This window comes from Canis lupus, chromosome 24, assembly GCF_011100685.1.
Source record: "Canis lupus familiaris isolate Mischka breed German Shepherd chromosome 24, alternate assembly UU_Cfam_GSD_1.0, whole genome shotgun sequence".
Taxonomy (NCBI): Eukaryota; Metazoa; Chordata; class Mammalia; order Carnivora; family Canidae; genus Canis; species Canis lupus.
The window spans coordinates 37,730,224-37,835,332 of NC_049245.1; the positions used below are offsets into that span (position 1 = coordinate 37,730,224).

Sequence of the window (105,109 nt, forward strand, 5' to 3'; positions counted from 1 at the left end):
CGGGAGCGAGCTCGCGGCGCCCGTCGCCTGTGCTCCGCCCCCTCCGCCGTCGCGGCCGCCGCCGAGGCCCGGAGGGAGGGAGTCGCGTCCCCGCCCGCCGCGCAGCCAGTCGGACCCTCGGTGCCGCCGCGAGCAGCCGGCCGAGCGGAGCTCCGCGCCCAGAAGCCGAGTCGCGGCCGCCGCTCTGCAGGTGCCGGTGCGGAGGCGCCCGGGCCGCAGCCGCGTCCCCGGCCCCGGCCCCGTCCCGCCGGCCGCGACTCCCCGCGCTCCCGAGGGGCGGCCCGGCCGCAGGAGGCCGCCGCGGGGCCCGGCCTCAGCATGAACCGCAGCCACCGGCACGGGGCGGGCAGCGGCTGCCTGGGCACCATGGAGGTGAAGAGCAAGGTGCGCGGGCCCGGGGCCGGCGGGGGCGGGGGCGGGGGGCCGGGGCTGCCCGCTGGCTGCGGCCGCGGGGCGTGCGGGGCTGCCCGGTGCACTCGCCGAGAAGCGGGCGAGGGTGGGGCCTTGCGTTTGCTCCCGGCCCAGGTGGGAAGGCCCGCGGAGCCCTTGCCCTCCTGGGGTCTCAGCCCGGGGCGGGGATGGCAGGCGTCTGAGCGCAGTGTGGGCGAAGGCTTGGGGACGTTGTAGCTCCCGGCCTGTGAGTAGCAGGTATTGGAAACACGCGCGGTCACAAAATGTTACCCCTTCCCGTGGTCCAGGGGTGCATCGAGCGGTGAGACGGCGAGCCCAGGGCCCTGAAGAGCCCTTTGAAAGTTGGCTTTGCTTCCTGCTAGGGATTTTTCCAGCACTCCCTTTGGTATGCGTCCTATTTATAAGAATTAACACTATCACCTTTCGTTTGAGTAGCCCTTTACAGTTTGAGGCTGGATGCTCTCTTCATTCCATCGTGCTGCCTTTTCACATCAAGTGTTTTCCTTCCTGACCGACGGTATGCCAGCCTGCTGAAAATTCCGTCCATATCCACTGAATTCCTAAATTGCAAGGCTCCCCGAGCAGGGGAGTCTGTAGGGATTAGTTAGAGAATGCTTTCCAAAGGGGGTTTCGAGCTGGAATTTGAAGGTGATCGGCAACCACAGCAGCATTTTCAGCAAGCATTTTGTGAGTTGAAGAGCCAAAGGAGCTCAGATAATCTAGTTTGATTCTCTTGAGAAAACGGAGGGGTCAGAAAGGTTATGACTTCGCCAGGCTCTGCTTTTATGACAAAACCTGGAAGGCTTTTTACAGATAACTTCTAGACTCTGTAGAACAAACGTGTTTTTGAGAACATTAAAAACAGTTAACAAAACCAAGACACAAGAATGGGAGAACAGTACGAGCAGATCAGCTTCAAAAATAACGAAACACCATTGAGTGTAAGACTACAGAGGGCAAATCCAAAATCAGGGAGTGGTTTTGAGTGAAGTGGAGTAAGAAAAGCTCCCCGGAGCCTGGGGGTGGAATGGTTTTATCTAGAGCTGATAAGCAAAGTTCTGTGAGTTGCTGGGAACTGAGATCTTCACATCAAGAGTATCTACATTCATTTTAAACATCGTTTGAAAATGTTATTTGTGACCTCTGGAGCAGGATAGGCAAGTGGGTTCACAGAAACCGTTCTGCTTAATAAGAATAGAAATGTAATTATAGCAATTTAAGGACTGTGTTTTTTCTTTCCTGTGCCCTGCACAGAATCACTAGAGCAAATTGAAGGGACATGGCTTGAGCTAAGGGTTAAGATGACTCCAAATATACAGGATTTTTCCTCGAGCGGTATAGCAGCGGTAGTGGTTCTGTGCCCACTGGTTGAACTTTCTCAGGCATTTCTGCCATAAATCTAGTTTGCGTCTGTGGGGGTTGAGGTTAAGAAAAGAAAAACACTTATGATATTGCATAATCTTAAAATTCAGTTTGTGGTCCTAATCTTGGTAACAAGTCTTGAACTTTTTATCGTAGGAAAAAAATGAGTAGAGAGTCTAGGTGCACCGATAAATACAATCAAATGGTAATTTATCTCCTGGACTAGAAACCTGGAGCACTTTTGGGACTGGAATTTCAGGCTTTCTGCCCTTTCTCTTCTCTCAACTGACCTGTGAATCTTTCCCACACTTACATCTGTACTACACGTTGTATATTTGAGCTGCCATGCTGCACTCGTAGTGAACCATGTCTCTTAAATAGAATCGAGGCATTCTGAGGACCTGCACCAAATGAGGTGTGGTTCCTCTTGTTGTTCTAGATCTTGCTGAATAGACACAATATTAGGTACTGTTTTTAGCATCTGTGACACTGTTTTAAATAGATATTGTTGAGACATTTATTTTTAGTGGATTAAATGAAACACTTGTCATCTTTATCATTTAAAAAGTATTTAGACAGATGTTTGAAACAATATTTCTCTTTGTCCCTGCCTTGGTGATATCACAGCTTTTTTCAAAACTGATTGTCGGGAAGTTGTAACCACAGCCAGGTAACGTGCAGATCCACATTTCAAGATCTCTTTTTCTTCTGCATAGAAAACAGTGTCAACTGTATCATCTGAGCAGAGCTGGGGAAGTTCTTAATAATGAAGGTGATATCCCTCAGTAACCTTGGAACAGTCTTTGGGCCGTACATTTTCTACTTATTATTCATGGGCAAACAGCATTAAAATTAACTTTGCATTTCTCGAATGTACCAACAGATGCTGGGAGAAGGCCACATCCTGGGTGGCCAGGACAAACTAGATTGGCCTAAAGAGTTATAAATGGTTCATGTAGTGAAAAGTTGTTGACTCGGTCTTAATTTTATGTCTGTCTTAGTATTTTTCTTCATGTAGTAAAACGTTCTCTTAATCCTATTGTTTCTCTGCAAGAAGCATAACAGTTTCTCTTGTTTGGTTTTGTTTTCTGCTAACATTTGCAAAAGGGCACATCTGCTATGAAGCCATACAGTTTTTCATTGTTTTTATCATAACCTATAAGGAAGAGAAATACATGTTGAGCAAAGGATTTTCACCCAAAAGCTTTAACAAAGACGCTGGAGCCCTGCGATGTTCAATTGTTAGATGTTAACTTTCATTCACGTACCTGGAGAAGTGATAAACCCTGGCATGAATCAGAAAGCACTAGGAGCTTTGCATTGTGATACCAGAATAAAGAACATGGAGGAGAAACTGACTTTTGATAACATCATAAGACTAGCTCTGATATGAAGGGTGTTGCCGAGTTTTTATTTACTTTGAAACATGAAGGTGTGACTAAACTTTTTGAGAGTTTTAGGTATGAGTCACCTTGTGTTCTTGACAAATGTTGATGTTTATTTTCAGGAATGTGTTTTGGAAACTTTTATTTATTAGAAGTAAGAGGTTTTAGCGAGGTTTTAATTTAATACTAATGAGTAGTATTAGTACTGATGAACTTCTTCAGTGTAACAGATACAGTGACTCCAGCTATGTCATAGGTCCTAGTGAAGATGAATTAACACATTTGTAACCTGCTCAAATTATCCTGACGGGGACTTTCTCTGCATGATGCTTAAGGCTGTGTTAGTACTACATTACATTAGGATACATTAGTATTTCTTGTTAATAGTAGGTTTTTTTTTTTTAATTTTTATTTATTTATGATAGTCACATAGAGAGAGAGAGAGGCAGAGACATAAGCAGAGGGAGAAGCAGGCTCCATGCACCAGGAGCCTGACGTGGGATTCGATCCCGGGTCTCCAGGATCGCGCCCTGGGCCAAAGGCAGGCGCCAAACCGCTGCGCCACCCAGGGATCCCAATAGTAGGTATTTAGAGGAAAAATGATTTCAGTGGTTGAACACATTTGGCAAACATTTGTTTAAAATTAAAAAAAAAAAAAAGAAAAACTGGGATCCCTGGGTGGCGCAGCGGTTTGGCGCCTGCCTTTGGCCCAGGGCGCGATCCTGGAGACCCCGGATCGAATCCCACATCGGGCTCCCGGTGCATGGAGCCTGCTTCTCCCTCTGCCTGTGTCTCTGCCTCTCTCTCTCTCTCTCTCTGTCTCTGTGACTATCATAAATAAATAAAAATTTAAAAATAAAAAAATAAAATAAAATAATAAAAATAAAAACTAACCGTAGAACCAAACTGAATCTTTAATATTTAGTTTCCACAGTGATTCCTAAGAGTGTGATTATAGGTTTGTAGCATTTTCTAAACTTTTGTGACTGGGACACTTTTAGAGGAAGGCTGATTAACCTTACCTAGGTTTCCACATGGAGGAAATGCCACGCTGGGCCCATAGTAAGTCATAGATCCTGTTTATCAGGGACCAGATGAAGCCAGTCCTGAGTGCTGAATAACAGCCACTTTATAAGCTGGCGTTTGGAGAGCAGAGGTGTGATTCTAGAGTAAGAATCAGAATTGGGCATGATAGAGGTGTTTCTCTGGTCCCTTAATACCTCTCTGATGTCTTTGTCCTCTTTATGCACTCATGAGTAAGCTCCTGCTGCTGGCCTGAGCCTTTCCATCTGTAGGGCTCAGACACTATGCCAAGCACATAAACACTTCTTGCGTTAATTGGATGGTTGTAGGGTATATATTTTATGTATTAATGAAGCTTCTTTTTTCCGGCGTTCTCATATGGAAGATGCTCCTTATCTCTAGACCTATTTCTTATATGATATACCTCCCGTGTGTATCGTACCTTATTAATGCCAAGAAGTTCAAAGTCCCTTTTTTATATGTTGCTATTAATTTTTGCCACTTCCTATGAAATCATAATCCCTTTTATAGAGGAAGAAATTTAGGTGCTTTTTGCTAATAGCCAAAATAAAGATTTGGTCACAGCGTTTTTACCCCATGGCCTGAGTGGGAAGACGACTGCTGTCAGGATCTGGGCTCCAGACAGGGTTTGAGCTGAGTCACTATTGCAGGACAGTCCCCAGTGAGGCCCGAGTACCCCAGGGATTGAGTAGAGCCTGCATCTCTTGAAGGGAATGCCCTTCAGAGACGTAGCAGTTAGAAGGCACATTCCTGTACCTCTCTTATGCTGTTTTATCTCCAGATAATGAGATTTCTGATAATAGACTGTGTCACTGCAACTATCTTTTTTATTAAGGTAAATGGTATGGCTGTTAATTTGCCTATGGAATGCATTTTCAGATTGGGTCCTGTTACTCTTGCTTTGCTTTCTTGTTAATTACTATGTTTATTGTATTTGTAGTTTGGAGCTGAATTTCGTCGGTTTTCACTGGAAAGATCAAAACCTGGAAAATTTGAGGAGTTTTATGGATTACTGCAACATGTTCATAAGATACCCAATGTTGACGTTTTAGTAGGCTATGCAGACATCCATGGAGACTTACTACCTATAAATAATGATGATAATTATCACAAAGCTGTTTCAACGGCCAATCCACTGCTTAGGATTTTTATACAAAAAAAGGGTAAGTACCACTGGGTAAAAAAATTGTTTTAGAAATAAAAGTACTTTATTTTCCTCATTGATAGGATATGCATTGAATCCTCTACTTTGTTGAATAGAATTTTGTCCATTCCAGAAAGATAGACTATGACTTTGAAATCAGAGAAAGATTCCAGTTTTTTGGTGGCAGCCAACTTTCAAGTGCTGTATTTGCCACTTGATAGATAACCTGTCACAAATAAAGTTGGTTAATTATCTGGAAAATTAGATAGCAAGTCATTATTTTATTTTATTTTTTTATTTTTTATTTTTTTTATTATTTATTTATGATAGTCACACAGAGAGAGAGAGAGAGAGAGAGAGGCAGAGACATAGGCAGAGGGAGAAGCAGGCTCCATGTACCGGGAGCCCGATGTGGGATTCGATCCGGGGTCTCCAGGATCGCGCCCTGGGCCAAAGGCAGGCGCTAAACCGCTGCGCCACCCAGGGATCCCCGCAAGTCATTATTTTAGAGGGATTTAAATGCTGATACTAATCTTGCAAAAGAACATTTGAAATAACCATTCTGTATGACAAGCATTTTCAAAAGTATTTTGAGTTTTATAACTTTTTTTTTTTTTTTTTAACTTTGTGGCCTTCTCTGTGTCTGTATCTGCCTGCCCCTACCTAGGCCTGATGTGTGCCATTTATTTCTTTTTTCTTTGGTAAACAAAGAGGTTTAGAAAGCCCGCGTGACAGCAGCAAGCTCAGTATTGGTGGGATAATGAAAGCCTTACCATGTTTATAAACCAACCCAGAGAGCAGTTTGAGAGAATGGGTAGGAATTAACCTTGAAGGTGAAACTTTATTTCCAATCAGTTGATAAGTCTTGGACCACTCCCAGGGCTTTGAAATTCCACTGATTATGTAGCTTGTGTTTCTGGGTTTGGAGGAACTAAAGTCCACCAACAAAATAAACCTCTAACAGTAACATGTCCATATCACTTGACTCTTTACAAAGTACTTAGAAACACAAATTAATTTTCCCAGAGACCCCTGAGGTGGATTTCATAGATACTTATCAGTGGCGTGGTACAATTAGAGTGTTAATCTAGGGAGATTGATTTGTTTTTTGGGGGTTGAGTTGGAGTGAGCAGTGGTCTTAAGAGGAGAGAGCAAGGAGCTGGTGGTGAAGGGATAGCTCAGAAGCTGCCCCAGTGGAGGAGGCAAGTGACGAAGTAGGAGTGTCAGATAAAGAGGGCTTATCTGATCATTTGAGAGTCACTGTGCTTTCCACTGTGCTCCCCACTGGAGGGCAGGGAGTTGTAGAGGAGTCCCACAGCTTTCTGGGTCTGGGTCTTATGGCTGGGATGGTGCCATAAACAAACAATTTGGAAGAGGGAGATTAACTTGGAAAGAAAATGGGTTTGGTTTTAGGATATTTAGGCTGGTGAGTTTTAACCACTCCACATCTGGAAATGGTAGACAGGAAACTTGGATCAAAATCTAGAGCCCCTTGAGGTGCCTTGGTGGCCCAGTGGGTTAAGCAGCTGCCTTAGGCTCAGGTCATGATTCCCTAGGGTCCCAGGATCCAGCCCCACATTGGGCTCCCTGCTCAGCAGGAAGCCCACTTCAGCCTCTGCCTGCCAGACCCCTGCTTGTGTTCTCTCTCTCTCTCTCTCTTTCTCTGTCAAATAAGTAAATAAAATCTGTATTTAAAAAAAAATCTAGAGGCCCAGTCAGGGAAGACTGAAAATCTGTGGAAAAGTGATAGTTGAAATTCTCAGGAGATAAGGCCTCGCAGAGATGAAGACCAGCGATAGACTCTGTATAGACTGTTGGAGACACCATCAGTAGAGAAGAGAAGATAAAGCATTCAAGTGAAACTTGTCATTTCAAGGAGAATAATGTCAATAACTATTGATAAGTAGGCCATTCTTGTTAGCAATAACTTTCATTAAAAACTTCACTGCTGTTTGGAAGGTGTATTCAAATGTGGAGTGACTATTTTTAAACTACTGCCATCTGACAAAATTTTGTTGGATTATCCTTTCTGTTAGATGACAGGAGTTGTATTATCCCCCTATATGTTTCTATTACTGGCGTTGTAACACTTAATGATTGTGGGATTAATCCTCACATCTGTTAAGGATGATTATGTTCTTCTGTTTGCATTTTAGATACATTTACATGTGAACAGAAGAAGTTTTCTATGTCCTAGAAATAAATGTACAATAGTAAACAGCCCTTAGAATTTGATTTAGAAGGGGGCGCCTGAGTGGCTCATTGGGTTAAGTGTCTGATTCTTGGTTTTGGCTCAGGTCATGATTCAGGGTTGTGACGTTGAGCCTGGTTCAGCTTTGCACTGGGTGTGGAGAGCCTGCTTAGGATTCTCTCTCCCTCTCCCCCTCCCTTCCCTCTTAAAAAAAAAAAAAATGTTTTATTTAGAAATAGGCAGTGCATTCAACAGCATTTTTATTTTTAAGAATATAAATGTAATACAAGTATGACTTAAGGAAAGCATAAAAGTAAGCTGGTCAAGTTATTCCTGTTTAATGCCCATCCCCCTACCCCCAGCTGCTTCCCACAGCATCCAGAATAAACCCTTCCTGCTTTGGACTTCACAACGTCATCCTTCTCCATTCCCCCACTCCCTCATTGTAGCTGACCGGGCTGGCTGGCTTGCTTTCTCAAACTGGGAAAGGTTGTTGCTGTCCCTCTGCGTTTGTGCTTGCTTTTCTCCTTGCTTCTCTGTGGCTTCCTCCTCGTTCTTCAGATCTTACCACAAATAACTTTCTCGGAGGGGTCTCTTTGGACCACCCTAGCCAAAGCCCCCTGACCCTGCAATCTTTATCAGACCTGGAATTACCTCATATATATGAGTTATCTCGTTTATTGTCTGTCTTACAGACTTACATGGCACCCTGTGATTCACAGTGATACTTTTTTTCTTTTTAAAGCTCACCAGATGCTGGGACACCTGGGTGGCTCAGCGGTTGAGCGTCTGTCTGCCTTTGGCTCAGGGCATGGTCCTGGGTCCAGGGATCGAGTCCCACATCCGGCTCCCTGCATTGCTTCTCTCTGCCTGTGTCTCTACCTCTCTCTCTCTCTGTCATGAATAAATAAATAAATCTTAAAAAACAAAACAACAGATGCTTGAGCAGAAAGCTGATTTTAGGTAAACTTTAATGGACATTAAATTCAGGAAATTAATATAAAGCATAACATTAAGTATAGTGATATTTTACTACTTCATTACAATACGTTTTCTGTTTTCTTGGCTTGTTGGCTCCAGTTTAGGAATCAACAGGGCAGCAGTTGTATGACACCAAGTGATTTTTTAAGAAGCAAGCTTTAAAACCATTTTTTAAAGCTTAGATTTTAAATTTTTTTAATCTTAAAATTTAAATTTTAAAGATTGTGATCTTTTAAAATCTGATGCATCTACTAGAAGTTTCTTTGAAATGAAAGCTCAGAGTTGAATGCATAAACTATATAGTGTGAATTCAAAGATTGTATCATTGCATATCTTGAAAGGTTTTATGTTCCATAAAAAATTATTTATTTATTTAAATATTTATATATTTATTTATTATTTATTTATTTTTGAAGATTTCATCTATTTATTCATGAGACACACAGAGGGAGACAGATACAGGCAGAGGGAGAAGCAGGCTCCCTGTGGGGAGCCGGATGCAGGACTCGATCCCAGGACCCTGGGATCATGACCTGAACCAAAGGCAGATGCTCAACCTCTGAGCCACCCAGATTCCCCTAAAAGTTTATTTTAAAAGAAAAACTCCCTACTCTAGGGCTATTAACGTGGAAGCAGAAACAAAAGAAAACAAAACCCCTGCTATCTGAAGAGTTATGTTCACAAAGAGGATTCCCAGATCTTTTGCCACCCCCCATCCCCTGTTGGAGTTTAAGTCATGATGGGCAACCAGGTCTGGGGTCTGGATGAGCACAGACTCCTCACCTGATCTGATCAGGATTTCCACACCACAACTTCTTGCTGTGCTAGCACCTGTGTTTGTATGACCTCAGACAAACGCATTTACACCTTGGATTTATTCAAGAGTTGGGGACACTAGAAAGGCCTTACTTGCTTTATGTATTGTCACGCTTAAGACATGGCTTGGTGGCCCAGACACCCGGGCAGGCACTTAGCCCTCTCTGAGAACTGTGCAGTGGACATTAGTTTGTAGGTGTACTTTCAGATTACTTTTTAATGAATTCAGTTTGATTTAGAAATGCTCTAAGAGATATGCATCTTAATTGTAAGCTGTATTAAGAAGAGTATATGATACTAGTTGCTCACGACAGAAACCTGGGTGTCACCTATGACACATACCTGTTGTTCAGTCTGTCACCAAGCCTATTACAATGGTTCTAATTATTTTGGGGATTTGTTTCCCCATCAGCACTGCCTCTGCTCCAGGCCAGGCACCATCCAAAATGACAGCAGTAATCCCCTATCTTCCCATTGCCCTTAGGCTGAAATCCATAATCCCTGGGGGGGTGGGGGCTTGTCTGCTTGGCCTCTGGCTGGGCTCTTGGCTCCTCCTCCTCCCTCCCCTCCTTCTCCCTATTGGATTTCTTCGCCTACTTCATCCTGCCCTTCTCTATATTTGTTAGATCCTCTGCCTAGAACATTCTTCCTTCTCTCTACCTGATTAGCTACTGGCTTCTTTTCCGATCTCAGCACAAACGTCAATTCCCTGGAGAAGCCTTGCTTCAGGGATTCCTGGGTGGCTCAGGGCGTGATCATGGAGTCCCGGGATCGAGTCCCACGTCGGCTCCCTGCATGGAGCCTGCTTCTCCCTCTGCCTGTGTCTGCCTCTCTCTCTCTCTGTCTCATGAATAAATAAATAAAATTGTTAAAAAAAAAAAAAAAGAAGAAGAAGAAGAAGCCTTGCCTCACCTGGCAAGCCAGGTTAGGCTCCTACCCCACTGCTCTTGGCTCCTTTTGTAATAACTTGTTTGCAGTTGCTAATTGCCATCTCCTCTTGTCACTGTAAGTAAGCACCATGAAAGCAAGCACCCACCTTAACTCTTTTGTTTGCTGAATCTGCAGCGTAGAACACAAAGCTTGGCCTCATTGCAATGATTCTGAAATGTTTAGTGATTGGTTATTCTTATATTAGGAAGGGGAGGGATTTGCTTAGTTTGAATATTGCTTTAGGTGATGTTTAATCCATTAAAAGTTGCCAGATCTAGTTCATTTAACCATTTTGGATTAGAACAAGGGTTGGCAAACAAGGCTTGCTGGTTGTTTTTGTAAATAAAGTTTTCTTGGAACATAGCCATGCTCATTCCTTTATGTATTGGCTATGGCTGGTCTTGGAGCAGCAACTGTATGACCTGTAGTACCTAAAGTACTTACATACAGCTCTTCAGGGGAGAAGGTTGTCAACCTTGGAATAGAAGAATTACAAAAATTACTTCATTCTTCCCTGTCTTCTCACTGAACTTCAAATGGGTCATAATCTTGAACTTTCTTGATGACCCTACCATGAACTGTTACTGTTTTGTTACTGTACACGGATGATGATGGGGATTATTTGAGGGTTTGGGTTTTGGTTTTTTCTCTCCGCTCCCCCCCCCCCCCATGTTTGCTTTAACACTGTAGGCTTTTATTTTGTGTATCTGTGCCTACCACTACTAGACCCTGACCCCCCTGCTCTGAATCTGTGACTTGGAACTCTGGGAGTTAAGGAATGAGATAACCAGGCTTTTCGGAATTAACTGTTTAAAGAGTAAGAGGTCTAGAGGGAGTACCCACAAGGTCCCTCTATAAGTAAAGCACAGGACTGTGCTTTCTGCATGTAAGGAAGTGAAACATGCAGTTTGGCTACTCAGAGGCATTCCAAGTGGATCCTTGTTGATTGTAGTCAGCCGAGATTGTGGCTGAGGGACAGGCTTGGGATGAGGGAGGGATTGCTGTATAAGCCTGTATCATGTTCTGTTGCATAAGCCTGGGTTTTTACAGCAGGGAGGTTGCTGTGAACCCGGTTTGCAAACTTTCCATCTTATTCTCAGCTTAGTGCTTTGATACACAGACTCAGGTAGAAAGTGAACTCCTGGTTCCCTGTGGACAGTCACCTTTACACTTTAACACTCTGCACCCTGGCTTTCTGCCAAAATATTTCTTTTCCCAGTGGCTGGAAACTGATTAGCTAGATGGGAGAACAAAGGTGCCTTTGTACTGGGGCATATTGCTTTTGAGAATTTAGCAGAGAGCATTCAAACAGTCTGGATGCGATGCCAAATTATGCAGATTTGGGGTGGTTTTCTCTTTTTTTTTCATCGGGTTTCCCATGCAGGCAACTTAATTTTGTTCTCAGTGTGTATGGTCTCGAATTTTCCTTATAAATATTATGTGAGTTTTCTTAATTGTTTTAAAATGAAAACATATACTTTTGAGAAAATACATTAAGTAGAAGACTACCATTGATAGGCTCTTGGTTAAATGTTGCCAAAAAGATTCTCCTGTCAGTGGGTTAATTTCCAAAGCCGAATTATAAATAAATTTGTCTCTGAGAACACAGTGTACATACTTTATAAATGAAGACAGTTATCCCCAGAAGGGAAAAATGCCAAAAATTAAGGTACCCTTAGTCTTGTATGTTTCTCTGCAACATTTTGAAGAATGTTAAAGAAGCACAGAAAAAATACCAAGGTTCTCCATACTCAGTCACACACCTGACACTTAATACTCGTTTGTACATGGGTAAGGTATTGGCCCACCAAGAAAATTAAGATCCAGTCTTTTCTCTGTATTTTGTACTCTTAATCATTATTTTGTACCCTTAATTTCCTGGTTTAGAGAGGAAAGATGATTATAATTGTCAATAGAGTGTGAGAGTCAAGGGAAAGCATGTAAACTGAACCCTGTCCAACCACAGTTCAGTTTGAGAGTACTGTTGTCTGGAGCAGTAGCTGAGACTAGGGTTTTGAATTAGCTCCTTGTGGGAGGGGGCTTTTGTCTCCTTTGTTCTTATGAAATATATTTTTACCCTTGAAGATTCTGACTTTTAAGTTTCTTCTTTGTTATATTTGAAACATAATTTCAAGTTTTATGCCTGATGATTTCATTTCCTTTTCTACCTCTCATTCTCTGATGAGGTGTTTTGTTTGTAGGTCTTTTCCTGCAGCAGTGTGATTTAAGAATGTGTATCTGGGTTTAGATGCCCAGTTTTCCCTTAGTTTACATCAGAGATTATAGACTGCTGGCTGGAAGAATGAATTCAACTCACAGATGTTATTTGACTCAAACTGGGTTTTGTTGTTATTTAATTGGGTGTCAGCATTTAAAAATGAGAAAATTTTCACTTAAAAAACAAGGCTCCGTGGCAAATTGGATTTGGCCACACAGATTGCTATAGACGAAGAAAGACTGCCAGGAGCAAGGGGCCACTGTGCCGTTCCAGGAGGCCAGGGCGCTCCAGTTTGCCAGTCCTCCCACTCTGTGTTGTCTGCGCTGCCGCCACTACTGCCGAGACAGATTCCTTTGCATTTCATTGTTTTTCACACAGTAAAGAAAAAAGTTTTCCAAAGTAAGGAAATGAAAATGAAGAACTCCCCCCAGAAAATTGAGAGGAGAACATTTATTTGCAGAAAACCAAAATTTCCTAAGTTCTAGATATACATTCATCTAATTACATTGCATACTGTTTCATTTAATTACATTATCTGCCCAGCTAGCCTGTGGTGTAGGTTCGTTCTCTTGATTTACCTTGGGAATCATAAGTGTCCCATTTTAGATCATTGAGTAAGAGATAGACAGCCAGCCTGGAGTTTCTTAAAAAACAAATGAAGGGAAAATACATTTTAAGTAACTCATTTGAAATGATGTTTCAGAATGCGTTCGTAAGGCTTATCAGAATTTCATTTTCCCCTCAATTTTATTTAATCATCCTTGAGGTTTATCAAATTCAGCATTTGGGATTTTATGACGTGTGCTTGAGAGGGCCCCCTAGTGGTTGTGTGTTAGTTCAGCAAATCTAACTACTGCACTATATTTTGATGATTAAAAACAAGCTAATATTTAAATTGTTTATGTACCAACACATGTGAGTTATCCCTTCTATATAGATTCAACTGTGGTTAAATGGGTGTTTTTACAGCATTTCTGTAATTTTATTTTATTTTATTTTTAAACAGAAGAAGCAGACTACAGTGCCTTTGGTACAGACACACTAATAAAGAAGAAAAATGTTTTGACCAATGTATTACGTCCTGACAACCACAGAAAAAAGCCACATATAGTCATTAGTATGCCCCAAGACTTCAGACCTGTGTCTTCTATCATAGACGTGGATATTCTCCCAGAAACACATCGTAGGGTTCGTCTTTACAAATACGGCACTGAGAAACCTTTAGGATTCTACATCCGGGATGGCTCCAGTGTCAGGGTCACACCGCATGGCTTAGAGAAGGTCCCAGGGATCTTTATATCCAGACTTGTCCCAGGAGGCCTGGCCCAAAGCACAGGACTATTAGCTGTTAATGATGAAGTTTTAGAAGTTAACGGCATAGAAGTTTCAGGGAAGAGTCTTGATCAAGTAACAGACATGATGATCGCAAACAGCCGCAACCTCATCATAACAGTGAGACCAGCAAACCAGAGGAATAATGTTGTTCGGAACAGTCGGACTTCCGGCAGCTCTGGCCAGTCCACGGATAACAGTCTCCTGGGCTATCCCCAGCAGGTAGAACCAAGCTTTGAGCCAGAGGATGAAGACAGTGATGAAGATGACATTATTATTGAAGATAACGGAGTGCCCCAGCAGATTCCTAAAGCTGTTCCTAATACCGAGAGCTTCGAATCATTAACACAAATAGAACTCAGTTTTGAGTCTGGACAGAATGGTTTTATTCCTTCCAATGAAGTGAGCTTAGCCCCCATAGCAAGTGGCACAAACACAGAAACACGTGCTCCGGATCAAAAACTCTTAGAAGAAGATGGAACAATTATAACACTATGAAACCTTTGTCTGAATGTCTTCGGAGTGAGGACACCATAGGGACTTGTAAATTTGGCTAGTTTAAAGCATATATACCTCTGAACCAGTGACCTGGAGTAGGCATGAGAAAAATAATATTGCAAGCTTAAAATGTTATTAAAATAGTAGTTTGATAATTGTTAATATAAACTTCAGTTTGTCAGAGGTGAGTTTAAGTCAGAAAGGGGCCTTTGCTAATGAAATTATATGCTTTTTGCTATTTTGTCTATAGAGAACTGGATGTTAGAGCACATTTTCAGAACTAGGAGAGGACCAGATCATTTCCATTTGAAGTGGTTGCATATTTAACCTGCTGTGCAGAGCCCGGTTAGCTTTTTCTTTAAGTATATTTTTTTAAATTCTAATGTGAAGAAATCTGATTCTGTCCTTTGGTATCTTGGGGACCTCAGCTTCTATGTTCCCTGTATTTTATGTTGATTTTCTAATGTCTGTTCCTTTGTTGCTAATTGTTACAAGTAATTTTTTCAAATGTTTTTTTCTTCTAGTATCTAAGAAATCAAACCAATTGCCTATTTTTGGGAGTTACCTCCTATGTTATAAAACATTGAAGCCATGTTCCTGAATTAAGAAACTGTAACAGTTGTTCAAGTTCAAATCATATTCATCCTGCAAGTTTCATATTTACATGCTCATTCCATATGCATGTAACTTAACATGGTAAAAGGCAGTTCCATTCAACGGTGGTAGCACATGAGACTCCTTAATCTCATCCTCATTCCTATCATTAGAAATCATTCCTTTTGTTGTTTATGCGTGTTTTGTTGGTGTGCTTTCATACACTTTTAATATATTCAAGTAGTATGAATCATTTTGGATTTAAAAAAATGCACCCAACTTAAGAGATTTTTACACACAGGACAAACTTGTGCACTTTTTTTATATGAGATATTTGGTTTTTCCTTCATGGGATTTCTAGGAACACTGTCTACACTTTATGGAAAAAAATATAGAGTATTCACCTCAGGCAGGTAGAGTTTATTGCTATTAATTTTATGAGGCTATTTATTACTTTCCAACGCATCCACTTAGAACAAGTGAAGGGTAAGGCTGCTAACTTCCATTCCTCACCTGATTCCATTGTACAACGTGCACAAGCACTGCAGTATGCCTGTATATAGAAACCAAGAATAGTGTGAGGTCCATAAGTTCCCTGGGGCTTATGGCTATTTCTCTCAGAGTTATTTATTAATTAATTTTATGGTAGGGCTAGAATGGGTACCTTTGTAACAGTTGCGTGCTATGGAAACAATGAAGAATTAAGCGACTCCGTTTTGAAGGATATTTTCTCTCTATGGTAAAGATACATGAAGAAGTCTTGGACTGAAGGAAGGTCACTTGACTCCGAATACTCCATGTATTTTGCTCATGTTACCACTAAACAGATTATCACTAAACTATTAACTGCACAACACTATGTAACGCAATGTACTTTTTTTTGTTGAATTCACCAAACTCTTCCACTTGTATACCACTATTTTTTGACGGCATTCCAGCCATAACCTGTGAGTTCTAGAAATTTGACTCTTGAATGGCAAAATGTTAACATGTAGGTTAAATTTCATTTATATTATGAGCGGTGCAGGGGTTCAACCTTTTAAGTAAAAATCCTTTCACACACTACCTCTCTCTCTTTCTCTCTCTTTTTTTAAACAGAGTTTTAACATCAGAACTTTTCTCTTGGAAAAATACTTCAGGGCTTGACTTTTTGTACAAATTTTAACTATAAAGTACAGATTTGTCTTATATGTCTTCATGAAAATGTAAATCAAAGCTGCTAGTGCTTTTTATTTTAATTATCCTGCTAAGGGTATATGTCAATGGTGTTTAAAACTAGATTTCTCATTTAAATTATTGGTGAAATAATTGATTGCTAGACATATTGTAAAACCAATAGATCTTGGTTATGCAGTAAAATGTCAGTTCGTTGGTAGCCTGAATCAGTTATTTCAAGTGTACCTTATTAACAGAGGATTAAGCATAAAATTTTATAGTACTAAATGTCAAGCCTAACTGTGAATTTTGTTCTGTATCTTGAGTAAATTTAAGATAATGTTCTCATGAGCTATCAACAAAATATATGTACTTTTGTGAACTATGAATTTTCTAATTAAATTTTACATGCGACAACATGATTTTTACATGAATGATACTTTGTTTAAACTATCAAATGTCAGTATTTTACTACAATTTTATTATAAAATGTACATTATCACTAAATGAACTTTGATTTTAAAAATCAAATTAGCTTTAGTTGTATATTATTTTTTACAAATAAAGATAGACTTGTATAAAGGCTACTTTCTTGTTTGCAAATATATGAAAAGTCACCCAACAGATATTTACCGAGCACTCATTATATAAAATGAATAGGTAAATAAATAAATAAATAAATAAATAAATAAAATGAGTAGGAAGAAAATTGCCAAGTTATAACGACATCCTGGCCTCCTTTTGATTTTTAAAAGATAAATACCAAGTTGTATATACATTGCCTGCAACTGTGAGCATATGATTATCATATAGGAAGATAGCATTTAAAATGTAGTTATTCTGATTGTGTGAGAGATTATGTGTGATATCCATGCAGAGTTATCATTTGCAGTAAGGTGATTTGGAACAAGACTAAAGTCGTTTGTAATGGGAAAGTTTATCTTCTGAGATTCAAATTCACTTAGTTACGTTATTTATTACTACCCTATGTGGCATTGCCTGTACAGATTGGGTTCGGTTTATACTGGACAATGGGAAAGCCGTGAGATAGATCAGACCCTCCTACTGAGCCATTTCTAATCCCAAATTCATCACTGTCATTGGCTTAGCTGATCCCTGCACTAACTGCCAGCCAGGGTGGAGGAGGGATAATCTTTCTAATTCCCTCCCCCAATTTAAAAACAGATTGACAATCCTCTGAGTAAAAATTCAACATTGTAAAAAAAAAATTCAACATCGTGTACAAAGAACTCTTTACATCATTGATTGGTACAGACTGTGTTGCATTCAATACCTGGTATTTATCTCTGGGTTTTCAGGGTCCATGAAACAATGGTGTGGAACAAAAGCATCCCTTTCACCCCCTAAAATATGACCTCGGTATTGTTTGTATCTTAAATCCCTGCTGCTTCCAAGTTTCTAGTTCTGGGTAAAGAGTTGATTTTGGGTAAAAAAACAGATGTTTGCAGGGAAAAATTAACCCTCCCCTCTGTATGCCTTAAAGTGCTCGAACTAATGGTTAGCAACAATTGATTGATTTTCCCATCCTCTGGATAGATGAGAGTTTAACTGGGGGTGATTAAGAGTGTGTCTGCCAGTGATTTGTCAGCTAAGCTTCTAAACAGAGGTTTTGGAGTGCCTTATAGACGTTAAAAGTCTTGACTTTGAAAAAAAAAGGGGGGGGGGATCCCTGGGTGGCTCAGCGGTTTGGCACCTGCCTTGGACCCAGGGCGTGATCCTGGAGTCCCGGGATCGAGTCCCACGTCGGGCTCCCTGCATGGAGCCTGATTCTCCCTCTGCCTATGTCTCTGCCTCTTTCTATGTGTCTCTCATATGTAAATAAATTTTAAAATCTTTTAAAAAATTAAATTAAAAAAATTTTTGTTTTAATTTATTTGAGAGAGCTGGGGGAAGGAAAAGAGGGAGGGGGACAAGCAGACTTGATGCTGAGCACAGAGCCTGATGCGGGGCTCGATCCCACAACACTGAGATCATGACCCAAATCAAAACCAAGAGTCAGACCCTTAACTGACTGAGCCATCCAGGGGCCCAAAACCACATTTTTTTAAGATTTTATTTTTTTAATTAATTAATTTTATTATTATTTATTTATTTATTTATTTATTTATTTATTTATTTATTCATGAGAGACAGAGAGAGTCAGTCACAGACACAGGTAGAGGGAGAAAGCAGGCTCCATGCAGGAAGCCTGACGTGGTACTCGATCCTGGGTCTCCAGGATCAAGCCCTGGGCTGAAGGCGGCGCTAAACCACTGAGCTATGGGGGCTGCCCCCCAAAACACATTTTTTAATGTTGGTTTTTTTTGTAACCTCTATACCCAACATGGGACTCGAACTCACAACCCCGAGACTGAGTCACATGCTCTTCAGACTGAGCCAGTCAGGTTCCCCAAAACACTTGCTAATGGGGGAAGCTGCTTGTGTTCTTAATTTATCCACAATTCTAATTATTCTTAGACTGATAAACACAGACGGGTGTTTAGGAAAGACATCTGTGTCCAACATCCATCTGTTCTACATCTTCCCTCTCCTCTAATTGAAGAAGTGATAGGAACAGTGACGCGGCCTGAGTGTTCCTGAGTGGCATTTGCCTAACTACGCTTCTGGACCCGGAGGATTTTTTTCTGGCACACTGCCTCCAAGGAAGGAAAACACCCCAGTGAATCCTAGAGCATGTGCACGGCCACGTCCGGAGAGTGCTAACTGAAGCTTCTCCTTTGGATTCCGTGGATTATGAATAAACCCAACTCCAACCGCTGAAATACAAAGCTTTATTGGCTCGTAGCTGAAAACCCAAGGCTAGAACTTCGGCACAGCTAGTATCCAGCAGTGCCGTCCGGTAAAACTCTCTGCAATGAGGGGAATGCCCTATATTTGCTCATTCCAAACAGTCATCCCTAGCCCACGTGTGGCTACTGCATATTTGAGATGTGCTGAATGCAGCAGAGAGGCTGAATTTTTAAGTTCACGTCATTTACGCGGAGCCACATGGAGCTAGCTGGTGGGTACCGTATTTTACAGCACAGGCTAGGAGCTCTCTCCATTTCTTGCTTGGCTTTGCTCCTTTCCCAGGCAAATGACCCACTTCTGGTGGCAAAAGTGGCCTCCAGCGACTTCAGTGTACATGCTGTCATCTGAGCAGCTCACCCGGAAGGGAGCCTCTCCTCCCCGCTGATCACTACTGGAGCCGACTTTCCCCAGCCCTGGCTGGGTCATGGGTGCAAATCCAGCCTCAGTTGACGGTGGTGGTTCCTCTAAATGCAGCTTCATTTATAAAGCCTGGGGTATTCGGGTTTTATAAGGGAGAGAGTCAAAAGCAGAAAGTACTTTGCAAAGGTAAATGGGGACAGCAGTCCTCCAGCGAAGGGAACGGTAAAGGTGAAATTCGAATTTGGGGTCTAACAGCAGCAGTGCTGTGAATTTGAAGGACAAATTTAAATCTAATAATGACAGCATCTGGACTTGTGTTTTCAGACACTATGGTTTGAGTTTATTTGATTTAAATCTGATATAAATCTAATATAGAGAGAATACATAAATCCTGTAGAAACTTCCATCAGAAGTGACAGAAACTTCAAATTTTATTATGCTTGAAATATAGAAATGAGAGAATTATGGTCTTAGAGCAATGGGTAAATTCACATGCCCAAGGGGCCAGGGTGGGGCAGGGCAGGTGGGCTGGTACCTCAGAGTCCCTTTTTACACGTGTGTGTGTGTGCACACACGCATACACAACAGAGAAAACACTCCGTAGTTGCCGAGTGGGTATTTGTGGCCCTGCTGTTGCCAGCTCTTTGAACTCTTCAGAAGATGCCAGAAAGCCAGAAGTTCACATGAGACAGTCAGGTGTTTTTTTTTTTTTTTAAATAATATTTATTTATGATAAACACAGAGAGAGAGAGGGAGAAGCAGGCTCCATGCAGGGAGCCCAATGTGGGACTCGATCCTGGGTCTCCAGGATCACGCCCTGGGCCGAAGGCAGGTGCTGAACCACTGAGCCACCCAGGGATCAGGTTTTTAAAACTGTCATGGGACGGGCTGCGGGTTTGCCAGCCCTGTCGCAGAAGGCTCGGCGACCAGACTACCCCCGGCTCTGTTCCCTCTGCTGTCTCCCCATTCCCTCGAAGGTCACTGTGAGGAGTGAAGCAGGTAAGGTGCACAAAAGATCTAGAACAACTCCTGAGGGCTAAGACACACTCAGGCAATGTGAGCTGTTATGTCCATTTCTCAGGGAGATGGCTGAGGCCCAGAGAACCGGCCGAGTGGGTGGCCCTAGGCAGCCTCCTAGTTCGGTATGAATCCAGAGTGTGGCCCCAGGACACCAGCATCGGCATCACCTAGGCACGTGTTAGAAACACAGGTGCTCGGACCCCCTTAGTTCTACTGGCTAGAACCCCCACTGGGGGGGAGGGTCATGCATTTCAACACCATCTCCCCAGATGCTTCCTGAGCATGTTCAAGTCTGGAGAGCTCTGGAATCCAGCTGATTCCCTCTCTCCCTCTCCTTCATGCTTAGCAGCACTGCTTTCATGGGCGTGGCTCACACTTCATCTAAAATTCATAAAAATGAGGAAAAGCCTTCATCCCCTCCTGTGCACATTGCACGGTTCGCTCACTTGGCAAAAGAAGCTTCAGGCCGCAGCACCCTCTGCAGAGGATCCCACCTCCTAGGTGAGGACACCCCGCCCTATCAGAACTGCAGTTTTGATGGAAGGCCCTTAACTCCCCCCACAGACCATTACAAGGTGTGCAGAGATGAAGCCTCTGAGAACCCCAGGCTGGACTTCTGTGCTGGGCAACCTGCTGAAAGAAAGGACGAGAAAGGCTGGAATTTGACTCACGATGTGACCCACTGATTGTGTCTGTGCAGCATTCCTTGCCCGTTTGGTGTCCAGCAAAGCACGAATGACAAGGAAATGGCATTCACCCGTTGTTTCTGACTCAGACCTGGAACAGGTTACCCTCCAACGAGACACGGGGTGCTGTTCTTAGACGACATCGGGATTCTGTTCCCCGGCCTTCTGCCCCTGCCAGGCGTGCTAGCCCTCAATCTATGAGAGTGAATGGGTTGCAAATCAGGTTTTCTCCAACATTCCCAGAGGCCTTCAGCTGCTGTCTCAGGTATGTACCCGTGGTGACTCAGACAAAAATCTGTATGCTTAGTGACTCAGAAACTAAATCATTAACTTGGTAAATGCCTGCAGAGCGTGGGTAAAGGGAGCCCAGAGAGGGCTCTAGAATGTGGGTCTTCCAGTAATGCCAACAGGATGGCCGCAGGAGGCACAGCAGCGCTGCTGAACCGCTCGGGTGGGCCAGAGACCGACCTTACCATCCCCCGGAGTCAGAAAGAGCCTCCAGTCGGTCACTCGGAGAAGCAACAACCCACGAGGATTATAGAGAATGCACGCGCAGAGGCGAAGATCTCATTTGTTTGAATTCCTGGCTTTAGTAAAGCAGAAAAATGCGCAAACGCCTTCTTGACTTAAAAACACAGACAACTTTGGACTAGTTGATTGTAAATCGCGTATATGCATGTACACACACACACACACACACACACACACACACACCTGGTCTGGCACCCACGTACACAGAGGGCCAGACAAGACTCGATTCCAAACAAACTTGACCCAAAAATGGCCATCGTCCTCCTCTTCCAGGCCCCCATGGAAGGCAACAGTAAAACCTTGGCAATTCAGTTGTGACACAAGAGGATTTTTCTAGTGAGCTGGCCTGGCCGTCCTTCCTGCACCCTCAGGGTGTCTTGGCCCGCGTTCACAGGGCCGATGCCCAGTGGGGCTGGCATGTGCCTCCAGGCAGCCAAGGGCCAGGACGGGAGGCAGAGCCGCTGGGGAGCTGGCCAGACAGCAAAGAGCTGAATGGGCTGCATCAGCTCCTGACAACTCCTCGAATGAATATCTTTCTCGTCCTTTATCCGGCTGCGTGGATACCAGGGAAACACAAAACCCCACAAAACCCTCAGCCTGGGCACCGCCAAGAATTCACATACATTCGCCTTCTAAACAGCATGCTAAGTAGAGCAAAACGTTCACGATTTGGGGGCATGACAACACACAAGGGGAGGTCACCTTGAACCCCCCTTCATCAAGCCGTGAAGTCGAGTTGGACCTGCCGAGTCATCTCTTATTTTAATCATGGTTAGAGCGTTTCCTCTCCAGAAGGGCTTGTGTTTGAATGTTGGTGGCCGTCCTAGGAGGGAGGATGGATGACCGGGCTCATACTGCTTCTGCCGTCTTTCCTCTTTTAGCCATGCGAAGACAAATAATGGTTAAGGACGGATGAAATATTTAACAGTGGTCATGCATAATTTATTCCTGAGTGGATGCTCATTTCCAGCCCAGTGGTTGGCTCTCAATTAGGGCTTCTCAGAACATCAAACCACTGTCTCCTTGGCAAATCGACATTCTGCTTATTTTTTACTCCTTTCTTCCTAAGGCTAATTGTTTTCACATTTTTCTTGTGGACGTACTCATTCCTAGATGTCGTTCCCATCAACTGGAAACAAAAGTAAAAATTGAAGGCAAGGGTTTTTTGTAATGTTCATTTCTGGGCCGCGGGGTGTACTCAGAGCATCTTCTACCTGGGAAGGAGAAAAATGTATTTGTGGATATAGCTATTGCTTATGAGACTTAGTCTAAGGAAACGAAGTGTCCGCTGAAGTGATATAGGATTTCAGGAGGAATTGTATTGTATTGTATTTATTTTATTTTATTTTGTAGATTTCATTTACTTGCTTGACAGAGAGGGAGCACCAGCAGGGGAGCAGCAGGCAGAGGGAGAGGGAGAAGCAGGCTCCCCCGGGGACCAAGGAGCCCCACGACCCATGGCTCCATCCCAGGACCCCAGGGATCACGGCTTGAGCCCAAGCAGATGCTTAACCAACTGAGCTACCCCAGGGCCCCAAATTTCAGGAGAAATTTTAGGAAAAAAGTACATGTATAAAAGAATCACCTCTCCCCAAAATCACTTTTCAGAGATAACCACTCTTAAGTTCTTCAGTACATATGAACATCAATATAAATCACCTAATGCCCCCCCCAAAATATATAATATATATAAATCACCTAATGTGTATTTTGACAAAAACAGGATCATAGCAACATATAAATTATTCTGTAGTTTGCTTTCTTCGGAGGACAATATATTGTGAATGCTTCTGCTCTGTCAAAATAGTTCTGCATCATTTATAATGGTTTTATCGTATTTCATTGTATAGATGAGCCATCGTTTTTGTAAAACCAGTTCTCTATTGTTAACCGCTTTCTTTTTTTCTCGATTATAAAGATTTTATTTATGTATTTATTTGAGAGAAAGACAGACAGACGGGGGGGGGGTGTTGGGGGAACACAGGGGGCAGAGGGACAAGCAGACTCCCCACTGAGCCCCGAGCAGGACATGGGGCTCGATCCGAGGACCCTGAGCCAGTACCAAGAGTCCCAACCGACTGAGCCACCCAGGTGCCCCCATTTTTTCTCAACAGCCTTGTAAATACACTTTTTTGTTCTGTTTGATTATTTCCTTTGGATAAATCTCCAGAAGAGCAATCATCAAGTCAAAGCACACATGTTTTTTGGAAAAGGAGAGGACCTGGCTCAAGAAATCTCCACTTTTCTTCCAGAAAGGTTGCTTTCCTTTACATCCTTGCCGGGGGTATGTGTGTGTGTCTTTTTTCCTCCAAAACACCGGATTTGTTGTTCTTATGCTCTGCCTTTTAAGTAGGGGAAAAAACCATTCTGTTATTTTACATTGCAGATCTTTGATTAGTAGGACAAGGGCTTTTTTTTTTTAAAGTGTTTATGTTTTTTTTAAGTAGTTATTTGTATTTATTATCTTCTTTATTTGGGAGTTTGCATGGCATTTAACAAGTTGAAGTATTGGCCTTTTTTTTTAAGTGTTTATGGTTTGTTTTAAGTAGTTATTTGTATTTATTATCTTCTTTATTTGAGTGTTTGCATGGCATTTAACAAATTGAAGTATTGGCCTTTTTTTTTAAGTAGGCTCCGCACCCCATATGGACCCTGAGATCAAGAGTCACGTGCTCTACCCACTGAGCCAGCCAAGTGCCCCTGACCTTTACTTGATATATAGAAGTGTTTTATATATTCAGGAAGTCAACATTTTGCCTCTCATTTTTTCCTAATTAGTCATTTGCTTCTTACTATGTCTATCCTTGGTTTTTGTATTTATTGCGTAGGAACCTTTTTTTAATTTCCTTTATTGTTTCCTCTTATAATTTCATTTCAATTATATAAATATTTACCCAGATTGTATCCCAAGTGTTATAGCATTTTTTTTTTTTTGTTTAAAGATTTTATTTATTTAATGATGAGAGACACAGAGAGAGGCAGAGACACAGGTAGAGGGAGAAGCAGGCTCCATGCAGGGAGCCCGATATGGGACTTGATCCAGGATCCTGGGATCAAGCCCTGAGCCGAAGGCAGATGTTCAACCGCTGAGCCACCCAGGCGTCCCGTGTTATAGCATTTTTATGATTTTGTTTTTACATTTAAATATTTAATTGAAGGCACTTGGGTGACTCGTTGGTTAAGCGTCTGCCATTGGCTCAGGTCATGATCTCCGGTCCTGGGATCAAGTCCTGTGTCAGGTTCTTCCTCTGCCTCTGTCCTTCTCTCTGTCTCTGTCTCTCTCATGAATAAATAAAATGTTTTCAAAACAAATTAAAAAAATAAATATTTAATCCAATTGAAAATTATTTGTCAGGTGAAAGAAAAAGGTCTGGTTTTTCCGTGCTCTGTTAGTCATTCTAAGATAATATATTGAATAAGACCTCATTTTCTCAAAGAATTGAAATTTCATCTTGATCATGGATTCACTTCTTAGATGTTCTTGGGCTTGTTTTGGCCAGATCATTCTGCTTTATTGATCTCTCTGTCCACTTTGGAAGCATTCCATACTATTTTGATGATTGAAGTCTTACAATACATTTTAGCCTCTACAGAGCAAATCCCCTTTTTTCTCCCAATCGTTCTTCACTTCTTACAGAATTCATTGTTAGAATGGTAAATAAATTGGTGTGGCTCAAACAACAAAAAAAATTTTTTTAGGTATATAGTGAAAACACTTTCTCTTTTCTTTGTCCCCAGTTCACCCACCTGTCATCCCCATCTCTGGCATGTCTTCTTACCAGGACACTAAAGACACTACTCTTATGGGATCAGGGTTCCACCCCCTGGGGGTTAGGTCTTCAACATATGATTGGGGTGGGGCTGCGGAGAAACACATATATATCCATCCATACAGCATTACTATTGACTAAACTTTAGACTTTATTTGGATTTTACCAGTTTTCCACAAATGTCTGTTCCAGGATCCAATCTGGGAAACCAGATTGCATTTAATCCCCATTCACTCCATAATATGTAACCACTTTCATACATTAAACAATCCCCTAGTAGCGGGCCTTTAGTCTTTATCAAATGCTTTTGCCACGACAGCTATGTAGCAATCAATAATTGCACTCATAGGTCATTTTGCATATATGGAAATATATTGATAAAGTAAATTCCTAGAAGAGGAATTATGGAGGGAAAAAGCACATGCACCTGTGATTTTGAGAGGTATGGTTGGTTTGTCCTTCTTGGGGGTCCCTCAATTTATACTCCAATCAACAAAGGGTATCAGCACCTATTTCCCCAGAACCTTGCTAATCCTGTGAATTTTCACCAATCTAATGGTTAAAGAAAGTACCTTATTTACATTCATGGAGATTGAACCTCTTTTCATATGACCATGAACTTTTGAATTAACTTTTTTTCCAACTCTCTTTTCTCTTACTCTCAACTCTTACTTTGCCCATTTGGTGTTTTTCTTTTTTTTTTTTTTTAATTTTTTTTTTAATTTTTATTTATTTATGATAGTCACAGAGAGAGAGAGAGGCGCAGAGACACAGGCAGAGGGAGAAGCAGGCTCCATGCACCGGGAGCCCGACGTGGGATTCGATCCCGGGTCTCCAGGATCACGCCCCGGGCCAAAGACAGGCGCCAAACCGCTGCGCCACCCAGGGATCCCTATTTGGTGTTTTTCTTATCAATTTCCAGAAGCTCTTTGTATATGATGGAAAGTACCCTTTGACTATGATATGCAGGGACAAATAATTTTTCCCAGCTTGTCATATTATTTTTCCTAACCACCAACTTCATTGAGGTATAATGAATTCCAATAAAATGTACTTTGAACGTTCAGTTCAATGACTTGCAACAGATATAATACATTCATATAACCCCCACCACAGTCGAGATACAGAATATTTATTTCTAAGGCCCTTACATTATTTTAGAATATGCTTATAGTAGTTTTGCCATACAGAAGCTTCTCATTTTTCTATAGTTGAAACTTTTTTTATGGCTTCTGAATTTTGTGCCATAATAAGAGATGAATGCTTTCACACTCTGAGGTTGTAAAATAATTATTCATTCTTTACTTCTAGTATATTTGTGCCTTCGTTTTTTTTTATATATTTTGATCTTTGGTCTATTTGCAGAATAGCCTGAGACAGGTGTGAGGTGTAGGTCTAATGTCTATCCAGTTATCCCTGCCCTCTGTAAACAACTGGTTGTTTCCCCACACCTCCCCACCACCCACTGCTTGACATGTGTCACTTTTATCATATCCTGAAAGTTTCCATCTTCAAATCCATTTCTGGACTTTGTAGTCTGCTCTTTGGTTCTGTTTCTTCAATCATTTCTATATTGTTTTTTTTTAAAGTTTATTTATTTATTTTTAAAGATTTTATTAATTTGAAAGAGAGAATGAGCAGGGTGTGGGGGTGGGCAGAGGAGGGGAGGGAGAAGCAGACTCCCCATTGAGCAGGGAGCCCGATGTGGGGCTCCATCCCATGACCCCGAGATCATGACCTGAACCAAAGGCAGACGCTTAACCAACTGAGCCTCCCAGGTGCCCCAAGATTATTTCTTTTTTTAGTCATCTCTACACCCAACATGGCACTTGAACTCACTACCCTGGAATAAGGAGTCACACGCACAACCCTCCCATGAACCAGTCAGGTGCCCCTCATTTCCATACTATTTTAATTATTGAGGATTTATGACAAGTTTTAATATTTGGTAGCCCTATTCCTCTGCATTAGTTCCCTATTGTTTCTGTAACAAATTGCCACCTACTTGGTGGCTTAAAACAACACAGATTTATTATTTTATAGTTCCAGAGGTCAGAAGTCTGAAATGGGTCTCAGGGGGCGACCATCAAGGCGTTGGTGGGGCTATGTTCCTTTCTGGAGACATTTCTGGAGGGTTCCAGCTTCTGGAGGCCCCTGCATTCCTCCCCTCATGATTCGTCCCCCTCGTCCTCCAGTTCCAGAGCCAGCAATGGTGAGTTGAGTTTCTTACTGACAATGACCCCTCTTGCCCCCCACCCCGCCTCCCCTCTTTCATTTTTAAGGACCGTTGTGGTTATGGTGCGCCCTACCAGATAATCTAGGATAATCTCCCCACATCAACATCAACTGATTAGCAACCTTCCATCTGCAACCTTAATTTCTTCTTCTCAGACAATAACCTATTCACAGGCTCTGGGGATTAGGGGACATCGTTGGGGGGATCAGCCTACCACATCCCCCTCATCGCTCCCCCCACCCCCCAGGGTTTTCCTATTTTTGCTCATTAGGTTTTCATTTGAATGGGAGAATTACTCTGGCTAGTTAAAAGCAGAAACAAAAAGCTGTTGAGGTTGTCCTTGGGGTTGCATGAAATCTCTGCGTTAATTTAGGGAGACTGGCATCCTCTCAATCCTGAGTTATCCATGCCAAGACCGGACACGCATTTTCTGCTGTAGATTCCTGTCCTCCAGAGTGTGCAGTTTTCCTCAGGTACATCTCCATCCTCTCTTATTGGGCATGTTCCTGGGTGTTTTTATCTCACACTGTGTCTTCTCACTGGTTGTTGTTTGCATGTAAGTAAACCATTTTATTTCTGGATACAAGAGAGAGAGCGTGTGTGGGTATAGATGAAACAACTGGCAATTTTCAGCACTTTTTACTTTCGTTTAAAATACTTTTATTTAGCGGCACCTGGGTGGCTCAATGGTTGAGCGTCTGCCTTCGGTTCAGGTCGCGATCCTGGGGTCCTGGGATCGAGTCTTGCATCAGGCTCCCTGCATGGAGCCTGCTTCTCCCTCTGCCTGTGTCTCTGCCTCTCTATCTCTCATGAATAAAGAAATAAAACCTTTTAAAAAATAAAATAGAATACTTTTATTTATGTTTGAAATTCTCCATAATAAAAAGTTTTTAAAACTTCATCAATACCTACTATAGGGTGTGTGTATTTGGGCACTGCGGGCACGTTTTAATCAAACAAGTGCCAAATCTTATCAATGTCTTTTCAGCATTAAAAAAAAAAAATCATGATTTTTTTCTCTTTGGATCCATTAAAATTATTAATTATATTAAGTGATTTTCTTTTTGGAAAAAAAAGATTTTATTTGTTTGACAGAGAGAAAGCACAAGCAGGGGGAGCAGCAGAGGGAGAGGGAGAAGCAGACTTCCCACCTAGCAGGGAGCCCAAGGTGGGGCTTCATCCCAGGACCCTGGAATCATGACCTGAGCTGAAGACAAATGCTTAACTGACTGAGCCGCCCAGGCACTCCCTTGTCTAAGAAATTTTCTAATATTGAACTAGCCTTCCTGGAATAAGCCTCATTTGGTTATGCTATATTATTATTTGTTAATGTGTTACTGGATTCTATTTCCTAACGTAATGTTTTTGCATAAATATTCATAAGAGAAAATTTTCGTTTCCTTTTTGTGTAGCTTTTATCCAGCTTTGGCATCAGTGTTACACTTACTTTTGAAGATCATTTGAAGGATGCCTGTGTAGCTCAGTGGTTGAGTGTCTGCCTTTGGCTCAGGGCGTGGCCCTGGGGTTCTGGGATCGAGTCCCGTATCAGGTTCCTCACAGGGAGCCTGCTTCTCCCTCTGCTATGTCTCTACCTCTTTCTGTGTCTCTCATGAATAAATAAATAAAATCTTTTAAAAAAAAAAAAAGATCATTTGAAGGAAGAGAAATTTTTATGTGCTCTCAAGAATTCAAATAATGTTGGAATTTTTTTATTCCTTAAAGATTTTGTAGGATTCCCTTGGGAAACCATTTGTACTTGGTGCTCATGGGGGCATAAATCTTTGATAACTATCTCTGTGTCTCCTGGGGAAATTGGTCGTTTAGATTTTTTTTTTTTTTTGGCATTTTTCCAAGTTATATTTTCCTAGGAAATTGTCCATCATATCCAGGTTTTCACATTTTAAATGTCAAATGTGAGCACAAATATTTTTGGGACTTTGATCTTTTACATTCTTCCGCCTTCTTGCTTATTTCTGTCTACTTGACCTGCTGTGGAATGAGAAGGGTAATTAATATAATTTGGAAATTTTAATTACTCTTTTCAAAACTTTGCTGGTTAATCTTGACATCTTAGTTCACTTGATCTCAGATGCATCTTGGTCTCAAAAATGTTAAAATGTGAATAAAAAGTGTGCTTGAGGATCAAAAAAAATTGTATGTTTACTCTCACAGCTGAATGTTGGGATCTTTCTGCTCTGTTTCAAAGAAATTCCACTGCAGGCCTAGATTGGGATTTTGTTAAATGTACAGATTATTTTAGGAGAGAATTGTTTTATGATGTGGATTCTCCTCCTCATCATTTATTTGCTTCCTCTTCCATATTCTTTCCTAGAGTTTTACAGTGTCCTTCTTCAGGCTCCTGCACATTTTCTGTTAAGTACCTTCCCAGGTATTCTTTTTTTTTTTTTTTTTTTAAGATTCTATTTATTTATTCATGAGAGACACATAGAGAAAGGCAGAGGCATAGGCAGAGGGAGAAGCAGGCTCCCCATGGGGAGCCTGATTCAGGACTCGATCCCAGGACCCTGGGATCACAACCGGAGCTAAAGGCAGACACTCAACCACTGAGCCACCCACATGTCCCCCTAGGTATTGTTCTTTGTTCTCTTAGGAAGGAGTTACTGCAACCATTATATTTCTAACTAGTTATTGTTGGTTATCTTTTGTTGTTTGTTTGTTTTGGTATAAAGTTATTTAACAAATAGCTTGCTCACCACTTCTAATTGGATAATCCTTCCAGAAGGGTAATACAGTGATGATGCTTCCTTTTAGAAAAATGTCACCAGTATTTCATGGTTAAGAATAACTTTTTTCTTTTTTCTTTCTTTTTTTTTTTTTGTTTCATTTAAATTCTAATTATTTAAGTCACCTCTATACCCAGTGAGGGGTTAAACTCACAACCCCGAGATCAAGAGTCACATGCTCCTCCAGCTGAGCCAGTCAGGTGTCCCAAGAATAACTTCTTTAAATAAAACATTTATTTTTCTCATTGCAAATTTAATCTGTGTTCATGGCAGGCAAAACAGAGAAGAAAATTAAAATCACTGCATTACCACCATTTGGAAATAGCCACTGTTAGCATTGTGTGGTGTGTATCCAGAGTTTTCTCTTTAACAAAAGTGAGATCCAACTGGGTAGCCCTACAACTTGCTTTTTTTACTCAACATATTGCAAACAGTTCTTCACCTCATTAAATATTCTACAACTCCTCTTTTATGGCCGCACAAGGTCCTTATATGGACATTGCCTGATTTATCTTATCAGTGCCCCTGTTGTTAGCCATTTACACTATTTCTAATTTTCTCCTATTGTAACTCTTCAAGGATTTGCACACAACCATGATTATTTTCTTACAAAAGTTCTTAGAATTGGAATCTCTGGATCTAGGGTTGGGCACAAATTATAAAATTTTGAAATGGCACCTGGGTGGCTCAGCGGTTTGGTGCCTGCCTTTGGCCCAGAGCATGATCCTGGAGTCTCAGGATCAAGTCCCACATCGGGCTCCCTGCATGGAGCCTGCTTCTCCCTCTGCCTGTGTCTCTGCCTCTCTCTCTGCGTGTGTCTCTCATGAATAAAATAAATAAAATCTTTTTAAAATTTTAAAAATATCTTTTAATATGGTGAGATTTTGATGAGTAGCAACAGATGAGAAAAGGTGAGAATGGAGACAAACGTGAATATAGTATAGAGACAGCCTACTCATTGGTAATCATTGGCAGTCATTAAAAAGCGATCCAAATAAATAAATAAATAAATAAAAATAAAAAGCGATCCCTCACTAGCCCAGATGGCCATCACAGAGGGATACATAAGCAACTGGTGAGACATCCATGCAGTGGAGTAGAACTGGGCCACATAAAGGAATAAAAAATAGATAGATGCCAGGACAGGGAGGATTTGTGAAGACGTTGTGCCATGTGGAAACTCTCATACACAAAAGGTCACATAGTGTATTGATGAATTTCCATGGAAGGTCCAGAACAGACAAATCCGGGGGGACAGGAAGTAGACTAGTGGTTGCTGGGGAGGGGAGGGGGGTTGCAGAGAGGTGGGAGGACTGACAAGTGGCAGCTCAGGAGTGTGGGGCTTCTTCTTTGGGTGATGAAAATGTCCTAAAATCAATTCTGGTGATGGTCACACAACTCTGTAAATCTACTTTAGTATATACCATATACCAATGAATTTAGTATATACCATTTGTACTCTTTAAATACATGAATGGAACGGTATGTGAATTATAGCTCAATAAAGCTATTAAAAAGTGATTCACAAACCTCATTCATTCAAAATGTATCAACTGGGGATCCCTGGGTGGCGCAGCGGTTTAGCGCCTGCCTTTGGCCCAGGGCGCGATCCTGGAGTCCCGGGATCGAGTCCCACGTCGGGCTCCCGGCATGGAGTCTGCGTCTCCCTCCTCCTGTGTCTCTGCCTCTCTCTCTCTCTCTATGTCTATCATAAATAAATAAATAAATCTTAAAAAAAAAAACAAATGTATCAACTGTCTACAATACAGGACTTCATGGCAGGTGGCAAGGTCATAGCAGTGAACAAGAAAACACGGTTCCTGTCCACATGGAGCTAAATATTCTAGTGGACTTGATATCACACTACATCCTTGGGGGAAAAGTTAAAAGAAAATGCTTGAAAGAAGAAACATTTTGAGACTATCAGAAATCCTGTGAGCTTCTAGTTCATGTGGTTTGACGAGTAGCTGTCTCTGGGTCACAGAACAGAACTGCTGCTCCTAATCTCTCTAACAAAATCCCGAGGCGGTTGTCATTCATCTGCTACATTCCAGTTTGATAAGCATGGATCTACAGGTCGACCTTTTGTCCTAAGCAGAAGGCCCGTCCACATTACCCCCATGTCAATCCTCTATCCAAAGCAGAAACCCCACCTATACTATCCCTAAGTGCCAGGGACAGGCACAGGGAGGTGGCAGTCCCACAGTTTGAATGGCCCCATTGGTGGGGACTCACTACTTGGAGAACCGGCCAAATCATTTAGGTAAGCCCCACTTTTAGAAACTTCTCCCCCCATTTTCAAGTGGAGCCGGTCCCCCCGCCCCCCGCCTGGCCCTTGTTTCCTACTGCTCCATGACAAATCCCCATAATCGTAGAGGCTTGAAACAACACACATGGGTTATCTCACTTTCCGTGGGGCAGGAGTCAGAATAGAGGGGTTACCTGGGTCCTTGACTCGGGCTCTCTGGAGCCTGGGTCGGCATCCGAGTGCATTCAGGCTGTAGTGCCCGCAGTCACAGGTCTAGAGTGCTGGCCTTCTAGGGGCCCCTGCAGTCCCCTGCCCCCTGGCCTCGACAGGCCCTGTGCAGCATGGCTGCTTGCCTTCTTCCAGGTCAGCAGGAGCCTCTCTCTCCTGCCTCTCTTATCTCTGACCTCTAAACTCTCCTACATGGGACACCTGACTGGCTCAGCGGTTGAGGGTCTGCCTTTGGTGCAGGGTGTGATCCCCGGCCCGGGGATCGAGTCCCACATTGGGCTTCCTGCAAGGAGCCTACTTCTCCCTCTGCCTCTCTCTCTGTGTGTATGTGTCTCTCTCAAGAATAAATAAATAAAAATCTTTTAAAAATAAATAAATAAATAGGGCAGGCTGGGTGACTCAGCGGTTTAGCGCTGCCTTCGGCCCAGGGCATAATCCTGGAGACCTGGGATCGAGTCCCACATTGGGCTCCCTGCATGGAGCCTGCTTCTCCCTCTGCCTGTGTCTCTACCTCTCTCTCTCTCTCTCTCTCTGTATCTCATGAATAAATACATAAAATCTTTAAAAAAATAATTAAAAGAAAATAATAAAAATAAATAAATAAATTATCCTATAGGATCCTCCTGATTAGGGCAGGCCCACCCAGGATAATCTCCCTTTGATGAACTCAAGGCCAACCAATCAGTGGCCTAGCCACAGGAGTGCTAGCCCATGGTTTGCACCGATCCCACCCACACGTGGGGATCACCCAGGGTGCAGACACCTGCGGCGGGAGCCTTGGGAGCCTTGGGAGCCTTGGGAGCCTTGGGAGCCTTGGGGCCCACCCGGGGCTCAGCCTCCCGCGGCTGCTGCGCAGTGCCAGCACCAGAGGGCGCCGTTGACACGGTGGCGGCCCCGTGCTTTGCAGCCCCGCGGGTGGGGTTCCTCTGGCTTTGTGTCTCTCTGGCCTCCACCGACTCCTTCCACGTGATCTTCCTCTTGCTAATCCAGGCTTTCTCCGGGCAAAACAGCTCCAGCTCCTTCTACTGGCATCACATGACAGGACTTTCTATTCGGGTTGTCTCAAGCAAGATTTATCAGGGGCCTACGGTGACAAACACCTTGCTTGGTGGTTATCTGCCCATATCCCTTGCCCTCCCTTGGAAACACCCTGGTTTAAAGACCTTAGTTCTGCTTACAGTGTAGCATTTATTGAGCGTTTACTGCATGCCAGACCCTGACGCAGTTTTCATAGATGAGCTCATTGAATCTTTGCAGCAGTGGGAAGTTGTAGCGTGCCCCTCTGCAGAGGAGGAAACTCCAGCACAGAGGAGTTAAGAAACTCCACGAGGTCACACAGCTTTTATGTGGGGACCCAGCATTTGAGGCCGGACAGTTTGCCCCTGAGGGCTGTGCAGTGAGCCACCACACATCGCTGCCCCCTACCCAGCAGGGCCCTCTGGGAGCCAGAGGATATTCCACTTTTAGCTATTCGCTTTGCATTTTTCAGAAAAGCATCCTCTTTCTCATTTGCTTTTTAGCAGGTGTGTTATTTCACTGCCTTAAGTTAAACTCCAAGTTAATTAAAAAAAAAAAAAAATCCCTGTTTGTCATGTGAGCTCCTGAAGACAGGGTTTCCCATGTGGTCACTAAAAGAAATGTGCCTTTTCCCCCTGAAATTTTATTGTCTTTACCTTTGGCCCTTGTTAAAACCAGAGCCTCCACCCCCCCACGCCTTTCAGCTTTTTTGTTTGTTGCTGAAATGACTTCAGTTTCATATAGAAACTCCCTTTGGAGTACCTACTGTATGCACAGCATCTCCTTTATGGAGTACCTACAGTATGCACAGTGCTGTGCCACATACTCCAAGGACAGAAAGGGACCTTTGGATCCTACTGAACAGAGATACACGTTCCTTAAACAGAAAAGCAAATATATTCAGATGTCCCAAATAGTCTAGGGGATACTGTTTTTGCCAGGGCACTTAATTTTCTAACATCTGCTGTGCTCTAATCCATCTCCACATGCCATCCAAGAAAGCCTGCGTGTCCAAACCGCAGCTCCACTTCACCATGACACGCATGGGCCTGGGCCATTGAGCCTCAGTTTCCCCAAACGTGAAATAGGAAAATGAGTCCACGGTCCCTGTTTTGTAATTTTGAAATCCAAGAAACTCTAAAAACCATGAGCTCTGCCCCCCATCCCCGCCCCCAAATCAGTCCCCCAAATCAGCCAAAACCTGAGCTGAAGTGACATGAGGTTTATCTAAGGCCTTTATTCAGCTCACTTGAGGTGAAAATTCACACATTTTGCTGAGAAATGCCAAGCGTGATAACTGGGGTGCTGCCCCAGGTCGCCTTGGAGTCGCTACCTGAGATGTTGGATGTGCTCTGCGTTAGCATCCTGAAACCCACCGAGAGCTCATCCTGATGCCCTGGGGCTTTAGCACCCGGGCGGTGAGGCTGTAATAGCTGGAGTGCTCCCGAGGCTGTGAGCACTGGATGAGAAGTCACAGGTCACACCTCAGGGACCCAAGTCCTGCACTTTGGACCTCCTCGCACCGGGCCGCATCCTGCATCCTCTCCTGTTGAGATGGAGGCGGAGAAAACGACCCGGGACCCCCATCTCAGTAGTTGGAAGCGGGGGAACTCTCACTCCTCCAAACCCGTGATTCTCTGGCTTCTCAAATCCAGGGTGGCTCCAGCTGTAAAGCTCCATGTTGACATGCACAGAGCAGTTTGAACTCTGACCCTTGCCTCCAAAGCTGTGAGACCCTTTGTGTAGCTGTGTTCTGGAAGGGAAAGAGGTAGTAGTGGGGGGGGGAAACCCTATCAAATTACTGCTGAGAATTAGAAGCTTTCCTCTGCAGGGAAAGAATGGAAATGTGCTGCTGCTGTTTCCTGCCACTCTAGAGAGAGAATTTAAAAAACTGGTTTTTCACTGTGCTTCTTTGAAGAGGGCTTGTGCTCTAAGTTATTTTGCTAGTGGGAAACACAGATGCTAAGCAGGAGAGTGACTTCAAATTTTAGATATATGTGTTTACTGAGGACTTCCTATGTGCAAAGCCAGCCTGCTGGACCCCTACAGAAAAAAAAAAGGAAGAAAAGAAAGAAAGGAAGAAAGGAAGAAAGGAAGAAAGGAAGAAAGGAAGAAAGAAAGAAAGAAAGAAAGAAAGAAAGAAAGAAAGAAAGAAAGAAAAGAAGAAAGAGAAAGAAAAGGAAAAGAAATGCATGAGACATATTCTCTGCCTTCCAGGGATTTGCTGTCTGGGGTAGATTTACAGCAGCTTAGAAGGTAGAAGGCCTCAGAAGGCAAGCGGAAAGGGCACGTCGGCTTGAAGGGCCCTTGGCGGCTGGCGGAGGGCAGGGGAACAGCTCAGGGCAGCTAGGGCATTGCAGACTGGAAATGCTGGATGTAGATATGGGGCCTAGCAGCCATGGTGGCATGTCCAGGGGGCCCCGGGGTCTGAAACCCAGACATCTTCAGGGACCAACAGGTCAGTAAGAGCCTGGGGTTGGGCTCAGAAGACTGGCAGCCTGGGCAACTCCTTTGCTCACCAAGTATTGCCAAGCCTCAGTGCAGGTTCATGGTTTCCTGATCCTTCCTTTCTCTTCCAGAGAAGCCAGGATGCATGTCCATGTGAACTATAAAAGACCACGCATTGGGGCGCCTGGGTGGCACAGTCGGTGAGGCGTCCGACTCCTGGTTTTGGCTCTGATGGTGAGCTTTGGGCCTGGGATCGAGCCTCACGTTGCACTCTGTGCTCAGCACAGAGTCTGCTTGGGCCTCTCTCTTTCTCTCTCCCTTCTCTCTCTGCCCCTCCTCTCTGCGCTCACACTCTCTCAAATAAATAAATACATCTTAAAAAAATAAAAGTCTACCATATTAAAAGATAACACATATTTAAATGTGATGTTATCCAAACCAAACACATTGCACACATCTTCGTGCATTCAGGCTGCTGTAACAAATCCCACAGCTGTGACTTATAAACATTTATTTCTCATGGTTCTGGAGGCTGGAAAGTCCAAGATCAAGGCACCAGCAGACTTGGCGTCTGGTGATAGCCTGGTTCCAGGTTGTGGACTGTCAACTTCTCACTGTGTCCTCATGTGGTGGAAGGGGCAGGGGAGCTCTCTGGGGCCTCTTTTATAAGGGCACTAATCCCATTCACAAGGACTCTATTCTCATGACCTGATCACCTCCCTGAGGCTCCACCTCCCAACCTTGGGGGTTAGGTTCAACGAAAGAATTTGGGGAGGGACACATTCAGTCTATAGCAGCAGCAAGCTACATGGCAGGGCCGTGACTCAGGTGAGGCAAGCAAGACGCCCAGGGCACACACTGTGCGGAGACCCTGAGAGTGAGGTCCCCTTATAGTTTGTACTCCACCTGCCTCTCTTGCCTCATCCGAGTCCTGGCCCCGCTCGAAGGGCTCCTCATTTGTAATTTAGGGTTCAAAGAGAAAAGAACTGAAAACAGACTGGCAAAGTAAGGCCAGGCGGTGTGGTTCAAAAACTTCACTCGGTGGGCACTGGGGAGCCACTGAAGGTTTATGAGCAAGAATGGAGATGACTAGAATGCGCTCTAGTGGGAGGGCCGTGAAGAGGGTGGGTTAGCACAGGGGCAGGGTAGCAAGGCTTTCCTGGTAGGCCATGCTACAGGTACTGAGGCCTCCACAGAAAGCAAAAAGGATTATCTCGTAGGAGGCAGTAGGGTGTGAGAAGCAGGTTGGGAGTTAGGTTCTGGAATCAGGCTGCCCCAGTTTATATCCCGGCTCTTGCATGTGGTTATGATGCTGGGCAAACAATAGCAATTTAACCCCTCTGTCTCTATCAGTCTCTTCATCCGTAAAATGGGCTCCCAGGAAGGCCTGCTTGCCTCCCAGGGTGTGGTGGAGGTTCAGCAAGGCCACCTCTGTGAACAGGGCCTGGCACATGGTAAGCGCTCAAGACACAGTAGGCACATGAGGACTGTCATCAATACGGAGGGACCCTAGGGTCACCAGCGCCCACAGAGTGAAGCAAGCCCTGGAACAATACAGATTAGAATCACTCGGGGTGGGGGGGGGGGGCTCCTTTAAACATCTCCAAACCAAGCCTCACCCCAGACCAATCAAATCACAATCTCTGGGGGTGGGGACTGGGCATCAGTATTTTCTGGAAGCTTCCCAGGAGTTTCCAATGTGCAGCCAAGCTTGGGAACCATTGCTAATCTAGAACTTTGTATGCCTGAGGCCTGAACTGGGAGAACTGACCTTGGAAAGACACACACAGGCAACCATTTTGTAGCTGGAGGTGAAGCCTGATGGGGGTGGGGGGTGGAAGACTATGTGACCTCGGGGCCCAGCTAGGGGCTGCTACTCTGGCTCCAGGGGGCCTTGCCCCCCGCCTGGCAGCCATTGGCACCCCCACCCCCAGGCTGCAGAGAGCCCGCAGCCTGCACCCGCGGAGGCCTCCGGAGCAGGAGACCTGAGCCGCAGCTCTGAGCCCAGCTTGGGCACCAGAGGGAGCTCGTGGGGACACGCCACAGCTCCATCCCTGCAGCTGGTTCAAACTGGTTTGGGCAGGGTGCGGCCCTGGCAGGCTGCATGCCAGGCCTTAGGCTTGCTGCCTGCCCCTGGGTCTCCCCAAGAGCTGGAGACTGGGGGTAGGGCGCTGGGGCACAGCCAAGCGCCACAGAGAGGCCAGGAGATTTTTACACATTCAATCCTCTTTGTTCAAAACCATGGATGTGGCCTCCTACGGGGGTCCCTGGGTAATGCCCACAGCAAGTGGGAGCCCCTAAGTGGGGGTCGTTCTCAGACTTTGGTATGCATCGGAATCAACTGCTGAGCTGTTAAGAGGCAGATGCCTAGCTCCCCAGAGATTCTGATTCAGAAAGTTGGGGGAGGGCTCCGGGCATCTGTATTTTTAGCAAAATGTTTCTAAGGCATAATCACACATTTAAGGGAAAAAAAAAAAAAACAACAACCTGACAGCAAAATGACTGTTGGCTAGCCTGCTGAGCCCAGGGAAGAGAGGCTTGTGAAGAGCACAGATCCTTCCCCAGGCACCCCATCTCCAGGGCAAGGGGGTCTGAGCAATCTGCACATTGAGATAATATCCCAGGCCTTTCCTTTGTTTTGCTTTTCATGAGTCATTTTGGGCATTCAATAGGCTTAACTATGATAACAAACCTCAGCAGACGAAATAAAACGTTACAAATATCATTGAAAACCCGTTCATCACCCCCTCCCGCCCCCCTCCCCCCAACTTTCCTGAACGCAGCCTGCGATGTTCCCAGGCGCAGCATTATACTTTTACTCCATATGGCTGTATCCATACACAATATAGAGTGTGGTTTTGCATGTTTTTAAAACTTTATGTTAATGGCAGCATGCCCTACGGAGCCTTCTGCAACTTGTCTTTTTTTTTTTTTTTTCTTCTTAGCATTATGTTTATGAGGCTCATCCACCAGGGGAAGTTTGCTGTGCTCGGGCCTGTTGGGCTCAACTGAAGCCAGATCTGGACTTTTCTGAGGGAGGGTCCCAGCCCACCTGCAGGGCTGAGGGTCTGGCCTTGGTTCCTGGGTGTCTGTGTGATGAGAGAAAGGGAAATCACGACAGTCATGAGTGGCCAAGTTCAGGTTCCCTGGGTTCCTATCAAATCCTTTAACCAGCCACCTGTGGCCCAAATCTTTGCCAAGATTTTTTTTCCAGAAAGCGACGGTGACCTAGAGGCCTGTTTGGGCAGAGATGTGGAGAAATTAGCAGGACGCGGATGTGGAAGTGGGCATCGTGCAGCGACGGATCACCCACAGGACAGGTCGAGCATGACCCCCCTGCCTCGGGTTATCCGCTAAACTCTACATTTAGATTTAAGCGGGGGGGGGGGGGGGCGGGGTGTTATCGCGTGTATTTATTTACAACCCTCAGCCCAGCCTGATGTTGTTACACGAATGCAACATTAAAAAAAAAAAAAAAAGATGTCATGGGAAAAATAAGAACTCTAGACTTCCCTATACCTTTACACTGTTTTTAGGATTTTCCTTGTTAGCATTGTTTTGGGGGATGCACCCCGCCGTCTTCAGCCTCCAGAGGGTCTACACAAGCCTCCCAGGGGTGTGTTTGCAGGGGGGGGGGGGGTCGGTGGTGACACACTTGGAGCGCTTGAGACTTCCCTGGGGAGTTTATTTTAAAAGCTGCCCATGGGACGATAAGGACCGCTGCACCCGGTTTCCCTAATTTGCAGGACTGTCCGCCTGGCGCACGCGAGATGCTGGAGTTAGGGCGGCCCTGGGGGCGGGGGCTTTGGGCTCCAAGCGAGAGGATCCCCGGGACGGCCGCGCTCCGTCCGAGGCCCGGGCCCCACCCCCGGGGATTCGGGGATTCGGGGATTCGGGGATTCGGGCTGGAGCGGCCGGGGCGGTCCGGGGCGGCGGGGCCGGGCCCGTGGCTCCGCCCTCATCCCGACGGAGAGGGGCGGGGGGCTCTGCCGGCGGGTCCCGCGCTCCGGGGTACGCGCGAATCGCCCCGCGAGCTCCAAAAGGTGCGGCGGCCCAGGCCCGTGCGCGCGGGGCTCTGGAAGTTGCAAGAGCCCCAGGTGCTGCCGGGCGGGCGTGCGAGCAGCTCCGCCTCTGCCAGGTGGAGCGAGGCCGGGCGCGCACACCGCGCGCCGCCACTGGGTGGCGCTGCCCGCTCGGCCCGGCGCTCGCCGAGGGCGCGCACCTGCCCCGCCTCCTCCAGGCGGGCCGCGGGGCATGCAGCGGGGCGGGGGCGGGGCTCCGAGGCCGGCTCCCCCGCAGCCGCCGCCCGCTCGACCCCGCCGCGCTCCTGATGCTGCTGGTGGACGCCGACCGGCCGGAGCCCGTGCGCAGCGGGGCGCGCGAGCTCGCGCTCTTCCTGACCCCGGAGCCCGGGGCGGAGGTAGGGCGGGCGCGGGACGCAGGTGGGGGAGGCGGGGGGGGCTGCACCCCGGGGCAGGAGAGGGTGGGGGGGCCCCGGGCGCGCGGGGACCCGAACCCTTGGCGCCCCGCCGCTCCTCCCGCGCCCCGCGCAGGGGCCTGGGGCGCCCCCTCCTCCGCGGATCGGCGGTGCAGGCGCGGCTCGGAGGGAGATGCGCGGCGGGGCCGCCGCTGGGTCCTGCAGCCGGAGGCCCGCGGGCGCCCAGCCCAGCCCCGCGCCGCATCCCGCCCGGGCCTGGGAGCCGCTGCCCCCGCTCCGGCTCCCCGCGCCCCGCCCCGGCTCCCCGCGCCCCGCGCCCCGCGCCCCGCTCCCCTGCGCTCGGAGGCCGGGGCCGGGGCGCGCGGGCTGCGTCGGTGCGGGGAAGCCCCGGCCTCGGCCCTGCTGTTGCTAAGAGGGAAAATACCTCGTCTCTAGCTGCACTTTCTATTTTAAAAGCACAGAATAAAAAGTAGATCTGAAACTAGGCCCTCCATCTCTCAGCCGAAGCCAGTCTGGTAGCAGCGCCGCGGAAAAGTTCTGCGTCCAAGTCCGCCAGGAGTTATTTAGGGCTGGAATTCAACTCTCTTTTTAAGTCTCAAAAGCAGGACAGAAGCACATCAAATAAAGGGTGAGCACCCTCCCCCCCCACACACACACACCGTGTCCCCAACTCCACTTCGCAATGTGGTGTGTGTTACTTCATTCCAGACACTTAAAAAAAAATGTATTCATACATGCGGGTCTGTATCTATATTTTTAATACTATGTGTTGGTTTGTATAAAGCCCCACTTGATGCTGTAATACTCTTCTGCGAATTGCTTTTTTTTGTTTTCTACTCAAAATACCATGGACAAATGGGGAGTGACTGCTAATGATAAGGTACAGGGCTTTTCAGGGTGATGAAGATGTTCCCGAGTTAGCGGTGATGGCTGCAACGACTTTGGGAATATTCTGAAAACTGCAGCATCGCACACTTTTTAAAGGGTGAACTTTAATGGTACGTGAATTGCATCTCAGTTTTACAAAATAGCCCGGCCGTATTTTCCTGTCAGAACGTATCCATAAGAGCTGTCCAATAGAAGTGCATTCTGAGCCGCGAATGTGAGCCATTCATGTAATTTGAAATGTGCTGGGAAGCACATAAAAAAGGAAAAAAACGAACAGGTGAAATTAGTCTCCATGTATTTAAAATAACAGTGCCTCCAAAATGTCAATCATTTTAACATGCTATCAATGTAAAAAAAAAAAAATCAATGAGATTTTTACCATCTTTTTTTTGTGCTAGGTTTTCTTTTTTTTTTTTTAAGATTTTATTTATTTATTCATAGAGAGAGAGAGAGAGAGAGAGGCAGAGACACAGGCAGAGGGAGAAGCAGGCTCCATGCAGGGAGCCCGACACGGGACTCGATCCTGGGTCTCCAGGATCACACCCCAGGCTGTAGGCAGTGCCAAACCGCTGCACCACCGGGGCTGCCCTGTGCTAGGTTTTCAAAATCAGGGTTTAACTTTTGAGAGAGAAAGAGAGAGGTAGGAGCGGAGGGCAGAGAGCGAGGGAGAGAGAATCTTAAAAAGATTCCTCCTCTCCTAGTGGGGAGCCCGTCTTGGGTCTTGATCTCAGGGTTCTGAGATCGTGACCTGAGCCGAAATCAAGAGTTGGATGCTTGATGGACTAAGCCACCCAGGCGCCCCCAAATCAGGCTTTTATGTTGAATTTAGGACACATCTCAGTTTGGACCGGCCACATTCTCCGTGTTCAGTTGTCACATGAGGCTGGTGGCTTCCAGCTGGTCTCCACCATTCTTTGGCTTCCTAGTATCCCACAATGAAATAACAATTACTCCTATTTCCTGGGCACATCCTATGTGCTAGCGGTGTGCCGAACCCTGTTCCCGGTGACCCAGTGGCCCGGAGGTTTGTGGGTCAATTTTATAGCTGAGAAACCTGAGGCCCTCGTGGGATCGGTGAGGCCCGCTGGAGGTGCTATAATTTGTGAATCCTGCCCCCGGAGACGGGTGTTTGGGTAGTCTCTAGTTTTTCACCGGTTTAAGTAAACGTGGGCACCTTTCTTGTTCCTTCTCTCCCTTGCTCTCAGCAGAGATGTCATTGTGCCCAGCGGCTAAACATCAGCTTCATTTTGTCTCTATTAGGGACAGCCTTCAAGAGAAACTGTGTGTATTAACTTCATTTTCTCGCTCAGGGCTCTCTTTAACTCAGACACGGGCTGGCTCACGCTCATTTGTAAGGGATGTAATGAAGAGCCCAACTCCCTGTAGCTCTGCGTGGCGATAAACCCACTTAGAGGGCTCGCTGAAGTTTATTTACCAGAAGACGCAGAAACTGCTAGAGCAGAGTCACTTGCAACCTCTACTTAAAGCTTAATTCATTAGCAGGTCCCCTCACTGGGGCTGTTTACAGATGGGCCAGTGAGCTTGCAAAGGGAGATCTGGTCTAGGAACCGGCCTGGACAGCTGGGCCCTTCTCTTGGGGCGGCTTGGGGCTTTTAAATGGAACGGTAGGGGTCCCCAGACCAGCCAACTCCAGTCCTAGGGGTGTCCTGGGGTCCCTAGTGAGATGGGGCTGCATTCGACACCTTGAACCCCCTACGATGTGCCAGGGGCCGGGGACAGCAGTGAAACACGCAGGAACCCTGCTTTCAGGACACTGCCAGACAATAGATGCGGAACACACAAAATCTCTAGATGGTGATGGTGGCACTGGGAACAAAGAGGTGGTGGTGCCGTAGCGGGTGTCTGTGTGAGTCAGCAAGACAGAGGGCGGAGAAGGTCTCTCCAGGAAAGCTGAGACCTGAGTGGTACCCACCGAGGAATGTGCAAGAAAGAGGAAGCACAGGGACCTGACTTTGTTGGGGTACAGTCAGGGAGGGCTTCCTGAGGCAGCAGTATTTTAGGCTGAGGCCTGTAGTGTGAATGAGAGCTGGCCAGGCTAAGAGGAGAAAAATAACCCAGGAACAAAACCCGCAAAAGCCCTGGGGTGGAATGAAGCCCGGTGCCCTTCAGGATGGAAGAGCAGCAGGTGGAAGGGGGAGCAGTGGGAGGTGTGGCTCGTGAGGAGGACAGAAGCCGCACCCCGGACCGTGCTCTGTGTCCTGGGATCAAGGAGCTGCTGCGGGCTGGCATTTTGGCGTTGGTTGGCAGGTGCGAGTGTTTTACTGTTTTTCAGTGTCTTTGGGGTATTCTGTTCAACAAGTTTTTTGTGTTTTTTTTTTTACTTTCTCTCTTTTTCTGATTTGAACTTCCTCTTTTGGGGGAAGTTTCAGGGCGGTCTCCAGAAGCTGCTTCAAGATGGCAGAGAGAGAGAAAGAGAGGTGTTGGCCTCTTGGGTGCCCTCTGATTCAGGAGGGAAGGGCGCTCAAGGGCCCTCCCGAATGGCTGAGCACTGATACCCATGCACAGGTGAATTCCTGGCCAGGTTCTTTCAGGATCCTGTTTGGTTCCTCTGCTGGCACACAGGACAGGCTTGGCCCGCAGATGAGGCTCATGGCCTAGATGGGAAGAAGTCAAGCCAGCACTTTCTCAGGCCTGAGGTCTCTGTTTGAGTGAGCAAAGGACGATGGCAGAGAAGACACCTGGGTCTTTTAACCGCAAGTGGATTAGATCAGGGGTTGCAAACTGGTGGCCCAGAGTGCTGAATCCAGCCCTCTGATGTGACTGGATCTATCAATATAGTTTTTTAAATGGAGGATTCTCATGAAAAACTCTGAGTTTCTTGCTTATTTAAAATATTAGACTGTCTGTTTTAAGTAGGCTCTATGCCCAACGTGGGGCTTGAACTCACGACCCCGAGATTAAGAGTCACGCGTACCACTGACTGAGCCACCCAGGCACCCCTCCATCAGTAGAGCAGGTGACTCTTGATCTCAGGGTCATGAGTTCAAGGCCCACATTGGGCAAAGAGGCTACTTTTAAAAAAATAAAATAAAATATTAGCAGGTATGGTCGGTCTGGGTTCACGTTTCCTAGATGTGGCCCTCCTGTTTACCGCAGTCCCCACCACCACCGCCCACCCCCTCCGTTGTATTCCCCGCACTGAAGCTAGTATCAGGTACCCTTTACCCTTGGGCTTGAACCTTTGATTTTTCTGTCGTCGTGTAGGGATAAAAACAAAACGAATTCTCCAAACTTTGTGTTTGGACTAATGTAGGGAAACACAAACCAGCCAGAGATGCCCTTGGGTTTCATGAAAAAAACATAGAGGAGGCTGTTCCTTTGTAAAAGCAAAGGATATTCTCTTATGTCCAACCTGCAAACACCATGTGCTTATGGGGGAGCCCCCCCACCCCCAGCATGTGCCCTGCCCCTTGTGACCTGCTGGTCTGCTTTCAGCATTCAAGTGGGGGAGGTTCAGATGCCCTGTCTCAAGATGTAGCTCTGTATTCATTTATTCCCCAGGTCGTTACGGTGAACCTGCTGTGTGCCGGGCACTGTGCTGGGTCCAGGGAGAGGCCTGCGAGGCAGAGCGGGGCCTGTCCTCCAGGACTGGCGTTGCAGGCAGGGAGATGAGTGGACCAGTAATGCTCAAGCAGTGCCGTGAGGGACACAGCGGAGGGACTATGATGGAGACACACAGGTTGGGTTGGGAGGGACCACTAGGCCGAGATCCAGCAGCGTGCGCGTGGCCCGAGGGGCAGACGGAGGAACGGGGAGTGGGTGGGCCTCAGCGGCCAAGGGCCAGGGTGAGCAGAGCTGGGCCAGGGGGAGGACTCTGGATTCGATCCTGGGCTCCTGGCCGGGAGCAGGGGTGAGCGGGCCACAGCAGGGGTGATCAGATTTCTGGCCTCATGGCTGCAGGGCCCGAATGCTTGGAGGGGCTGGAGCTGGAAGGGCTGGAGCGGCAGCGGGGCCCACAGATGTGGCCGTCCACGTGGATGGACTGAGTGGGCCACGTTCCTGAATCAGGACCTTCCTGGGGTGTGAGGAGCCCAGGCCAAGGCGGCTACTCAGAAGACCTTTGTCCCCGCAGACCGCCCGGGCCGTGGGAGGAACCATCCCTGGGTCTGAACAGCCTCTTCTCCTAGGACGTGCTTTGGGGGAGGGTCAGCCGGGAGCCTCGGCACCAACCTAGAAGCTTTAAAACAGAGGGGGTCACAGAGATGGGCAATGAGCTCAGTGCCTGTGACACAGGCAGGTTGACAGCGATACTTCTGGATGCTTCTGCGCCGTGGACAGGCGGCGGCTGCGGAGTGAGTGGGCTCCGAGGGGCCACGCCTCTTTCACGCATCTCTAAATAGAAGATGAAGCCAAAGCCGCCTCCTGGGCTGGGGTGGGGCATAGCCAAGGTTGAGAGCGGTGGTAGAGGGCATGGTACCCAAACTTTGCCCAAGACTGGAGTCATCTGGGGATCTTCAAAAAATAATTCTGGTGCCTGCCGCCTGTACCACCACCGCCCCGGGTATTCTCATGTCACTGGCGTGGGCGCCCCCCAGACACTGGGATCCTGAAAGCTCTCCAGCGGGCTTTTAAGGCCGGGGTGACCTAGACTGATCGGTGTGTTGGAAAATCAGTGTGGTTGCTGATTGTGGGGGTCACCTGTGAGTGAGGCCCAGGGCTGGGGGCCTGGACTGATAAACGCTCCCCCGGGGATTCTGACGGTCAGCCCGGTTGGGACCACACACCTCCTACCAGCGGCAGTGGGACCTGCTCCCCTTTTGTGAAGGCCCTGCTTCCAGCGGCCGCCCGACAAGGGACCCTGTTTGTCCTGCCCGCTGCTTTGTCCACAGCACTGAGTGACTTCATGTGTATCAGTTAAAGAAACATCCTTTATGGCTGTGTGGACTCCCCCGATCCTGCTCCTGCTCAGGCCTAGAGGTGGGGGGACGCAGGCTCTGAAGCCGCTCGGCCTGGGGTCGGACCTTGGCCCTGTGCTCGGAGCCCCCTGTGCCTTGTCCGCTCATCTCAGAGGGTGGTTGTGGGTTTGGATGAGCTAATCCACAGGCAGCGTGGGGCGCAGGGTCTGGCCCGTGGTTGGCAGGCTGGGAGCATCAGCTACGCTTGTTCAATCATTCTCCAGACGTTTATTGAGCAGGTACTGGGTGCAGACAGGGTGCCAGGTGCTGGGAGGGAGGATACATGGGAGACGCTTTTGTCCTTAGGGACAGAGCAGGTGTGGGGGTTGACGCACACTAATTGTTCTGTACTGTGTTCGGCGGTGGGGATTTCAGCCCTATCCAGCCCTTCCCTTGTGCTGAAGATCATGAGTTTTCACTCGGCCAGCAGGGCCTCGCGTAGGCCTAGAAATCCGAGGTTCACTCTGTGACCCGCGTTCGTGAGCCCAGCCTAGGTTCCAGTTTTTGGTTTGCAGAACACAGTGGCTGAGCACACGATCCGCATGAGCCACCCTGGGTTCTGAATTTATTCCTTGGTGCCAGTGTGATGGAAATTTGGCCTGTGGGTTCTTTCAAAGTAAATTGGAGTTGGTTTTGCTTTTAAAATAAGTTTTGTTGGGCAGCCCGGGTGGCTCAGCGGTTTAGTGCGGCCTTCAGCCCACGGCCTGATCCTGGAGACCCGGGATCGAGTCCCACATCGGGCTCCCTGCAGGGAGCCTGCTCCTCCCACTGCCTGTGTCTCTGCCTCTCTCTCTTTCTGTGTCTCTCACAAATAAATAAAATATTTAAAATAAAATAAAATAAGTTTTGTTTAAAAAAAAAAGTATGTGCGCATGTCACAAAATCCCAAGGTCCCAGTGGCCAGGGAGTGGTGAGGGAGCTCCCTCGCAACGAGTTCCCGGGCCCTTTGCGGCTCTGTTCCGTCTGTGGCCCCTTCCCCATCCCCACCTGTAACATGCCATTTGCGTATCGTGCTTTTTTTCACTCAGTACGTCTTGGAGATCTTTCCATATGAATACATAGAGAGCTGCTTGCTTATTTTTAGCTGCTAAGCAGAATTGCATTGTCTGGATTACAATTCAGGCAGCCATTCCTCTATTGATGGGCCTATAGGTTACATGGATTTTTTTCCTCTCAGAGTCTGTTGCAAGAGTATCTCTGTACACACATCATTTTGCACTTGTGCAAATACGTCTGCAGGGTAAATAGCTAATGGGGGAATTCCTGGGCCTAGGGGTACCTGTGTTTTAAATTTTGGTCGCTGTTGCCAAATAAACCCTTTTGGAGACTGGGGTCAGGGCAATTATAGGGTAGAGTGGCAGCCCTTTCTGGACACTCAAACCTCCAGGTCAAGGGGGCTGCGAGGGCTGGATGGGAGCTCTTGTTGGCTGGCTGGGGCCTGAGAGGAAGGAGTTCCCATGTCCCCTCTTGGGGAAGGGGGTTGTCACCTAATGTGCCGGGTCCTTCATGGTTTGCAGTTCCACCAAGCACTGTCTAGAGAATCGCCCCTCTGCTCTCCATGGCCCTTGCTCCTGCTGGCCCCCAGCTCCCGGGGGCTTCCTACTGTCACTCCAGCCCTTCCATCTAGGGCACGGAGATGGGGCTGCTTTTTCTGCCTCCTGTCAGGCTAGTGGGAGACCTTTACTTTGCTGTCATCTGAAGGGGCCACCGGGACTGCTTTGGGAGAAGAGGTGACATTCTTGTTTGCGTGCCCAGGGTGAGGGCAGGCCCTACAGTCCTTGGGCCAATTAATTTTTGCCCCTGTTGCATACTGGGGGACCCCAGCCCCGCCTGGCCAGAGAGGATGCCGGGGACACGGGCAGACGCAGGCTTGGTGTCAATGAAAGCCGGAAAACCCTCCCTGGAACTCAATGTGGCTGCAAGTGGGTGTCCTCTGGCTGGCACTGTGATTTGATTTGAAAAATGCTAAGTAGTTGCCAAATTCTAAAAAGTGGGAGCTTTCTCATAAAAAATCCAATGTCTGGCTTCTCTCAAAATGTTGCAACAGGAGGTCTAGGTCTTCAGTGGCCCTGTTCCTGGCCTAGCTGAATGGACCTTGTGGTTTCCTAGGAGGACTCCCGTGCGTGTGTGTGTGTGCGTGTGCGTGTGTATGTGTAAACAGCATTATTATGATATAATACATATACCATACAATTAAGGTGTACAATTTTATGGGGTTTTTTGTTGTTGTTTATCCACAGAGTTTTGCAACCATCAACCCAAATCAGTTTTAGGACATTTTCATTACCCCCAGCAGCAACCCCATACGCTTTAGCTCCTGCTCCCCAATGCCCCTCATTGGTCTACTTTCTGTCGCTGAATTTACCTGTTCTGGACAATTCATATGTGCTTGGTTTTGTTTTTTTTTAATTTGTTTTAAAGATTTTATTTATTTATTCATGATAGTTACACAGAGAGAGACAGAGAGGCAGAGACACAGGCAGAGGGAGAAGCAGGCTCCATGCAGGGAGCCCGACGTGGGATTCGATCCGGGGTCTCCAGGATCGTGCCCCGGGCCAAAGGCAGGCGCCAAACCGCTGCGCCACCCAGAGATCCCTGTTTTTTTAATTTTTTAAAAAAGATCTATTTATTTTAGAAAGAGAGCATGAGTGGGGGAAGGGGCAGAGGGAGAGGGAGAAGCAGACTCCCCACTGAGCACCGAGCTCCATGTTGGGCTCCATCCTCCGACCTTGAGATCATGACCTGAGCTGAAACTAAGAGTCTGATGATCACCCAACTGAGCCACCCAGGTGCCCCATATAGCCTTGTGTTCTGAAGACACAGATAGAGCAGAAGTTTCAAGGCCACATTCAGCCTGCAGACAGGTTTATCTGTCTGTCCTACTGTGTTTTATTTTGTGGGGGGTGGGGTTTGAATTCTCAAACTGGGAAGTTTGCATAAATACCTGCATCACTCTCTGTCTCAAAAAAACAGGTTTGGCACATTCCCCCTGGTTCACTCTGCTGGGGTCAAGTAGCAGCTGCCTCCTTTAGATGGAGGAGGGGTCTCCTCTTAGCCACAATCCCCACCTCTCCCTGTTGTCTCTCTGCCTGGAATCTGAGCATTAGCTGCTGTTCATTATCCTGCTTGTGCTACTGTGTTTCTTAGAGAAAAGTAGAAGGTCTCTTCCAAAAGTGAGAAACTGAAAATGAGCAGCGTGCACAAAACACATTCCCTTGTATTCACTTTTCCTGCCTGGCTTCTGTGTCCATTGCATTTGAATGTGGAGACCTTGGTAGGGTCCCAGTTACTGCCATCTTTTGTACAGCTGTGGCATCTCACCGAGAGTAACCCAGAGAAATTACTTCATTGACACTTCTCAGCTTCCATCTCAAGACAGACTCAGAGGATTGTTTTTCCCCAATTTTCAAATGGGAAACCAAGGTGCAGAGAGATGTCAGCGTGTAGTTAGGAACACACAGCATAACATGCAAGGGTGAGACTGGAGAACCATCTAGGCCCCACTGGGAGGGCGCATTTCTTCCTCCTTCCCTTGCTCACTTTTTTTTCCTTCCCTGCTCCTCCTTCCTTCCTTTCCTGCAACAAATATTTCCTGGGGGCACTGAATCGGGTACCAGTTGCTGGGTAACCTACCACCCCACATCTCTGTGGCTGAAACCAACCACCATATTGTGGCGCAGGATTTTGCAGGTCTGCGGAGCTCATCTGAGTGGTTCTGTTCCCGAAATGCTGGCTGGGCTTGGTCAGGGGGCTGCATGCAGCTGGAAGGTTGGCAGCGCTGCAGCGTGGCCTCATTCGGGTCGGGCACTTGGTGCCGGCTGGGGCGTCTCAGTTCTCCACGCGGCCACCCCTGTCCTCTGGCTTCTCCAGCAGCATTGCCTGGACTAATTCGCATGGCCATGGTCTTCCAAGAGGGTGAATCAGAGGCTGCAAGGTCTCTTCATGTCACAAGGCATTGTTCCCACCCATTCTGTTGGTCAGAGCAAGACATGGGTTGGGCCAGATCCAGGGGTAAGGAAGGGTGAGTGAAAGGCTCTAAGATCCCTGCCCTCTAGGGGCTTTCATTCTGGTGGGGGAAGATGACAGGAAACAGGTAAAGTATATAAGACGTAAAAAAAAAAAAAAAAAAGTATATACGATGTTAGTGATGGAGGCTGAAGAGAGAAATAAATTGGTGTAAGACAGGGAGCGGAGGGGACTGCAAGGCCAAGGAAGGCCTCACTGAGAAGAGACAGTTGAGCAAAGCCTGAAGAAAGTGTGTAGAGAGCTTTGTCAGTGATGGGTAAAGCAGATGCAAAGGCCCTGGGGTGAGGACAATGCTTGGTATGTTTTGTGGGGAGTGAGCTGTGGACAGTGAGGTTGGAAAGCAGATGGAGGGCCCAGATGGTGTAGGCGAGGCCTCTATTAAGTGTTTGCTGAGGACAAGGGAGGACTTTTCTTTTTCTAATTAAGATATAATTCATGTAACATAAAAAACTTACCATTTTAAAGTGTACAGTTCAGTGGTTTTTAGTACATTTACTATGTTGTATGAATATCACCATGACTTAGTTCCAGAGCATTTCTGTCCCCTAAGAAAGAAACCCCATGACCATTAGCACTGCTCCTTTCATTCTCCCTCTCCCCATCAGCCCCAACCCGTGATCTACTTTCTGTCCATGGACTTGCCTCTACTGAATATTTCCCCTGAAAGGAGTCATGTAGTGCTTGGCCTCTTGTGTCTGGCTTCTTTCACTCAGCTTCATGTTTTCGAGGATTATCCACACTATAACATGTATCAGACCGACATTCCTTTTTATGGCCACATAATATTCCCACGGTGTGGACATGGCACATTTTGTTTGTTCGTTCATCACCCGATGGACCTTGAGTTATTTCTACTTTTTGGCTATCATGAATAATGCACAAGTTTTTGTAAGAACCTCATGCTTTCAGTTCTCTGGGCTATATTGCTGGGTCACAGGGTGACTCTGCATTTAACCTTTTGAAAAAATGCCCAGGGACGCCTGGGCGGCTCAACAGTTGAGCGTCTGCCATTGGCTTGGGACATGATCCCGGGGTCCTGGGATCAAGTCCCACATTGGGCTCCACGCAGGAAGCCTGCTTCTCCCTCTCTTTGTGTCTCTGCCTCTCTCTCTCTGGGTCTCATGAATAAATAAATCAAATCTTAAAAAAAAAAAAAGAAAAGAAAAAGTGCCCAGACTGGTTTCCGAAGCAGCTGCGCATTGTCACGCTCCCAGCAGCGGTGTGCAAGGGTTCCACATGCTCAACGACACTTGTCATCTTCCATTTTTGTGGCTGTGGCCATACTGGTGGTGGTGAGGCAGTACGGTGGAAGTTTGCCAGGTGAGGAGGGCTTAGGTTTTGACAGGGCCTTCCAGGGGAGTGGACTGCAGTGGGGGCCAAAGAGGAAGCAAGGAGCAGCGAGCGAGGACGGTGCCTGGTGCCGGGGTGGTGGTCAGGCAGGTGGACAGAAGAGGTTGTCTTTGGGCTAATTCTGAAGGCAGAACAGAGAGGATTTGCAGACACACTGGCTGGGGTGGGCCGAGAAGGGATGGTGCGTCGAGGATGCTCCCAGGTATCTGGCCTGAGCAACAGACGATGGAGTTTCCACCTGTTAAGCTGGAGAAGACCGTGGCGGAGGGTCTGTTTGTGGGATTTTTTTGGTGCCTGTCACTTAGGGGCAGGGGCTGTCCCATTTTGGCTTTCTGGCACACCCAGCTGGGAAGCTTGGATTGGCACTTTGGGAGATTTATGTAAGAAGAAAGTAGATGCCATGTGTTGAAAATGCCCTCCTGCCGTCCCCACCGGCAGTGCCCTGAATGTCCCTCTAGGTGAGCCATTTGCTTTCTTCCCCTTGGAGCAGGACAATTTATGCCCAGGGAGTTGCACAGGATGGCGAGGGCATTCATTTTGCTTATGGGCTGGTTAAAAAGGCGTGTGGGCTGCAGCCTGCAGGACTCTCATTTCTGAGGCCACTTAGGGGATTATCTTGAGAGAAAATTGTCCTGTGAATGATTTGTGGGCATGGCGGGTTGGCTAATCCCGAGCTCCTTCCTGTTGGTTGGGAATGTCTCGGGGTTGTTCCTCCTTAGCTGGCCAGCCAGCAGATGCTTTCTCTGCTCTCTCCAGCTGCCCTGGAAGGTGGGGTGGGGGGGACAGGTGAGGATGGAGACTGTAGCTGACAGTAGCTCCTTCTCCAAAGAGCCTCCTGGTAGTTGCAGACTTCAGACTCCCAGTGCTCAGGGTCAGATGTGGCTTCAGTGTTTATTAGCTGTGTGACCTTGAGCGAGTGACGTAAGCTCTCTGGTCCTGTTTCTCAGTCTGTACATAGGGGGAAATCACAGCACCTGCTGGATAGAGTTCTTGGGAGAATCGAAAGAAATAATCCAAACATAGCGATGGCCCATTGTTTTTATTACCTAGAGAGAGAGATGCGTAAAGCAACTGCTTATTATGCGCCTACTGTGTGTCAGCCCTCCATTAAGTGATTTAACCACATTCATTATGTGAAGTTAACCTCTTTTTTTTTTTAACTTATTTATTCAGAGAGAGAGAGAGAGAGAGAGAGGCAGAGACACAGGCTGAGGGAGAAGCAGGCGCACTCTGCAGGGGGCCTGATGCGGGACTCGATCCCAGGACCCTGGGGTCATGCCCTGAGCCGAAGGCAGGCGCTCAACCACTGAGCCACTGGGCGTCCCGTGAGGGTAACCTCCTAACAGCCCTCCCACATGCGTGTGGCAGTTGCTGTCACGGGGGAGCCATCCAAAAGACAGAAGTCAAGCCCTTGAATGAAGGTCCCACGGTTGGCAAAAGATAAGATGGGATTTGAACCCAGGACTGACAGGCCTCCTTTCTGAACCTGCCCGGTAGCTGGAGATGTGCTTCCTCTGGGCAAAGAGCCTCAGGCCCCGCTGGGGAGGGGGTGGCCCATCCAGGGTGGGTGTGGGCTTCTGTGTCTCCCCGCAGCTTTGGCCTTCCTGAGCGTGTTGGGACCAGGTCCAGGGCGGGGCGTCTAGGTCTGCACTCTGGAGGGAGTCTCCCCTGCCCCTCTACTATTCTCCTGTCTCATCCCTTCTGCCATCAGAAGGAAGCCACCAGCCTTCCTGTCCCCCATCTCTGTGGCTTCTGGGCTCTGTCTTCCCTCCTTAGTGCTTGAAGGGCTTTTTTTTTTTTTTTTTTTTTTTTTTACTGTGATCTTACTTTTTGGAGGTGGAGAGAACTTCCTGTGTGTCTCTCAGGCCTGCCTCCGCTGTGGTCCCCTTCACCGTCAAGCCTCCCCCGTGCAGGCCCAGAAATAGTCCCAGCTGTGAGATGAAGGTTCCAGAGTTTAAAATTGCAACTCGGTACTATTTTTACTCCAGCCGGAAAGATGTTTTTTTGCACAGCCGTTTATTTTGTTGTGGTAGCGACGGCTCCTGCCACAAGCAGCAGGCCCTGGGTAAACATCTCTCCCGGGACAAGTGGGTGAAGAGGGGAGCCTTCAGGTGTCGGGCCGCGGGTACCGGGCCTGCCCAGAAACGTCTGGTGTCGCCTCCCTGGAGCAGAACCGTCTGGCCTGGGGTAAGCCAGAGCAAGTGGCTCACGTGCTAGGCGAACTCTCTTCCTAGATGCCTGGTCATTACAGCAACAAAAGAAAACACAGGTATTTTAGAAGTCATGAAAAATGGTACATACTTGAGGGGAAATGAGGTCCAAAGTAATTTTTGCACAAGCGACTTAAATGGGGTTGTAAATTGGCAGACCCTTTCCCGGTCATGTTTGGCTTGGCCCGTGCTTGGTAGCTCATGAATCTGTGCTACCACTTAAAAATTGGGATATTTTCCATAAAATTAAAATTTCTGGCTCCTCTTGAAACATGGAAGGCCCTGGCAGCCCCGAGTCTGTGTTTACTGATGGCTGCTGGAGGCTGGCTGTTCTAGATTTGGGCAGATGACCATGAGCCCCGGCGGCCTGCTTTGCTCATTTATGACCCTCATTACGTTACCGCCCAGCCCTGGTACCTAGAGTTTTGGACTGAGTAAAGCATTCACGTCTCCCTGGTCAGACCCTGTCCCCCAATTCCTGCTCCCCAGGGCCAAGCAGCACTACTGATAGATTTGCCAGGTGAACCACAGGACACCCAGTTAAATCTAAATGTTAGACTGAATAATTGTTTAGTGTAAGTACGTCCCCTAGCTGTTAGCAGTTTGGTCTGTGTGGTTCCAGGCCTTTCTGTTAAACCGCGTCCATTCTTAGGTCTTCTGCCTCATGTGTTAACATCCACAGTGTGTGTCAGGGGACACTTCTCGAAGTTGGTAAGAGCAGGCTTTGGGGTTGTGGGCGTGGCGACCCTGGCCCTACCCCTTGCTAGCTGTGTGATCTCCAGCAGGCTTGCCTCACCCCTGGAGCCTCGGTTCCCTCATCTGGACGGTTCCCTCATCTGGACGAGGACGATGACGGGATGATTAGGGTAGCTTTGTCCTGTTTCCTGCTAGTGTTCGCTTATCTCCTCTCTGGTGAAAAGCTGCATGGAGTGGATGGTCCACGGTGGCTTTAACCAGTCCTCCGTCCACAGGCGTCAAGATCGTGGCCAGCTTATCACTATTTTAAGTGACGCTAGGACAGGTTTTGAAAAGGGAAAGGAGGTCTGAAGGGAACTGGGCAGATAATCCTAAGATTTAGTTTGCTTTTAAAAAAAAAAAAGTGAAGGGCGTTTGTCTCCCTGGAAACCACTTGCTAATCTCCAGAATATTGTCTCTTTCCAGGCGAAGGAGGTGGAGGAGACCATCGAGGGGATGCTCCTCAGGCTGGAAGAGTTTTGCAGCCTGACTGACATGGTGAGTGCCTGCCCGGGAGGCGTGGGTGTAGGCCCAGGCCAGACTCCAGGCCCATCCTGGAGTTTTCTGGGGAAGCCATTTTATTTTGGTGGTGATTTAGCAACCAGAAGGAATGGGGCAGCAGCCAGCGGTGAGAGGCAAGCCGCGTGCACACTCTCTCTCACACTCTCGCTCTCTCAACACCAAGGCTTCCTGAGGCGGCCATCTTGGTGGCGCCCATCCCCCCCAGATGGCTCTTATTCTACCGAGGAGCCCGGAGTGGGCCACCAGGTGGCACTCTCGGGCACCGATGTGGGGAGCCGTTCAGCGGGGATGCTAAGACTATATTTAACTTTCCTCAGCTCTGCAAGGTCCGCCAGGCAAACATGGAGACAGCCAGGAAATGGCTTCGGGCCTGCAGGGCCTAGGTGGAGCCTCTTCCCAGGCTGTAGCCTGAGGCAGGGTTGGGCATCAGGCTCCTTCTCCAATCCTTTTGCTCTCTCGTTTCTGCCTCCCACTCCATTTTGTTGGATCAAATCCCCTTGGCTGGGCCCAGAAGAAGATGGAAGATGGTTCCTTAGGCGCCCAGAAGACAAGGTCTCCACTCCAAATTATGTAAAAACCTTCTCTAGATCTTTGTGTGCCCAGGATGGTAGCCAGCCAGGCGTGGGGCCCTGAGGAGCAGTGATAGAATTTTCTGGAAGCTCTCAGCCACCTGGGTTTAAGGCTTCTGCTCAAAGGCCCAAAGGGTAGAGCTCCATGTTGTGATCAGGCCCTGCCTCGGAGCCGAGGAAGCCCAGCTGGGAGCCAGAGGGGTAGATTTGTGTCCCTGTGAAGCACATGTCTGGAGAAGTGTTTGTGAGAGCCCAAGGGAGTAACAGTAACGGCAGCCCTGGACGTTTATTGAACAGCTACTTGGCACCAGGCACAGCGTGAGGCGTGTTTTCCATATCACCTCATTTCTCCTTGAAGCAGCGCAACACGATGGGCGCCGTGTCCTCCCCATTCATTTAACAGATGGACCTATCTCGTGTCATCCATCCTCTGGGGACCCAACAGTGAACAGGACAGAAATGTCCCCAGCAGGACCTGTGTGTGTTTTTCTCTTGAGAACCCATTTTCTAGTGTGGGTGTGAGTCCAGGTGGGAGCCGAGTAACGAGACAGACTTTGAACAGCTCATCCTTTCTTCATCACCAGCCATTGGGCACCTTCCCTGACTGGGTGCCACGGTGAGCCTGAGGATGCAGAGTCTGCTCCGTCTCTGTCTCTCTCTCTCTCACACACACAGACACACACACACACACACACACACACACACGCTGCTGCCTACGGTCAGGGCTGTCATCTGGCGTTGAAGCACCAGCCTGAAGGTGTATTCAAGGTGCAAAGGGAGACTGCAGAGGTTTTGAAGAGAGAGAGGGGGTCTAGAAAGAACTGGGCACATGATCCTAAGACTTAATTTGTTTAAAAAAAAAAAATGAAGAGCAGAGGCGTTACATTCTGCCTGGGAAATCGGGAAGGCTTTGCAGAACAGGTGGTGATTAATTTGGGGCTTGAAGGAGGAAGAGAAGGAATTCAGCCGCTGGGGAGGGCGGGCGTTCAGGCAGAGGCTCTGACCTGCGGGTATGGTGTGCTGGGCACAGTGTAGACTGTGGGGGCCCAGAGGTAGGGCGCGGGTTTGGAAGAGGGGTGGACTGGTCACCCAGGGACATTTTGTTCTCATGTTTCAGCCATCCTCCTCCTCAAAAGGAGACCCACTATCTGCCTGAGGGGGGAGCTTAGGATGGGAGCCAGCCTGGATGGGGAGAGGGCCCCAGCCACCCTACCTTAGGAACCGTCAAGGCTTCCTGTGGTTGGGGGGGGGAGACCGGTGTGTGTGTCACCTGGAGGCCAAGGTGTTAGGCAGCCTCCTCTAACTAGAAGCCTGGAGATGCATTTATGCAAAGATTTTAATAGTGAGATCACGCACGTGACCCATGGACTCAGGCCTGCCTGTGGATATGTTGGATGTTTCTGGAAGGAAAAGAAAATGGAATTTGCTGCTGACATTTATAGAACATCATGCAAAAACTTAGGCTTTCTGGCTTCTTTTGGAAGGAAAGCTCCCCTTGGGTGCTTGCTCCTGCCTGGCCAGCATCGGCCAGCGTTGCATAGTGGCCACCCCACTGCAGACAGCATGTGAGCTCGCCAGCCTGTCACCATCCACTGCTCCCGTGGGGGCTCCCTGACTCCTTGGCCACCAGCCAGGTACGTCCATCACGTGCTTGTGTGTTTTATGGCAGAGTATGTTTCTCTGTACTTTGAGCCTTGCTGAAAGCAGGCAAATATAACCAGACCCAGAGGGTCCTGTGTTTCAAGAAAGGGAAGAGAGTGGGTTTCCCATGGGAGTGAGGACCATTTCATGAGTTTATATAGAAACGAGTGTTGCCTGACTTAATATAACGTGTTTAGAACGATGCTTTCATGGCCTCTGCCACAATGGTCAGTGCTGATGCCATTTAGGTTGTGGAAATCCTCCTGCCCCAACAGCTGATGCTTAGTTTACCTGGCGTGTCTGCACACATGGCACAGAGAGCGGTGTCCAGCTCTCAGCCTCGGCTCAGGACCTTCGTTTATCTTTTGATCCGAGATAGGGATGAGTGGGGGCCTCTGAGGAGCAGGTGACATCACACCATGGACATTGTCCCCCATGTCCCTGCTTTGGCCTTTGGAAACACTGACCAAGTTAGAGATCTGATCTGAGAGAGGCCAGGCTCCCTGGTGCACAGTCCAGAGAGAAGCTGCTCCATTTCCGGTAACATCAGGCCATTAGGAACGAGAGTCCAGCTTCCTGTCTGATGCATTAACTCCACTGCCAGCCTGTCCTTGATCACTCTGTGTGACTGGGATTCACTACCCTGCGTGCGCCTGCCACCTGTTTAGACCTTAGATGTCATGCCAGTTGCTGCCACTTTGAGTTCTGACTCTTCCTGCTGTAGGACCTTGGGCACAGCACCTCACCTCTCTGTTCCTTTCTTTTCTCTTCTGCAAAATGGAGATAATGGTCCTGATTGTCCGTGGCTGCATCAGACTACCCCAAAACTTAGTGGTGTCGAACAACAACCAATGTATAATGTGGGCCAGGGCAGGGCACAGAGGGGATGGTTCATCAGAGCCACGTGCCGGTTGCTGGGGCAGAGATGCCCAGTGTGGCTCCACCTCTCACTTGTTGACGTCTGGGCTGGGTTGGCCGGGGACTGGATGGTGTAATCTCCCTGTGCAGCCTCTCCTCAGGGCTAGCTTGGGCTTCCGTAGCGTGGCATCTGGCCTCCCGGAGCAACCGTTCCAACAGACGGGAAGTGGAAACCACCAGATCTCTGTAGGCTTGGGTATGAATATTGACACAGTGTCACCTCTGTCATATTGTATTGGTCCAAATAGTCACATAGTGCACCCAGATCCAAGGGGAGAGGACATTAGCCCCATGTGTTCATGGAAGGAATGGAAAGCCCTCTTTCATCTACCACAGATGATGGTAACCTCCTCCAAAGAGTTATGGTGCGGACTCCATGAGCGAGGATGTGCCCTCTAGATCGTCTGTACTGACCACCATGAGAAAGACCGACAGTACCAAGTGTGGGCGGGGACGTGGAGCAGCAGAAACGCTTGTTCACTTGCTGGTGGAAATGCAGAAAGGCACAGCCACTTTGGAAACAGTTGGGCAGATGCTTATAAAGGCAAACATGCACTGGCCCTACATCCCAGCAATTCCACTACCAGATAATTACCCAAGAGAGGAAGACGAGAGTCCGCAAAGATTTTTACGCAGATGCTGGGAGCAGCTTTGTTCGTGATGCCCCAAACCAGAAGCAACCCAAATGCATAGGAACAGAGTGCACACAGCCTCTTGGATGCCTCTCACATGAAGCCCCGTGGAAGGAGCCAGACACAGAACACAGGGTGGGGGAAGTCAAATGGTGGTTTGCTCGGGGAGGGTGGTTATGACCGGAGAGAGGCACAAGGGGACCTTCTGGGGTGATGGGGTGTTCTACGCATAGGCCTGGGCGATGCGAACACACGTACAGATTCACCCAGCTGTCCGCTCAGGGCCTGAGCACTTCGCTGTCATTTACATTCAATTAAAAATAATTGCATAGCAGGGTGCCAGCTCTGTATGAAGTGACCCGTGATGGCGGCTCCTGGGGTCACCATCATCATGACCAAAGCACCAGGAGGTCATGACGCCAATGAGCGTGTTCTCTGGAGTTTGGGCAGCCTGTCCGGGCCTGCAGAACCCCACCCCTGGCAGGGAGCAGCAGACTCCTACTTCGCCCACATGGATGGAGAAAGTTCCTTGCTGGCCTTGGGCCAGCACTTGCATTTGGCACTGATGTGTGTGCTTGGGTCAAGTGCATTTGGCTCCCCTTCCTGGGGGCCCTGAATCATCCTGGACAGTCGTCTTTGCTCGGAGATAACCCCACATCTGCTGCCGGGCCGGCTCTGGGTAGGTGGGAAGCCAGGCCCGGGAAGGCTCTGTGGGGACCCCAGGCCATAAACCCAGCCAAGGCTTTGTCCCTGCAGAGGCCCAGACAGCATTGATTCTTCCCTGACCTCTCCTTGTTCTTCTCAGCCGCGTATGAGGACGTGCTACCTCAGCCTGTGACGTGACCCCATGAAGTGGCTGTGAGCAAAGAAATGTGTTGGGGAGGCTCTAGGGTGCGGTAGGCACTCTGGTTAACCAAAGGGGCAGCTGTGGCCCAGCTCCAGCCGAATGCTGTCACATGGGACGTGGACTCCCAGGTGGCCAGGACACCTGCTGTTTCACCAGAAGCTAGAAATCCGGGCTTCTAAGGGAAATATCCTTAGTTTTAGATTGTGGCGCCTCGCTTGGGCGTGCTTTGGTTTTTCAGATGTGATGCAGGCACGCGTGAAGACCTCTGGTGCCACCGGGAGCCTCAGACCAACCTGGATTGGAACCTTCTAGCTCCCACCAGGTAGCTGTGTGACCTTGGGCCGCCTCATTTCCTTTTTCTGTCTTTGCTCAGTGTCCTCAGCCACGAAAGGTTGAAGACGAGGTAGTTTCTGATTCACAGGGCCTGTTTTCTGCAGGCGAGGGTGCCCTGAGTGCTGGCATCATGCCCCTCCCACCCTTACTTCACCTCCAGTTCCCAGCTCCTGGTGGAACCACAAGAAAGGGTTGGGGGCCTTTCAGACCCCCAAGGATTACTCTCTATTCCGCCCTCCCCAGGCACATGCAGCCTGCCACCCGGGCAGGTGTAATAGCTCCCTGGAGCCCCCAGTAGAGGCGTCTTCAGAGAGAGGTCTTCTTACCCGGCCCCAGACCCCCTCTTCCTTGGGGTCCTTCAGAGCTAGAGGAAGGGAAGGGCGCACTCCGTGAACCTTCTCTCTCAGCCTTCCCTTCACTCCAGTGGGTCGCTGGGACCAGACCCTCCTGATTTTCCTTGTTCTGGTCCTATTTGTTTCTTTAGAAATTAGCAGAAAGGGGGTGCCTAGGTGGCCCACACAGGTTAAGCATCTGCCTTCAGCTCAGGTGATGATCTCAGGGTCCTGGAATCAGGCCCCACATTGGACTCCCTGCTCAATGGGGAGCCTGCTTCTCCCTCTCCCTCTGCCCCTCCCCCTGCTGGTACACACTCTCTGTCTCTCTCTCTCTCTGTCAAATAAATGAATAAAATCTTAAAAAAAAAAAAAAAAAAACCTAGCAGAAAGAAAAGATTCGTGTTTGATCCACTGTGTTCTGACCTTGCCGTGAGTTATCTGTTCTTTGTTGTATCACTGCACCTTGGTGATTTCTCCAGAGCTTACTCTTGTGAGGGATGGTTATGTCTCTCGAAATTGGGCCTTGGCAGAAAAAGGGAAGATATCGAGGGCTTTATCCTGTCAAGGGTAAAAAATGCAGGTACCTGCAGGAGCCAGGCAGGATCTGGACCTGAGTGGAGGGGGCAGGGGTGGGGCATTAGGGAGGAGTGGCGACTGCATCGCCAGAGAGCTCATGCCCCACCTGGGGGAGCAGCCACTGCTCAGCTCAGCCTTCCGTGCCTGGGAGACGTAGGCCGGAGGTGCTGACTTGTAAGACACGTTGCAAATTTTCAATCACTTGAATATTTTATTTATTTTATTTTTTTTGAATATTTTATTTAAAAAAAATTTTATTTATTTGGGAGAGAGGCCTGGAGAGGCCAGGTGAGAAAGATGGAGGGAGCGAGGTGTGTGTGAGCAAGAGAGAGAGAATGCCAGTAAGCTGGGGGGACAGTCCTCTGTAACCCTGTCTCCAGAGTGACATCTCTCCTTTTGGGCTGAGTCCTCTCTGTTAGAAGTGGGTCGCCAGGGCCAGTTCACAGGCCAGGGGAGGGGATCATGCAGCGGGTGTGAGGGGCTAGGCTTGGTCCTTGGGCCCTTAAAGAAAATAGAGACATAGGTGTCCGATTTCAGTGATCAGGGGAAGGATGTGGCTTCATAAAGGTCATAGCCACTTTTGGAGCCCTTCCAAGCAGAAGAAATTGAAACTTAAATGAGATGCGGTGTGTGGGAAATGAGTGCGGTGTCGGCATGCAGGGCGCACTTGGATACGTGACAGCTGTGGTTTTCATTCACATTATTATGAACGCTAGTGATTATTATAAACTTATTAGTATGATTAATTTCAGTGCAGTGAAAACTTATCTCAACCTGGGTTTAGAGGAGAGATTTCGATTCTTTCCATTTGCTCCAGTGAGGTGGTTTGGAAAATGGGGCCCGTTCGTTTGGGACTGGTATTGTCAGGTGTTTGTGGGGGAAACCATTAGTGGTTTGGTAAGTAACACCGGAGCCGGTCTGGGTCCCCCCCCCACCCCCCAGGGGCTCTGGGCTGTTCCCAGCCCATCCCCATGCAGGGTGCCGCTCGGCATCTTGGCCATCCGCGAGGGCTCTGCGGACCCTGGGCGACCCGAGAGGCAGGCAGGAGGCTGGGGTACCAGGGCAGAGGGCCTGATGAGCTGCTTTGTTTCTTGCAGATCAGAAGCGACACTTCACAGATCTTGGAGGAAAACATCCCACTCCTCCAGGCCAAAGTGACGGAGATGCGTGGCATCTATGCCAGAGTGGACCAGCTAGAGGTGTGTCCAGGACCATGAGCGTTCTTTGCCAGATCTGTGGGCTTGTTCTGGCTCTTTCATCCTCTCTTCCAAAATGCTGATCTGGCGTTGAGAGTGTCGGGCGTTACACCCAGTGCAGGGGGTCGGTGGCAGGAGGGGGTCTATGCGTACGTGGTATTTTTAAAAATATGACAAATAGGAATTTATATAAAGTACCCCACATAATACTTAGGGTGCTTTTTATAAAAATCTGACTTTTAAGCCGCTTTTGGAAATTCAGAAGCTTCGATAGCACTTAGCCCACATTTCTTTAAATACCTTAAATACATTAATCTCAAGATTTATTTCTCAAGGTATAAATACATAAAGTATACACATCGTAAGTGTACGGCTCAGGGAACTTTTATACGAACTCCCATATGAGCATGACCCAAATTGAGAAGTTAGAACATTTGCAAGGCCTGGGCTGTATTTTATGGGGCCAATGGCAGCCGCCCCTCGGATGGGGTCATTCGTGTTCTGCTGCTTGCCACAATCCCCACCATGCCCTGTCGCCTCTCTGCTGACCTACCTCACCTGCATCTTATTTGTGTGAGCACCAGGCTAAGCTGTGGGGTGTCTCATTTTTCTCCTTGCACTACAAAGTCAGTACCTTCGCTGCCCCAGCTCCCAGAGGAGGAGCATAGACTCCCAGGAGGTAAGCCACTTTCCCGGGGTCATACAGCCAATGCCTTGAAACTGGGACTTGAGCTGACATCCACGGGGGCCCCAGCTCTTAATCGTATGGGGGGGCCCTCAGCTTGGGATCCAGGCTCCTTACACAGGGAAGAGACCAGGAGGCTTGGAGGAACTTGCCATTTATAATCGTGGCCACCTGGACAGAGAGGACGTGAGCCCCCCCCCCCGAGCCACGGAGGAAAGGAGCATGACAGCCAACGCTGGAGTTAGCAGAGAGTTAACATTCTTGTCAGCAGAGAATGAGGCAGGAATATAATTAAAACTTTGCCCTTGGAATAGCTGATTCATTTGAATTTTATTCCACACGTTTGACAGAGGAAAGAAAATGTAAGATTTCTGGCCTTGTTGGGCTGGCCCAGCTCTCAGGCCCAGCTCTTCCCGTAGCCATCAGTCCACTCATTCTTACTGAGGGCCTACTGTGTGCCACGGTGGGGCCCCCGCAGTGAGAAAGACAGGTGCCATCCGTGGCCGTGCTTCAGCGGGAGAGACCCGAGCACAGAGCGCTCCTCTAACCGTCATCAATAACCAGACTTAGTGGCTTAAAACAACATGGATTTCTATCTTACAGGTCCTGAGGTTGGAGGTCCAAAATGTGTCTTACAGGCTAAAATTGAGGTGTCAGCAGGGCTGGTTCCTTCTGGAGGCTCTAGGGGAGCCTCCGTGTCTTAGCTTCCCCTGCATTTCTCAGCTCATGGCCCTTCCACCCTTCTCGCAGCTTCTCCCAGATTCTCTTTTACTCTGACCCTCCTGCTTCTCTCCGACGAGGACCCTGTGATTACCTGGGGCCCACCTGGATAATCCAACATCATCTCCCCGTTGCAGGATCTTGAATCCCATCTGCACAATCCCTCTTGCCCTCTTGCCCTGTAAGGTAATATATTCATAGGTTCTGGGAATGAGGTCATGGACCTCTTTGGAGACCATTCTGTTGACCACAGTGGCCAAGGCTGATTTGCAGAGAGGCGGGTGCTCTGGAAGGAAGTGGCTTCTCAGGTCCCTGGAGGAAGAGGGGGAGAGGAGGGGCGTTGGCTGGGAGGGATGGGCAGGGGGCACTGCTCCGGCAGAGGCTCAGAGGCAGGAAGGGAGCTTAGCTTTGGGGCAGGAGGAGAGGGGGACATTGGAAGGATCCTGGGATGGCCAGAGTATGGGAACGTGACCAGAGTGGGCTTGCAGAAAGTTGGCAGCAGGAGCCCTGTTGTTCAAGTCATGAGATCCAAGGTCAGGATTTTGGCCTTCATCCCGAGGGATGGGAAGCCACAGAGGAGACGGGAGAGCCCCTAGAGCAGGGTATCCCTGCCGTGGCACTGCTGACATTGGGGGCCTGACATTCTCTGCTGTGCGGTTCTCCTGTGCATCATACAATGTGTAGTGGCTTCCCTGGTCTCCACCCATGGGATACCAGTAGCTCCCCCCGCCCCTGGCTCTAGAGCCTCACTGCCTGGGTTCAAATCCTGATGAATGCGAACCCCAGCAAATCCCAAGCCTCTGCTCCCCTGTAAAATGGAGTGACAGCAGTGAGGCCCGTGAACCTAACTCTTACTAGTATTGACTCGGCCAGCATGTGTTGAACGCTCCTTCTGAGCTACCCTGAGTTGGGTGCAAGTTTCCTTGTCCCCTGCTAGTGGCCGGTGGGAGACAGAGGCCCCGAGGCTGCCAGGAACAGGGCCTGTCAGCCGGTTGTGGGGGTGTAAAGCTCAAGGTCAGAGGTGAGCATGCAGTGACGGGCACAGACTGACCATGTCGGGCCAGGTCATGGAGTTGGGCCCTGTGCTGAGAATGACAGGACCCTTCAAAGGGATCACAATTACTATTTCTCCCCCTACAAAAGTCCAAAATGATTTTCTTTTCCTTTTTTCTTTTTTTTTTTTTTTTAAGATTTTATTTATTCATGAAAGACACAGGAAGAGAGAGACAGAGACACAGGCAGAGGGAGAAGCAGGCTTCCTGCGGGGAGCCCGATGTGGGACTTGATCCCAGGACCCCAGGATCATGACCTGAGCCAAAGGCAGACACTCAACAGCTGAGCCACCCAGATGCCCCCCAAAATGATTTTCTTGAAGCATTCCATTCAGAATGCATGGAACAGTGAAAATATGCTAAGAACGCAGTGTATCTATGAGCTTGTACAATCACCATTACTACCTAGTTCCTAATTTTCATCATTCTCCTGAAGAAACTCCACACCCATCAGCAGTTGCTCCTCACCCCAAGCCCCTGGCAGCCACTTATGCATTTTCTGGCTCTACCGATTTGCCTCTTCTGGATGTTTGGTGTTAATGGAATCATATAACTTGTGGCCTACAATGTCTGGCTTACTTCGCTCAGGATAATGTTTTGGGGATTCATTCATATTGTAGTACGTGTCTGAACTTAATTCACTTGTTTGTTTGTTTTTTTTTTAAGATTTTATTTATGAGAGAGTGAGCAAGAGAGAGAGCACGAATGAGAGGAGGGGCAGAGGGAGAGGGAGAAGCAGGCTCCCCATTCAGCAGGGAGCTCGATATGGGGCTCGATCCCAAGACCGTAAGATCATGACCTGAGCTGAAGTCAGGAGTCAGATGCCCAATAGACTTAGCCATCCAGGTGCCCCTGAACTTCATTCATTATCATGGCTGAAAATAGTATTCTAGTGTGTGGATGGATACACCACATCGTGTTATCCTTCATCAGTGGAAGGGTACCTGGGTCCTTTCCCCTTTTTGGCTTTTAAGAATTATGCTGCTGTGAGCATTCTTGTCTCAGTTTTGTGTGAATATATGTCTTCATTTCTCTCAGGTGAAAACCTAGGAGTGGAATGTCTAGGCCATACTGGAACTCTCTTTGGGAACTGCCACTCGTGCTCCAAAGTGACTCCAGCGTTTTTTACACTTAGGCCAACAACTACTACAAGTTTTAGATGGAAATCACAAAGTCAGGTGCCAGCAGGGTCCAGGACCGTGCTGTGTGGCCGGGTGCTAGATGACCAACCCCAAGGCCCCTGCCCCTATTACTTCCCACAGCTGGAGCTGAGCAGCAGCTGCCCCCTTCAATGGGATATGAATCTCCAGGCTGCCACAGTCCCCACTCTGCCCTGGAGTGTCCCCAACATGGAGGCCAAGAGGTGTTTGCCTCATGTCGACCTCCTCTGGGCTGTTGCTTTCCTTAGAATAGAGATACTTCTCTGTAACTGGGCCTCTATTAAAAGGAGGACAAACTGGGCAGCCGGGGTGGCTCAGCGGTTTAGCACTGCCTCTGGCCCAGGGTGTGATCCTAGAGACCTGGGATCGAGTCCCACGTCGGGCTCCCTGCATGGGGCCTGCTTCTCCCTCTGCCTGTGTCTCTGCCTCTCTCTGTCTCTCATGAATAAATAAATAAAATCTTTAAAAAAATAAAAGTTAAAAATTAAAAATAAAAGGAGGACAAACTAAGCTGGTCTAAGAGGGTCATGGATTTGAAGCCAATGGGAAAAATACCTATTTCCCACTATGAGACCTTAGGAGACTCTAACGTTGTATCCGGGCAGGTGGATTCTAGAGCCCTATGGCCCTGGCCTTAGATCTGTCCCTCGTGTAGCTCTGTCCTTCTCCGGGCATCCATGACTTCCTCTGTAATGGGAATCTGCCTTCCATCTTGACGGAGATGTCATGAGGGTGTTAGGCCAGCAGCTGGCACATTCAGGTGCTCGGTGGGGACACTGCTGTGCTGGTGGCTGTTGCCACAGGCTGAGAGGTGAGTCTGTCTGGGACGGCCGCTCGCCGCTCCGCCCAGCTGGCCATGGGCCCCGGCTGTCTGGAGGGTCAGGGGGCTTCCGGGGAGCCCAGCACCACCCTGCCCTCAGATCCGTGCCACCTGCCAGGAGGGGCTTGGGGACCTCTCAGGCAGGCACTTGGGCTTCTCTCAGTTTTTGTATTAAAAATGAATACAGGGTGCCTGGGTGGTTCAGTCGGTGAAGCGTCTGCCTTCAGCTCAGGCCCTGATCCCGGGGTCCTAGGATCAAGGTGGGGTGCCCCGGTGCTGCCATCCAGGCTGTCCCGTACCTCTTTGCTCAGGATGCATGCGTTCCCGCGTGCTCACGCCCATGTGCCCACCTCCGGCTGAGCCCCTGCGAGGCCCCAGGCTCTGGTGTTGGCCTTGTGAACATCCCCGACACCACACCCGGATCGTTCAGGACCTCCACTCTGGAGGCCAGACTCTGAATAAGCAGACAGGAGGTTCGGAGGGTGAAGAGGGGTGAGAAGACAGGGAACCGGGGTTCTCCACGATGATGGGGGCCGTGGTAGATTAGGCAGAGAGGGAAGGCCTCTCTGGAGGGGACAATCGGTTAGGGCCTGAAAGATGGGCAGCACTCCCCCCCTTCCCATCAAGGACAGAGCAGGGCGGCAGGGAGAGAGCAGGTGGCAGGGTCCTGTGGTGAGTGGGGCCTGGCCTTTTCAGGGAACCCGAGGGAGGCCTGTGTTGCCTGGTGTGTGGGAGGAGGAAAGGGCAGGGCTGGATGGCGGGCTCCCTGTAGGCCTTGGTGGGGGGGCATGAGGTTCCTTCTAGCAAAGGGAGGCTCCCTGAGAGGGCCAAGCCCCGAGATGTCCTCCTTCCTCTTCCTGGTGAGAGAAACTCCCTTCCAGTCACCGTGGGAGCAAGGGTGGCCCACAGAGGTGAGGCTTTTCTGAGGCGGCACTGGCGTCACCTTAGCCATCTATGCACATCAGACGCACACATGTTAAATACCTGTGCATCTGAACACCCAGGCACACACGTGAACATGCTTAGATACACATGTGCATAAGCATCACACAGACACACGTGTGCTGAGTGTAGAGAAAGGCATGAGAAGATACCACAAAAAAGGATGCAGATGAGTGGGTTGAATTTTTCTCGGCCTGCACAATATTTTTCTTTTAATTGTGGATTTATTGCTAATATTGATAGAAACTGGGGACTTTTCATAAAATCTACAGTTTCTTTTTTTTCCAAAATGATACCTGGCATTTATTGAACTCAGTATGTACTAAGCACTTGAGTGCTTAGCAGAGTTGGTACTGTTCGTGTTCAATAAAATGCTGTCATCATTATTATCAACTAATAGAAAGGAAAATTGAGGCTTGCAGAAATTAAGTTGCCAGACAACGCACAACTAGTAAGTGGCGCATCCTGGATTCTAATCCACGGAGTCTGACCCCAGAATGTTCTCATCCTCTCTCTCTCTCTCTCTCTGCAACTGGGACGTTCTCATCAGAGGCCTGGAGCAGAGTGGCCCCCCTGGGCCTGGGCCCAGCTTCCTGGGCCATCCTCTTCTCCACTCAGCCCCCCTTCCCGTGCTTGTCACCTGCCTGCCCCTTAGCAGCCTCTGAGTTTGAGACTCTCTCATATCCTTCTATTAAAGTGAACATTTTGGCAATTTCTAAAATGCTTGTTTTTAACAAAGAAGGCTTTGCAGGCTGATGGATGAGCACCTGAGTCCCTGCTCTGCCCTTGGCCAGCTGCATGACTTCCGTCATGCCACCCAGCCTGAGCCTTGGTTTCCCTCCTCTGTAAAATAGAGGCTAAAGCTGGGGTCTCCATGGGGAGAAGGTGAGAGGACACAGTAGGGAGGCCATTACCCTTATGGTCAGGGTAAGTCAGGGTACGTGAGGGTGTCCCCACCGAGCAGGCCCTGGGTGACGTCCGCAGGCTGGGGCGGTGTGGCCGGACCGGGCTGCAGTCCGTGGCAGGTGTGGCATCCCCGGCCTTCCCGGCTCTCCCTTCTCCCCGCCAGGCCTTCGTCAAGATGGTTGGGCACCACGTCTCCCTCCTAGAGGCCCACGTGCTTCAGGCCGAGCGGGACCACGGGGCCTTCTCGCGGGCTCTACGGAGATGGCTGGGCTCCACGGGCCTTCCCTCCTTTGGGAACGTGAGTATCTCCCCACCTCCCGCCTCCTCCCAGACCCCAGCGTGGGGAGAGGGACTCAGGATGTGAGAGTTCAAAGGGCACGTCTCACTTCCACAGACAGGAAATGGTGTCTGGCTGGCGGGCCGAGGGAGTGCTGGCCCGGTGGCTGGAGGGGCTCGGTCCCTCCCTCAGGCGCCTCTTCTTGCCCTGAGCTTTGAGCTTCAGTGCTGTGACCACTTGCTTATCCATCCACCATTTATTGAGCGCCCGCTGTATGCTGGGCCCTGTGGTCCCTCTGGGGTTACAGTAGTGAGCAGGGACAGCCCCTGCCCTCCTGTCCTGTCCTTGCACACCTAAGGACAGGCTCAGGGTGACATTCAGAACTCAGTGTGGGTCATCCTTCTGGAGGCACGAGTCGACCTCCAGAGGGGTGGGGACGGTGGAGGGCCAGGGACAGTGGAGGGCCGGGGACGGTGAAGGGCCAAGGACAGTGGAAGGCCAGGGACAGTGGAGGGCCAGGGACGGAGGGCCAGCCTGCACGTAGCCCTTCGTATCTTTGCTCCGCATCTCTGCTTCCCTGGGATCCTCCCTGCCACCCCAGAGAAAGGATCCTTGTATCCCTTTTATTGATGGAAAGACTGAGGCTGGACTAGTTCTGCAGTGGAGACCTTCGGGGTGGAAGACGCCTCTGTGTTTGCAGCGTCTCTTCTGTGCTCCCCTGGCCCAGGGGACGCTGGGCAGTGTCTGGAGACACCCTGGATGTGAGCTGGACATGAGGGCGGCTGCTGGCATCTAGTGGGTAGAAACCGGGGGTGCTGTGAATGCACAGGGCAGCCCCCCACGACAGACAGATCTAGCTCCGCGTGTCAGTAGTGCTGCGTCTGAGAAACCCCGCCCCAGGCGGCCCTCCGTCATCGTAGCAATGGTTTCTGTCCTGTCTTTTCGAAGCGAGAGGTCCGCTGGCCTCCTCTGGCACCTTATTCTCACACTAGTCTTTGGAGGAAGGAGCTTTACCATCGCCCCCATTTTACAGATGGGGAGACTGAGGCTCTGGGAAGTTGAAGGGATTTGTCGGGGGTCACACAGCCTGATGTGACAAGGCTGGATTGGACCCGGGTTGACCTGTCCAGGGCCTTCCCCTTCACGCCTCAGCCAGCTGCCCTGTCCTGCCCCTCAGCGGGTCTCTCACTGTTCCTGGGGTCCCCCCTCCCCTCCTCCGTCCCTCTGCCTGTCCACACAGCTCCACTTCGTTGACCGTGTTCCAGGCACCACACCAGGCATTCCATGCATGCTGGTTCATTTACCTTTCCCGTCTGTCATGTGCACTGGGCATCAACAGGATTCCGATTTGATAGACAAAGTGGAAGTTTGGAAGGCTTCGGGGTTGCGGTCTTGCAGCCCATGACAGCACGGAGCTGGTGCACTCGTTCTGTGTGGCCAGGCAGTGTTATTTAAACAGCGTGACTTGGGATGCCTGACCGGGCTTCGCTGACCAGTCCCTGCCAGGACCCTATTGCCCCGTCTTGTCCTAAAGCTGCCTGAGGCATGTGCTGTTCACTTGCCCGCCTCCAGGTGAGTAGGTTGCCCAAGACCAGTAACAGCTAGACAGTGGCCTCACAGGTCTCATGGTCTACAAACTCCTGTTGATCCTTCAGAGCCCAAGCTAATGCCACCTCCTTGCAGAAGCTCTCTGGGATTGCCCCATCTCCAGACAAATGCAGTCTTTCGGCCTTCCAATGATGATGGAGGCAGAGCTGCTTCTCTGTCCTCCTCTTCCTTGAGTCCCTTGGTGACTGTTCTTTGGTAAGTGGGAACCCGCCCAGTCGTGCAGTGCTCTGCCCACTGATGGCTTAGAAACACATGAGGGGCCGGGAATCAAGAGGACCTTGGCTGCCCATGGCCTCCAGCAAGTATCCTCACAGTGAGGCCTGCTGGGCCCTTGGCCGTAGCACCTTCCAGACTTTTTCTGTGATCTGCAGTCGTCCCCATGAGGTTGGCACTAGCGTCCTCATGTAGAGGCGGAGGCCAAGGCTTAGAGACGGAGAGTCCCGTATCTGAGCTCAGTGCTGGGGTTAGAACTCAGGTCTGCAGGCCTCTGAAACTGGGGTTCCCCTGCCCACTCCTGCAGCAGGATCCCGCATGGGTGTGGCTGGGCATGCTGGGACCTGAGCCTCTCATCTCTACCAGACCGGAGGAGGGGGGCTCACAAGGCCTACCTGTGCTGACTTGTTCCAGGAAGTACATTCCAGCCAGGGGTGGTGAGTCATTCAGCAACGCTGCATGTTAATCTTGGCCCCGGGAGGGCTTTGTCTGGGGCAGGTGATGCAGTGTGTGCATGCGCGCATGGGTGTGTGTGTGTACGTGCGTGTGCACGGACCCAAGGACTCTCAGGGCTGCACCTGCACCCAGAATGAGAGCAGGGGAAGCCCTTCTAAAATAATGGTTACCACAGCTGTGTTGGGGCCCTGACTCTGCAGGCAGCAGACATCCCACCCTGTGAGGTAGTTCCAGTCATTGTCCCTATTTTACAGAGGAGGAAACTGAGGCATCAGAATTGCTTATCCACCCAAAAAGTAGTGAAGCCTGAAGCCGGGTTTCAGATCTGCAAGTGAGGCCTGGGTCCAGGGCAGGTAATCTGTACAGCTTGGCCTTGCGCCCTCCCTGTGCCCCCTTCTCTACTGGGACCACCGTCTGGGCGATGAGGTTTCTCATAGAGCGCCAGAATGGATTCTTCCAAAGCCAGGATTCCACACTGGCTCAAGCCGGTTCCCCTCAGTAAGTCCACACCAGGCCTTCCTCCCCGCACAGTGTGAAAGCACCCTTCACGGCCCCAAATTCCATCTCCTGCCCTTCCTCACCCTCTTCAGACTCCCTCCAAGGGTCCCTGAGAGCCCCGTGGAGTGAAGGGTGTGGCAGGGGCTTTCTCATCCCACTTGGCCCCATGGGAATGCTGGCAGGGGTCCCGTCCCTGTAGGGTGAGCCGTAGCACTCCCCTGCAAGCCCACCATCCATCACTGCCCCCCATGACCCCTCTGGGGTCAGAGGAGGGCTGGGGACCTCCTCATGGGGCCAAAGAGGGTGGGCACTCTGCTTTCACCCCTGCAGCTGGGCAGGGGCTTTTTGGGGTATGTTTTTCACCCCTCCTGCTATTCTATGAGCTGGAACAGGAGTTCTTGGGGAGGGCAGAGGGGCACAGAGAGAAAATTGGTTCTTGTTTTTATTAGCTTGGCCAGCACTCCGTTCCCTCCTTCCTACACTCCACCTCCTCCCTCCTTCCTCTTTTGTAGATGTAGTGGGAGGCCCAAGGAGGGTTAGGGCAGCGGGGCCGGGGTCTCCCAGCACACCAGGAACAGGGCCAGGAATCGTCCCTCCACGCCCAGCACCAGGGACCTAGACCCACCCCTGCTCATGTGACTTGGTGCTGGCTGTGGCCTGGGCTGGCCTGAGGGGGCCTGGGTGTGCCAGCCTGAGGATACCACCTCATCACAGCTCCCCGGAAACCCAGGCCTTTCACCTCTGACCGAGCTGCCGGGGAAGCAGGCCATGGGTCCACAGACGATGCGGGCTGGCCTGGCACCCCGGCCCTTCTGTGCCCAGGTTTAGAAACGTACATGGTCCGTGCTAGGATTTCGATGCTGACGCACATGTTTTTAAGGTCACAACAGTCTACATCTTCATGCTGTTCATGAAAGTTTCTCATTGTGCTTTTGTGGTGATGCTTACAACATTCCAAGATTTTTAACATGTAGCCCTTATAAGCATGGTACTTCTCTCTCACTGTCACTAGGCCCCATCTCTGGCCTGTTTGGCTGTGTGTCTGCGGACAAGTCACTTAGCCTCTGTGAGCGTCAGACCGCTCCACTGCTGCCTCACTGATGGAGGCTCGACCAGGAAAGCTCTGCTTGCTGGGAAGCTAGTTTGGTGTTTGATGCAAAGTGACGAAGGCCTCACCAAAGCAGTGGGAATAGAAAGGAAGAGAAAAACTCTAGAACTCTCAGAAGGATGGTTCGGATTCTGAGCATCGGCCAATCCGAAAAGCCAGCTTTGTCTGGAAATAACGGAGCCACCCAGGACAGACTGTGACTGCTCAGTGGTACGCAGGTATCGTGGCCACGCTAACCCAGAGCCAGCCCTGCGGTGGCACGCACCATTCTCAGCTGGTCGACACCCCAGAAAGTGTGTGGGGGTGCTACTTTTATCCCCATTGCACAAGTGAGCAAACTAAGCCCCAGAGAGGTTACTTGCCCAAGGTTACATAGCTGGGCATCAGGATATGAACCCATTTTCTTAACTCGTCCTCCCTTGCCTTGGGAGAGACCTGTGATCTCTTCCCCCAGAAAGCTTGTGTCTAGTGTGAGAATACAGGCAGTGACCAAATCCTAAGAAAATTCAGCAGCGAGTCGTTTCAAAAGGGGACCATGGAGAAGGGTGCTCCTTGCAGAGGGGACTCTGAACACAAAGAAAGGCTCAGGTGGGACAGCTCGTGGTGCAGAGCGGTGGCACGAAGGACAGTGTGGTTGGCCGGGTGAACAAAGGGGAGAGTTGGGGGACATGAGGTCAGGGCCAGATTAGGCAGGGTCTTGGGTCACCCAAGGAGCTTAATACTATTCTGAGGGCAATGAGGAGCCACAGAAGGGTTCATAGCAGTGGGGGCGACATGGTAAGTCTGGTTCACTTGGGGAACCGCCAGGCCTCCTTCTCTACCCTGAGCCGGGGCTGGCGTCCGTGGTCTGCAGCGTCATGTTGAGACCTGAGCAATGTCGTGTGAGAACTGAGTGGGGTGAGTTCTCTGAGCTCCCGAGTGCAGGCTGAGGAGTGGGTGTCCTCGGCCTAGAAACGTCACATGCTGTGCCCTGAGCTCGCCGGGGTCCTTACCTCCCTGGGCCTCGGGGCCTCTGTGCAGTTGGAAGAAAGAGCAGAGGCTCCAGGTGGGGGATCCAGGTCTCCCGGACGAGTGTCTGGGTTCCAGAGACCCCGCCTAAACAGGCGGCGCTCAGCCCAGGTCAGCACAGAGGGCCCCCGCACCTGGAGATCTTTCTAGGCATGTGTGGAACTGGAAGGGGGCGTGGAACTGAAGACTCGGGGACGCAGGCCCCGGAAGGGCAGGGAAGCCCATGTCAAGTGTTGTTGCGTGTCCCCTTGGCCCAGGCCCAGTCACGGCCGGTGGCCACCCCTGCTGTCCTGCAGACCACACGGGGCCCTCTGTGCGCTTGTGCCCCAAGGCGCCGAGCAGCCTCCCTAATTTGTTTGTTTTGTTTTCTGTCGAGCCAAAACATCTTGTTCAGGAGGTGTCATTTTGATTAATTTTCTGGTGGATAAGAGTGTGATGCTTTCCAAGGAAATCTCTTTGGCTAATAGCGAAACCACTTGGGACCAAGTCCCGACACCCACACGGAGCCAGAGGCTGCCTGGGCGGCCTGCAGCCTGGCCCCCCTCCTCACCCTAGAAAAGCCCACGGGGCCGCCCGGCAGCCTACGTGAGGGGGTCGCGGGCGGTGACACAGTAAGGAGTAGCGGGAACCGGGGCAGATCGCAGCGCCCACGCCTCCTCTAAAGCGGAGAGGTTGTCCAGCGGCTCACCGGCATCCTCGCTGGAACGAAGGATCCAAGGATGGCCGGATTTTCCCGTGTTGGAGAGAAAGCTGGACGACGAGGGTCTTACGCGAACCTTCTGATGTCTAAAAGTCAGCAGCTGATTTTCTACACGGTAAGTGCCCTGGGAGAAAGCTGTGGCACCTGCGGGTTGTGTCCAGCATGCTCCCCGGCTCTGGATTTCAGGCCGAGGGCCCGTACCTCCTAGAGGCTTTGGAACCAGGGAAGAGTGAAGAGGCGTCGTCTTTACTTCTCTGCACCAGCCGCAGCCGGGGCCTCCGATCCTGAGTAGCAGCGTGACTCACAGCCACGGTTCCAGGGAGCATCTACTTGCTCCACTACTAGAGTAGTACTGAGCGCACCCGTGAAGGGCTCTCCGCCGGCTCAGCTTCCCCCGACAACCCCAGAGGGAGCTGTTGTTACTCCTGTTCATGGAGCAGGAACCCGAGGTTCAGGGGCGTCTGTACACTTGCCCAGGTCGCGGAGCGTAAGTGGCGAAGCCAGGATTTGATCCAGCTTTGACCTTGTTCGGTGGATCTGTCCCCTCTCTGTGGGTTCTTTCTAAGGACCAGGACCCCAGCCTCAGTGGTTGTGGCTGTACACTGAAGAGCCTTAGGGCAAACCTGCCCTACCAACGCGCGTTCTTTGCCCAGCTTGGGGTGTGTGTGTGTGTGTGTGTGTGTGTGTGTGTGTTCCGTTTGAATGAGTTGCCAGCATTCAAAAACCACATTTCACATAAGAATCTGTACTTGTTTTCTCTTGAAAAAGCCGAGGTCTGGGCTCCCAAGCAGCATCCCAGCCGCACCACCCTCTGGCCCAAGTCCCCCCTGCTGGGTCCCTGCCTGTCGGTGGGCCTTTGAGTTTCCCATGCACGTGGAGCACATAGTAGGTGTTCAGTAAATATTAATCAGTGGATGCTCTCCAGGCTCCCATGGCCCTTGAGGGCCTCCCCCGATTTCTCTGGAGGCCGTCTCCAGGCCGAGCAGAGCTGGGAAGAGTGTCCCCGCCTGCCCCTCTCCCCTGCAGCCCGGCAGCCTCTTGGGCTTTCCTAGAGGTAATGGAGGCTGTGGGCGGAGCAGCCCTGCCCGGGCTGGCCTGTAGGAGTCAGCAGTGCCAGGCTCGGTGTCTCCTCCCTCCCCGCTCCCTGCTCTGTGCACCCCCAGCTCCCTCCCCACCCAGCCCAGCAGAGGGAGGGAGGGAGGAGGGGGAGGCTCTGGCTGGCTGGGGCGCCTCCCCCTCCCCCTCCCTCGGCCCAGTCCCCCTGGAGGGGTGACTCCCGGAAGGAGGCATGGCTTGGCTGGGGCTTTATCTGGCAGTGGAGGCCGAGCCAGGCACCAACACAAAAAAGGCAGAGGAGACTCCAAGGCTCCTTCTCCCCGGCCCTGAACTGGCCTCTTCTTCTCCTTCTGCCCCATCATCCCTTGCGGTGGAACTGCAACATGAGCAGATGGCAAATATTAACGCAACAATGGAGGGCTGAGTGGCGCTTGGTCCCCAGCCCCCACCCCCACCCCACCAAACCGGGCCTCCGTGAGCTACACGCTCACACGTCCATGGATCTGTGTGACTCCAGATATTTGGGGGCATGTGTGCCAGGGAGGGACAGAGGGCTCCTGGCAGGCTGGTTTGCAAACAAGATTTTTTTTTTTAAGCATTGCATTCCTGTTGAGATTTTGAGGGTGACTGAGAAGAAGGTTCCTCTCAACAAGGAGGGGTTTCTATTTTGTGAGGGGCTGTTCGATGAAGCCTAAGTGGGAGCATTCCAACTGCTCCCTGGCAGGTGGCACACAGTGCGTCCTCTACAATACCCTCCCTGCACCCTGCACCCTGCACCCTGCCTGGTGATGTTTATTCCAAGGCCAAGTCGAATGTTACCGCCTCTGGGAAGCTACCTGTGTACCCCCAGGCAGCGTTCCTTGGGGCTCCCGATTTCCTGTCCTTTCCCCTGGTGTCCTAGCAGCTCGGGGTGTCCTCTGTATTTTCACCTGTTGTTCCCCCAGACTGAGAGTTCCTCAAGGATAGGGACTGTCCTATCTTTGACTTAGTAGTGAAAAGCCAGAGCTCTCTGGGCTCTCCTTTGGGCCAGCGGAAGCCAGCACTTTACCTGCCCTGGCCGGGTTCATCCTCTTGCCCACCTGTTACATAGGGGCTGTTACCATTTCCGCTTTACAGATGAGGAAACTGAGGCTCAGGACAGTTAAAACATTTTGACCTAACCAGGAATTGGTCCTGGAGCCCCATGATTTTCATGCTCCGCAGGTTGAAATTCAGACCCTGGGGTCAGGTGGCCCTAAGTGTGGCACAGGGGGTGGGCAGAGACTGCCCAGTGAGAGGCAGGGGGCCCTCAACTCCAGCCAGGAACTAAGGCTCTGAGTGGCCTGACCTTGACCGCCTTCTTCTTCTTCTTTTTTTTTTTTTTTAAAGAGAGGTTGGGAATACAGATTTTTATGTGAAATCGATTGATTTTGAAAACTAATGAGGCTCAAAGAAATCTCATGGGACCTCTTGGCTCCCAGGCCTCCTGGAGCCAGGCCTGCTGTGGCATCAATGCCTGTTTACTGAGGAGTGGGAGTGTCCCCCTCAAGGTCACCCTTCATAGAGAGCTTCTGCCCTCCTGGTTCCCATGTGTTAATGCACCCCTCGCCCCAAGAGTGTAGACCAAACTCCTGGGTACTTGGAGGGGGGTAGTTGAGAGCTTGGGTTCAGACCAGGGTTTCACAGCCTCGGCACAACTGACATTTGGGGCCAGGTCCTTCTCTGCTGTGGGGCTGTCCCATAGCTCATACAATCTTAGCAGTGACACTTGTCTCTGCCCAACAGATGCCTCCATTTATGACCATCATAAAAGTTCAGAAATTGTAAAAGTCCCTGGAAGCAAAATTGCCCTGAGTTCAGAATCTCTGGCTCAGATGAATGACAGTTCTCAGAACCAGATGATAGTATGTAGGGCTCAAAATCATCACCCCGTCTTTGCTTTCTTGTGTTTCCTGTAAATATGGAAAATTTCCAAAATAAGGAGTTTATTTTTTTTAAGATTTTTTTATTTATTAGAGAGAGAGAGAGAGAGAGCGCATGAGTGGTGGGGAGGGGCAGAGAAAAGGAGAAGCAGACTCCTCACTGAGTAGGGAGCCCAATGCAGGGCTCCATCCCTGGACCCTGGGATCATGACTTGAGTTGAAGGCAGTTGCTTCACTGACTGAGCCACCCAGGCACCCCCCCAAAATGAGTTTAAAAACGAAAGCATGGGTTCTAGAGCCCAAGAGCCCTGGGTTTGTGCTTTGGCAGAAACAGGGTCTTGGAACAGGGTCTCACCTTTCCCCTCTGTGAGATGGGGGAGCAGTGCTCAAACCTCGTGGAATCGGGTTGAGGGTTCAGCGTGCAGGATTCCCTCTTTACTTGGCAGATTTCTATCGGGCACCTGCTGTGACGTGAGCACTGTTTGGGTGCTGAGGCTCCTAAATCACTAGGAGAGGAGCCAGGTGAGGACTCTTGCATGGCAGACACTGTGCTAGGTGCCCTGGACTGAACTCGGGCCTCAGTTCCTGCTTGCTGTAGGGAGGTGGGCAGCCATCACTGGCCCATTTTATAGAAGAGCAACTGAGGCAGGGAGAGGTGGAGCCACTTGGCTGCAGTCAGCCGGAGGAGGGTAGAGAAGCGGCCCCGATGCCCCCAGCCGTCTGGCTCCAGAGCACCTGCGGCGTTGCACCGAGCCTCGGGGAATCAGGACTCGTGTGTGCGGCCCTCAGCACGGGCCAGTGCCTGGCTGCTGCTCTGCGAGCGTGGGCTGCTGGGATCTGTTTTGTTTTGTTTTGTTTTTAAGATTTTACTTATTTATTCTTGAGAGAAAGAGAGAGAGAGGCAGAGGGAGGAGCAGGGAGCCCGACATGGGACTTGATCCCTGGACTCCAGGATCACACCCTGGGCTGAAGGCAGGTGCCAAACCACTGAGCCACCCGGGCTGCCCTGCTGGGATCTGTTTTGCAGAAACTTCCTTTTTTGAACAACTCAGGGTCCCATCGGCACCCCACAAGCTTGTGTTAAGCTGCCACCCATCCCGCCACTGGGATTGAATGGAGCAGCCCCCCTCTTCCCCGAGCCACTGTCCCCCCAGGGCCGGCCTGGCCGAGGTGGCAGCTCAGAGCAGGCTCCTTGGCACTGGCCTGGCCCGAGGACATGTCCCAGGTGAGGCTGGGTCCTTGGGGGACAGGCACCAGGGGCATCCGAGGTCCCCCCTGAGTCCCCACCACATTGGACACACTGGGGGCCTTTCTGGCCACCACGTGGAGAGGTCAGCCCCTGTCAGGTTCCATGTCCATCTGGATCCCCGTCGTTGAGTCATTCATCTGCTCATCTCTTCCTCTCTCCATGTCTCTCTTCTTGGGCACACGCACAACACAAAGCCTCACTGTGTCCCTTGCCCCCCACTCCCTGTCACCCCTCCCTCCTCAGGCAGAAAGACGGGGGAGTGGAAGGGCCACCAGGTCTGAATCTGGTTCTGCGTCCATGGACTGGGCTGCATGACGCCTGCTGCCCCTCTCAGAACCCTGGCGTCCTTGGGGACATAGGGTCACCGTAAGAGGGAGTCCTGCAGTGACACATGGTACCTGGAAGCTATTAGTAGTGAGTGACAGCTGTGACCCAAGTGCCAGAGGATGACAGAATGATGAAACCAGGTCCCTGTCCCAGCTCAAGGTCTCCCCAGAAGGTAAAGCTCCAGGGCAGGTGCTATGAGCGGATAAATCTGAGGGGCGCTGCATGCCTCCGACTGCCACCCGTGGCGGAGGAGGACTGAGAGGTCAGGGGAGTGGCTGCCACGGGAGAGGGAAGGCCTGGCTGGGTGTGGGGTGGCACCGTGCTCCTGGGCGAGGGTGGGCCCCCGCCCTCAGCTCCCCAGGTTCTGGGGGACGTGGTGTGTGCAGGTGAGCCCTTCCCTGGCGTGGATGCTAGTCCAATGCCCCGCTGCTGGGCTTGGGGCGTCTGGAGGGAGTGTGATCCCTTTGATGCCTCAGGAGCCAGGGAAGCGCTTCAACTTGGCTCTGATCATGGGCAGCTTTCTTCTGAGAAAATAAACCACGTCTCATTAAGCAGTAAATTCATCCAGGTGCCTGTTGCGGCTGATACCATCGCACCTGGTCTTGCTGCCAGACCTAAAGTCGAGGCCAAAGTTCCCATTACTTGGACAGTCCTAATAATTAACCTGGGAACCTCAGTGGGAAGGGGGTGATGCTGGCTTTAGTGAGGAGCAGGGAGGGGCTGTTTCCAGGCCTGGTGGAGAGGCGCCCACCGGGACCTGGGGTGGGAACCTGGGCGCTGTGGCCTGGACACCACCTCCTCCCCTCCTGTGCCTGGCACCTCTTAGCTGGCTTAGACCTGGCTCCAGAGCCCTCGCAATACCCTAAGGAGTGTGGGGGGCAGAGAGGGTGGGTAGGAGTGGCTCAGATGGCATCGGTCATTGGTTTGAGAGAAATGGGAGGCCGCTGGCTGCTCTTGGGGCTGGCTGCCAGCGTCCTGGTGCCTGGTAGTGGCCTCCTGTCGCTTGTCACTGGCCAGGAGGCATTTATTGAGTATATACTATGAGCCAGCTGCCTTGGTTGATAAATGAACCATGCCTTTTGGTGGCTGGGAGGTGTCCTCACACTTAGAATTTTTGAGGCCCCTTGTTATTAAAAGTCACTGTAAAAGTGTACTACAATTGGCTCCTGCAACTGTGATTTAGTTTAAATGTTCATGTTTTGAAACTGAACGCATTTAATACTAAAAATGCAATGTTATGAAATTGTTCGCTTGGGCTCTTTCTAAGCTGCTGACGGTATTTAAAAAGACTATGAATTCGGGGGGCCATAATGATGAAATTAGTTCGGCAACCATTGGGCACTTACTGCTTTCTAAGCACTTTGCAGTTATACGGGCATAACACCTGGTGAAGTAGACACTAGTATTGGCCCTTTTACCAGGTGAGAAAACTGAGGCACAGAGACGTCAAGTAACTTGGCCAAGATCACACAGCTGGGCAGGGGGCCCACTGCCGTCCAAGGGATGTGGGCGTGGGTGGACAGTTTCCTGGGCTGGGTGAAGGGGCCTGCTCTCAGTGCTGGCACCGTCTCGGGGGCTTTGGAGAGCGCGTCACAGGGCAAATCCAAGGCCCTCTGTGATGTCCTCCCTCCGCCCCAACCTCCACTTGCACAATCGTTCCCTAAGGAGCATGAACCACTTTGGAGGAAGTGGGCAGATGGTAGGAAGCCCTTAGACTGGCCCCTAGATCCCCAGGAGGCCCCAGAAAGTGAGCTCAGCCTCCACCCAAACCCTGTTACTGGTTTTCTCGAGAGTGTGTTGGGGTGTGTGTTGGGGTGCAGCGTGGCCTGCCTGCAGCTCATCCTCCTGGGCTTCTCTCCCTTGTACCTTGGGCTTCTGCTCCTGCAGCCGGCCCTGCCCATCCCCCTCTGTGCTGAGGCAGGCACTGGCCTCTTCCTCCCCCACATTCCCCTGTAAGTTCTCCTCGGCTGCTCCAGGACCCCAGCCCTTCACCCCCTCCTGCCCCAGCCCCTGAGTCAGACTTAACTCCTTTGTTTTTCTTTTTTTAATATTTTACTTATTTATTCATGAGACACAGAGAGAGAGAGAGAGAGAGGGGCAGAGACACAGGCAGAGGGAGAAGCAGGCTCCATGCAGGGAGCCTGATGCAGGACTTGATCCCTCCGGGACCACACCCTGGGCCGAAGGTGGCACTAAACCCCTGAGCCATCCAGGGATCCCCCACTTAACTCCTTTGATGCCAGATCTCCACGGACCTCCCCTCTGTTCTTCTGTTCATTCGTACATTCATTTCTTCATTCGTTCATTCAGCAAATACTCAGCCACCTGAATGAGCTGTTCGGTCTTTCGGATCCTCCGAACCCAGGAAGGACAGATTCTATCCCTGCCCCCCCCACCCCCCCACCGACAGCCCACAGTCTAGTGTCCCAGGGGATGGAGATGTGTGTCTGAGGGCAGGAGGTGGTCAGGGAAGGCCTCCCTGAGGCAGTGAGCCGGAGGAGCAGGTGCAGTGACGGAGCTGGGGAAGGGAGTGTGCAGGCGTCTTGGGCAGCCGAGGGAGCCCAGAGACCTGGGCGGGCAGCCTGCGGAGCCGGAGGTGAAGGTGGAGGGAGCGGAGGGAGCAGATGTGGGCCGGGTGCTGGGACTCTGCTCCAGAGGGTTTGAGACGGGCCTGCATCCAGCCTGTGTGCCCGAGGTCTGAGCTGCTGGGATGGTCCAGGGAGAGATGCTGCTGTTGGCCTGGACCAGGGTGGACCAGCTGGGGCTGGGGTGACAGCACCTCTTCTTTGTGCGTGTGGGAGGCAGGGCGTTTAATTGAACTTCCTTATTGAGACAATTATAGATTCACACGCAGTCAAGAAATAACACAAAGCCCTGTGTGCTTTGCCCATTTTTCCCCAGTGGTAGGTAACATTTTGCAAAACTGTAGTACAGTATCCTGGCCAGGTACTGACACCGGTCTTAGGTCTCCCAGTTTTACTTGCACTCATCGGCGAGGGCTTCAGCTTCTCTACAGTTGTATTGTTGGTTCTGTACATTTTTACATCCTTTAGGTTTCCGTCTCTGGCTCTCTGGTCAAGATGCTGAACGTTTCCAACATTGTAGGGATCTCACGCTGTCCTTTTGTGACCACCTTCACCCCTGCTCCATCCAGCCACTAATCTGCCCTCCGTTTCTAAAATTTTGCTATTTCAAAAATGTTCTATAAATGGAATCCTACACCATGTAACCTTTCAGGATTGGCTTTTCTCGCTCAGCATCGTTCCCTGGAGATTCATCCAAGTTGCCATGTGACTCAAGAGTTCGTGTGGATGCGTTTGCAGGTAGGGCCCCCCTCGAAGGTACGAGTGTGGGGGCTCAGGGCTGGAGGTGTCCAGCATGGAGCGAGTGGCTTTAGCCCTGAGGCCGAATGAGATCATGCAGGGGGGCAGAGGGGGTCCAGGTGGATGCCCGAGCACCAACTGATGAAGCATCCAAGTGCACCAGGCACAGGGATATGGCCAGCCTAGACAGACAGGCAGATGAGGTCCCTGTAGGTGGGGTAGGGGTGCCTCGGGGCTGGGTGTCTGGGGTGGGTGTGAGAGAGGGAGTGTGCTCAGGATTTCTCCTTTCCTCCCTTTTCTGTCTGTGCAACCAGAGGCCTGGACCCCTGAGAGGCCACTGGCTGGGCTCTGTGGTGCAGGGTTTAGACCAGGGTTTCCAGAAGTCCTAAGCAACATGGGAAAGGAACAAAGTGTTGCCCCTAAGGTGAGATGGAGTCCCTCCCGCAAAGACTGGCATCTGTCCTTTGGGACTATTATTTCTTTGACAGAGGATTGGGGCCGGGGTGCTGGGGTGGCCAGAGGGGGTTTCCTTGCTGCTTCTGGCGCAGTGACCAGGCTGGGGGCTGGAGAGGTCCTGGGTGCACAGACTGGCTGGCGCGCTCCCACCACCATCTCCTCCCCCCGGGCCACGTCCCCAGCCTGCCCCCACCACCACCTCTCTGGTGTGCCTCACTTTCCTCCCTGGTCCCCATGCTTCCCTCTCCTCTTCCATCTTACTTCTCACATCATCGCTCTCTCCCCATTTCCCCCACCTCCCTCCTCCCTTCCATCAGCTTCTACTTTTTCTGAGCCTCCCATCTTGGTTCCACAGCTCTCTCTCTCTCTCTCTCTCTCTGTCTCATGTGTGTGCATCTCTCCACCTTCTGGCTCTCCCTCCCATGGTCTGTGTTTCTGTCCCCGTCCCTGGTTACCCCTGCTCTCCCCATCTCCTGCTCTCTTTCTTCTCTCACTCTCAGATGTTATTTTCCAGACCTTGAAAATCATCCCTTGTCACTCTCAAGGAGGGGCCTGGTGGATAAAATGTCTTAATCAGACCCAGACAGCGTGGTGGGGGGAGGAGTGGTGAGCTCCTGGGAAAGGAAGCGAGTGCTGGGGCCTCGGAGATGGCATCGATGCCGATGCCGTGGCCACAGCCCGGGCCGCCCACTTGGAGGAGGAGGTTTGTAAGCCCAGATGGTAGCTCTGAGGGCACCAGGGTCTGAAGAAAGGATGGATTGAGAGGAGGCTCCCAAGGCTGCCTGGATGCCCGGGACAGGGGAGAAATGGCACAGGTGACAGTCTGGGCCGCGCCTCTGTGGCAGGTTCCTTCGGCTCCCCGGAGGTGGCTGCTCAGCCCCCGGGGGAAGAGTCTTTCTCCAGGCTGGGCAGGGGCATGGGGCAGGCAGGTAGGTCGCTCCTTAACACCTGCTGGTTCTGGTGGACGCCTCTGTTCTTGCCCTAATAGCTTGTTTATTTGATGGAGAACAGCTGCCCACGTTAGGGACCCTGACAGAATGGTTGATGGAGTCTGTGTTTGCTTTCTGCTTCCCAGAGCTAATTGGTGCTATTTTCAACATTCTTTTGTGGAGCCAACCACCTTTGAGGCCAGCCAACAAAACCTCCAAGGATTCTATTGATAACCAGCATCAGAGTGAGAAATGTACCGTTCCCGCATGACAGTAGCCAGCTGGGGACCTTAGCCAGCTGTTGATAGAGGCCATGGCCACGCGTCTGGAGGTGGACCACCCGTGGCTGGAATCTGGGCATAACCATGCCTCCTGCGGGGAAGTGGAGAATCTGTTTGACAAGGTGTGAACTGAGCAGACCCCTGGGAGGGGGTAGCTGGTTTGATGCTCTGGGCTGGGAAAGAACCTTCTTTTCCTTGCTTTGTGCCAAGAGTGAGTCAGTCCTGGCTCCGACCAAATCCCTCCACCCATGTACCTTCCCCCCATCAGATTCACCACCATGCTGGCCACCACCCCCTGCCCCGTGGGATTTTCCTGGCCAGGAGCACTAGCCCTGTGCTACCCATGCAGCCACCCATGGGTGACCTTTCTGAGACACGAGCACTACCCAGGGAGCCCAGAGATCCAAGGACTGGCCACGGAATTCACAGGGCCCCTTTGTCAAAGCTTATTAAGAATTTCAAGGCAGGGGATCCCTGGGTGGCTCAGCGGTTTGGCGCCTGCCTTTGGCCCAGGGCGCGATCCTGGAGTCCCAGGATCGAAGTCCCACCTCAGGCTCCCTGCATGGAGTTTGCTTCTCCCTCTGTCTGTGTCTCTGCCTTTCTCTCTCTCTCTCTCTCTATCATGAACAAATAAATAAATAAATCTTTAAAAAAAAAAAAGAATTTCAAGGCAGTTGGGGCACCTGGTGGCTCAGTGATTGAGTGTCTGCCTTCGGTTCAGGTTGTGATCCCAGGGTCCTGGGATCGAGTCCCACAGCGGGCTCCTCACAGGGAGTCTGCTTCTCCCTCTGCCTGTGTCTCTGCCTCTCTGTGTCTCTGATGAATAAATAAATTTAAAAAACAAAAAAGAATTCCAAGGCAGTGACAGTGGAACATCGGAGCAAGTCCAGGGCCTGTCAACTGCACGCCCAGGAGGCCCTCCTGGTCTGTCACCTGCAAGTATCACACCCTGAGTGAGGTCGTGAGCCTGCTGACTCTCAGTCCCCACATCTGTGTGGCAGGATTTACAGTTAGATCCTCTGCATGGGATCATCCTGAGCAGTCATTCGAATAATGTAAGGTTTAGCAGCTGTTATTATTACTAATGACATTGGTGTTATTATTTAATAGCTCTTATCTGTGTTGTTTGCTCAGTGCTCTGCATATGCTGCCACGGGTATGCTGTATATATTTATTTTCAAATCGCTTTTTTTCTTTTTTTAAAATATTTTATTTATTTGTTCATGAGAGACACAGAGAAAGGCAGAGACACAGGCAGAGGGAGGAGCAGGCTCCATGTGGGAGCCCGATGCGGGACTCGATCCCAGGACCCTGGGAACACATCCTGAGCCGAGACACTGAACCGCTGAGCCACCCAGGCATCCCTCAAATCACTTTCTATTTTGGATAATTTTAGATTTGCAGGAAGCTTGTAAAGGCAATACAGAATTCCCGTCCACCCCTGAATCCTTTTCCTGCACTGTCATCTCACAGCACGAAGGCACCGTTGTCAAAAAAAAAAAAACAAAACAAAACACACCGATGTCGGTCCAGTACTATTCGCTAAACTTCCGGCTTGGCTTGGATTTCACCAGGTTTTTCGTAGACAACCCTTTTCTGTTCCAGGCTCCCATCCAAGACAGTGCATTGCTTTGAGTGTGTTTTATTTTTAACATGACCTCGTGTCTCCAATAGTGGGTCACAGACCTGGCAGGGCAGGGATGCCAGCCTTGGGCCACCCGGTGACTCCAGAACGGGGCCCAGCAGGTGTCCCCGCCTGGAGATGATGTTTGTCATCGTTGGTCTTGGGCTTCTGAGCCCTGACTTGGCAAGAGGCCAGCCCTTCCTGGTCTGCCTCAGGTGTCAAATGCATTCAGGTTCATTCATTTCTCGTCACCTGAGTGTTTCCTGTGGGCCAGCTCTGGCTGCTGCTGGGGCTGCGGCCCTGAAGACTGACACAGGTCCCATCCCTGTGGAGCTCAGCCTGATGGGGAGACTGAGGAATGAGGTAGACAGGATATGCAACTTTGTGGTGCAGTGGTGGAGGGAAGGTGACCAGTGAAATTGGGGGTCCCCTAGGAGGGTCTCAAGGAAGAAAGCAGCATGGGAAGATCTAGTGCCAAAGCCTTGAGGGAGAACAGCAGGTGCAAAGGTCCAAGTCAGGCCAGACCCTTGGGGAGGTCCGGGAACAGATTTCCAGGCTGGAGGGTTATGAGTGACAGGAGGTGACAGACCAAGTTTAGAGTCAGGCTGGGTCATAGGTTCTGGGGTTGAAAACCCCAGCTCTAAGGGGCCACGCAGGTGGCTGAGATGAGAGCCCATGTCCCTTCTAAAAGGGGGTGGCCACAGCTCAGCACCAGCTTGTCGTCACAACTCAATGCACCAGAGCTTTGGATTCTTTAAACAAGAAGCCTGAAATCCATCTTTTAAAGAGAAGAGGCATTTCATTCAAAAAGAGAACACAAGGGATCCCTGTGTGGCGCAGTGGTTTGGCGCCTACCTTTGGCCCAGGGCGCGATCCTGGAGACCCGGGATCGAATCCCACGTCGGGCTCCTGGTGCATGGAGCCTGCTTCTCCCTCTGCCTGTGTCTCTGCCTCTGTCTCTCTCTCTGTGACTATCATAAATAAATAAATAATTAAAAAAAAAAAAAAGAGAACACAAAAGACCAAACAAAAGCAACAATACTCGTAAAGACGCTCAGCCCAGTGGAAGCCAAGTGGGACACACCTGTGGTCTGGGTTTGGCCGGACGAGTGCCAGTTGGTGACCTCAGCGGCAGGACCTGATGATGGTGAAGAATTGTGTTTTGCTCTAAGTACTGTTTTTTTTCTTTAATATTTTATTTATTTATTCATGAGAGACACAGAGAGAGAGAGAGAGAGAGGCAGAGACACAGGCAGAGGGAGAAGCAGGCTCCATGCGGGGAGTCCGATGTGGGACTCGATCCCGGGACCCCAGGATCACGCCCTGGGCTGAAGGCGGCGCTAAACCGCCGAGCCACCCGGGCTGCCCAATCTAAGTACCGTACTTAAAAGAGGATCCAATTTGTCTCTTAAGACGATCCCTTGGGTTGCCATGTGGAGAATGGGTCAAGGGCAGGAGCAGCAGCTGAGAGGTGGCACTAGTGGGACAACAGTGGTGATGGGGAGAATTAGCAGAAGGGATCAAGGACGGGGGGATGTGGGTGTCCAGCTTGGGCAGCGGGAGCGGGCCCCACAGGGAGCCACGTAACCACCGGAAGCCTCAGTTTGCTCAGCTGTAGAGGGGCTTTGTGAAACCTCTGCGGACTTGGGTCTCGGGAACATAGCAGGTGCTCGATTAAAAACACAGGCGTCATACCTGGCCGTCAGACTGTTCCACCCGCGGCCATGGGATGATAAGAAGCAAAGCCCAGGGGCCTCGGTGCTCAGATAGGAGGACTCCAGTGGCTCAGCTGGAGCGGGAGCCGGGACTGCAGGACGAGGGCTCCGAGGGAGGAGGGCCCGAGCGTGCAGCAGAGCGCAGGTCAAGGGTGGGGAGGTGGGGCTCGGGGCCAGGAGCTGGGGGGGGCCCAGGAGGGTCTCGCTCTGGAGGAGGCCTGAGACATGACTCCACCCACCCGGCTGTCCTGTCTTCCCTCCCAGACCGCGTGAGGGTTTGGATTTAGTAGCCAGGCTCTTGGCAGGACTTCTAGGGGCTCCTCCTCTGCTAGTTTCCATGTTAACGCTTTTTCTCCAGCTGAAAGAATCCTCGGGGATCCACAAACCTTCTAGAGCAGCTGCCCAGGGTCAGCATCACCTCGAGCGAGACTGAGACTGCACCAGCTTGTCCCTGCTGCCAGGGTCCTTCTGGACCATGGGAGCTTCCAGCCCTGTTCCTCTGTCCCTAGAGCCTCAGCAGCCTGCCCTGGCCACCAGCTGCCCCGGTCACTGGGCTGGCAGAGGTTGGGGCTGGTGGCCCAGCTGGGAGGGAGCGCTCTGGGAGGAAGGGGGACAGCTTTCGGCAGGCGCCGTGAGGTTGGCCAGTCCGGCGCTTCAGGCAGGATTGGACACGCAGGGGCTGCTCACAGAGGAGTGGGAGGAGCTCTGCTCGCAGCTGTCCGAGCCTTCTGGAAGACTTGAGGCCCTGGAGCAGACACAGAACGTTGCAGGCGAAATAGCCAGGCGTGGCCCGGGGTGCAGAAAGCCCTGGGCCAGGACGGAGCCGGGAGGCTGGGACCAGGGGCAGGTCCTGCGGGCTGGCTGCGGCGGGGCCGGGGTCCAGAGCTCAGGAGGGCCCACTTTGGTTCCTTGCTCGGCCTTTCCCCAGCTGGGTGACCCCGGCCATGGGACCTACCCTCTCCTCTCCAAGCCTGCTTTGTCCGCCCCCAAACGGGCACCGTCTCATGCGAGTGGCTGCCTCGGGCTCTTGGAGCCCTCGGGGCGACAGTGGGCAAGGGAGCAGCCGCTGGTCTTGGCGGTCGCCCCAGGCTGGCGGTTCCCAGCCCGTGGGGCCCAGGGCGAGGGACTGGAAGCGACGCCTTCTCCATCCGGCTCCTCGACAGCCCCGTGTCTGAGTGACGTGACGCAGCCGGGAGCCCCTGCCAGCCCAGATGCCCATGGGGCTCGGCAGGTCCTGCGGAAGAGTGAGTCAGGCCGGGTGGGGACCGTGGCAAACTGGACAGCACATGCCCTGTCTAGAGGGGCCAGCTCACTGCACCCCACAGGAATGCGGGCCCAGCGTGGCCAGATCGCTCCTTTCAAGAGAAGTAGGAACTCAGTATTTATTTGAAACATCCCAATTCTTCCATGCTGGCAGCTAACTCGTTTTTAAATTTGCATGAGCCAAACCAGTCATGTCTGCGGGCCAGATGCTAACCAAAGGCCACCAGTTTGCGATCTCTGAGCCGGCTGGAAGGGGGTGGGGGGGCTCCTGATGTCTGTAAGGTTAGAAAGCAGATGATGAAGGGACATCTCGAGTCCTGCACTGAGAGCACCCCCAGCCCCACGCAGCCCCAGGGCTTCCTGGGTCCTGGCTTGGTGCTGGAGCTGGGTGGCCCTGGGTTCAAATCCTGCTCTGCTAGTTCCCAACTGGGTGATCTTGGGCAAGTTTACCTTTCTGATCCTTGGTTTCTTCTTCAGCAAATTGGGGTTAAGGATACCTGCCTCCCTCAGCAGCTGTGAGAACAGATGGGCTGTGAACCCTCGAGGCCCATCATGGGCAGGGTGCTCGGAAAGTGCTCAGTGCTCAGTCACTGTGGTTGTGGGGAGGCTGGGGGCTTGGTCTTGCAGATAGAGCTGTCTCTTCTGTCTGTTGCTTTTCTTCCCCCCCAAATACATTTTTAAAAATTTTAGAATTAGAAACAGGTTGCTGTGAGTATACGGTGAGTTCCCATGTGTCCCTCACCAGGCTTCCCCCATAGTTACTATCATATTTATTTACCGTGGTGCGTTGTCAGAGCCAAAGAACCAGCCTTGATGGATCGCTGATAACGAAACACCACGGTTTATTTGGATTCTGGTAGTTTTCCTCTACTGTCGTTCTTTATTCCGGGTTTGCATCCAAGACCCCAACCATATTCTCTTTAGCTCATGCCTCCCTAGCCGCCTCTGGTCTATGACGGCTTCTCAGACTTTCCTTGGTTTTGATGACCTTGACAGTTTGGAGGAAAAGCGGTTAGGTATTTTGTACAATACCCTTCTCTTAGGGCCGATCTGTTTTTCTCGTGGTTAGACTGGGGCTACGGGTTTTGGGAGGAAGACCGCAGAGGTGGAGTGCCTTCTCACCACGTCACACCCAGGGCCCGGGTTGTCAGCGAGATGTGACTCTGCTGCTGTTGACCTTGACCACCTGACCGGGGTGGTGTTTGCCAGGTTCCTCCTCAGCAGTTCCTTTTCCTTTTCATGTTCTGCTCTTTGGAAGCCCCAACACGGGGAGGGGCAGCGAAGCTCCGGTGAGGCTTATGGGGCAGAGGAAGCCCTACAGGAAAGAGGACTTGGGAGGGTCACAGGGACTGGAGCACAGTAGGAGTAGTGACTGTAGTGGGAGGAGCCTGGTGACCTTGGGGAGGAGTGTGGGCCTCTGGGCACCCCAGCTCCCCTGCAGAGGATTGGCCTAGGGTCTCAGGCCCCCAGGGGTTGACCAGGCTCTGGGGCTGATCTGTGGACCTCAGAACCCAGCCCATGAGTGGTGCTGCTGTGGCAGGGAGGGGCCTGGGTGAGGTAGGACAGGCTGGAGCCAGAATGATGGTCCAGGAGCCACCCACCAAATAGCACCCAGGCCTGGGACCGCCAGCAAGGTGCACCGGGCCCTGAGTCCTCCATCCTGGATCTGGTGACCTTCCACTCAGTGCCCATTCTATGGGAGGTACAGGGAAGGATTTGTTGTCCTGATCTAAAGTTTCTTAGTGCACTGCCGCGCCATCAGTTTACGTATTTATCTGTGGCCGTGGGGCTGCGAGGGCAGAGTTGAGTCGTTGCGACAAAGGCCTAAAGTATTTACCATGTGGCCCTTCAGAGGACAAGTTTGCAAACCCTGACCCGAACGGAAAGCAGACCACGATTAGGGATGTGCAGTTTTAGGGCTTCCCAAGAGAGAGACAGACACCAGGCAGGCCGGGACTCCCAAGGGGCGGTGGGGACTTCTGGAAACAAGTGGGCAGGTGGCCCAGGGCAAACCAAGACCCTGAGGTGGGTGAGCTTCCCCTTAGGAGACAGTGATCTGCCCAGAACCCCGTGCTGCAACGGCCACGTGGGGGCTCGTCAGACAAGAAGCTGCCCCGTGGCACAGACTGCCCGGGTGGCAAGCCGTGAAGTGTCTGCTGCAGCAGGTCACAGATACGGTGAAGTGGCCGAGAGGAGAGCACCTCCTGCCCCTCGGCTCTGCCCTCCCCCTCCCCGAGCCAACGAGGAGCCAAGGAGCCGCAAGCCTGGAACTGTCATATCATCTGATTTTCCAAGAGAAGCTGGCAGTCTGGTTTTTATGAGAAATCTCCTGTTACATGTTTGCAATTAATTCCATTTTTTAGAAATCATGAAGCAGACCAAGCACACCCGTCTGATGTGTGGGCTGCGGGGTTTGAGAGCTGGGGTGCGCAGGGTGGAGCCGAGGATGTGGGAACGTGTGTAGACTGGGGAGAGCAGGCCAGGCCCAGTGCCGCCGGGGGGCCAGCAGGTGACTGGGGGCTGGGGGTGGCAGGGACGGGGAAGGGAGACCCCCGACGCGGAGTGGCCGAGTCCGGGACCTGCAGGGTCACATTTCCCCATCTCCTAACCAGTCCCAGGCGTCTGGAACAGTCTGCAGGCTGGGAGCTGGGGAGCTCGGAGTCGGGGACACTCCTCCTTGCTTACCCGGCAGCCCCGTCCAGAGGGGGATCCGGAGAAGGCCGAGAAAGAGGTAGGGATCTCTGAAGCCCCCTGCGAGATTCTCAGGGGCTTGGGTTTGCTGCTCGGTCTGCAAAGGCTGGGGTTCGAGCTTGGTGGACGCCAGCTCCCGGGTCGCCTGGCTCCTGCCGCTTCTGAGACACCGCGATGACCCCAGTTTTGCAGGTTGCTGGGAGAGTCCGGGAGAGAGTGGGTTTCCATGGCGTCCTGGTGTGCCTGCGATGGGGGCCTGGCCTGCAGGATGTGGTCTGTTCTTCCCAGCAGCCGCTGGGGCATCTGGCTATTTTCAGCCTCGCACACCAGCCCTTACCTGCTGATTGGAGCCGCTGGTTTGCAAGTACTCCCTGGCTCCACTGTGGGTTAATTGTTTTAGGATGCCTGGTTGCAAGGTGACAGCAGCCCAGGTCAACTTGGCTGAAGCAAACAAGAGAAGTCCATGGCTCACGGACAGGAAACGGCCCAGGGTAACTCCCGCCTCAGGAATAATGGATTCAGCTTCTCAGATCATATCGGCCCGACTTTGTCTCACTGCCTCCCAGCTCTGCTTCCCTGCGTTGGCTTCAATCCCAGGCAGGCCCTGGGATTGGTGGCAAAGGTGGCCCTCAGGCTCGTGGCCCATCCACTTGGGAACCTGGGGGTGGCATCCCTGTCTCAGTGGTGAGAGTCCCAAGGCTGATTCCCATTGGCCCAGCTCGGGTCACAGGCTCAGCCTTGGACCAATCACAGCTCGGGTGGGTCAGGCCTCCCCCCAACCCCACCTGAGCCGCAGCAGGTAGGGACAGTGGCCAGGTCGGGCACAGACGAGTGACCCTGCAAGAAGATCAGGATGCCGATCCCAGCGGGCAGTGGAGGCTAGACGGGCCCGTGTCCGCTTCACTCCCACCCACTCTCTAAGAGCAGCATATGTACCCTTGAGGCCACTCTGGAGCCCGTGTGGCTCCTCCTAGGTCACCCCTTCCTGGCTGGCCTTCAGGCTCAGCTCTCCAACCAGCTATGAGTCACCATCCCACATTGCCTCACGTGCTCCAGGATGCTAGCCAGGGTTTGGTCCAGTCCTGCGAGGAGGCTTGCAGGATGACTCCTCCTTGGTCCTGTCATAATCATATTGATTTTGTCCCCTTTTTGAAAGATTCTCTCCTTGAAGGAGGAGGCAGAATGGGAATCGTTTCCCATCCCTCAGGGTGGGGGTGCCTTACCCATTCAGAGGCACCCCGTTTTGAATAGTAGAGCTACTTCAGAAGGAACGGGATCAGCATGAGGCCACGTGACTGGGGCAGGACACTGGCTCCAGCCTGGCCACTGGCCCCTCGTGGGCTCCTTCCCTGGCCTGGGACCTGAGGGTCAGGAGCAGAGATGTATCTTTTCAGGATTACAGAATGTTCTTTGACCGCCATGTGTTGGGACAAGGGAGCTGGTCTTTGAGTGTTATTATATGTTTGAAAGTTGCATTTTCTAGAGACTGCGATGCCCAGTTTTCAGGGGAAAAGAGGGGAGGATATTCTAAGTCTATGGGCTACCCCTGGATTGCATCCCTCAGGCTGTGAGATGTATCTCATGGCTCGTTTCCCAGTCGTGTGCTGGTCATGGAGCTGTTGGAGGCCTCGCATCCCATCCATGGGGGCAAGGGGCAGCTCAGGAAGGTGCTAGAATGAGGGGGCAGGTCATAGGCCTGGGCCCCAACTACCCCCAGGTAGGCTGAGCCAAGAATGGCTGACCCAGGGTTGACAAATGGAATGTTCTATTGACTTTCTTTTCGTGAGGCTGGCCCTTGGCCAAGGTGAATGGCTCATCCTGGTTTTCCAGGATGGTGACACAGGGAGATAGGTAGTCCTGACACCTGAGCACGTTCTGACTTGAAATACTTTGATGGTTTCCTTCTGTGGAGGAAAGTTCAGGGCTTCGGGGCTCAGACATGAGAATCTATCCACTCCTGCCCTAAAAACCTGGCTGCTCCCCGTTAGGGGATATTGATCACAGCCTCCTCCCTGTTCCCCTCTTTCCCCTCAATTCTGCTCTTTCTAAAACACCTAGGGCACCTGGGTGGCTCAGTCAGTCAAGCATCTGCCTTTGATCAGGTTGTGATTTCTGGGGTCCTGGGATCGAGTCCCATTGGACTCCCTGCTCAGTGGGGAGCCTGCTTTTCCCTCTACCTCTCCTCCTGCTCTCGTGCTCTCTCTTTCTTTCTCTCTCTCTCAAATAAATAAATCTTAAAAATAAAATAAAACACCTAATGCCACATACTCCTGATTAGTGACTTCAGTGGCTCCCTGGTCTCTTGGGATGTTCTTCGCACAGCCTCCGAGAGCCCATGTGATCGGGCCCTGGTTTATAGCCTCATCTCTGTCCACATGGTGACCTGGCCCCACTCCAGACTGAGCTGCTGGTGTCCCCAGGTGCCCCTCCCTCCCCGCCATGGCACTGTGACATGCCACTCAGTCTGGAGGCCAGCCCTGTCAGCTGGGCGGTGGAGGCCCCCAATGGCTCAAGCCTCCAGAAACCTCCCTGATGCCCCCTCCCCTACCGCCCAGGGGAGTTGGGCCTCCTCCAGGCCCTACAGCTCCCTGTGTCTCCCCACCATTAGCCATCACCTGGCGGAGTTCTCTGTTGGTTCCTCCGTCTCACCCCGCCAGGGAGCCCGGGGTGGCTGGGGCTGCCGTCTTTTGTGTAGATGGGCCTGGGCTGGTGTGGGCGCTCAGGACGTGGTGGTGGAGTGGGCAGGCACTCGGAATATGTGGGACCTGGGTAAGGCACCCCCCTGAGCCTTGGTTTCCCCGCCTCCACGATGAGGATGGTGGTCAGGGCATCACTGGGGGGAACAACTGTGCGGGGAGGCCGAGTATGCACGTGTGGATGCAGTGCGGGGCCCGAGGAGGGCCCAGGCTTTGGGAGAGCTGTTGCTGATTGTGGTCCAGAGCCGCCACTCCTGCCCTGGCACCTGCACCGGGTGGTGCTGGGTCTCAGCTGGGGGAGCCCAGGAGGTGGGACCGTCAAGGGAGATGCATGGGAGGGAAACGGGGAGGGTGGTGAGAGGGACTCCTGATGAAGATGTGCAGAAGGGCCTCATTCCTTTGCACCCCTGAGCCCCACATTCCTGCCCATCTCCCAGTAGGGCCCAACCCCCTTCTTCCCAAGGGGCTACCGTCTTTGGGATCAGCCCAGGCTCCACATGAGAATCAATTGGTGACTTTGAAATACCCCGGTGCTGGGCCCCCAGACCAGTGTCCTCAGGCCCAGGGGGGGAGGCGGGGTGGGGAGGTGCCACTGCACAGCCACCTGTGAGAAGCACTGTTGGACACTGTCCTCTGTGAAACCGGTTTCTCCTGGAGAAAGGGTCTCACCAACCAGAGCTTGGGGAGGACTGCTTGATGGAAAATCTCTTTTTCCCACCCTTCTCAACAAAAATCCGCAGCAAATATAAGTGAACACTTCTTAAAATGGTTTGAGTGTTTTTTTTTTTTTTTTTTTGAAAAAGTAACACATTTATATGGCACCGACTCGAGGCGGCACAGATGGGGACCCGGTGACAGAACACTGAGCCCGCCCCCCAGTTGCCCAGCAGCAGGCCCTGTGCCGGGGCTCCGGGGCCCCCACAGAGCCCACGTGTGCGTGCACACACATGCACACGCAGGTGTGAGGGACACCTGGCTCCTCAGTCCCCCTGTCAGGCCCTGCCCGTCCCTACGTCCCCGTGTCCCCGTGCCAGCTGTGCTCCGCCCGGGACGAGGACCACCGGTGCTGATGGCCCGTCTCCCTGGGTGGGGCGGCGCTGGCTCTCCCAGGCGGTGCCACCCAAGGACCGTGCATGGAGCCTTTGTCACGCAGGCCGTGCTCCCTGCAGGCTGCCCTCAGTCCTACACCGGCATCGTCAGGCCACTGCGCGAGTGACTCACAGGGGCTGATGGTGCGCCTGGTTTTCTGTCATTGCAGAAGCTGTGGGCGCCGGCGCCCCCGCCCTACGAGCTGCCTGCGCTCTACCGGACGGAGGACCACTTCCCCGGGGCCGCCGGCCAGGCCGCTCTGTGCACCCCGGGCCACCCGCGCCGGCGCCTGTGAGCGCTGCACCTGCCACCTGGGAGCGGCACCTGCCGCTTATGAGCACTGCACCTGCCGCCTGGGAGCGCTGCACCTGCCGCCTGGGAGCGCTGCACCTGCCACCTGGGAGCGGCACCTGCCGCTTATGAGCACTGCACCTGCCGCCTGGGAGCGCTGCACCTGCCATCTGGGAGCGGCACCTGCCGCTTATGAGCACTGCACCTGCCGCCTGGGAGCGCTGCACCTGCCATCTGGGAGCGGCACCTGCCGCCTATGAGCACTGCACCTGCCACCTGGGAGCATGGCCCCTGCCGCCTGGGAGCATTGCACCTGCCACCTGTGAGCGTTGCACCTGCCGTGGGCAGGGAGAGGGCCCACCAGCTCCCCGCAGGGGGCTTCCCGACCGCTTCCTGCATTCCTGAACCCCCTCCCTCGCTTCACTGAAACCCCGGGCCTCAGAGATGGGTTTGGGGCGCGTGTGTGGCCGAGCCCAGCACTGAGCTGGAGGAGGCGAGTCCCTCCCACTCGGGGGGCCAGCCTGGTGTCCCCGGGGCTGCGGTGAGTGGGTCTGAGGAGCCATCAAGGCTTCAGGCCCCCAGGGACCCGGGTTTCCCCATGTCTCTGTGATGGGCCTGGCGTGGGCTCTGTGGGGGCTCCTGCTCCGTGCCACCAGGTGCATGGCTCCAGGTCCTCCTATGGTGGGTGCTTTGTCCCCAACCCTTGTGCTTGCTGGCTTGTGAATCCGCTCAATAAAGGTGTCGAGAGGTCACGTATGGTATGGGTGGGAATGTTTTCTCTGGGGGAGCTCCTGCACTGAGGCGAGCCCGACCCCCCGAATCTGCACATCAGGAAGCCCCTCACCTCCAACCTGCGGATCCCCAGCAAGAACTGAGAGGTTGTTAGGATTCCAGGGCTCTTCAGAGGTAGCTCTGCCTTCGTTTCATTGCATGCAGACACGTTTCCTGCTCTTGTCCTGGAATTCCGGATTTCTCACCTTGGTGATGAATAATTCTGCGTTGTTTTGAAATTCCTCACAGAGCCAAGAAAACACACAAACATATACATACACACACAACTGAACTGCAGACCTGTGTTACAATTTCAGGGAAATCTAATGTAATGAATCAGGAGAGAGAGAGCAGTACAAAAGTAAGGAAAAAGCTGGATCTTGACAATTTTAGGACAATTTTTTGGGATTAAAAATACAGGTCAGGGGCACCCGGATGGCTCAACAAGCCAGCAGGCACAAGTTGACTGAGTACCAACTCTTGATTTCAGCTCAGCTTGTGATCACGTGGGTCATGGGATCGAATTCCGCATTGGGCTCCCCGCTCAGTATGGAGTCTGCTTGGGATTCTCTCTCCCTCTCCCTGCTCTTGAGTGTATGTGCTCTCTCTTTTTCTAAAATAAATCTATCTTAAGAAGAAAATATATAGGTGGACACCTTGTTTCAAGAAGAGCCAGCATTTTCCTGTGGAGGTCATTTTTTTAGTAAAAAAACTCGTATACATTATTTTTTTTTAAGATTTATTTTTTTTATTTATGATAGACATAGAGAGAGAGAGAGGCAGAGACACAGGCAGAGGGAGAAGCAGGCTCCATGCACCGGGAGCCCGACGCGGGACCCGATCCCAGGACTCCAGGATCGCACTCTGGGCCAAAGGCAGGTGCCAAACCGCTGTGCCACCCAGGGATCCCTATTTTATTTTAAATAATAACCCCAGCCCGGGCTCATCCTGACATCTGTCAGTACAGACGGGTGCCGCTGGCATCTGTACTTTTGTGGACGGAGCCCACGTGGTGCCTTCCGTGTGTCTGGCTTCCCTGGCTGACACTGTCACAACAGGTAGCCGCAGATTGTTTCTGTGCTGTATTGATCGGGACTGTTTTTAATGAAGGAAGCCCTGATACTCACTGGGCCCCAGTGTGTCCACTCAGGAAGAACATGGATTTGATGGAAAGTTAATTTTTCAGACAAACGGTGAGGACATCGGTTTCCAGAGGCCGAGTGTGTGTGGCTTGCTGCAGATACCCAGGCCTCTTTCAACTTTCAGGGCCTGAAGCAGGGGCCTGGGAAAGGTGAAAGGGAATGTCATGTGATCAAGCTATAGCATCGTGAGTGTCCTAAAATAGAGACTCACTGGACTGTGGCTGAGAGCTTCTAGCTCTGAGGTCAGCCTGCCTGGGTGGCACCATCTTCTCCTGCACACCTCAGCTGTGTGGCCTCGGGCTAGTTGCTTACCCTTTCTGAGCCCAGCTTCCTCCTCAATAAGAATGCAGCAAACAATGGCACCTGCCCACTGGGGGGTGTTTGTGTGACAAAATGAGGGGACCTCTGTGAGCGCTGGCCACAGGGCTGGCAACGGGCACTGCCTGCAGGTGGGTGATTGGCCCAGCAGGAAAAATGCCAACTGTGTGCTATTTCTCAGTTGATCAGTGGCATCCAGGAGCATCAACAGCGAGTGACTTAGGGACCACCCTTAAATTTCGGAGTAAGAACAGGTGGAGGAGTGAGAGCTGCCACAAGTCCCACTAGCCCTCTCTGCATTTCACTGTCCTTGGATCTTTGTCAGGACACCCACTGACCCCAAGTCAGCAAGGAGGGGAGAGGTTGCATGAGAACGTCGGTAGGGAAAGCTGACCAGTGAACTAGGATTGGCCATTCCAAATTTGCTGGGAGTCCTAATGCCAAACAGTGAACTTTAGGGACACTTGGGGACACCCAGAGGGAGGGAAGGCAAAGACACAGAGCCTGCCAGCAATTCTGACCTCAGTCCTTTGCTGGTGTTCTGGAAGTACTGTCCTTGTGCCAGGTGACCTGATGACCTGTCAGGTAAAGGAAAGGCTTGACTGCTGGCTCAAGCAGAGCCCACAGCCCTTGCCAGGGTCACTTTGCAGCCTAGGAAAATGTTCTTTTGTGGAACGCCAGTAGAAAGGACATTGCACATTTTCATGAGAGCAAGGCTCTTCTTTGGTCAACCACCTCCCTGCTTTCCCAGTGGATGTGAACTTCATGTCTGTCAAAGCAAGAGGTTTCAAGAAGGTGGCCCACGCGTTGGCAGAAATGTGTGGTTTACCCTGAACTGTTTAAAAATGTTTTCGTGTTGAGACAACTGGGTAACCATCTGGAAAAAATAAAGCGAGTTCCATACCTCACTCTGTACACCAGGAACATTTCCAAAATTCCAAATGGATTAAGGACGAGTTAGATGTATAAAATGAATTTATACAAGAAGGCAGAAACGTTGGAGAATCATTCAACATCCAGAAGCCTTAAAGATAAATTTGATTATATAAAAAAAATGTTAATCCTTTGCATGGCAAAAACAAATTGAAAACTCAACCAAAAAAAAAAAAAATCCAAAAAAACAAGAAATCTAAAGCAAATTCGAAAGACGAATGACCAAAACGACAAGTGACAATTTATATATATAAATATATTTTATAAAGGCATAATCTCCCTAACATATAAACAGCTCCTACAATAAGAGAAAAAGTAGAAAAATGGGCAAAGGATGTGAACAGGCATCTCACAGAAAAGAAAACGTAAAAGGCATTTTAAACACATGAAAAGATAATCTCTACCAGTAAGTATGAAAGAATATAGAAATTCTTCCATTTTCAGTATTTTAGGCTGGCAAACACGAAATGTTTTTGATGACACTGTCAGTGAGATTTTTTTTTTTTTAAAGATTTCACTTATTAAAAAAAAAAGATTTTACTTATTCATGAGAGACACACAGAGATAGGCAGAGACACAGGAAGAGGGAGAAGCAGGCTCCTCAGAGGGAGCCCAACCTGGGACTCGATCCCGGGACTCCAGGATCACGCCCTGGGCCAAAGGCAGATGCTCAACCGCTGAGACACCCAGGTGTCCCTGTCAGTGAAAATTGTGAAGAACAAACATTTTCAAGCATGGCTGGTGAGATTCCATGCTCGTGGAGGTCGGTGGGCAGTACCCATCTGAAATTAGAAATGTGTATGCCCCGGGACCTCGTAATTCCACCTCTAGGGATCCCGCCTCCCAATAGACACCCACAGGAGAGAAATGATAAAAGCACATAGTAAGTCTTCACATGTTGAAATAGCCCAAGATTGGAAGGCACCTAAGTGTCCATCAATAATGGGATTGGTTTGGTTCTAGTACATCCACACGCACACAGACGGATGGAATCCTATGAAATTGTAAAAATGGATTAGGAGTTCTTTATGAGTTGGTATGGAAATGTCACCGAGATACGAAAGCCAAGGTGCAGAGAAAAGCACATGATACGCTACCATCTGTGTGAGAAAGGCATTAACATTCCCTGGAAGGATAAACAAAAATTTGAGAACAGGGAATATCTGTCTTGGGTGAGAAGTAGACTTTCCATGTTTCAGGGTTTGGGTTTTTATATATATTTGGATATTGGGTGTTTACTTATTAAAAAAAAAAAATTAACTAGGGACGCCTGGGTGGCTCAGCGGTTGAGTGTCTGCCTTCAGCTCATGGGATCCAGGATCGAGTCCTGCATCGGGCTCCCTGCAGGAAGCCTTCTTCTCAAAAAAAAAAAAAAAAAGAAAAGAAAAGAAAAAAAAAAAGGAAGCCTTCTTCTCCCTCTGTGTCTCTCATGAATAAATAAAGAACTCTTTAAAATATAATAATAAACAAAAAATGTTAACTAAAATCTGTTGCCAGCAATTAAAAATCAGTCCACAGAAAGAACTGGATGTCCAGCCCCTCTTCCAGAACTGGAGTATCTGGCACTTGTGGGCTCACGTTGTTGCCAGAAACAATGAGCAAAAGCCGGGTCACTTCAGAGGGGCCTGCTCTTCCAGGTTGCTCTTGTATCCAAGTTGTTTCACTAATATATTTTATCTCCTGGCCCCTGTGGGTATTTGCATTGGAGAGCCTTAGAACCAGAGGCCCTTAGACCATGGAGAATTTGCTCCAAGGATATGGGGTCTGTGAAGAAATGCAGCTGGGGGAAGCGACAGCTGCGCAGCCGCTGTAGTTCAAGCAACTGGCCTGGTGGCAAGCCTCTCTGTGCCCAGTTCCCAGCAACCTGGGGACGAGGGGGCACAATCTTACTATAGAAAATGTGTGCTTTCCACGGCCCTCCTTTTGGAAGTGACTGATGCCGAGCCAGACGAAGACCTAAGAAAACTAGAGAGCAATATCTGTCGTGAATATAGATGCAAAAGTTCTCAACCAAAATATTAGCAGACCGAACCCAGCGAGGTAGAAAACAGATTATACACCGTGACCAAGTGGGATCTCTCCCAGGAATGCAAGGTCGGTTTAACATCTGAAAATCAATCGATACGACACACTGTATTAATAAAGGTCAAAACCCACGCAGTCCTTTCCATGGATGCAGAGAAAAAGCATCTGCCAAAAATCGAACAGCCGTTCGTGATAAAAGCTCTCCTTCTTGGGGCGTAAAGTGGAGTTCTCAGAGAGCAGGTTAGAGGCTGGGTAGACACCCCAAAGGTGTCTACTGCTAGGGTTACTGGCTCTCTGGGGATGATTTGTTGACCTAGGCAGCTGGAGGCATCAGGGCATTTATCTCCCCATCTTTTTTTTTTCTTTTAAGATTTTATTTATTTATCATGAGAGAGAAGCAGAGACACAGGCAGAGGGAGAAGCAGGCTCCATGCAGGGAGCCTGACATGGGACCCGATTCTGGGACCCCAGGATCACACTCTGGGACGAAGGCAGGCACTTAAACTGCTGAGCCACCCAGGCTGCCCTATCTCCCCATCTTAAAGCAAAATCCCACTTAATCTTTTTTTTTTTTTCTTCTAAGAAGCTTTATTGTTTCCAGTTGGTCCACAGCTTGAATGAGGCCTGAAAAAACTGCTTAAAAAGCTGCGTGCTGGGGGCACCTGGCTGGCTCAGTAAAGCATGCAACTCCTGATCTCGGGTCGTGAGTTCAAGCCCCATGTGGGGTGTAGGAGTTACTCAAAAAAAAAACAAAAAAAAACAAAAAAAAACAAAAAAAAAACAACGCTGCCTAGTGGAGGCAGAGAGAGGCTGAGGCAAAACCTCTGATGCCAGGGGCTGGCGGAGGGGCCCTGGAAGGCGGCCGGGCTCTGGGCGGCTTCCAGATGTGCTCGGCCCACTTCGTCTTTTGGTCAAGAGCACAACCTCGTTGGCTTTGGAAGAGCTCAGAGCACTTCTGCCTGGGGGCAGCTTTCCCAGAATTCCCTCTGGGGCCTGCGGGCTGGCCGTGCCCTCCAAGGCCGCCAGGCTCCTACCGGGTCGCCAGCTGGACGCAGCTCAGGCTTGCGAGCGGCCGGGCGGTGACCGTGGCTCCGAGGCCACCCCACCTCCGCGGCTGGGACTTGCAGCCGGGGTGTCCCGCCGGCGACACGCGGGCGTGGCCTGAGGAAGGCGTTGGGGGGCCCATCGGGGACACACAGAGCCAGGCCCGAGGGGGAGGAGAGGGAGCCGACCCGGCGGTGCCCGGAAAGCGAGGTGGGTGCCGCACCCGGGGACCGAGGGCTGTCCCTCTCGGCCCACGGTGTCCTCACCGCCCCCCACCGTGAACCCAGAAGCCCGGGTGTTTGCTTGCACTTGTCACACGGGTTTCTGCAGGGCCACCTGGCTGGCTTAGTGGGTGGGGCATCTGGTTGTTGGTCTCAGGGTCATGAGTTCGAGCCCCACTTTGGGTGTGGAAGTTACTTTAAAAAGGTGGGGGCGCCTGGCTGGCTCAGTGGGTGGAGTGTGTGACTCTTGATCTCAGGGTTGTGAGTTCGAGCCCCATATTGGGTGTAGGGATAATTTAAAAACAATTTTAAAAAGTTGGTTCCTACACACAGGTCACTTCTATGAGTGTAGAGATGAGGGTTCTCAGGCTGTGCAGCTGGTGTTTGTTGAACGCAGAGAAAGCGAATAAATGGTGTTACACGGTAAGCTGCAGGCAGCAAGCGTGTAACTCCGGGGACGGCCCGGGCTGTAGGCCCCGTTCACGTGTGTGTCTTTAAAACAGGGCTTCTCGGGCTGGGCCGCACAGGGGAGTCAGCTGGGCCAGCTCGGGACCACGCACATCAGAAGCCCTGGGGTGGGGGTGGGGCGCCTCCTGGAGCCCCCCAGGAGCTTTCAATCTGCATTGGAGCTTTGGGGGAAGAGCAGTCAGGAGATCTGCAGCGACTGACTACCTGCCTTGCAGCAACCACACCTTTGGTTTTACATTCTGCAAGAGAGCTTTCGATGGAAAGGCACAGGGGGCTCCACGTCCACCTCCCACCTTCCTGAGTGTGGTTGTGGCATTGGGTTTGAGTTGGTTTCTGGTTTGTGTTGAACTGAGTTCATCCCAGATGCAGAGATGGGTGCTGACTGATCTGAGCCAATCAGGGTCATGCTGGCTCCCAGGGACTCGAGGAGACAGCTCTGACCGAGGCCCACCAGCCACAGAGATAAGCTCTGGAAAGGTCCATTTGGCTCCAAGGTCAGGCCTCCTGCTCGATAGTGAGGGAAGCACCCTACAGACACCAGGGTGCCTGCCTAGGATGATGGTGGCCATGTGGGGGGCAGGAGGGAAGGAGAGAGGACCTGAGCTTCTGCCCATACCACTGAGCATAGTCGTTACCTGGGCTCTTCAGTGCCCCTCGGCATGCATTAGGCAACATAAGTCACCCCAAGACATGCGGCTCCCCCGATTCTTTGTCTTGCCTGGGCCAAGGAAGAAGTCTCATTTTGGTACTGGTGTGCCTTGAATCCCTCTGATTTTCCTTCTTAACAAACAGAGCCAGAGCCCTCAGCGAGCAGTAACAGGTGGCAAAGTTTTAGTCTAATGTTTTGTATTTTTATGGACGTCTTCATTAGTGGCAAATCCTGGTTATCCTTTCTTGCAGAGACCAAGTTTTCCTTTTTATTTTTTTTAAAGATTTTATTTATTCATGAGAGACACACACACACACAGAGGCAGAGACACAGGCAGAGGGAGAAGCAGGCCCCATGCAGGGAGCCCGACGTAGAACTCGATCCCGGGTCTCCAGGATCACGCCCTAGGCCAAAAGCAAGTGCTAAACCGCTGAGCCACCCAGGCATCCCCCAAGTTTTCCTTTTAAAAAGGAAAGGGCAGTTGTTCTGCAGATGACCAGGATGACAGTGTGAATGAGTAGTGAGGGAGATGCTGCGCCAGGGAAAGCATGATGTACTGGTTTATAGACGAGGCTCATGTGTCTGCATTCATAGCAGAGAAAGCCTTTATGAGGCTAGTTTTTAGCCAAGATCAAGGCTCTGTGGTGCAGTGGGAATGCTAGTGTCTGTGGACTCAGATGTCCTGGGTCCAAGTCAGCTGGGATGTGGGGACAAGATAGCTTCTCAAACCTGGAGCTGATATTCCCTTCACAGGATTTTTGGTTTTGGTTACAGGTGGGTGGGTACTGGGGCACTAGGGCAGGACTATTTGGGGATTCAAATTATCTTGGAATTTAGTACCCTACAACTAGTCCCAGGAACACTTCAGGGATGTCTGGAAAGTACTTGAGTCAAGACTGGCAATGTACTGAGCTCCTAGGAAAGGTGTGGTCATGCCCCTGGCCTGAAGGAGGAGGGGTCCTCAGGAGGACAGGGCTCTGTGTTTGAGCCTCTCTTGGATCCCTCTTCCCGGGAAACCCCATTTAGCTAGTCCTGCCGGCAGAGGCAGCCGCCAGCAAGTCGTGCAGGGCCAGGACCATTGATCCCTAGGCTCTCTGGTATGGTGGCCTCACATGCACCGTCCGTACAGTGGAACGGTCACACTCTGGTCTAGTCCAAGTCCCAGCCACCACGGAGCTTACGACTACATTGGGAAAGCCCTTTTGTTTTTACTCTTGCTTTATCAGTTTCCAAAAGGTGAACAGTTGGCTTCCTAGGATATCCATTTTGCCTCTATAATGAGACCTTAATAAATGTCCAGCAAGACTCTTGCAAAAGCCCGCTGAGGTTCAAATGGCATCACACCTCTAAGGCCTGATGGTGAGCGGGACAGGCGGTGGCGCTTGGTCTGCATCACCGATGCAAGAACACTGTATCCTGAAAAACACACAGCAGCAACAACTCACTTAAATAGCTGTAGTGAAGATTCTGCCCTTGATTGCCTTCATAGATCATCTGCCCTGGAAGGGACTATGGGCCTTCCAGACCTTCCTTCCTCCGTCCTCTTATTTGGAGCACTTTGAAATCAGGACTGGATGATTTCCAGCACATGCAACTTTCATCTTATATGCTGATTTTTTGGAACACAACTCCCACCTAATTTGCAATTCCACTCAGATTCAAGTCCTAGTGAATGTTTAAAGTTATTTGGAGTATGGAGTATGTTGATGGGAAGTAGCAGGATGCAAATGGGGACCCCCCCCTTTGGTGCAAGTTTGGATCGGTTTTAAGCTAACCTAGTAGTGATTGACAGAAAATGAGGGATCCTCTAAGTGGATACACCACCAAGAGTTTATCAAGCTTTTTCTACAGCACCTCGTGGTGGCCAATTGACCACTGGTATGTTGGAATGCCATTTCAGAACGGTGCAAGCAACCTCTTCCCTTTATTTAGTCTTCTGGGGGCTCAACACTTCGGTGAAACATGTTTGCAGTTGGTGCCAACCCAGTGAGCAACAGGGTAGGTTAGAAATAAGGATCACAATGGATAGAAAAGACCATTGCCTGAGGAAGGGGCAAAAGGCTGACCGGATGCTCTGTGAGTATTTAATATATTCTACTTGATTTCATTAGTATTTTCCATCATGCAAATTAAGTGATTCTCAAGCTTTCGTGGCATAGAATCCCTTAGGATTTTGGGGGTCTCCATCTTGAGGGTTTGATA

General features: G+C 50.4%; 2 protein-coding genes and 1 long non-coding RNA gene across 3 annotated transcripts; 2 read left to right on the forward strand and 1 right to left on the reverse strand.

The window, feature by feature from the left end:
* Positions 1-256: 256 nt before the first annotated feature.
* On the forward strand, positions 257-16,648 carry PARD6B (par-6 family cell polarity regulator beta). Its single transcript, XM_038572595.1, has 3 exons — positions 257-384; positions 5,143-5,365; positions 13,489-16,648. Exons 1-3 carry the CDS (start codon positions 319-321, stop codon positions 14,310-14,312), a joined length of 1,113 nt encoding a protein of 370 aa, XP_038428523.1. The 5' UTR covers positions 257-318; the 3' UTR covers positions 14,313-16,648.
* A 23,766-nt stretch (positions 16,649-40,414) lies between these two features.
* BCAS4 (breast carcinoma amplified sequence 4) lies at positions 40,415-96,097 on the forward strand. The gene is given in 6 exon segments (XM_038572596.1): positions 40,415-40,446; positions 40,448-40,580; positions 55,150-55,221; positions 62,194-62,295; positions 68,741-68,875; positions 95,215-96,097. Coding segments are annotated over 6 exon segments (600 nt in total). The 3' UTR covers positions 95,341-96,097.
* LOC119865689 lies at positions 92,152-93,648 on the reverse strand. Its single transcript, XR_005377976.1, has 3 exons — positions 93,529-93,648; positions 92,484-92,621; positions 92,152-92,378 (listed from the first exon to the last, which is right to left on the reverse strand). It is a non-coding gene; the product is annotated as an uncharacterized LOC119865689 (long non-coding RNA).
* Positions 96,098-105,109: the final 9,012 nt, after the last annotated feature.

Excerpts from the sequence above, each read along its gene's own strand:
- PARD6B (XM_038572595.1), top strand. The coding sequence starts at position 319 with ATGAACCGCAGCCACCGGCACGGGGCGGGCAGCGGCTGCCTGGGCACC. Across the intron at positions 385-5,142 it reads CCATGGAGGTGAAGAGCAAG|TTTGGAGCTGAATTTCGTCG; the intron begins GTGCGCGGGCCC and ends TTGTATTTGTAG. Across the intron at positions 5,366-13,488 it reads GATTTTTATACAAAAAAAGG|AAGAAGCAGACTACAGTGCC; the intron begins GTAAGTACCACT and ends ATTTTTAAACAG.